At 37.8% G+C, this 144,179-nt stretch overlaps 6 protein-coding genes across 14 annotated transcripts in view; 4 read left to right on the top strand and 2 right to left on the bottom strand.

Moving 5' to 3' along the window:
* The window catches only part of LOC115613588, a 6,825-nt gene extending 4,938 nt beyond the window's left edge, over positions 1-1,887 (top strand). The window contains exons 1-2 of one of the 3 annotated variants that reach the window (XM_030499239.1): positions 1-50; positions 1,508-1,887. The exon at positions 1-50 is cut by the window's left edge and continues 4,938 nt beyond it. The gene's annotated coding sequence lies outside the window, so the exon portion shown is untranslated. The other 2 variants (XM_030499240.1, XM_030499238.1) reach the window with 2 other exon arrangements.
* An 8,452-nt stretch (positions 1,888-10,339) lies between these two features.
* THADA (THADA armadillo repeat containing) lies at positions 10,340-19,106 on the bottom strand. The gene is made up of 6 exons (XM_030499241.1): positions 18,932-19,106; positions 16,545-16,639; positions 16,020-16,150; positions 14,297-14,421; positions 13,511-13,569; positions 10,340-10,810 (listed from the first exon to the last, which is right to left on the bottom strand). The coding sequence occupies exons 3-6, from the start codon at positions 16,127-16,129 to the stop codon at positions 10,775-10,777; spliced, it is 330 nt and encodes a 109-aa protein (XP_030355101.1). The 5' UTR covers positions 16,130-16,150; positions 16,545-16,639; positions 18,932-19,106; the 3' UTR covers positions 10,340-10,774.
* Positions 19,107-25,195: 6,089 nt separating this feature from the next.
* PLEKHH2 (pleckstrin homology, MyTH4 and FERM domain containing H2) lies at positions 25,196-81,804 on the top strand. The gene is made up of 30 exons (XM_030499237.1): positions 25,196-25,331; positions 29,780-29,909; positions 44,683-44,745; positions 45,789-45,938; positions 46,378-46,461; positions 48,011-48,092; positions 49,824-50,006; positions 51,724-52,709; positions 53,740-53,815; positions 54,307-54,401; positions 55,036-55,180; positions 57,389-57,525; positions 59,275-59,385; positions 59,645-59,731; positions 60,235-60,393; positions 61,052-61,132; positions 64,289-64,468; positions 65,246-65,354; positions 65,458-65,570; positions 67,788-67,967; positions 69,508-69,605; positions 70,076-70,253; positions 72,010-72,165; positions 73,595-73,692; positions 74,051-74,192; positions 74,965-75,110; positions 76,653-76,782; positions 77,658-77,744; positions 79,449-79,586; positions 80,689-81,804. The coding sequence occupies exons 2-30, from the start codon at positions 29,787-29,789 to the stop codon at positions 80,869-80,871; spliced, it is 4,500 nt and encodes a 1,499-aa protein (XP_030355097.1). The 5' UTR covers positions 25,196-25,331; positions 29,780-29,786; the 3' UTR covers positions 80,872-81,804.
* Positions 81,805-86,306: 4,502 nt separating this feature from the next.
* DYNC2LI1 (dynein cytoplasmic 2 light intermediate chain 1) lies at positions 86,307-109,304 on the top strand. 7 transcript variants are annotated; one of them, XM_030499231.1, is made up of 14 exons: positions 86,450-86,611; positions 87,360-87,477; positions 88,748-88,782; positions 89,069-89,138; positions 90,138-90,226; positions 92,076-92,262; positions 94,703-94,771; positions 96,030-96,107; positions 97,606-97,682; positions 98,029-98,099; positions 98,551-98,648; positions 100,502-100,594; positions 107,622-107,700; positions 109,114-109,304. In XM_030499231.1, the coding sequence occupies exons 1-13, from the start codon at positions 86,598-86,600 to the stop codon at positions 107,685-107,687; spliced, it is 1,065 nt and encodes a 354-aa protein (XP_030355091.1). In that variant the 5' UTR covers positions 86,450-86,597; the 3' UTR covers positions 107,688-107,700; positions 109,114-109,304. The 7 variants fall into 7 exon arrangements, with proteins under 7 accessions (XP_030355096.1, XP_030355090.1, XP_030355091.1 ...); XM_030499230.1 differs by having other exon boundaries at positions 86,421-86,611; positions 107,622-109,304; XM_030499229.1 differs by lacking the exon at positions 107,622-107,700.
* Positions 109,305-109,404: 100 nt separating this feature from the next.
* Positions 109,405-126,540, bottom strand: ABCG5 (ATP binding cassette subfamily G member 5). Its single transcript, XM_030499228.1, has 13 exons — positions 126,248-126,540; positions 125,459-125,580; positions 124,872-125,008; positions 124,554-124,652; positions 123,456-123,588; positions 121,941-122,080; positions 120,674-120,803; positions 117,708-117,921; positions 117,402-117,607; positions 116,349-116,487; positions 112,591-112,776; positions 110,986-111,098; positions 109,405-109,985 (listed from the first exon to the last, which is right to left on the bottom strand). The coding sequence occupies exons 1-13, from the start codon at positions 126,367-126,369 to the stop codon at positions 109,789-109,791; spliced, it is 1,938 nt and encodes a 645-aa protein (XP_030355088.1). The 5' UTR covers positions 126,370-126,540; the 3' UTR covers positions 109,405-109,788.
* Positions 126,541-126,660: 120 nt separating this feature from the next.
* ABCG8 (ATP binding cassette subfamily G member 8) lies at positions 126,661-142,166 on the top strand. The gene is made up of 13 exons (XM_030499227.1): positions 126,661-126,901; positions 128,279-128,401; positions 129,158-129,314; positions 131,263-131,501; positions 131,913-132,045; positions 133,712-133,981; positions 135,892-136,057; positions 136,160-136,252; positions 137,137-137,336; positions 137,463-137,539; positions 138,871-139,138; positions 139,729-139,856; positions 140,328-142,166. Exons 1-13 carry the CDS (start codon positions 126,830-126,832, stop codon positions 140,463-140,465), a joined length of 2,064 nt encoding a protein of 687 aa, XP_030355087.1. The 5' UTR covers positions 126,661-126,829; the 3' UTR covers positions 140,466-142,166.
* Positions 142,167-144,179: the final 2,013 nt, after the last annotated feature.

Raw genomic sequence — 144,179 nt, 5'->3', positions numbered from 1 at the left:
AGTCATGGAATTCTTCATTTTCTACAGCATCACAAAGATCCACAGCAACTGTAAGTAAAGGTGCCCCTACCAACTTTGCTTGCAGAAATAGTTGGTACATTTGTGCCTCCATATCTTATTTTCCTGGCACTAAGATGCCACTATAGTAAGGTCCTATGTTCTAGAGCGTGTTTTTTCAAACAATTAGGAGAGGATGGCTTTAAACCCATAATGGACTGCAAAAGCATCTCCCAGTTAGAAACAACTAGTAACTAACCATACTGAACTCCAGAGGAGGTAGACTCATTACATTCAGAACTGGGGAGAGGTGGTTTTTGGTGGATTAAGGGGTTTTGTTTGTTTTAAATGCTTCCTCAAATAGAACAAACTGTAAAGCAGAAATGGCAGCCATACTTCTGCACTGGTTACACAAATAAGTAACAAGTACCAAGGGTTATTAGTACTTGAAAGTCTGTGTTGCACCACATGGGCTCAGATCGGCTCTCTGGCTGATGGGTTAACACAAGCAGGTTAACTCCTGGCACTGGGACAGTAATAAGTCTTTACTTCTGCTACCTGTTTCTTTTCACTTTGGAATACAGTTCTGGCCAGCTTATCTCCCAAAATCATCTTAAAACTTCACTGGCGAGATGAAGGAGTTTGAGGAAGAGCTAAAAGTTCCTCCAGGCTTGGCAAATTGTCTCATGATTTGGGAGTTATGTGACAAAAATCAATGTGGTCTTCATAAATATTGTTTGTTTTGTTGCTTATGTTGTGATCATGAGAAAACAATACTGTTTGTGTTCATGTATTCATTTGTATTCATTGAACACAATACTGTGTGTATTCAATCTTAACAGGTAAAGCTTTGAACCTGCCATCTCTGGACTTTAGGGGTCAGATGGAGAATGAAAGGTAGAATATGTATTTGAGCAGAGAGATTCCTCCAGATGCACTAGGCAATTCCTGTGTCTCTTTTAACACTTAAAGAATAAAGGGTTAACTTTTAGGGAAAGCTCTATGTGCATAAGATACCAAAATCCAATTCTCTTATTTGTCAACACTTTGTCAAAAGTGTTTAAGTAAAAGTCTGAAGCCACAACAGAGTTCTGATATTGACATTTGTAGTCAATTATGATAAAATCCCCTCTTTTTTTTTCTTTTTTTACTGTAGATAGGTTAATGCCAGTTACAAAAACTGCAAAGAAAATGCTCACACTTCTTTCTATAATATTTGTTATAATTCTGCCAAATTGTATTTCATTGCAAGCCTCAGGAAAATCAGGATTTCAAACTGACTTTTCATCAATTAGCATTCTGCAAATTAGAACTCAGATATTCTGTTTTACAGGAAGACACAGAAGCACAAAGAATTTAATGAGGCATCTATAGGAAAAGAATGTATGTTGCTTAATGACATAGCATTTCTGAAAGGGCAACTACTACTGTCTGCTTTCTAAATAAACAGACATGCTACAGTTAGAGCTGACTCATTCTAAAATACCAATTCCTTTTTGTCTTGGAGCAGATTAAGGAACATAATGGTGGAAGTGCATATGTTCTCTCACCTACCCTCCAGACCTCTGTGACAATACAAGCACAGCTGCTAACCAGATGAAAACATGAAGGTGCGAGATAATGTAAGAATAAATATACAATTTCCATGGCACTACAACATTAGCTAATGTAAGATCTGTGGTACATGATACTATTATTTATTATAAGATGGTAAGTAAGTTCTAACACCTAAGGAAAAACTAAGTATTTTCTGCTGGAACAAAAAGAGGTTAGCAAGTAGTATGTCTTGCATAGTTCAGTCTTCCATGTAGAGACTGGTTGTGTTGAAACCATATGGAAATGAAAAGGTCATAAATTAAAACTAGAAATAAACACAAAATATTTCCCAAATAAATGCTTGTGGTAATCTAATTTCTTGTAAACACTACACTCAACATTCTGCAAGACAATGGCATATTAGCATTTCTGCTAATGGCAGATGGCATATTAGCATTTCTGATCTCTTCAATAAAAAAAATTGGAGGAAAAAGAGTCATGTTGAATACAAAAGTATGAAAAATTCAGTCTCATACAGAGGACAAGACCAGACCTAGTCAGCATGTTTAACTTTCAGTATTAATTATTATGAAGTTTAATTATTACAAAGTTCAATTAGTGAAGAGCTTTAAATAAAATATCAACATCTAGAGTTCAAAATGGAACAGAAAGCCCTCTGATATACGAAATCAGTTTAGCAGATTTTTAGCAACTCTGTTACTGCCTCATATACACCAATGGGAGAGGCAGGAAGGCATTTGTATCCCTAAGCACAGAATACATCCTATAAATAACCAAATACAATGAGAATGAATATTCCTTGAGTTTGTTAGCTATGTTATAATAGTTTTTTCACTTATATATTACTACCATAGTTATGCCTTCTGAATACCACTTAATCAAAAAGGAGACTGTTAACCAAGTATAATAAAACAAGAAAACCATGAGAACATGGCAACAAATTTTGTCTTGTCCAGAATGTACTTTTTAGAAAATAACGTTTTCAGAAAACTGCCCTTCCCCCAACCACCACTCCAAGAAGTGAAGGTTTCACAATAAAAATGACTTTCCTACCTATTCTACAGTAATCGACCCATCTGCAAGTTGGGTCTTGCAGAGACCCATCTAAGAGCAGAGACACTTCCTTCGTGCTTCTCCAGCAACACACGAGCATCATTTGAGCTGTGACATGTCAGATTTGCCTTTCTTTGACTTAAAAATAAAAAGCAACAACTGTAATAGAGTAACTCGAGGTTCTCAGACACAGACTTGTAATTTAAACACATTCAGCCTGAGCCTCTTATGAAACACAATTAACTATGAAACAAATTTCTAAACTTGCTAACCCAAAAGATAATTCAGTTTTGCTGACCCTAATTGCTTCCACTCCTGAACACTCGCTGTACTTCATTCCACTGGTCACAACTGGTGTTCACCTGCACACCGAACCATACAAACACCTACAACTTTGGAGCCAGGCTCCAATAAACTCCATGTCAATCACCACTGTATGTTACTTCGGTTTTAACCCAGCTGCTCCCATAGGAAGAGGCCTGGTGAAGGCATCATGTTTCTAACACAACATCCCCATCTGGTGACTACTGTGCCACTTCAACATATACACAGACTTTTCATGAAACAAAACATACGGCCCAACCAAAACTCTTTTAAACATAGGAGAAAGCATGTGAGGAAAGAAAGTTCATACATTTAAAACTGAAAAAGCTTGGATAAACTATTAAATTTTAAAATGTACAGATATTCTACAAAATAATTCTGTCATACACTAAATATGCCAAAGTTTACAATTTCTTTATCACTGTAAGGCTCCGTTTCATAGCTGCTATTCATTAGACAAATACTATCTAACGTTTTAGCACTGTAATCTTTCAAACAGAAGCTTCTGCTTATGTAACTTCATGCAACAAGTTTTACCACATGAACATATTCTCCACTAGTCTTGTGTATAACTGTAGAGGGAAATCACAGTTACCCCTTTCAAGAAGAAAGGCATTAAAAGCACTGTTTGACAGAAAAGGTGTTAAAGATTACCTGGCCAGTGCAGTTAAGGCAACAGAGTCTAGGCCAATATAAAAGCAACTCATTTTCACTTGTGCTCTAAGAGAGATTAACCACAATCTTCCAGAAACACAGTGAACTAGACTTTAAAACCATGCCTATGAATAATGAGCTTCTGACAGATTTATTGAAGAACTGTAACATTATATGGAGCACGTAACTTCCAATTTTGATCACCCACATAAAATGCCTGTTCTATAAAGAATTTATTGATTTAATTACTAATACAGCATTGGCTTTACCTCTCATTTCTTTGCAAGTATTTTCCATTGGCCCACGTTCAGCCAGCTTTTCAGCCTCTGCTTTGCAGTGTTCTTTTAGAATTTTTGCTTGCATAAAACAATCGTTCATGTCCTGGAGTTGTACCTCATGCAGAATTATCTGCAGACACCCTGCACTTTCTACACATTAAACAATAGGAACATTTAAGATAGTTCGGGTTTTTACTTCCATCTCTTGATACAAATGTAATTCATTTTGGGTATGTAAAGTACAAAAGAAAGCTATTAGTACTAAAAAACCAAAACTGTGGTGATTATGTGGATTAAGGAATAAAACCCCCTAGATTTTACAGGCATCTGTAAAAACAGAAAACAGAAAAAAACAACACAATCTGAAAATGTTGGTTTGGGTTTTTTTTTAGTGCAGAAGATATCAGAAGGTGGTTTAAGATCATGACAAAAAGAGAAACTGAAAAGGAGAGGTGCTAGCTCTAGTTCTGAATCACTGTAAGACAAACAGAACTTCAGGAGTTTCAGATTTTAAGAGAATTGTTTGGGGGTTTTGTTTGTTTACCTGAATCGCTACCCACTGGAATAAGCCCCACTGGTGATGATCTTTGCACCACTGGCGATACTACAGCAGAGAGTTTGTAGGACATCAGAATGAGCCTGGCCACCATTTCCTTCCATTCAGCTACGAATGTCAACTTAAAAAAAAAAAAAAGAAACCACCAACCAACCCCACAACAAAATTATAAACAAAAAAGAACACAACATGCATTAAAAATATTCTTATATTTAAAGAAAGAACTGAAATTAAAGATACTTCCGGTACAGTATTTATGAGAACTATAAATAGGGTACAGTTTGAAAAGTCCTAAGTCTGAGTTTAACACATGGAAGTATCCAACAGCTAAACAGTGGAGCAGCCAGTAAAAGCTCTAAAAGCAAGAGGTAGTGGGTTTCATTACAAATAATACTGTATGCTTTTATGTTCTCCTGAACATAAAGCTCTTCCACTGTGCTTAAATAAAGAGTTTTGACTTACTATTTAGCAGTATGTTTTACTTACTTAAAAGGTAATTGCTGCAAAGCCCCAGTTATACAATGCACTCTCCCATATGTTGGGAATGATGATGCTGCTGCTTGTAGCAGAGACTACTTAGCTTGAAATATTTCTTCTTCAATATTGACCAGGAAAAGCTTGATAAATAAAATTGTTAAAAGTACAGATTTACATTATACATACATAAATTGTATTTTCTAAGAAACAGATCTGCTTTAGAGAGATAGGAATAAAGCCTGTTTACATAACAATTCCACAGGAAATGCACAGCAATTTCCTTGTTTACAGTTTTCATTCTTTTGTCATTTAAATAAAACTTACTGTTGATTTTCAGTTACCTAACCTCCAGAAATTTTGTTATAGTCAATTTAGTCTGTCTATCTGAATTAAACGGCAGCTGTGAAAAACACAGCCCAGATCCATATGCAGGGACAATCCCACTGCTCATGATGTAGTCAAAAGAAGTTACCTACCACGTACTAGAAGTCAGACTTCACCCTTACGGCCAGGTTAATACCACGAACAGTTCAGCAGAATATTAAAGATCAGGAATTTATGGTTAAATATTTGAATCTTGCACTAGCCATTAAAGAATCTGCCCAATTTTCAAGGGTACATGTGTCTATTTGTTTTATTTATATTTATACCATGCAGCATATCAGTGTCAGAACCAGAATCAATTACAGACTGAAAAAACAAACTATGGATAAATAACAACAGGAGCTACTCTATAACAAGGGGACACGAGGTTACCCATGCATTTGCTTCATCTATGGCAACCACAACCATGTCTCAAAATCATGAATCTTGAGGAAAAAAAAACCCAAACAAACCACAATATTGCTTATTTTATTGAACTTCCATATTGATTTAATTAAGCTACTTAGCACCTTGGAATCTAAGAACCTGGTTTTCAGTAAGTTTGCTGGTACATATTTCTTAAGAAACACTTATTCTGTACACTGATCACCTTACACTCAAAACATGTATGTGTATGTATTTAGCAAAGATGCAATTACAGACGCACTGAGGATGGGGACAGTCATTTATAAAGCAGAATTCAAACATGCTGCACTTCACAGGAGAATGGTTTTGGTTTCTGGTTTTGCGCTTTGTTGGGTTTGTTTTGTTTTCAAAATGATGTGGCTTATCTGCTAATGGACATCATAAAGGAGCATAGTTTATCAGGAAGCAGTATTTGTTTACCAGTACTTAGGAAGTTAAAAGTAACTTTTTATGAAGTTATAAACAGAAAAATCAGTATCAGGAAAAATTTGGGAGAAATCAAAAAAGACAGTAAGATCATGAGATCCGAGACAAATCTGAAAGAAAAAGAATCACAGAACTGAATTTGTTACAATATGAGTAACCAAATCAAAATGCCTCTATCGTTTACAAAGGGCACAGCTAAGCAAGGAGGCTGCATTAATGACTTCTCTTATAGTTCATAGTCATACACATGAACTTCACAAACCCCTTCATCCATTAGTGAAACAAGCCTCCTTAGGTAAGGGCAGAGGGTGTATAAAAATATACACAAGATGCTAGTGATGAACGCTATTGCAGGCAACTTGGACTAACTTCTTGTTTTCAGGAACTATGCCTTCCACCTAACTCTAGTACCTGGTATAATACAGAACATTCACCTTTCACAAAGTTATTCGCTTTAAACTATTTTTCATTACATACCTGTAAATTAAATGCAACATCATGTAGTTTCATCAAAAGCCCAGATGCCAGAACTTTTACTTCCTTAAAAGTACTGGCAAAACACTCGATCAAAGTTTGGACACAAGTAGAATAAATCTCCCCATACAACTGAAAAACTTGTGCCTGGCCTGTCCAAAAAAATCAACACCTCACGTAGTTTTGTTGTAATTCTTTCCAGAATAATCACTATATTCACGTTTTGCTTAGCAATACTAAAAGAAGCATTAGAATTAAAATCTGGCTAAGCATTATTTTAATATTACTTACTTCTCTTAATAGGTCTTAAAATGCCGTGTTTACTGTTGAGAAAAAAGGTTACCATATCCAAAAAATGTCATGCAGTAATACAGAAAGTAACTTGTTGCCAAAAACCAGAATCTCATTTATTCATATTAAATTCAGCACTAAAAATAACCTTCAGTTTAGCTGTGCTTAAAAGTTCTTTTCCTGGAAGTATGTAATACCAGAAAATAATTCCTCCCAAAAAAAGGTTTAAAACTCCAGTGTGTTTTGGGATTTGTTTTTTTTTGGTTCTTTTTGTCCTACGAATAATCCCCTCAAATGGAAGCCATCACTATTTTTTGCTTTTAATTTAGATTTAAAGGAGTCCTGACTTCTGGTGACTAACCTAATGCTGTAAAGAAGCCAGAACTTTCAGATGTAAACAAGTGCACCACATTCCAGCACAGAACACAACAGCAGCTAAATCTCCTCTATAGAATCCTAAAGCTGCTATTATAAACAACTCTCAATACAACTTTCTACTAAAAAAAATAAAATTACAAAATCAGCAACATACCCACAAACTCATAATAATAAAATTAATGTGTTCATGATTTACCAGGGGTTTTGAGAAAAGATCTACCAAGAAGGCATTTTGAATTCCCTCTCAAAAATCAACTTAGATACAATTTAAGACTGAAAACACACTTTTATGTTGGCCATGCGATCCCAAAAAGAAGATTTAGCACGACCATCAACATTCCAAAGCTCTAACTAAAACTTCTTGAATTCGGGTTGTCATAACATTGTGAAGAAAATTTAAAGTAACAGCAGCACAACATCATAAACTGTCCAATTAAACAGTTCCTTATTTAGTATAACAATATCATGAGGATATGATATGCAAGCCTTTTGAATAAAGAGCTTTTATGGTCTCAGTGTTCTAAATTACTTATTACAAAGATGTTGGAACAGGAAAAGGGGGTAAAGTTTCCAAAAGTTTTCTTCATAATAACAAAAATTCATTGAAAAGCCTTGCTAAAAAACAGGCTATGCAAGAAAAATCACAATTTATGGAAGATATTCAACAGGCCACAAATACCTGCATTTACTTCCATATTCCTTTTTCAAAAAAAACTTAATATCCTTCCTTCAGCTAAAATGAAAGCAACCCAGGAAAGGCCATAGAAATTAAGGACTAAGAATACAGTTTTACTTTGACAGAAATTTCCTAGCTAGCATAAAGATTTTTCTTCGACACCTCCCATTCCTGCAGCCATTAAATTAGTCTTCTCACCTTCTGGCACAGAAAAATATTTCTGTTATTGTTCCTAAAATATTTAGTGCAGAAAATCTGGTTGGGTGTAATAAACCAGGAAACAGTACCTCAAAAAGTCTGTCACATACAGATGACATGAAATCCTGAAAATCAGAAGAAAAAATTTATGACAGTTTATTTGCTGTCCTATAAACAGAACTCTCAGTACCTGAATTCAGGACATTCTGCTTTATATGTTACCCAAAAATTATGACCTTACAGTTAATTTTGGAAGAATGGGAGGCCTATGTTCACAGTACTGACAAAACTCCTGAACAAGAAAAGCAGAACCCAAGACAAGAAGCAGTTTAACACAAAGAAACGGATATGTAAGCCTTCAAATAGGAAAAAAGGACAAATACAAAAGAAGTCTTCACATGGAAGCCTTTGTGCTGAACTCTATCAGTCATTCTCTCACTGATCATTGTGGAGTGCTGGAAGAAGGCTGAAGCTCAATGGATCTCTAGTTCAAACCCAAGTATCACACATTATTTAAAATCTGCTACTAAACTGCCAGCAGATGACAAAACATTTACCTCAAAATTTTAGTTTGGAGCGGGGGTACATCTCCAGTCATTCCTCACTTACTGATGTTTCAGTTCAGACCATGGAGCAATCACTCAGGCAATAACCTTTTTTACTTTTGGATGAAATTAACCTTAAAGATACCCTCCAAAGAGGTATTAGTTCAGTTGTCTCAGTTCATGAGAAAACAGTATTACCTTGCATAAGTGCATACAGTGCAGACAAGGTCCTCAGCTCTGTTTTGCTTTACAGTTTTCTTCATTCTGCACTGCACTATTCCCTAACACAAAGTCTAACTTATCCCAGAGGCGTTTTCAAGAACAATGAACTACCTTTCAAAAATGCTATCCCACCTCTTGTATCTGTATCTCCAGCAGTCTAACTTGCTCTATATTGCTGCAAAATCCCCATAGGATGCCCTTTAGTTGAGTTTTCAAGTAACTCTTGGTTGGTTTTATTTTGCTCCAATTTATAGAGCACCTGTGAACTTTCTTGTATCCAACGAAATAACTTTTAAAACAAAACATAGGTAAGGCAAGAATCATTGACAGTTAAATAAGGGAAAGGGGAATTTTCAGCTTATTTTCCAGATCATTTTGCTTGTAATTTTTAAAAAGTTCGCATACAGTATAACACAGAACAGATCCTTCTCTCTCCATTCCAAAACCAAATTTTTTGCTCCCCATCTCTCTGGTGACCAGCCTTTTCCTGCTCCCTCTGCACCTCCAACACCTTCTTCCATCTTCCTCCCCTAAGTCATGCCTAGTCCTCTCCTCCCACCTCCCCATTTTCTGTGGAACATATATTCCTCTATAAAAAAAGCTCAACTAAAGCATATAGTTTTTATAGCTTCAGTGTCTCTTACAGTTTGACTCAACTCAGAACTGCTTTCCCCAGTTCTTTTATTACCTACTAGTATTATTTCTTTTTTTATTAAGGCTCCCTCTAACACAATTTTTCCATCTCATTCCTCAAGACTGCACCAGGCACAAATGGAAAGAGATGGACTTGTCTTCTGTTTCCACCAAACCTATTCCCTCATTTTTCCCATCTCAAATTAACTGTTTTCTCCTTCCACACTGCTTTCTTTTGCCATTAACATCTTCCAAAATGTTCTTTTTACACACATGGTTTCCTCATTTTATCTGTATCTTCTACCATGATTTACATGCAACCTTGGCAACTTCCACAATGTTGACACACTCAGTCCCTGCAGATCATAACACAGCGCAGCCACATGTCATGCTGTTCCCTTAATATTCCTCTACCTTGCCCTCAGGTTGCTGAGGGGGATCAAATGACTGTGAATTTGTCCAAGATCTGGCAAGTCTACAAAAGCACACTCTTAGCCACAACAAAGGCAACACACAGTTCATTGCTTACTCTACAGCACATTGCTTTGCTATTGGTAAAGTACGTATATGCTGACAGGTTAAGTAACACTCACTACCATTCGTGATCAAGTTACTATGCCTATCATTTAATTTTTTGTTTAAGCCATTCTTGCCTGTGACAACTTATCACTATTCAGTTGGTTAATACATACGACATAGTCCTGGTCTTAGAGCTTCTGCGTGTTCAGATGAGCAACTTAGTAACACACTCAGCAGATTTATATTATTTTTTAAATACTATTTAACTAACACAATGGGCACATTAGAGATAGTTTCTTTACCAAGAAAGGTAATTTCGAACTAGAAACAATCTGTTGCTTTACTGAAGGAGACTGGCTGTTCAAGTTGTACATCATGAAAACAGTTGAATTTTTTCCACAGACACAATTTCTGCGCTACAATGGGTTTCACACAGTAAACCTAAAGCATCAATGCAAATCTGAAAAATATTTAGATATTAACCACAAAAGAGTTACAGGCACCTATGATGATACCTTTGTTTTAAAACAATGCTGACACAGTATTTAGGATCAATGCAATTCTTCTAATTTAAAGACACAAAAAATCTCAACATTGCCCCTTTACCTGATTGTGCTGATGAACTAGAACTATACCTGTTTTATACATTCAGTGGACATGAAATCATTGCTCATGGTATTTGAAAGTTCCAGGTGTCCATGAGCCCTGGCTGTTCTTAGGCATGCCATTAATGCTCCAAGACCTCCTCCATTACTGCAAGAGCCTAAAGAAAATGAAAACCAGTAATAATTATAGTTTGATTAACACAATGTACTAATCGCAATGCTTGTCAGAAACTTCTGATACTTCCAAAGCATGACCCCTACCTTCCTTTTATTTTTTACTCCAAAAGGCAGTGTCTGTCACAGATTAAGCTAGTTCTAAATAATTCCCAAAAAACTTTTGTCTAGAACGTGTCATACAAAAAAAATGGACCTTGTGAGGTCTCACAAGCCCTTACTTTAGAGTTACACTAAATTATGCCAAAAAATACATGAGAATCATAAATCTTATATCCACATATTTGCAACAAAAACCAATCTGTAAAGCCCTGTTACTGGACATGCCTATATAAGAAATACCAGCAGAACAGAAAAATAATAGAAAAAAATACTGGTATGTAACAAAGCTTGGCGTGTAACGAGAACAGGAAGGCACCCACAGCTTACTAATAAATCTACAGAATACTAATTATTTTGCTTATGGCATAAAGACACACTTATGATTATTATGAATTCTACCCTGAAATACTAACAGTAATAATAACCATCTGGAATTTTTCTCCCAAATTAATTATAATAGATCAGAAATCACGTTTCTGAGGTTTAAAAATCATAATTGCAAATACAATATTTATTATTTTCTTACCTAGATTAGCATCTGCAGAAACCTGAAGAATTCTAATCATGTAGCTGAGACTGTCAGGGCTAGGTTTGAGCAATTCTGGCAAGTAGTTTGTAAGTAAGCAATATCATGTAAGTAGTTTGGTCATGGCTCCCTTCACAAATATTACTAGAAGAGAAACCCAGACGTCATGCCACTGCTCAATGCAGGTGCCTTCTTGAAATCTCAAAGTAAAATGGGCTTTGCGATTTATAAACATGGTTTCCAAAAGATCACTAGAGGTGCAAGAGACTGCTCAATCACCACATCTAGGATTTGTACTGGAATTGTTCTGTCCAACTGTAGCATATTTTCAGTGCCCACACACTCCACAAGACAGCCAAGAGAAGTGTATTTCCCTTTGACATACCGTTCTGAGCTTAGTAAATGCTTTATCAGCCTTGCAAATAATGGATCTGATTTTTCACTAGATCCAGTAATGGTGGTTCAGTGTATCTGAAGATTCTTGAATATCAATTTGGTTTGGTGTCTAACAGCATTCAGAGGGTGTTCCCAGTGTGTATAAATGTATTCCAGCAGCTTCCCAATCACGCCTGAGTTTCCATTAAGTTTGATTTTTAGATTTGGGGAGCCTGAAATAAGGGCAGCCACTGCTGAATTAGTCCAAATAGCAAGGATTCTAGACAAAGATATTGTCATAATGGATTCTTTTAATCTTTTAAAAAGAACAAACAAAAAATTCATTATTACATTTGTCTTTTCCTTTTTAAAATATTTTTTCAATTTTAAAATAATTATTCATCATATTAGTTTACCTCACACTTTAACACATAAGGAGATACTAACCATTCATTGAAGAAAAGGAACACAAAAAAGAGGTGATGAATTGGAGGTTGCGAAGTGTATGCTTAGTTACCTGACATACTGTTAACTGGTCACAGCTAAAACACCCTAAATATGGGCAAAATGAACCTGACAAGCCTCTACATTTTCTATTTTAATAACAAAACCAAAAATTAATATTTGCAGGCTAATAGCCTATTAGATGCAAGCAGTTAACGTTTGCAACCAGAAAAAAAAAACAAACTTCATCCTACTTCAATTATTCCACTCATTGGCACACATTTTTTTCTTCTGTACTTTTAAAATCATAGGAGGTGATGTCCTGAAGCTAAAGGTATCTGCTTACATAACAACTGATTCTGCCACACCTTACCATCAGGTAAGTTGGTAAACTAATCCCACTTATGCTGGAAAAACAAAATTTCATTTTAGCATGCAAGAGAAAAATGTAACTTAGATCTATGCAATATCAAGACATATTTTTCAAACTTCTAGAGTTATTCTGAATATATAAAAAAGATGAGATGTGGCAGAAACTAATAGCACTACACTGTTGATTGTAATATCTCATCAAAGAGATATTCCACTAGGACCATGTGAACTGTGCAAAAATACAAGTAAAAAGATCGACCCCCTCCTCCCAGACATGAAAAAATACACATCAAAAGAGAGGCTTACTCTGAACTCAAGGACAAGAAGACTGATGTGATATCTAATAATAGTTTCTCCCCATTTTCACCCATGCTGCTGCTCTTCCATTCCACCATAGCCAGTGCTCCATGGCAAAGAAAAAGAAGGACCAAGTCAAGGAGTTCCTCCATACACAAAGTCCCACGGCTACTCACAAACCACTCTGGCACATGTGCGTGTTTCATTGACCCATGAAGCAAGCCACTGACCGGTAATAGTAAAGAAACACCCATTACCATATCTCAGCACAGGAAAAAAAGCCATTTTGTGCATAACTGAGAATCTCCGAAGATCTGAAGAGATTTTTTGTACGTTGTTTTTCTCAAATTCAAAACCATGCTCCTATTATTCCAGATGGCAAGGAAAGAATAAAGAATTTACACTCCAGCAAAAGACTGATACAGACATTGGCAAGTCCTGCTATCAGCATCGGCAAAGCCTCTGAGCCATATGGTTAGCACTGATCAATGACACTACGACATTGCACAGTCTTTAGCAAAGAAATACACTCACAAGCAAGGTAATTCTTCAACTGGCTCATACATACTTTAGTAAAGAGAGTAACGGCCAGTCCTGCAGTAGTCCAAGCGGTTTGCGAGAGAGTTGCTAACATGGCAGAGAAAGATATTTTACATTAGAGTGCAGCTGTGTGCTAGAACTATGTATCAAAATTATAAAGATGGTACTGAATTTTCCTAGACTACTTGTAGTTGTATAATCACAAATCTGTAGCGCCCGCCTGGAGAGCAAGTACTAATGAATTTATACTCTAGTGCAACAGAAAACTATTAATGCCTTTTAACAGATAGGAAATACAGAACTGCCCAGTAAGACAAAAAGGACTCTGGCAGAGCCTACTGACATTTATATTAAATTCTACTGTACAAAAAAATCCGAGTAAGAAGTGAACATAATTTGTTATAGTGCACCAATAAATAGTTCTGACAGCATAATTCATAAAGTTTTTGGTAGGTACAGAGATGTGGTGATGTCAGAAGTATTTCTGTTAGTTTCTAATTTATCAGTAACAGCATTTAGCCTTTTTTTTTTTTTTTTTGGTAGGACAGTTGAACTGTAACTACAAAATCATGATCTACAAATCATAGCTTGCCGAAAGACACACTACTGCTCTCACTCCTATTAATCTCAGCAGTTCAATTTCCACTCAAGCAAAACTAAATTTTTATACAGACAGATAGTGTTTACTACAAAGAGAACAAAACTGACCTGGATAAAAATATTTGGGTTTGAATGTTGCTAAATTTACCATCCATTAGGAACTTTGTAGAGCTTTTCAGTACACTACACATACTTTGCCATACAAAAGACTCACGGTGTTTCCAAAGACTTCCCTGGATATTTTCTTGTAACTTCAGTACAAGCGTCATTGAAACTTTAATGATTATCTGTAAGTTGTGCATCAACTGAGTCTGAACAATACAATTTCCATGATTCTTTCTGTGGAAAAAAAGAAAAAAAAAAAAAAAAAAAAGGTCAGACATGCATACGAAACGGAAATGAAAAGCATTCTTCATTACTGCCAGAAAAATACATTCTGCCAACTTCAGACAGAATTAATAGTAAAAACTAATTTATTGCTCGATTTGACCAGATAGGTAACTATACAAACACAAGCAGCAGACTCAAGAGCAGTGTTTTAAAATGAAGTTAAAAAAACTTAATGACAAATTCTGCTACAGTTTCTGCAGGTTCCCATGACATACTTTCACTCATTTGATTCTGCCTGAGCAGAGCTGAACTTTTCCAGACACCTTCCAAAAAGACCAGCAGAACACAGTGCTGCTCCTTTCTCATTTTTCAAGCAGTTCCTCCATGCGCAAAGCATATTTCTATGATTCAACTTTCTTCTAGCACGAAGACAGACAATACAAAAACTTTTAATGCACAAAACACTCCATTAAGCATCCTTCTCCTCTGGTGCCACAGTGAAGAGGCTTCATGTTACACAATGCTGGAAAATGTCAAGATATTAAATGATGACTGCTGTGACAGACTGAACAGACTATCAATACTGAATTAAACACTCATGGAAAATGGAAGAGTATTACTCTACCTGAATTTTAATAAGTGTGTCTATTAATTACAGTGTTCAGTCACAATTCAGATAGCAAAACCACAACTCAAAGGCCTCTCTTAAAAGTAGCTCTAACACAGTAACAGTGCCTTAAATGTTACTGCCTTTACTATTCTTCCTTGCCTTTCTTATTTTATATCATACTGCCACAAAAGAAACTCATCAGCAGCTTTTTTTAATTTAAAATATTTATAATTCTAAAATTACATTCCCGTCTTTCAGCAATGTATGGCTATCAAAGTGATATTCAAACCATATCATATTATCTTGCATGAACGAAATAAAAACAGATACAGCTTATATTGCATTTAATTCCCTGTTTTCCTCTTCTATGACAAGTAGTGACTTCTGAAGAAACTGAAGAACTAGTGAAAATAATTATGGCATGAATTTATTTTAAAGATAAATAGGACAAAAAAGTTCGAGCAAAGCAATCACACATACACTTCACACCACACCCAATGAACAGTTACCGATATAGTGGAACTTTTTTACGCCATAAACAAATTAAATAGAATTTCAGTGCAGACTGAAAGAAGTGATGCTAAAGCAAAATCTCAGGCTGGTCTGCAACGACTTGGTACAAAATAAGAGTTTCCAACCTACCTGGCCTAATCCTGTGAGGCATTGAGAGTTCTGCTTCCTCAATGAAAAGCTGAAGTTACCAAGAGTTAAAGACAGAGCAGCAATAAAAGGCCCACAGGAAGCTGTGAACATTACCTGCATGCTAAGGGCACAGTATGTCAAGTTATCCCTTATTACCAGCAGGTCAGACTTCTGCCAAATTATCGGCATATAGCATTCTTGCCACAGCAGGCCTGGGCTTGCTACAGTCATCGCACATTAGTACCACAAATTTTCAGTAATTAAACTACAACAATTTGTAGTGCATGACAGATTACTGACTTCTAGGTAAGGAAAACATTTAAAAAAATAAAGACTTACTATTCAATTTTTTTACCTCGCTAACACTTTTCTCAAGGGATCCTTTGCACCCAGTGAAAAGTATGTCTCGCCCAAAATATCAAAACAAGCTTTAACCATGGGATCACAAGCAGAGTTTTGATCCATCTTTTTCACCAATGGCACAATCTATAATCAACAGAACATGTGATCAACAAAAGGTGTAAATATATCCTCATCATTAACAGCCGCAGAATTCCCTCTCATGCAAGTATATGATACAAAACTGTCCTCTCTTTACCATATCCTGCTGAGTTTCAGGTGTTGAATAACGTTTCAAGAACACTCCTAATACCAAAAATATATACAAAAGAAACTTGTTATCATTTGCCTTCCATCATTTTCAATAACTGTAGCCCTTGCTAATTTAAGCATTAGAACTACATAACAACTGCTTTTTACCTGTTTCCAGGAATGTTTAAAATACTGTGAACTTCATTTTAGAATTGTATTTCCCATTAATAATGCACGATTGATACACTTTCAGTTACCAAAACCTACACCAACAACAGTGAAGTCTTACTTGTTTAATACACTGGATCTGCCGGATGCCATTGCTCAGCTGTGCGCAGTGCAGAAGTAGAGATACCAGGTTTTGCTCTTCAGCCTTTGAAAACCCTACATTTGGAAGAAGAGTCTCTTTTTAGAAAGGAATTATGATAACCAATATAAATAAGACATAATTTATAATAAGACGTCACTGCTTAATTCTTAAGGGATTTTTTCCTGTTCCAATAAACCTACTAGTGCCACAATCCCTTAAGTCACCTTACAACATGTTAACAACTTAACATTGTAACTTAACAGTAGGCCTCATCTTCAGTATGAATACCAGTTTCACAAAACCACAGCATGATTGAAGTTGGAAGTGACCTCTGGAGGTCACTTGGTCCAACCCCACTGCTCAAGTAGGGTCACCTAAGGCAGGCTGCCCAAGACCATAGCAAGACAGCTTTTGAGAACCTCCAAGGACGGAGTCTCCCCAACTTCCCTGGGTAACGGCGTTGTGCCCATGCTGTCACACTCGCATTAAGAAAGTGCTGCTTGATCTTCAGAGGGAACTTTTTGTGCTTCAGTTTGTGTCCATGTCACTCCTCACATTACTGTTCAACACGGTGAAAAGCCTGGTTGTCTTCTTTACACTCTTTCTTCAGATATTTTTTACACATTGATAAGATTCCCTGAGCATTCTCTCCACCAGGCTGAAGAGTTCCAGTTTTCTCAGCCTCTCCTCACAGGAGGGATGCTCCAGGCCCTCCACCATCTTAGTGGCCCTTCACTGGACTCTCCAGTATGTCCACATCTCCCTTGCGCTGAGGAGCTCAGAACTGGATGCAGCACTCCAGGTGTGGCCTTACTGGTTCTGACTAGAAGGCAAGAAGCACCTTTCAGTAGCTGTAGTACACAAATATTGTATGACTTGGTTTTGGGTTAGTTTTGTTTTGTTGGGTTTTTTTAGAAGATCACTGGAAGTTTCTCTCATCAAACAATAACAAAAAACCCCCCAACGACAAAATTAAAGAGCATTGGAACAGTATTTTTAAATCAATTACAGAAGTCCTGTCCTGAAGTAATCCTTATTGCATTATCTGTGCAGTACTTTTTTTTCCAAGATAATAGCTCTCTTCAATTTTATCAACTATTTCAAGCATTTCATCCAGGATTCACCCAGACTTCACAGCACAAAATGGGAAGTCATAAAAACCATGATTTGCTGGATGAATGACAAACTGTCTCACTGGAATTCTAACTGCACCTTTTACATAGTCTGTGGCATGCCCCTGGATTACAGTTTGGAAATGCGCAGAAGTATGGGAATAACACCCCAAAACTTCTGCTGCTGTTTTATTGTAAAAAATTCATTCAACTTGTATTAATGTAAAGTTAGAACTGTGTAGCAAAGCAGTTGTGTTTCTTCAGAACGTATCAACCAGTTCTGTGTTTGCTATAATGTATGTTACAAATAGCAAGTTACTCTTCTTCTTTATGGTACTGGCAATTTAATGTGCACTACAGTTTCACTGACTTAGGAGCTCACTATCACAGAACAGCTGAGTCTGGAAGGGACCACTGGTGGTTATCTGGTCCAGCCCTTGCCCAAGCAGGGCCACCTGGAGCCCATTACCCAGGACCATGTCCAGGTGGCTTCTGAGTGTTTCCAAGGCTAGAGACTCCACAGCCTCTAAGGACAACCTGTGCCCACAGCCAGGAACCCTCACACCACATCTGGTGCTTCTGAATGTCCAGAAGGACCCCCTGGGTTGCAGTCTGTGCCCATGGCCTCCTGTCCTGGCACTGGGCACCACTGAAGAGACCAAGGCTCCATCGTCTTTACACCCTCTCTCTACATAATTGTACACACACACACCCCCACTGATAAGATCCCCGTATCTATTATCTAGCCCCGGCTGATAGTGCTCAGAAGGCATAACTCCTTTTATTTACTTCCAAGAGCAGGCGGCCTCAGCCTTTTCCCCAGGCAGCGGGCACCACACGACGGCACTCACCAGCGTGCCGGTACTCGGGCGGGCAGCGGGGCCGGTGCCCAGCGCGGGTATAACCAGCGCGACAACCAGGCAACCTTCGAGCTGCCTCAGGGAGACAAGAGCCCAACTTACGACGCCCCAGAGTAAGGTGCAGCGGGGCCGCTGTGCCGTTCGAGTGCTTCACGGTCCCCCGGATGGACCCACACAGACCAAGCAACCTCGCGCCCGGCAGCACCTCAAGCGCACCTCGAGGCCTCCCCCTCCCACCCCGGGCGGCCTCGCGGCGGGCGGTAACGCAGGCGCGGGCCCGGTGCGCAGCGGCACCGGCACCCACCGCGGGGCCGCCGCCACGGAGGCAGCGGGGCGGGGGAGGGTAGTAGCAGAGAGAAAGGGAAACGCCGAGAAGGCCCTGCCTACCCCTTACCTATCCTTACAAGCCGAAAACTCAGCCTCCGTCCCCGTCTCGGTCTCCGCCGCCCCGCCTGCTCCCTGTGCCGCCCGGATACAACCGGAGCCGCCCGCAGCCAACCAGGGCAAGGGGTCTGCCCCCGGGCGATGCCTATTCCCAGGCCCGGCCCGCCCCAGCCCCTCACAGAGGATCCTGGCGCCGCCTTATGGCAGGCCCGACAGACCGGATGCTGATAGGGGGTTCGGCCGGTGCCGTGGCCGCAGCGTGGGGCGGGTGTGTCTGGAAAATGCTTAACTAAAAGATAAACCAGCGCGAGAGTCGCTGGCCTTTGTAAGGCACGACCAGCTTGCCTGATTTTAACGTGTACTCTTAACTTAGGGAAAAATTGGTGGTAACTGATATATTTTGATGTATTCTTCCCTGCGAGGGTGGTGAGGCGCTGGCACAGGTTGCCCAGAGGAGCTGTGGCTGCCCCATCCCTGGCAGTGTTCAAGGCCAGGTTGGACACAGGGGCTTGGAGCAACCTGCTCTAGTGGAAGGTGTCCTTGCCTGTGGCAGGGGGTTGGAACTAGATGATCTTTTAGGTCCTGTCCAACCCAAACCATTCTAGGAATCTATGTATCTCATGATTGCAATAGCTTGTGTTTCTCCCCTAGTAGTTACACTTCCTTCTCAGTTCCTGAGGTTCCTCAGCAGCTTTAAATGGATGCTGCATCTTTCAGAGCCTGATTCGTGATGTGCGCTTGCTCTACACAGCTGCTGAGAGGTATCCCTCCAGCGCCAGAAATGAACCCCAGTAAAGCACCCAATGCAAATCAAGATCCTCTAGTCACAAATCCTTTTTTACTAAGGAGCAGAAAGTGGCTTGAATAAACACACAGCAAAAATCCAATAAACTTAATTTGATAAGTGCTTTCCATTTGTTTGTTTCCTCTTAGACATATCTCTTGATCCTCTACAACAGCCCTTAATTTGTCAGCACTTCCACACTTTCTTGAACTGTAAAATGACAAATAAACCCCAGTTAGTTACTATATATTTGAGCATTTCATTTTTAAGCAGAGCAGCTTTATTTAAGTTTTCAACACCTGTCTCATGCCTTTCACAACCCTTCCAGGTCTCATATGAATATAATGTAAATAACAAGTACATAATTTACAAGCAATAGACTATCAAACGGAGATGGCCTTTCCCAAGTCCACGAGTTGTATCTAACAAAAGGGAAATCCTTCACTCATGAAAATGGTTATTGCAAAAGTGGTTATTGTAAAATGCCAGCTAGACATAGCAGTCATGCTTCCAAGAAGGCTTAAGAACGACCACGTTTCATTAAGGAAAAACATATAACAAAACCCATTCCTTGCCACTTGACTTTCACCCACCACAGACTTTCTTAGCAATCTAAACCAGCTGGCATGCTTAAGAGTCTGTTCAGGACTTTCAGCAAACTTCTGGATCCCCCTTTAACACCAACATTTCACAGCGTGTCCTGACCTCAGATAGGGTAATGGCCAAAGGAACTGAGAAAAGGTTTAACCATATCCAAACACATGGAAAATAACTTCAGTTTTTTTCTGTTTGTTGGTTGATTTTCCCTGGTTTTGTGTCCAGGCATTTCTAGGAAGCTGACACCATTATTTGGCAACTTTCCCAACAGCTTTCCAAAAGAGCTTTGCTCTCCCCAAGTATTCTCCAGTCAGAGGAAGCATCGTTGCCGGGGAGCTTGTCATGTAACACCTGAAGAATCCACAGTTTGTAGTGCAATGTAAAGCAAAGAGGCATCTCAAGAGATGAAACAATAGCATGCAAGGCCCACACACTTCAATTGCTCTGTTCTCCAACAGCACCAAGTTTCCAGTGTTCAAAATAACTTACTTAGAAGTAGCTCACATACCACCTCTGAGCAGCTCGCCAGGCCATGGGTCATTAGGCTTAACTTACCTCAACAAAACTTCTGTTCTGCTGCTAAGGAGCAACAGACCCTTGAATGGGTGGTGTGGCTCTGCTGTGCTCTGCTGTGTGCCCAAATTCTTGCAGAGACCAAAGAAGCAACACACCATTAGAAATTACTAAGGAGAGAATAAAAAAGAAACTAGAACGCATTGCTATGTCGCTGTATAAATACACCTAAGCCTTGAACACTGTGTGCAGTGTTCATCTGTACGCCAAAAGAATATAGTAGGACTGCCAAAGGGCTGAGGTAGGGTAAGAAAGATGGCCAAATGTTGATAGGGGCTTCCCTCTGTGAAGCCATTGAAAAGCCCAGGTAACTCCACTCTCAAAGAGAAGCTACTGAAATGGAATACAACAGAAATTTCTAAAATAATTTTTCACTGTCTCTACAAAAATTAAGTGGAATCAAATAAAACAAGCAGATGGCACGCACAAAATTAAATGAATTATTTAAACCACAAAGTTCATCATCCTAGGAGATTCTAGATCTTGAAAATTACATTTGTTCAAAAGCAGCAACCAACTAAACCAGCAAATGTTTCAAAATACAGAACTTCTGGCTCAGAAATTCCCCAAATCACAAAGCAACTGGAGACTGGGACAGTGTTCTGGGGGAAATGACACTTGACTTCCCTGGGCGCTAGCTGAGGACAACAGCCCAACGGCTGGATGGATCCCAGACTAGATGGCCCCCTTCTCTGACCAGACACAGCCATTTTCACTGTGATGTCCCAGCATGTTTCTACACTTCATCAAGCATCTTTTTCGAAGCACTGGATTTGTGTTCACAGACTTTACGGATTTGACAAATCAACATCCACCAGTGAAAATCCCTCTCACAGGAAATACTCTAATCCACACTGTTGGAAACTCCAATGCTCAAGCTGTAAATTCTAGTCTTCTTGAGCTATACCTATACCCAGGAAGTAGAATATTTTATATTTTAAGTTTCTTTCAGAAGGAGATGATGAACTTATCATTTGAAAATTCTCAGAAATTATTTTGAGCAATCTAGAATTTTACCACTCCGTGGCGCCAAACCATTAAAAAGAGTTTGTACATGTAAAAAGAAGCCACAGACCTTCTTCTGAGCAATACTTAGGCAGAAAAAGCCTCTATTTGTAACTGAAGTAGCCATAGATTTCTCCATTCAAATGTACCAAAGCACAAATACTAGAAGCTGTTTAGATAAGAAGCTATGTTTTCTACCACTGGAAGACAAGCCACAGCCTTGAAAGAGCAACATTTTAAGACATGTCAGGGTAAATAACATGAATTGAACAGGAATGATCTTTCTCCCTCCTCCTCCTCCATTAAAGCTGTTTTTCATCATGAAAGATGAAAAGACACTTTTTAATTAATTTGAACAGCACCTGAAGATGATCTTTTTATTTATATCACAGTTTTGTAATTGCAACTAGTATAAACAGCATCATGGGAACCTTTTCCTTATCGAAAGTCTCAAATATATATGTCATGCGTTCTAAGAACCCAATCATCTTACAAAACTTACACACATGTAAGTTCAAAGAAATGAACTTACAGATGACATTGTATAATCTAAGATTTTAGAATCATGAGATATTTTCTGGAATGTATTTTCTAATTGTAGACATACATACCAGTCTGAAATACCTAAATTTAAATGGTTACAATACTCACCTATGTGAGAGAGGACCCAAAAACGCTCCATTTGTCATGATGGGGGCAAGGTTCTGACCCAGCATGTCAGAATCACGTTCTACATATTTAGGATAGTAAAAAATTCTACATTGTAGTTGCAGGTTTCGTAACCACTTGATCATCTCTGAAATGAAGGTAGGCATTTTTTGGATTAGCTTCCATGTTCTAGAGTAGATGTTTTGCATTATAATGTTCATAATACTTAAAAACAAATTAGGTTATCATTTAATAAGATGAGCAGAAACTTAAAACTTTCTTTCTTGCATTAAAGTCAATGGACAGCAAAAAGCACACAACCTGCACACCTTCAGCCATCTAGAGCTAGTATTTAAGAATCCACATTACAGGGGCAAATATTTCATGGTGGTTTGACTTCATTTTACTTCTGTAGTGAGCCAGCTAACAGATGATCATTCCAAGGTGCAAATACCTGGTCTTGCAGTTTGCTTCTACAAGGCACTGTGTACCAGTTGTTTGCATTTTCTGCATGTATTTGCAAGACTCCTCCTTGGATTTATTACTGCTTGTGTGTAACTTCCATCAGTGACAACAGCAACTCTCTGAGGTGTTTCTCAGCTTATATATATATAGTAGTTTTCTGTGTCTTCACTGGAAGATTTATGGCTTCTCCCCTTGCATTCTAGTTACAAAACAAAGTTGTATTTTATTCTGTGTCCTAGTTCTACTGGTGATTTTATTCCCTTATTTAATGAACACAGGTTCTAGTCACTTCTACATACTTTATAGATAAGGGCAGTCAAGAGAAAATCCTGGATATCCCTATTCCTTCTTTCAGAATATTTTTTCATGCCTCTTAGAGTATCGAGAGCTGCGTGACTGCAGAGCATTTTTATTATCTACGGCTAGAGAAAATGTCAATCCACAAAACAAACTAAAAGAAACACTCGTTTAGTGAACAGGCTTTGCTCTCCCTCTTGCGGTCTGAGCATGCCATTCATGCAGCCTTTGCCTTTCCTGAGATCACTGCACCCTGTATTCAAACACTCTCTGCACCCTGGGATGTGCACTCTCTAGATAGAGAGAATGTGTTACTTACTATAAAAGCAAACCATGTGGCCAAAGAGTTCATTAACACCAAGGCTAAATCATTTTGTATAGTGTTTGTTAGGAACCAAACGATGATTTCTATTATTTTGGCTAGATCTCCCCCCCCACACCCCCCCAATTAATTTGTTTTTAATGTAGAACATTCTAGACAGGAGGTATCAGATAGAAAACAATTCACTTCTTGCTAGACCAGCAATCATGTTTTGAACACATTTTTCAGTGACGAGTGTTTAAAAAATACATGAGGCACTTAAGAAAGTACCAGCAAATGAAGCACTGTCAGTTAAGTTGTTTGGATACTTTAAGGTCACTGCAAATGAGCGGAAAATTGGAGGCTGTACTGAACTGAATAGGAAAAACTGAAATTGTGTGTATAACCATATGGGGAATATTTGAGCTTTTAAGGCTTTTTTTCTTTCCAAACAAAAAACCTGCACTTCCACTGACTCACAGATGACTGTGAAAGAACAGTTTACACAAAACGAGCCTGCACCACTACATTAGAAATAAACACCAGGAGAACGGCAAAGTGAGGCTTGTTTATGCACCAGAAGAATCTGTAAAACATTTTTGTCTAAAACAGAATCCAAACAAAATAGAATCCCTAAATTTCAGCCCAAATCAATGTGTATATGAGGAAGACCCCTACACGTGCCAGACAAGGGTTTTTCCAATTACTTTTTAATACTTCGGGTAGCCTTTTAGAAGACCGAGATGGCTGGTTACCTGAGACATACTCACAGCAGTTTCAGCCAGACGGCATGAAGAGCGTGCGCCAACGTGACTCATCAGCACCTGCTGCTTCATCCCATCTAGTACTAAACTGTGTGGTTACCTATGAGGCTCTGCAAGCCCTTCATCCCATAATACCCCCATCGCCCCGCTGACTGCTTGGCTCCAACCCTCCCGTTTATACTTGACAAATGACCTTTTAAACAAGATGAAACTCAAATTGCAGCAAGCCCCAATGTTGGGGCTGACAAACTTCAGGACCAGCAGATGCTGCTTCCTAACCTAGTCTCCCCTTCAGGAATTCACGCAAGATCAGAGGAACAGTTCTTAATTCACAAAGGAACTTAAAGACACTGGGATGGGGCACAGCCAGGCCGTCCCTTGGGACGCGGGGAGTGGAGGGAGGCCAAGGACGGTTTGGGGCCGGTGCCCTGCAGTCCCCGCCCGGACCTCTCCGCGGGGATTGCCGCCTGGCTCCCGCCAGCCGTCCCCGCCAGGGCCAGGCCGTGCCGCGGTGCGGTGCAGGAAGGGGTGCCCAGAGGCTCCCTCCAGCCGCTACCCACCCTCCGGCAGGCGCTCCCCATGGCAGCCTGTCGGGGCTAGAGCACGCGGCTGAGCCGGCGACCCGCCACCATCGGCCACCCGAGGGAGAAGCGGCGGGACAGAGGCCACGGAGCCCGTCCCACGGGCAGGGCAGCGAGGCCGGGCCGCCCGCGGCTCAGCAAGGTCGGCCCGTCGCCAAGATGCGCTCCCCACTCCCCGCCGGCTCCCGCCGCCACTGCCGAGCCGCGCAGGCCCCGCCCGGGCGCCCCGCCGGGGGCGGCCCCGCGATGCTCAGTGGCCGTCGCGGCCGTCGCTCAGGCGGCCGCGCCGCTCGCCGCGGGGATGGTGGGGCGGGCGCCGAGGGGCGCGGGCAGCCGCGGCCGCGCAGTGCCCACGGTCCGGACGACAGCCAAGGCGGCGAGCTACGGCCGGCCAGGTTTGACCTCCCTTTCCTTGCCCCCTTCCCTCCCTCTGCGGGCGGGCGGCAGCGCCCGGGCTGGCCTCCGGCTCTTCCCCGGAGGGGCGGCAGTGGGCTGTGGCTCCCCGGCGGCGGGGTGCGGCGGGACGGGACGGCCGGCGCGGTGCCCCCGGGTGGCTCCGTCGGGTGGAGGGTGGCGTTGTGTTGGGTCACCGCGGTGTCGTTGGCTGAAGTACTCCGGGGGTGCTCCAGTGGTCGTCCCACGGCAGGAAACTGACGAGCTTGAGATCGCTTGAGGGCCCTTGAGGTCCAGGTTACTCCCGTGCGGTTGGCAGTGCCATTGACGTATCACTGCGATGCCCCCAAAAAAGAAGAGCGAGAAGAACACCTTTTCCAAACAAACATGCAGAATTAAGATATTTTTTTACATATCTACGCCATCAGCTTTCAGAATTTGACATAAAAATTAAACATTCGTACTTAGTGTGATGTCACACTGCAGACTTGACATTGCTGTCTTCGGGAAAAGGATGTTAAATGATCTTCTGTGTTTTAATAATGTTTGCGACACGGATTTGACAGCGCTCTGCTGATGAGCCATTGGTTGTGCCATTCCTCTGGAAAGCTGAGCAGGCAGGGGCTCAGTAAGGAGCTGGGACAGCCCAGCCCTTGGATAAAAGAGAGCTTTGGAGGGTCTTTGCCTGGTGCCAGAGCCACGTAGCCCTGGCTGACATCTGGCTTCACAGGAACAACCTCATCAATATCTAGGAAGCAGCAGAGAAACCATTCATAAATCAATTTTTGAGGGAAGTTTTAAATAGCTTAGGCTAAAGTTTCTCTGAGCACAGGATTATGCAAAATGAGTCAAGTGGAAAATAAAGTTACCAGTGTTTCAACATGAGTAAGGGCCCTGGGCAGCACCAAACCTGAGAATGACTTCCTTGATTCCTAAACAGGTCCACTTTGTGTCTCATCATTTCCCTTCTCCAGTCCAACCTTTAGGGCTCCAGAATATTTACAAGTGCTGAGTTTGGGTGAAAAGGGTAAAAGAAAGGAGCCTGAAATTTGAGAGGTACAGTCCAAAACCATTTGGGCTGTTGAACATTTTAGTCTGGTGTAGGGAACGCACCATGAACCACACAAACCCACTCCTACGGAAATGGACTCAAGCTTTCTCCAGCAGAGAAAGGACATACAGAATATATGGACAGAAGATGAACTGTTTAGTTAAACACAGCATTTTTTTAAAAACAGAGGGAAACACTGACAGGGTGTTAAGGAATATGGAAATTTTTTAAAGTGCTTCAAAAAGTTAGAATATTGTTCCCTCCTTCCACCTAAAATGTATTTTGATAATTTCCAAGTAGACAGCAAAGAAAAGGAAATTATATCAATCCCTTTGGGGAGAATGTGACATTCTGACTTCTTGAAGCCTATGAAGAGGTTTCTAAACTTAAAAAATGAAAAAGACAAATTTAATCTTTCCAGACTTGTCAAACTTGTCTCAATTAATTTTTGATGGCATAATTAGAACTTCCCACTTTAATGTGTGCTTTTTCAGTTTACTTCTCAAACACTTTAATTTTGAAAGGCTTGGGGAGAGCGGAGGGCTTTGTGGTGGGAACTGAAGCAGGAAGAAGGGGCGGCCTCTGTGTAGGTTGCAGTGCTGATTCAGAGTACTCTATTAAGCCAAGAGAGATGAACTCATTTTTTTCCTCCCTTGGGGAATCAAACAAGAAACAGGAAGTCATTGATTCAAAGTAAGATCATTCATTCCGCAATTGTAAACAGTGTATTATGTGCCTGTAAATATTTCCAGAACCCACTGGCTTATAGGAAAATATGAAGTAAATTATTATAATCTCTAACAAACAACCCACAGTAAAAAGAGTTATTTTCAAACTTTTTATCTGAAATGTTTATACAGTGGACTATTAATTAGGTTGGACATTGAGAAACTACTTGGCTGGACGCATTGTTCACTGCCAGAAATCCATCTACTCAAATGTTGTGTCTGTTGAAAGACAAGCATTTTTAACTCCACCCTGTAATATTGCACCCTACCAAAAAGCAAAAATCCTTTCACTACTTGATCCATTTGTGTTTTCACTACCACAAACACTGAAATATCCTACTGCTAACCAAATGCTGGCCAAGTTCATCTCTGTTGAACGTAAATGTAATTAATCAAAAAGCAAAAACATCAAAAATGCTAACTAGGCAGTCTGCAGGAACTTTGCCATTCCTCCTTACTTAGGAGAGCAGAACCCAGGCTATCTGTCCATATCAATCTGCAGCTGAAGCTTCTGCTTCCTCTGTAAAGCAGAATCTGCTGCTGGGAAGTGCCACCTTCCCCCCTTGAGCGCAGGGACTCTCTGCAAGGAGGGAGGAGTAAGGACTAGGGATAGGACACTGGTGAGCACCCTGCCTCCCTGGCAATCCAGGGAGTCTTGTGTCAAGCTTAAAAGAAGGGGTGGGAGGAATGGGAAAAGACACCAGATGCTTAGAAGGGTTGCAGTTGAAATGCATCTGTGCTTAAAAGTTAGAATTTGGGTGTTGTAGGATGGGCTTTGGAAACTATTTTAATAATGTGCTTAAATCCCAGCTATTCCATGGGGATTCCTGAGTGAGGGATTCCTGAACAGGGATAGTTGTAACCTCAGGCTTAACAGCTTGAATCATAGCCTTTGGGACCAAGAGGAAGAGAGAGTCGGGAATAGAGCAGTTACCTTCTGACAAATGATTGTGGTGAAAAGCTGACAAACCTTCGTCATTTGTTCTTTCCTCATTTTCCTTCTAACTTAAGATACAGAATGAAAGAAACAAGGAAATTAGAGTAGATGAAAGGAAAGAAAGTTTTGAGACACAGTTTTTCACCTGTTCAGCTATGATGAACTTAAGAGTTATCTGAGACATGGAAAATTTAGAAGAGAACTATAAAATATTAATTTATCAAAGAAAAGTGAAGGAATTTTTGGCATCCTACTTACGACTTTGGTGTGTCTTCCAATGCTTTGCTTTTCCCTTTATTCTTATTGGTGTCAGGAACAGTGGAAAAGATAAATCTATAGATCCTTTGCCTGCAGCTGAGGTGTTCCACCTCCTTGGGGAAGGAAGGGAACTAGGGCTGCCTCTTCCAACACTGGGAGGAAGGGGAGTGCTTGAACCTAGGCTACTGAAGAACTGGAGTAGTCATGGGGATGGGGCTCTCAAAGATGGCATTTATTAATCTCTGCTAGCTGTGTCAGGACTTGCAGTATAGAGCTCTGTTTTGTGCATGATTTTCCTGTGCCAGCCTCTTTCATCGCATTGAAAAGGTGGCTGCTTGCCTTCCCTTGTCAGTGTCTCACTATGACATAGATGGCAAACATGCAGCATAACCTTATGACTGGCAATTTTTTGTTTGTTGTGATGTTCAGCTGCCTTCCACTGAATGTTGTTTTTATGTCTGTCTGTTATTTTGGAGATAAATTGAATACTTAGGGAGTATTCAAGTTTTCTTTTCAAAGTCAAACCTAGGTATTCAGAGCCCAAGAAAGGCCAAGGCCTTTGCTCACAAGGGAACGCCTTGGACTGAATGGTTACATTCAGCCATCCACTTACTCTTTATTAAGCTGTCTACAAATAGTTGGAATACAACAGAGCCCAGTCCTTCAGCTTACACACAGATGATTTTCTTGGCTTCTCAGACTCAAACCATGATGAGCCAGCTCTCATCCTGAATAATTTTTCCAGTAGCGCTTGTCCGAATGGGCACCAAGATTAATTTCCAGAAGGCATGAGCAGTTGAATGTAGATAAAAGCAGATTTGAACCCAAAACATGCATGTACGAGGTTGTCCTGAGATCTGCAACAGCTAGTGCCAAGGGATTGTTTTTCATGTGGGGGATCCGTTAGGGACTATTTGCTCAGCTACCTTTACATTTGGAACCATAACCCTGCCTTGCAAGTCTTTAAATATATAACATTTTAAAGGCAACTAGATTAAATATAAGGATTTTAAAACGCCTTTTAAAGAGTCCTCTGCCAAACAATAAACTTGCATAAAAACAAATGTGCTACTAACTCACAGGTAGTTACACCTATATAAGGCATTTTCTTAGCAAAAGCTCAGTTATCTACAAGCTTCTTCATCCTAAGAAAGGATGTATACAGTAACTGAAGATTAAAATGCGTGATGTGTCTCTGCTTATCAAGGAAGACATACTGCAGCCCCAAAATAATTGAATAAATTAAATTATGGTAAATCTAAATATTATGAACACAGATTTCAGCAATTTCCCAGTTATTAGGGCCTTTGTAGAGTAATGTACTTTTTACTAAGCCTTATGAAGCGGCATATGTACAAAATTTGGGGGCATTCTTGACATTTACATAAAATAAGGTAGGATGTGTATTAAAAAAAAAGTCAGACATTAAATACAGACTCAATTTAACATGGGGATTTTTTCCCTTTCTTTTTCCAGCATAAATATGGCTGAACTTTCAGAGCCAGAAGGTACTGTAAACTGGAAAGAAAGATGTTTAACTCTGGAGTCACAGTTAATGAAATTTCGTCTCCAGGCAAGCAAGATCAGAGAATTGTTAGCAGAAAAGGTAGGTCTCATGGTATGAATTTCAGTGCTGTATAAATGATGTTATTTGATGGTGGGGGCTGATCACATGCCATGGTTTGAGATTACAAGTACTGGAATTTTTTTGGGAAGGAATAAAAAAAGCATTTTAAACCAGAATATATGGAAAACAGGTATGTTTTAATGCTGTGGAAGAATTTCACACATTAGATTTGCCAGCAAGAAATGTTCATTTTCAAATAAGAACACACTGGCAACTCTCCTGCAGAGAAAAATATGTATCCGGTAACCACTTTTACAAGATTGAAGTTAACATTTAACACATTTTCCTGAGTATTTAAGAACTGATTTAAGACACAGAAACATTGGGGAGAAAATCCAAAAGTATTACTTTCCCCAGTATTCCTTATGGAATCATATAATTTACCAGATTTGCTTTTCCTATTATTAGACATCTCCAACTATGGCTCGTCCTCTGAGTCTGGGGACCCAGAAAGTTCAAAATATATATAGTTTAATTTGAAAAATATTCTTTAAATATATACTTTATGTTCTTTGCAATAGAGAAGCATTTCATTTGGCATGTTCAAATATGTGTATGCCAACAATCAACCATAATTGAGCCCATATTTGAATTATAAGAACCCCACCATTGTATTTACCTGGTAACATTTTGACAGAACAAGGCAATTAAAAGAGTACAAGGGACAAAACATTTTAGAGAATCATTGAAACTATGTCATCATTAATACTCACTTCAATACATTTTAGTTAAAAAGTAATTTTGTCAGAATGACAGTTTTTCCTAGAGTTAAATTTTCCATCCATTGCTCCCCTCCAAAAGAAAAATAAAATTCAGATCATTTAATAGTATGTTAGAGTGATGATACTTTTATACATTTATGTTAATGCTTGCCTTTTGTGAATTTATTCATTCTCCCTTGAAGCCATTAATATATTTAGCATCCACATTTAGCTTTTTCTGAATCATTCCCATTTTACTATGTTTTGGTGAGGACAAGAACTAAAGAGTATTAAAGCATGAAGAAACATATTATTTTGTATTTATGAAGAACCATGGATGATGTACAAAGTTATGTGCTCTGGTCCTTTCCTAATAATGCTGAACATTTTGTTTTCTTTAACATGTAAATTGAGTACATTTTCATGGGGGTATCTGTCTTAATTTCTGGATCTTAATTTAGCTTTCTATGTTACATGTCATTTGTTATTTTATTGATTGGTCACTAAATCTTGTAAGGACCTTCTTGTAAATCTTTCTTGTCAGAAAGCTGCTATTATCCTGAATAACAAAATACCATCAAACAACTTTGTTGCTTCACTACCCAGTGCCCATTACCAAATGTCTACATTGAACAGCATGCACCCTGAATAAATGCCTGCAGATCTCCACTGACAGCTGCCAGTCACTGTGTGAAATAATCAATAACCTACTATTTTTATTGAGCCAGTATTTTAATTCATGGAGTGATGTTCCTTCTTGCTCTCTGGCTGTTTGTTCCCTTTAAACACTTTCTAAAATCCAGATAATTATATAAACTAGGTCCCCCGGTTCTGCAGCCCTTATGACTCCCTCAGAGAACTTCAATAGCTTTGTAAGCCAATGCTCCTTTTTATAAGGGCCACTTTGACTCTGCCCTTATCTGTCACACTTATCCACATGCCCCCTAATTCTGGTCTTACAGTTTCCACTAATTTGCTTACTACAGACATCAGACTTACAGATCAAAACTTGGTTCAACTATATCATCCAGCTCTGAGTATCATTTTGCAATTTGTTACTGTTCATGCCTTTATCTCATCTATGGAGATACAAAGCCTCAATTTGAGATTAAAAAAATGGAATAAAGAAGTTTAGTATTTTATTAATTAGACTTTTTTCATTAAGTTGGTCTTTTTTATTAAAGTGAACATGAAAATTTACATAAATGAAAAATTATAGTTTAATAATACTGAGTTCCACTGGAATTGTATTTTTACAATTAGTACTCCAAATAGCTCTGCTTTGGTATGACTGAAAATACTGCTGTTAGAAAGCAGTATACTTAACAGCTCTTAATTGTTTACCCAGTCCTGCAGTTCTTCTGTATGGCAAACCCTCATTGACTGGGCATTGCAGAATATTGTTTTTTGAAAGAATAACCAGCTGTACAAATGTCATCTTTTGAAATTTAATTTAAAAATAAAACTACTTGTGTCCTTCAGTTCAGTTAGCAAGGCCCACAGATGAATTAGTAAATCATTATCATGAGTCTTGGAGGAGAATATCCATCAGAGAATACAATACTGTCTGCTGAAACAGTCAACAATTATTGGATGCTTATGCAGCCATAGAATCATAGAATGGTTAGGGTTGGAGGGGACCTTAAAGTTTATCAGCCTCTCAACAGGGCTGTTAGATGTCATAGATTTCTTCTGTCTCTTCACCCCAGTTGGATGGAAGTCAGGTGGCTAAAGAGTGGACATGACTTTTCTAGGGACTTTCCAGCAGCCATAACTACCATATTTTATGCAGCTGCTTCTGATTACAGTTTTGGCAACCAAAAAGTTAAGATTAATGAACAGAACTTCACAAAACTATCTGAGTTAAAAAAAAATGATTAGAAGTTTAAATGCTTTCTATTTAACATTTCATGTTGCTCCTTTACAATTTGCATATACAAGCTCTTAACTGCTAGAAATAGCCTCTTAAATTAATAGAAAAGTATGCATAATCATATAATTTCAGAAGTTGGCATTTAAAAAACAAAACAGCATAAGAGAGATAAAATCACAAATCTTCAGCACTGTGCCTGAAACAAAGCATTCAAAAGAAAATTATTTATTCTCTCTCATCTGTGAGAAACATGACTCCAAAATAGATTAAAAAATCCTAAGAACTTGACATGTTACTGCCCCTTGTTTTAATTTGCCTTCACTTTCTCAAAATCTTAAGTGAAGAGCTTATAGGAGATGGAAATGCGAGAGAGATTTTCAGTTGAAGACCATGGGTCCAACAAGCGTTCAGTTGGGATAATTCGATACATTACTCTGCAGAGCAGAGCATTAGCGGACTTTGTGAAAAATGACCCTTCTCCTCACTTTGCCATTTTGACTTATCATAATGACTCATATTAAAATGAAACTTCCATTCATAAACCAGATTCAGTTGGGACATGCATCAAAGACTGGTCAGAGCTCAACAAAATTAGACGATATTCATCTGCAAATTTATCAGTCTTGCACAATTCAAAAACACCAATTTTCAAAATGACCACTAAAATCTTACTTGTATTTATTTGTACACTGGTTTCATTTGTAACAATCCCGTGGTTATTTTTTATATATTTTTATTTTTGAAATTATACAGTACTTGTAAAAGGAAAGATACACTCACACTAGTTTGAAATTAAACTGCATGGAACTCAACGTTACCCAAAAATATCTTTGGGAAGTAGCAAAGTGAATCATGAAGACCTGACTGGCCAGTGCTTGATAAGCATCCTGCTACTAATGGTAAGAGGAGAATACAGCTGATGTCAGCCTTTATAGATAGTTTCTAGATTTGTTACCGCTTATAGAATGAAACAAATTTGCAAAGCACACAAATAATTCTCACTCCTACTTTGATGAGCACAGGTCTTTATTTGTGGTTTTGTTTACAGTCATCTCTATGCTATGAGGTGTGTACTAAAACATCGAACAATAGCACCAGACAGTGTTCTACTTCAAAATAGCAACAGAAATCACAGTACTGTAGCATGACAGACAGAAAACCCTTGTGGGTATTAAACTATGTAATTGTTGTAGAAAACAGAATGAGAGTGATACTTGTGATAGAACAGGTGGTCTCTATAGGAAGGTAAGAGAAATTAAGTGGTGGCAATTCTCCAGCCTTCCTCCTCTGCATGTAGTTGAGAGGTATCTCTTCAAAACAGTGAATCAGGAAAAGGAGTTTACATCATATTATACTATGTGTATGACTTCTCAGAAACTCACTGGGTTTTCCCCCTTATATTTGTTCTATAACTTGGTCTAAAACCAGATTTTAATAAGGGTTTGCTTGAACCTATCCTTTTTCAGTATTTGCGACTGTGACCTGTGTGCTTCTGTAAATATATTCAGGCAATGGATTAACTGAAGTACTTTTCTTATATACTAAAAATCAGATACCTTTGCAAAGTTGCTTTATTTAATAGTGCCCCTTCAAATAAATAAACAATCAACATAGGAAGTCTTCAGTATATTTTTCTAATAGCTGTGTTCTAATTTAGAAAAACAAACTATTTACTGGGTTTTGTAAGTCTAGCAAGTACTCATCCTTGAACCTCAGTGGGTGAGGAGTTAGAGAAATTTGCATTGCAAGTGCATTCCAGAACTTAAATTTTTTAGTGAACCTGGAGAGAGAGAGAGGAGCAAAGGAATATACAATGTTTTCAGAAAACTAATCCATTCACTGTTGTTTATTTGTTTGGGTTTTCTATTTGTGTTCATTTTGCCAAGTAAAAGGTCTATATTTATAAATGTAACATGCAAAGAAAGAGACCTTGTTGGAGTTTTAAGCAGAAGCTGCTGCTGTAAGTGGGAGAGGTCTTTACAGGAATTTAAGGAATGATGTAGAAAGTATCCCTAGTATGCCAGTTTTAGGATGGCTGTGGAACTGAGTTTTAAGTAGGAACCTTTATTTTAATGCAGCTTGAGTCTTATGTATATGAAGGGTTTACTGAAAAAAACCTTAGTTGAATAAAAGTTTACAGTATTGTACTGTAAATTTAGCTCCTAGCTAGCATTTCATGTCATAGGGCAAGCTGGTGACCCTCATTCTTTTCAGAGAAGAAAAATATGTGTGCAACATCAGGTATAAAGTTAATGTTTTTCCTAGCACTGAAAAATCATTTTTGTAGAAGAACTACATAGCTGTGTTAAATTTCCACTTGGGCAGCTTCCACACCATTTCTTTTTCATCAGACCCCATAAGGACTGAACATGGCACTATCCCAGATGTTGCGTTATGGTCTGTCCAGTAATCCTCAGCAATCACATGAACATCCCCGCGTTTGTTTCCTGCAGTGCGGAGGGTCATTTTAAGCTTTGAGTGATTTTTAACAAATACTTGATTCAGAGGATTATTTTTGTGTATGTGTTCGTTTGCTTGTAAGCTTCCATTTGGATATTCTCTGTATACATGCTCAGCTGGCAACCGAGAGTGTACACAACAAATGCAATAATACTTTCTGTATAGATTACGAAAATTGAATGATAACTGATTTTTAAGACCAAATACTATTTCCAGTATATTCCAAAGCATAACACATGCCTGACTTTGTCTTACAAACCAACAACTCAGTCCATGTCCCACTGTATTTTTATTAATTTTGCAGCCATATTTATGGTATGTTATTTGACTTTTCCAGTTGAAGCAGATACAGCGTTTTGTTATCTGTGGCATGACAATTTCAATATTAATATTTTTGGAGAAGTCCATAATGCATTTGACTTGTGCAGTGATTGCCAATATGAAAATTATAAAAAAGCACAATGAATATTTCCATTTGCATTTGAAGGATTATGAAGGGTAATGTAAAAGGAAGCAACGTACCGTAGTACCAAAATTATTCAAATGAAGGTTATTTTTTAGTATTTCAGTTGCTCTTAAAAAACTTACTGTCATGAAAAAATGTCAGATGCAATTAGGAAGATACAAACAGGAGAAAGCAAGGAGAGTTAAAGAGAATAAAAGTTTATATGGTTAGAATCTTAGGTTTGTTTATGCCTTTTTAATACCTATGCTTTTTTTTCTTACAACTTCATTTTTATCCCTTGTTTATTATTAAGTTTATGCCATGCCTTTTATAACAGTGTGGGAGAAGGATGTTTGTTGTTTTTGTACATCTTAAACCTACATTCTTTCTAAGGAGGCTGAAGATGGAAAAAAAAAAAAAAAAGAGAAGAAAAAAGAGAACTCAGGAAGCAATAAATTAGCTGTGCTTGTAGAGGCCAGGCTGGGTAACGGCATGAAGAGCACAGCCCTGGCTGTGAGGCCAGAGGATGAATATTTTCTCTCTGGTGGTACAGAGATGAGGGCATCAGTTCTATTCCAACTCACCTGGGATGGGGAGGCTGATGGAAGTTGTGGAAGCTGTGATAGTGGGCAGCCACCTGTGCACATCCTTGGCCAATCTAATATTTGTTTAGCATTTCACTTATAGGTGCTACAAGATGTTTTTTCTCCATTTTTATGGAGGGAACGGTTTTGCTCTTTGAAATTATGCATTTAATTTTCATTCCCTCAAAGAGTATTTTTAGGCTTTAAATATCTATTGTCCTGTCTTCAAACTGCATTATGCTGCCTTACATATATTTCTGGAATCTCTTGCTCCTTTACCATCTGGGTTTCCTAGGTGTTCTATACACTTTAATGAATAAATTTAGTTTCAGTCAAGTTTTCAATTGTTTAATCTTTGGCAGTGGGTGGTACCTTTGATTCTTAAGCCACCACCTCTCAGGCAGTGGCACAGAAAAAAGGCCTCTTTATTTCAGATGTTCATCTTGTGGCTCTAATCAGAACTTGCAATTCAGCAAGAATTTCCACATCGCAGTACAATGATCAAAACAAAACAAAGCAGGCAGCTGCCTTTTAATAGAGATGAACAGCCACCTGTCGATACATTTCTCTTAATTTTAAGCACTATGTGAGGCTTCTTTTTCCTTGCCTGCTAGAGTGCTTTGGTGCATTCTTGCTAAACGGTATCTTCACTTCTTTCAAGATTTTGAATGCTATCATAATGCCTGTTTGTGCTAAAGTGGCGGTCTACATAATTTGTATTTGATTGCATCTCTGCAATTTAACTATCAAGACCAGATCTGAGTTGGAAAAGACGACAGCCAGAAAGAGTGAACATTCCTAGTATTTTACCAGGCTTAGGAAAGTCCTATGACTGACATTGGGAAAAGCATAATTATTCAGCCAACATTACATGCTGCTCACTTGTCCTTCACTACGCTGCCTCCCTAAATCCCACTGCTGAATGTAACTATTTTAAGTCTGAATATTTACTGCCACCTAGACTACTAATTCTGGAAGAGTTCCTTCCCTGGGCTTTTCTGTTCTATATTTTTAATTTATATAGTTTCCAGAAGAAATCATTAATTTTACTACAGTGACCTCAGCTGAAATGTGAAATGTTGTTTTTTTTCATGTACTTTTCACTCATTTAACAAGCACTAGGAAGACCTTTCGAGCTAAATAACTATTCTTAAAATTATGTTTAAATATTGAAAAGAACTTGAAAAAAGTAAAATATAACACTGGCCTCATGTCATGGAGACTGATAAAACTTTTGAGCCTGATCATTTTGGAAACTGAGCAGAGGGAAACTGATAATTTTTGTAAGTTTCATTTTGTTCCAGGGAAAGGCTTTTGTGCTAAACATAGCTCATGCGAATGAGCTGAAGTACTAAAAAGGAGAGTTAATAGAGACTTGCAATTAAGTAGTGCCTTTTGCCTAACTAGGAGAGTGATGCCAAAAGCTGCTGTAGTTAGAAGTGGACAGGATTGTGATTCTGCATATCAAGACTGTAGAACTACAAGCCATCTTCGGAAGAAGCAGGAGGAATGTATGTATGTGTATGTATGTTGGCATTAAAGACCCAAATTGCTTTTACATCCGTATTTCTGACCACAAGTCAAAGACATAATCCCTGTGGTGAATAGTATGAACAGAGAGAGATAAAATAAAGAGGAGAAGTTGGTTGGATGGCAAATTTGCAGAGGAATAGTTGGCACTGCTTTGTTCATTAGAAGCATTGTAGCCTTTTACCTTTTAATTGGTATTAAGAATGGAGAAGACAAGAGAAGGAAAAAATAGGAATGCACTGGAAAGTGGCGGCTTGAGAGCTGCCTGCTTGTGAACACTAAGCTGAATTTTGCAGTAATCATAACCTAAGTGGTCATTCAGGTGGCATCTGAAGGAAAAATAAGGCTGTAGCTTTTGGGATTTAAGCCAGATAACTATTTCTTTCATCTATAGGGTTAGTTTTTTGGGGGGAGTTTGGGTTTTGTGTGTGTGTTTCGTTTGGTTTAGGTTTTTTTCATGTAGGAAATAATAACAAACAGTAAAATTCCCTATACTGTAAACCAGTAAAACTGAAAAAAAATTCACCACGCTTGATCTGTAAGTAGCCTAAGGAACATTTGAGCCCCATTAAAACTTAGCCTTTAGCATTAGCCATTCTGGGGAGATCCATGACAGAAAGAAGATAGTGTTCATAAGGCAGTTCTTCATTTTGATGACTAAATCCACATCGCTGAGAAATATTTTTATAGGTTTCATCTTGTTCATCTTGTTCTTTGGCTTTTGTGCCAAAATATTTCATTTTTTACTGAAGGCATAGTTAATTTCATGAATATAGGTAGGGCTGAAGTATCACTTCCTAGATGTATGAGACAAGATGGATTTCTATTAATTAGTTAATATGAAAAGCTGTTATACAAAAGATAAGTCTAATTATTATGTTGCCTTTGGGATAAAAAAATCATCCAGTAAAGAACAAAGTATATCCTACTCAAGGCTTGTGCTAATTCCTTCTTTACATATTATCTTCTTTATTTTTCCTGTGAAATATTAATACTTTGATTTTACATCTGTATTCTTTATGTGTTTGGTCTATATGGCTTAACTGGTCAGTTAAGAACATATTTTGATGTTCTTTAGCTTATAAAGACATAGCACTGTCCTTAGAAGATACGTAATATGTAGAAGAGAAATCAGTGTCAAGACAGGAGGAATAATGTTTGAAAATATGGATGGAACATACCCAGTCAGCTTTTTAATAAATGAGTTACAGAAGTAGGAGGAATATTACTGTGTTTTCCTATGCTAAACTACCAGAAGAGAGACCTTTTTGTAAAAACAGTAAATCATGCTTCTAAAACAGTTTTACCAATGCTTTTAACTAACAAACATACGCAAGGCTTTATACATGTATAGACCGAGCATAGCATACTTTAAAACATGAAAACTGGTGGTTGTCAAAGCCACTGACAAACAGATTACTTGCTTTTGAGGAGTACTGGCTCTTTTCTTATGGAAATGCAGACGTTTGTTGAAATATTTGGGTTCAAATAGGAGTATAGAACCAAAAGGGGAAATCTTGGTCACATGCAGTGCTCTGGAATAGCTGGCAGGCATATTCTTCAAACCATTTATAAACTTACCAAACACCACGTAAAAAGTCAGATCTTTTGTCTTTATAGCTTCTATTAGAAGGTAGTTCCAAAATCTTTTTTAGTCAATGTAGAAAATGAGGGTCTTCTAATTTCCAGCCTATGTTTATTCAGCACCTGTTTATATCTGCTTGAATCTTTGAAAAACAGTTGTAGGTGTGCTTATACCTAACTTGCTTCTCCTATTTGTTTATTTATAGAAGCAACCATATACCCATGTTTCTTTAGTTTTGTTAAGTCCTGTGTGGTGTGAGGACTGATAGTTCACCAAATCTGAAAATGGACACATTAACTAGTTTTTGTGTGGAACATTATTTTTCAAGCACAGATGGTTTGGGCCTTTTTTTCAGATGGGGAAGAATTGAAAAATTGAAATATGAGGGAGAGGGAGACTCTAAACGTACCATGCTCAAGTCACTGGAAGTTCTGCATTTGATCAGTAGACAGACTGTATTTCTGCTTCAGAAACATTAGGTTTTAACACATTTTTTGGTTTTGAAAACTCTTGACCTTGTATTAGCACACTCTGAAGGGCTTACAGAGGAGTGCTTTTCATTCATTAAAGGTCATATTTTTTCATGTATTTATTTCAAAAAGATTTTTAAAAAGTCTGTGTGATACAACAGTGTTGTTTATATCATTAAAAATGAGGAGATGGTGTATTATGCACTGATTATAATGCAAATTTTAAATGTGAATGGGACAAGGTATTATATTGAAAATTGACTTGGATAGAAAGTTAAATTTTTGTTCCTAAAATTTTTCAGATCTCAAAAGGGAAAGAATTCCAACAATTTTTATTTTTAAAATAAAATACTCCCTTAAAAATCATTAAATACTTATTTCAAATACCAAGAAAATTGTTAGAGCTGTAATTTCTTGCTAATGCACATTACGGGAACAATGATCAGTATATATATATATAAAAATGAAAGTATTTATATACATAAATGCATACAAAAGGAGTATTTTGGAAATTTCTGAGTGATGACTTTTGAGTTTATACTCTTTGGTGATTCTGTGCAATACATGTTTTAAGAAAACGAAAATCTCTTCAATTGCACAAAAAAATATATGTTGAACATTTCTGAATAAAGTCAAGAAACTTCCAGGTGACCTTTGAAAAAGAATTGCTGTAGGATGTGCTTTTGTATTTTAAAGAACTTCCAGTCTCCCCATGTGTGTGTGTTGTGCTTCAATGTCCAGACCTCCAAGGCAGTACACCTCTTGGTTTTTATTACTGCCATGTTTCTTCAAAGCATTCAGAATTTATTCACATGTGGCATTTCTCTGTTCATTGTTAGAACAAAAATAGCTCAGTTTGATGAGTGTCAGATGTAGAGTGGTCATTTCCTTACTAAATTTAAAAACAAACCTGTTTCTAACAATAGATACTGTTTTCCATAATTGACGTAATTGATGCAGCATGCACTAACACATTTTCTGAAAATTGTAGGAGAATTTTTACACTTAAAAAGAGGAGAAAGTGCAGGTTAAAGTAGCAGTCTGCTCCTCTGTACCTGTGCTTATACTGTTCTTTAGTCAGTAGTTTTTGTTCATGGGCCCAAAACATTTCTTCTTTAAGACTGTAAAACCAAACCCAGTTAGATTATGACAGGGCACTTCTGAATCCTTAATGAGTTTTGCAAAGAGCCAAAGCCAATCAGATATGTGTGACAGTATTCCTTACAAGAGGTTTGCTGAACTGGGGCATTATTTCAAGTTATGTCATTCAGGACATGATAGAAAATGAAGCTTAAATATACTTCATGTGCCAAATGTTAACAATGACATGCTGGCCCTCCCTGTTACTCCTTAAAGGGAAGCCAACTTTGTGTCTGTTAATGATTTACAGACTGTGGTTCATTCAAGAGGTGTCTAGCCTAATAGCTGATACACACTATTTAATTCCAGTGATACTAGTGATTTGCATATATGTATGTAGAAAGAAGCTGGTGGGAGAGAAGTCTGGTTCAGCAAACTTTTCTGATTTTCAGATCCCCTTCAGTATAAAGTCAGAGTTGGTCATCAATATTCAAGCTTCAGCCATAGTTAAGAATTCTTTCTCCTGTGTCTGTAAAGCATGCTTACATTTGCCTCCAAATGTGGATATGGCTACAGTTACCTGCCACTTCTATCATGAGGTTAAGTAGGTCAAGTTTAGGTAGTATTGCCTTTTTTATTTATTTATTTTATTTTATTTTATTTTATTTTATTTTATTTTATTTTATTTGAGGTTCTTAAGCTATCTGTCCATGGCCTGAAGTGGTCATAGTCACTGGGAAAGAGAATTCACCACTGTATTTTATTCTTGAGAAGTTCAAAGCATGGCTTTTGATTTAAACAATTAGCTATTAGTCCAATCACATATTTTTGTCTTCTCTCTCCTTTCTCTTTCCCTCTCAGTAGTGCTGTGATCATTGTTACAAAACTTCTTACTAACTTAAGAAGAAGGTTTAAGGTTAGGTTTTCTTTTCGAAGAGAAATCCTTCCCTTAGAACTAGTTCCAGTATTTTGCCTAACAAGTTTGATAATCTTCAGAGTATCCTAAAAGCAATCATATTTTCTCTTTCTTTCTTCAGGCCTATGGACTAGCAAAGCAGGCAGAGTATAGATGTAAATCTCACTTTTCAGACAAAACCATTTTGTGGATTGGTTAGAGATTATTTATGGAAATGGAAAAAAAATATTTTGAAAGTTTCATTATTGTTACAACACACTGCAAAAGAAACCTACATAAACTCTAAATAAAGGTAGAGTCAGGACTGACTTAGTAATTGTTTTGTAGCATCAAATTATTGAAATGCTGGCCAATTTAACTGGAATTGAAGTGCTCATGTTTGGTAACTATGGATTCCATTCTTGCTGAATGATACAGATTACTTTTTTTTTTTTTTTAACAGGAGCCTCCTAAAATAAATTGAAGACCCTTTAGAAATTTGCTGAATAAAATCTCACACTTAGTTGTTGCCAGGAAGCTGACTGGCATATCTGTATTGTGAGACCACGCAAAGCTTCTTAGCATACCTGCTTGAAATAGTTAACTCTTAAAGAAGCAAAAATAAACCTTGTTCTTCCATTTTTAATCTCTGAATGCTATTTTTATTGGTAATTATTCTCTCAGTTCCTTTGGCTCCTGGCTTTACATTCATCCTGGCAACAGTTTTATTTAAGTCATATTCTTTGTCCCGATAGTCTACATGAATGTATTATTATGTTCTGGTCCTATGCAACAGTACGTATTTCTAGCAAAAGGTGCCATGTGCAGTTTCAGTGCAGAAACATGCAAGGAACGTGGGACTTTGATGCTCAGTATTATCCAGAACTCAAACCTTTGTGTAGAAGAGCAGCACTACTGCTTATTGACTGTACAGTGGTTCAGTGATGGTTAGATGCTGCTAGGTAGACTAGTTGTTTCAGGTTTAAGCTGAGTCAGACCTAGCTGAGCTGCAGCTGGATGGACCTGGCAAGCAACATTTTCAGGTTTTATTTCCATTTATTAAATCTGCCAGGTTTCTGATATGACCTTACAGCTGAAATTTTACTTATGGGACATAAAGAAATTTCCAGTTAACTGCCATGGCAATTATGAGCATATACAAATTGTTTGACTGTGAAAATGGATAAACAACTTGCTATTCATCAACAACGAATTTCACATTATAAATATCTGAAGGAGTTTTCTGTCATGATATTAGAGTATTAACAATGTTCATTAATGATATAATAGCTGCACTTCTACTTGGTTTAGTGTAGTGCTTTTACTACAGTGGAATGTTAGATTATCATATGTTCAGAAATACCCTCAATTTCTGAATGCTTAACTCACTAAAAAAGAAATGTCTTAAAATCAATATTAAAGTCAGTCTTGTAAACCAAACTTCTATTTGAATGTAAAACCAGACAGACAGATGGAAAGTAACCTGAGGATTCAAAATTCTAAAAATTAAACTCAAAATCTCAACATGAATTCATATAAATACGAAATTAAATACATGCGACCAGAGAGAAACAAAGGCGGCTCAGCTCCCTGTCCATCTGTCCAGACTGTTAGTATATGAATGACTGGGATGATCTTCTCCTTAGAAGTGTTCTTGCAAAACAACTCATTGAGGACCTGACCATGCACACTGTGAAATGTTTGTTGCTCTTGTATCAATGGTGTGTTGTGGTATTATGATGTGGACTTTGGGTTCTTGTATTATATGAGGAAGTACTAGAAGGTCAGTCACAGCTTTTTTTTTTTATGTTAGTGAAAACTAATTTTCTCCGTTTTCAGTTTTTTGATTGATAGAAAATGATCACTGTGTCCTTGTCTGGACGAGGTGCTAAAAGTACAAAAATCTGTTTCATGTGATTGACAACATAATGAGGAAGAGAGAAAAAGAGACAGAGAGTAAAAAAAGAAACTGCAGGATGTCAGAAATCAAGTACAAACAGGACAGAATTAAACTAATTATTTTAAAACCAAGCAGTAAACTGGACAAGGAATAAATAATTTTCATTTGCATTATTTGTATCATATGCTTTTCTGTGAATAATTTTGAAGCTGAATACTGAGTATCCCAATGTTAATTATTTGATATTTCATCCTCTTCAGGTGAATTGAGTTCTTAGCTAGGTATTTCCTGAGAAGCAGTAAGTCCTTAAATCATGGCATACCTTATGTACTTTCTAGTGTTATTTCAAACCACAGTTTACTTTTTAAAAGAGGACGGAATTGTATTGTTCACCAAAATAAGACTAGAGGGCTCCTAACAAAATCTAAACAAAGTATTTCTTTCTGTTCTGTTCCACATTGTTTACAAAGCTTTCAAAATAAATCATTTAAAATGCAGGGAGTTTCCAAGGCCCAGGGCAAAGGTTGAGCCTATGATTTGTTAGGCATCGTTATAAAGTATCGGATCAGGGCCTCTCATTGCTCAAAAGTGATCTGCGCTCCTTGATGTTGTGCTGGTCTCTGTCTTCATCCATTTCTATTGTGGTTTTTCGCATTTGTCTCCATGGAGCACCTGAGTCCACCGTGTCTCTTCTGCCACATACCTCCTTCTTCCACGCAGACGTGGAGGAGTCTGGCACAGGCCTCGTAGCACAATTCCTCCCAAACGCTAAATTTGTCAACTTCAGAAGAATTAGCAGCCAAATTGTGTCATGTGCCAAGTACCCTTTACTCTTGCCAGTTTTGGAAGGATGTGAAGGAGCTTAGCGCTTTCTAAGACTGTGAGCCTGCATGAGGAAAGTTTCAGGGCTATTGTCAAAGGAATTTCTACTCTTGGTAACAGGGAAAAAAAAAGCAGTATGCCATACAGCACCCACAAAGTTATACTGTGAAGAAGAGTTGGTTTGGTGTTTTTTCCGTGGAAGAATCTTAACAATGTTTTAATACAGTCATAATGATGAATTATCTTCCCAGTCTGACACTGTTTATCCTTTTATTTATTTTATGCTCCTGGCCATAACCTGTCTTTTCCTTTTTCAAAACAGACCATGAAAACATGTTTCACTGTGGTATTTCTGGTGATGGGCACAAGGCATGGCCATTTTACTGTATGTTTTTATGTATCTACAGATGCAGCAGCTTGAGAAACAAGTTATAGATGCTGATCGTCAAGCTGAGAGAGCTTTTCAGCAGGTATATATATAAAAATTGGAAAATATCTCCATTAGCTATGTGCATGTTACTGTAATAAAGGGAAATTCAGAACATTGGTATTTTTCTTAAGTATTGCTCAAAAGGAAGAAGACAGTTTCCTTTTACATGTATTGAATTGTCCTACCAGAGATGTTCTAACACCTTTCTCTGTTCACTACCCAGTTCAGTTCAATAAAGTCAAAGCTAACAGCACAAATCGAAAATAGGTCAATGTAATGAGCTTCTGTATTGGTGCATCAGGAGTCTTTGATGCACGTGAAAACAAAAGGGAGAGGAAACAGTGACCTATTTTAGAAAATCCGTAAGAAAATAAAATGAGGCTATCCAATACAGTCTCTAAATAGGATTATTCTATGTTGTTTGTTCTTCTTGTAGAAGTTATGTCATCTAAAGAATGAAATTGTGGTTAAATATTTAACCAAAGTTACTTTTTGATACCAAATGGCAGATAGAGCTACTGCAGATATTTTATGAACATATCTTTGGTATTCCCTAAAAATCCTTCGTACCTTACTGTGAGACAGATAGAAACTGAAAGTGTAAAAATAAAAATGTTCATGTACTAATTTGGAGCTCGAAAACTGACGGCAGTTTCTGGCTACAAGCCCAGTACTTTTTAGCTATTTTTTAGAGTGCTTCTGTTAATTTGTTGGTGTTTTTTTACACTGTGCAATTGTTTATTTATTAAAACATTGTTTATTAAGCCTAACGGCAGCTCCCTATACATAAATTGCATTCTTCCCATATGGGTGTTTCTGACAGCTTGTGTGTTACAAACCTAGAAGCCTCTCACAGACACTGAGAAAATCTGCATAAGGTCTATCAGTGTTTTGCCAGCCCTATTGGTATTAGATGTATAGGGAGACATAGCGCACTGTGGAATTTTTACTCAAATAGGCTTCCGAACTTTGTAGGGTTATCTTGAATCTGAAGTGGGGGGGCAATTTTAACAGTTCATCTTGTGATTAAATTACTACCATTAACGATGTTTCTTAAAGTCTTGTGTTTGACCTTCCACATAGGTACAAGTCATGGAAGAAAAACTAAAAGCAGCCAATGTTCAAACAAGCGAATCAGAAACCAGGTTGTACAAGAGATGTCAAGATCTGGAGATCATGATACAAGATAAAAATGACATAATACAAAAATTGGAGCAACAACTTGAAGAACAGGTTAACAATAATGGTGTTAGAAAAGATGAGCATCAATTCCATTCTTAATTATACAAAAGGAAAATAAAAGGACAGAAAAGTTTAGAATTATTTCTGTTGTTTGATTAAAAAGGTTCCCATTAGAAGTACTGCATTAGAATAAGTTCTGTTCATTTGCAAATTATGTTCTGGCTTCCTTTGTAAGAACATCTAACTTTTAAGAGCGGAAAGATGTTCTTCCTCTTCACTGTTTCCTCTGAAGAGCTTCAATTTTTCGTAGAGGAAAGAGGAGCAGCAGCCTCTGTGAATGGCCTATTCATTTACCTTTTTTTTTAAAATCACTGTGTATTGCCCAGGAGACTGAATTACTTCAAGCAATCTTAGGATTTGTGTCTGAAGAGACTACTCAGGCAGACTGTAATACTCAGTGAAAAACATGCTTATGTCAATTTTTTTCCAGAAGCAAATAAGACTGCAAGAAGCAAAAATCATAGAAGAAAAAGCAGCTAAAATAAAAGAATGGGTGACAGTCAAGCTCCATGAGGTATAACTCTTGCTACGGTACTTGTACAGAAAATATAATGGTGTGACTGGATATCCCTTAGGCTATTTGGCTGTTAAAGGGCTTTTTGCCATAGTAAAACCAAAATGAAACAAACAGCAACAACAGCAAAAAAACCCCAAAAAACAAAACCCCAAACAAAAATCCTCACCAAACTTCCCGGTTTCATTGATCTATATACATACTTGCTTGAAAGACTAAAATTAAAACAACAGCAGAGAGGGCAGAGTATCCATGTCACTTAAATTCTGATGACTAATTTGGTCAGCTAGTATAGCTGCATCTTCTTTATGGAGGAAGGGCCCAGAACTGCTCTCTGGAAGGTCTACTTATCTCCACCAAGTGAAAGAGATCAGCTGGCAAATTGAGCTTGCTCAATCAGATGCCTGAAGTGTGAATAATCCCAGAAAGCTGACCAAGTCTGGCAGAAAAAAGGACTTGATAATTTTTTTATTTTCCAGTGCCCACAGTGCTTTTAGTCATGAATAGTTTCAGGGGCAATAACTATTCTCAAAAGAGACTGGTTGTCTTCATTGTTTCTCTGCTGTGGTAAGATAACCATGTCTTTGCCCTGCCTAAGGCTGCTAGTTTCTGTGTGCTTTCTTCTCCTTGTTTGTATAGAATTTAAAGTTGCTGTAAAAGTTAAAATCCTACTCTGTTGTGGTTAACCGGAAATTATACTCACTCCAGTTGAAAAAGAATTAAATTACTATTTTTGAAGTAGGAAACTAAAAGTAACATTTACTATTAGTCAGCAAGGAGAGTTTTTGAAATCATTTAATAAAAATGCAAGTAAGTTTAGCTAAAATTATCTTGAAAAAGTTTGGACAAAATCAGATATGACTGAAATTATTTACTTAGTTTGAAACGTGGAGAATCTCAAGCTATCTGCACAGGGGTGGGTAGATGTCACCCAGTGGGAAGTGGAATTGCTGGCTTCTTTCTGGTGATGTAAGATACTCAGATTCAAATCTTCTCTTTGTCTAATTTGGAGCAGGAGTTTGAACCAACATCTTTTACCTCCTGGTAGTGGGTTACAGCAATGGGTTCTTAGGGTTTTTCTTCCTGTAGAAGGTCTTTTGGTTTGTATAAAGTTTTTTTAGTACCTATGTTTTTAATCTTAGCTGTGGGATGGTAAGAGGCATTAGCACCATCATTCCCTCTAATTCGTCTGCTTGCTCTTGGGTTTGCCAAGTGGTACAGAAGTTTGTAATCCAAGCCCTCTGCTTTTATTAAAAATGCTGATGCAGATTTCTTTTTTCTTAATTATCGAGGCTTTTCAAAGTAGTCTTGGGTTTGCTTGTTTGGAGGATTGATTTTAACAGAAGTTAAGCAAGTAATCATTGCAGGGAATTTAGTTGTTCGGAATAAACAAATGCTTAGACTGGCATTAAGAGAAGTAGCAGAGAGGAGCTTGCCATTTGAACTAGCTTTATCCTTGGATAGGCAGAAATTCAGAGAAAATATAAATGACGTAATGACTTTAAAAGTTTTTTCACCCATGGATAAGATTACATTTATATGCTTTTAGTTAGAGGTGGAAAATCAGAACCTTCGCTTGATCAACCAAAAGCAAACCAAAGAGATGAAAACGGTACAATCTAAACTGCAAGGTAAATCCGCATATTTTTTAAAAACCTCTCTATATATGGCATACTTCTTTCTATTCCTTATTAATTTGTGCATCCACATAATTGAAATATTCTGTGAAATCACAAAGATGTCAGTATGAACTGACATCAGAGTGACTGTACATGAAGGTGTTAGGCAAGCAATAATTTAATTTTCATTAAAAAGACATGCAGACAAACCACAGCTGGTTTTTGGTGTGTGAACAGGTATCTCTGTTACTTAAGAGGTTATGTGAGTAGTAACATCTGACTTGATTTATGCCAGATCTTTGCTTTCACTTTATAGCATTGGTGGTCCTAGCACTGTTAAGGAATAGATGAATGTCAGTCTGCCTCTGCTATTTCTAACAAATGGTCAGCTGGGAATCAGAATTATGATCAGATTTGTTTAGTTACTACATTTGACTTAATTCAGCCACAGTATCAACAGGCTCCTTTCCAAGTGGATATAATTTAAAAATCATAGACTATAAATGTGGGAAATGGGAATATCCCCTCCAAAGAGCATTATTTCACCTAAATCACAGTTGAATTTTATTCACTACTGTGTTGCCTGTTCACTAACTTTCTTAAGTCTCTCTGAAGGTTCCCCCAGTTCTCTCCATATGTGGTTGACCTGATAACTTACTATCACCTGAAAATCTTTCTAGTTTGCTACCTAGTCCTTATTTCTTGATAATGTATCTCATGTATGTATGTACACACCCAGACATTTAGAAATTTGTGTATATATGTGTGTGTACACACGTTAATATGCATAATACATGAAAATATAAATATGTACAAAATACATATATACACAATATGAAGCTTTTAAACCAAGGTGCACCTCTCTGTTAATGAAGAAACTGGATTGTTTTGTTTCTTTGCTATTTTTTGATCAGTAACAGTTCTGTATATTTCAGCACTTAACAGCTTTAGTCATCCTCTTTTGAGAGATCTATTCAAAGGCTTTTTGTGACACTAAGAATTTGTCAGCTGGTTTTGGATACACATTTACTGATATGCTAAAAAACATTAAGAAATTTATTACCATTTGCAGTGTCCATGCTGGTAACAGGCTATAAATTATGATCACGTGGTACTGTTTTAAACAGTGTACAGGTATGGATAAGGGCATTCCTGGATCTGCCACAGAACTTTTTTATAAACAGATGGACAGCATTGTTTCGTGTCAGTTTCTGGCAGAACAGTTGTGCCTAAGGACAGATTTCATGTTCTCAAGGCAGCTAATAATTTTATGCATTTCCTTCTCTTGAAGTCCTCCATATATACCTTCTAAGCCTGGCAACTTGCTCCTTTACACTTGCTGTAGCATCTATTACAGATTCTTTTAATATTTTTATGTGAAGGGAAGGCTTAAACCACAATCACATATTTTATTCTACAGTCTTTCTCATATTATCTATTCTACACCAATCTATAGGTTTAATATCAGGCACAGCAGAATAAAATCAGGTATTTCCATGTTTTCATTCTGTATTAAGTGCATGGTTTATATTTTATTGCTGTGAAATTGTTAAAGGATTTTTTCTTTTCCTTTTATACTAAAAAATGAATCTTTAAGAACTAGAAATGTAGCTCTGGGTTTCTTTTGATATGGGGAGGTATCTTAAATAAAACCTAACCAACTTTACACTGCAGAGTAAAGAGACCAGTAGCATAGTATGCTGTATCCCATTAACACAAGATCTTTGAATTACTGTTCTTCAGAAGCTACGGGCAAGAAATCTGTTACTTCAACACAAAAACCTGGAGAGTGTCAGCGACTAAGCAGTTTGACTTTTGGATGCTTTTCAAATAGAGCAAGAAGTCCCCAACCATCTTCTAAGTTTGAAGAAATAATCAAGTCTTCATCTAAAGAGTCAGACTACACTGAAGGCAAAAACATGCTAGGTACTTAGTCACCAATACTGCTATTTTATTCTGACATGGGTGGAAATCTAAAATAGACAACTGTCAGTGTATCCAAAGCAGCTGTTTTCAAAGTACTTAACAGTACTGTCTCCCTCTTTAATGCTAGTCTCTATTACTAGGAAGAAATCCTGTTGAGCACTAGAGTCTCCGTAATACCACTAATGCATTGTTTGTCAGTGTGCAGTGGCTGATAGGGTGCATTGCTTTCAAAGGAAAGGATTCCTTGTGGCTCAGGTTTGCTCCACAGTAGTGTAAGGAGTTTAAGGCTGCCAGTCCTCCAGGGAAGGCTGTTACACCTTTATGCCAGGGTAGAGTCTCACTTAAGTCCAGTTTCTGTATATTTTATCTATGCTGGCTCTGGTGTCCCAGTGTTAGTTTCATGACTAACTCAACAAGATCAACTCACTAATCTTTCATTGGAATGATCAAGATCAGGAAAAACAGAAGGGAGTCTCAGGCATCTTTTCACACCACTGTTTCCCATCTGAAGAAGGAGAAAGCTCCGGTATCAGTTCATAGAATTTCCCCATAAGCCCTGAAGTCTGGTAATGCCAGCAAATTGTCATGCTGTTAGGCTGTTATAAGCATAAGCAAGTCCATTGCAGTTTGCTACTTCTCTTAAGCAATTAAAGCTCAGGAAGGAGGCTCTGGTCCTTCATTTGAGTCCCACAGTACTATTTATGACCTCAGCATTTTCTCCACAGTTAATCATGGTACCCAAAATTGCAAGTTGAGTTCTGTAGAAAATCAGAAACTGAAATAGATCCTATTAAAATTTTGTGTATTTTTATTACACCAAGTTCATTATAAAGGTGGGTGTGTATTATTATTCCCATTTTTATAAATGAGGAAATTGAAGAAAGAATCTTTTTTTCAAGGGAAGGGATAAGAAATAAAACCTTACACTTACTGGATGGAAACAGATTAGCTTTTTTGACTTCATTATTTTAATGTGGACTAAATTAAAATCTTTGGCTTGTCCAATCCATTAAGTTTCCCAAGTGTCTGTGTAGAAAAGCCCTAGTACTCACATCTGTTTTAACTCAGGGGGAGCACGTGGGCCTCACTGACATGCTGCAAGCTATAGCTCTCTCTTGCAAAACCAGGTAAAAGTGAAATGCAGAAGCAAAGCTATTTTTAATACAGCATCTTTCCCTAAACATTTTTCATGAGCCTCTCTTGTATATCTTAAGCATTCACCATTGGGAATATAATAATAGCTTGCAGAAGACATTTCTGTATATAAACAGTGTCAGAATACTTGATTTGCTAATGTAAATCTTTTCTGACAAGCTTTTATTAAACTTCAATTTTCCTTAGATTTAATAAAGCAGCTAAATTTATATGCCCTCTTTAAGTCTTTAGAGTTTTGGGGGGGTTTGTTTGCTTGTTTGTTTGTTTGTTTGTTTTCAACAAACTTTATGGCTCCAGTCTGCTTATCTTTATACTTACTGCTATTTTTAGTTTGACTAGAACTTTGAGTAATGTCTGTTACAGTTTTTTGGCAAACATCATTGCAACTTCGAAAACTTACAGTATTTTCTTAAGGTTTATTATTTATACTATTATGAAACTTAAATGTGCTTACGCACTTGGAATTATTACCTACTTACTATTTGCAGACATGATGATAAAATCCTTTAGCAGTCAAGTTTGCTAAAGTAATTTTCTCATATTCATTATATTTCTCCTCTAGAGAAGGATATCCTGGAAACTACCTTTGCTGGTCCTGCACACGAGACAAATAAAGGTCAGAAGTCATTGCAACAAAGTTCCTCTGGATCAGAGCAGAACAAAAATGTGAGAACAAGCTGTTCATCCAAAGATCTAGACAGTGACATGTCAAAGAACTCCTGCACTACTGGGAGTGACTGGAGCTCAGACGAGGATGGAGGAGACAAAGGACTGAAATCCAGGTGTGCATCGACTCTTTCGAGCCACACATCTGAAGAGAATGCAAGGTACGGTAGAGTGGGAAGTGAAATGTATTTGACAGCATCTGATGACAGTAGTTCTCTATTTGAAGAAGAGAGTTTTGGTGTTCAGAGGACTCAGCACAAGAAGTTATACTCCTGGCAGCAAGGGTCCCAAAGAAAAGGCCAGAACAATCCAGGTGGAAAGTGCAACTCTGACTTCACAAGTGAAAAAAAAGACCAAGATAGTTCTTCAGATGAGCTGAATAAGAAATTTCAGTCTCACAGGCTAGATTATTCATCCTCATCCAGTGAGGCAAATACTCCAAGTCCAATTTTAACCCCTGCTCTGACACCCAAACACCCAATTCTGGCAACTTCTGCAGGTTCTCAATGCACAACACAGTCAGATTCTCCCTCAAATTTGCCACCTCCAAAGTTACGGACTCCTAATGTGTTTAGTATAAATTCAGCATTAGCAAAGAAACATCTTAGCCAGCCCCAGCTGAGTTCTGACAGAATGTTTGGTAGGAATAGAAATGCCATAAGCTTGATACGTCCATGGAGACCTCAGGAAACAGACATTGATCTGGTGGATGGAGAAGATAGTGATATTTTAGAGAAAATGGAGATTGGCTCTGATGAAGGAGTGTTTACCTACGACTGCACTGAAGCACAAAATGCTGACACACAGGAACCTTGTGATACGACAAAAAAGGGTGCTGGCAACAAACCTCCAACCCCTCCATTGCATCGATTTCCTTCCTGGGTAAGCGTAATTATAGATATTTCTACTACTGGTAAAACTAACTCATTTTCATGCTGCTTTTATGATTTTTGTTGCCTCTAGCTTTCTTATTTTCCGTTTGATGACAAGACAGGGTCATCAAACAGATGAAGGGTTATTTTGACTGGATCTAAGACAACAAACTGAGAAGCAAGTTTGCATTGAAGCACAGTATTTCTAATGTTGAAAACATAGTCACTATTTTTGTAGATAAGACCAATTTTTTTACTGTCAGATCTAAGTTACTTATGTCCTCTTGAGTGTACCAAAGGAGGTAATGCTTGTGGCTGCATTCATTTATTTATCCTAACACCAGCAGACCCTAGGAGTGCTGATGTCAGTGCCTTTGCTATAACCATTGTACCACTCACAATCCAGACAATTAAGCTGACAGAAGACAGCTACAGGTTACATTACTTATTGATCACGTTTATAAGTGAAATTTTAAAGCCATCTATTGGGGAATTAAAATAGATATTAATGTTTTACACAAAATCCAAAATGAACTGTGTCAAGACTCACCAATTCTGCAGTTTCACAGTCAGAGGTTTATTAATGATTCAGAGATGAAGAATGCATTAATGTAACACCTTTATGTATATATTTTCATGCATATTTTTTCATTATAGATTTTCTTATTTTGGCCTTTTAACACAAAAAGCTTGAAGAGTTACCTCCTAATGGCATTTATCTGTTCTTAACATACAATCTTCCATTAAAAATTAAAAAAATAATTCTTGCTATAGCTTCTTTGGCCCCTGATAATGGTATTTTTAAAAAGAAGTTACCTACAGGGCAATCATTGAGTGAAAAAAGTTTGAAACAGACTGTAGACGTAATAGGTATAGCATACAATGCATTTTTCAGCTGCTATTGATGATGCCATTTTATCAAGCATTTTATCCCATTGTTGCACTAACACAAAGACTAAGAGGCTATGGGGAGGCTAAACAGAAGAAAAGTAATTGTTGTGTTTTAATTATCTACCATCAAATCCATTCTGCTTGTATAGGAGAGCAGAATTTATGCTGTAGCCAAATCTGGCTTAAGGATGTCTGAAGCTTTCGCCATGGAATCTCTTAACAAAAGTAAGTGGTTTGGTTGTTCATTGTCTTATCAACAAAAATTCTCTTCTTACAGTGATTTGTAAGCAAGGACCAAATATCCCATGTTCTTCTAAGATATTTTAATGAAGATTCAGTTATCTGCTATTTAAAAACCTAGAAGGTAATTGGTTATCTTTCCACTGCCCTCTCTTACCTTGCCTCTTAACTTTGTGCTGAATTTGTAATTTGTTCACTCCAGTTTTCTTTGCAATTCATTTTGAAGATTCTATACCAGGTAACAAGGTAATAGATTATGCTTCTAATTTTAAAAGGGCTAGTGGTCATGACTGCAATTTATTTATACTCCTTAAAACCATTGTAAATTTCAAAAAGGTACAAATCTCACATCCAAAACAATTCAGGAGTTATTTTGCTTTTTATAGCAGTTATACAATGCAAAAAATTACATTTGAATTTTGTTAATTGAGGGGTGAATTAGGAAGGTAATTAACAAAATACGTTGCTTTTTTTAGGTGCTATTTCACTAACTTCATACTCCGTATCTGGATTATATACATCTCTGATATATAAGAACATGACCACTCCTGTCTACACCACTTTGAAAGGGGTAACTATTACTGTTTAAAGGAAATTTTAAAATACCATTAAGCTTTATGTCTAGGAACTCTCTGTTTCACATTTGATGCTGCTATGCCAAATATTTCATAAGATGATGTTTAGAGATCACAGAACCCCAGAAGTAATGGAAATGTCAAATAGCTGGGGAAAAAAATTACTGCTGCTTATAAAATGTTACTAGCCCAGGTTAGTTCTTCTTAGGTTCTTTGCTGATTTTTTCCAAAGGCCTGTTAATTATTAAACAGAACCACATGGTGCTCAATGCAATAATTAAAAGTGTGTGTATGTGTAGAAATGTCTTTGTGTCAGTGCCAAAACTGTTTATAGTCAGATAGCCAGCAGAAACTAATCACAGCATTGTTTGTTTTCTGGCAGTCTTTTATGATTTGGAAAGGCCCATGCCTTGAGCTACCTCAGGTTTCTGTTTTAAAGTGTGGGTGTAGTTGAGTATGCAGAGGGCAGAGGGAATTCAGTTTTATGTTAATACTTGTGTGCCAAAACTCACAACTCAAGTAAGAACAGCTTTGAATGTTATGAAGCCAGCAGAGCTCTGCCACAGTATGAAGGAAATGACTGATACCCTTTGTGCAAGGTACCAAAGACTGTTGTGTTAATTTCTGCAGAAAGCAACTCAAATAAGCAATAGCCCATTTATAGATGAGTCGTCAGGATCTGAGGAAGAAGACAGCTCTTGGTCCAGCTCAAGGACTTCTGAGTCTGATTCTCGAAGCAGAAGTGGTCTAGGTAGTCCTCGGGCTATGAAACGAGGTAGGTAAAAACCATAAGAACAAGTAACTTTTGGGAAGTTCGGAAAACTAGGCAGTTTATATGAGCTTCTTAGAAATTGATTTCTTCTTTAAACAGCATGGACATCTTAAATCTAGGCTATTATCCCAACTGTCAAAGCCTAGATCTTTTATTCAAGCAGGAGAAAGGACTGTTATACATGGCTTTCTTTTTATTGGTATTATTAAAGATGTCTTTTTAAGGCATTAATCTAGTAGCTGCCTGTTGTCAGGAAGGCAGAGTGACTTGTACATTTAAAGAAGCTCCATTCTATCTATATGGTGTCACGCGAGGGACTTCCGATGACCTTTAACTGTAGGTAGGTAAAAATGAGGTAGAAAAAAGTGTTTGCCATCAGAAAAAACCCCCACATATATTCAAGTTTATAAAACAAAGTAATAGTTTCATGTGATCAGAAACCAGGTGGAAAAGTTCCCTCAACAGAGTATTTGGTTCTGTCATCTCATGCAATAAAGGACTTATTTCATATTTACAATGATTGTCTCAAAGTCCTGTGCAAAGAATTAGTTGAAACTTGAATCCAGTTCAAGTCTTTTGTGGAAGACAAATCTCTCATCTCTCAGTAATTGTGTGTTTTTCATCTGCAGAATTAAAATAATACGCTTCCTATCATTGAAAGCTACAATGCTTCTTCATGGGGTGACAGTATCCGTTGTAGATCCCTGCGAGTATTTTTTTCACTGGGTAAACCAATAGAGACTAAAATCTAAGATCCCAATGAGGCCAAGTGTTAAGATCCTTCATTACACATTGCTTTAGAAATGCAAAATAACATTATTCAGTAATTTCTGTAGCACATGTTAAAATCCCAGTGAGGAGGAGCTCCACTCTGTCACACTGGAGCAGGTGGATAGAGCCACTGGTCCACTGGGAGTTTTCCAGTGCCAGCCACATATGGTTGAGTCTGTTACAAGTGATGTAGTTGCAGTTTTGATACATGGTTCCTGCTTCCCAGCAGCTCCATCTTGCTGAGCAAAAACCAGTGCTGTTGCTGCAGACACATCTCATGTTACATGCTTGCACAACAGGAAGAGTAAATTAGCGAATTTAACAGCTGGTTTCACGTGCAATTTATATTCGTGTCTCTGAAATGGAACCATTCCTTTTGGTTGTGTTTCCTTCCCATAAAATAGTCCTTGTATGGAAACCTTTCTTAACCACAAAACACATATGTACATATCTTTGTTGAGATCAGATTGTTCAAAAATCTAGGCAGTCACAAGTTTCACTAGGCACATAATTAACAACTTGCTGCATTTTTGGTATTGAAGATCCTACATGAGAAGAACCTCCTCTGACAGCCCAGGTGGCTTACCAAAGCAAAAAAATGAGAAATACTTTTTTCTTAAAATTGGCAAATGAGTTTGGAAATTAATGAAACAAAGGAAACAGGCATCTTCATTTCGATCTTGGAGAGTACCCTTTCAGAGTAGAACACCAGTCCTTACAGAAGGACATGTTCACATGTTTGAAAATAATTATTTCTATGATGAATAAGGGTTGAGTTTGGAATTTTATCACTGATACTCTGGAATTGAAAACAGGTTGAATTTTTTTTCAGGATTAAAGCTAACAAAAAAAAAAATCCTGAAATCCTGAAAAATCCTGGAATTCGGCTTTTTAGAAAACCTCAGTATAAAAATTCATAGTAATTGCAGAATAAAGACAGTCACCTATAGGTTCAACATAGAGCAGATCTTGAGCGTAGCTTGTTAGTACAGAAGCAATTGCATGAGAAGTCCATGCAAAGACTTCTAGACCAAAGGTAGAAAGGAGAAGGGGAGTGTTGCTTTGTTTAATTAAAGATCCTGTCTACAGAATGAGTATGATGCATGGCACTGACTTCTTCCTTCAGAAAGCTTTTGTAATTTAACAGAAAGTGATAATATATAGAAGACACTTAGGTGTTGTTTCATTCACAAGTGACTAACTCTGTTTAATTATGAAGAAAAGGGGATTCAAGTATTAGCACTGTGCTAATAGTTTGATATGCTGATACTTAAAAAAATTGTGGTTTTTAATCAGGCTTGGTTCCTGATGGATTTATGCTTATACTTGTGTTTGCCTGCACATCCTACTCAGATATTCTTTCTGCATGGATATTCTGATCTCATTTGTTTCTAATGTAATAAAAAAATACAAAGAAACATCTTTCTTCTTTTAACACAGGTGTGTCTCTGTCTTCTGTGACCTCAGAAAGTGACTATGCTATTCCTCCAGATGCATATTCAGTAGATACAGACTATTCAGAGCCAGAGCAGAAACTTCCTAAGACTTCTTCCTCATCTAGTGATAATGGAAAAAATGTAAGTACTGAAGTTCTGTGAAGAGGTGTACCTGTGGTGTGTGTGTACATTTACGTTCAAAGACTGCTACCGAATACCTGTATCAGTCTTGCTGGCTCACAGACTGCCTTATGAGTACAAATAGCAAAACCAACAATAAGTTAGCCATACAAGACTATAATGATTGAAGGAAAGTGTAGGATAATTCTGAGCATTCTGTATAATGAATGGAAATAGGTAGATAACTCCAGAAGACAATTCAAAGCACTTAAGATTTTCCTTTTTTGGAACCAGATGTGGTATCAGATTGCATACGAAATACTAAAATCAACTTAAAATTATAATCTGAATATTCAGGGAAATGGAAGGGCATTCCAACTGAACGAGTTGGGGGCATCAGCAGAAGTCTATGTGCAGTAATATGTTTCTATAGTTTCCTCATACAGGGAAAACTTTATGCTTCAGAGAAATTGTAAGTAGACCAACACGTAAGGACAGTTCAAAGAAACAAAAACATTATGGGGTATCAGTCTGTGTGGCAGCTAGTGTCTTAACATAGAATCATAGAATAGTTAGGGTTGGAAAGGACCTTAAGATCATCTAGTTCCAACCGCCCGCCAGGGGCAGGGATTCCTCACCTTAGACCATGTCATCCAAGGCTCTGTCCAGCCTGGCCTTGAACACTGACAGGGATGGAGCATTTACCACTTCTTTGGGCAACCTGTTCCAGTGCCTCACCACCCTCACAGTAAAGAACTTCTTCCTTATATCTAACCTGAACTTCTCCTGTTTAAAAGTTCAAACCCATTACCTCTTGTCCTATCGCTACAGTCCCTGATGAAGAGTCACTCTCCAGCATCCTTGTAGGCACCCTTCAGATATTGGAAGGCTGCTATGAGGTCTCCATGCAGCTTGTTTTCCCCAGGCTGAAGAGCCCCAACTCTCTCAGCCTGTCTTTGCACAGGAGGTGTTCCAGCGCCCTTTTCATCGTCGTGTCCCTGCTCTGGACTTGCTCCAACAGCTGCATGTTCTTCTTATGTTGAGGGCACCAGAACTGCACACAGTACTCCAAATGGGGTCTCATGAGAGCAGAGGGGCAGGATCACCTCCTTCAACCTGCTTGTCATGCTTCTTAGGATGCAGCCCAATATACAGTTGGCTTTCTGGGCTGCGAGCACACACACTGCCAGCTCATGTTCAGTTTCTGATCGACCAACACCCCCAAGTCCTCTGCAGGGCTATTCTGCATACAAGTGAATTTACTGCCTGGGGATGAAGGTGATTTATTTTACAATTTCTTCACAGAGCAGAACTGTGAACTCTGTGTTCTACAGGTGTACATGCTAAAAGAAAGTCTGTGCAGAGCTCTGAATTACAGTGCTCTATATCTGGTCTGTAGGTTAGGCCCTGAAGTTGGGGAAAATATATACTTACCTTGTATTAATTTTGTTCCTTGTTTAATATAACTAATTAGAAAGTAAAATCAGGAATCATTCTATTCTTCATTCTTTTGTATAGTTCTGGGCAAATCACTTTCCCTCATGTACTATAAGTAGGGATGTGAATTAGTTTTCCCACATGCATGACATTTGTCTTAATTGATGCTTGTAAAAACTTTGTCATTGGACTAAAAGTCTCATCAAATACTGTAATTATTATTAAGTGTGCATTTAAGCCATTAAAATACCTGTGTGTATTTATACATATCTCTGAGGGGTATACTTATATATCTGTACCTAACTGCTTTTTACCTACCCTCTAAATAATCAGGAACCTTTGGAAAAATCTGGATATCTGTTAAAAATGGGTGGTAAAGTAAAGACCTGGAAACGACGATGGTTTGTGCTTAAAGGAGGTGAATTACTATACTACAAATCTCCAGTAAGTACATGTAACTTACCAGCTATTTAATATGGGATTGTTTTTATTGAAAATCTAGGGCTGCTAGAAGGAAAAGAAATGCATTCCTGGTGTCTGAGCTGTTAGAGGGTGATTCAGGACTCAGTTCCTCAAGAGGTGTACAAGGGTACTCAATGTTTAACTAGGAAGTATTTGTCAAGATTAATGTTTAAATGAGTTCTATAATTATTTATTGCTCTTTGTTGGTAGATTTAAAATATTCTTTTTCTGTTCTTTCCAGAGTGATGTAATTCGAAAACCTCAAGGTCAAATTGAGCTAAATGCATCTAGCCAGATTGAGAGGGGTGATGGAAAACAAACAATTCAGGTGCCTGCTTTTCTCATCTGTGTTTCAGCAAGTATTTATTCCTTCCATCCCCAAAACCAACCTCTTGTTCCAGACCCTATTGCACTGGAAATCTAAATGTGTACTTGGAATTAACCAGTGCCCTGTGTTTGAAACCAAATTTCAGTTACAGAAACTGAATATAAAAAGGCCTACGTTTAGTCTTGTTTGTATTGCTAAAAAGGTCAGATCTTCATAGAGAGTAGTCTTGGGGCCAGCCATTATGGTTGAGAGAAGTTGCTTGTCTGGAAGGAGATGAATTGAGTTTTCTCAACTCTGCTGTCCTGGAACTTTTCACATAAAGCCTTAGAAAGGGTCTGTCTGCTCTGCCAGGCCACAGAATGTTTCATTAATGAAAAGTACTTTAGGGAAAACAGACCTCCCAAAGCTGTGAATCTGTGTTGGGTAGTATATGTTACAACCCCCACACTGCGGGGTCAAATTATAATGTTACTAAAGCTGAAGACTCTCCTGTTCCTACACAGCTGACCACAGAAAAACGAACATACTACCTGACTGCAGATTCTCCCAACATCTTAGAAGAATGGATCAAAGTACTACAGAATGTTCTTAAAATACAGGCTGCCAGCCCACTTTTCATACAACCCGAAGTCAAGCCAACCATGAAAGGATTACTGACAAAGGTAGGAACACTTTTCTTCCCCCGTCTGCTTTATTTCATATTTCTGAACAATAATATCTAGATGAAAATGCCCCTACAGTAAAATAAATACAAACAAAACAGGCATGTATGTGCTTTCCCAGTGCTTCACAATGTGAACAAGGTTTCATTGTGAACAAGTAGGTGAACACCAAACTGATGTTTGTTTGATTTGATCAGTTTCTTCCTTCTGTCTTTTTAATTCATTAGTTCCTATGTTGAGTTCTGCATTTGCACTTCAGTGGTATCCTATCAGCATATGTTTCAGTACCTAATTGACCTACCTTATTTCAGTGGAGTTCTCTCTTTTTCTGTATTACTCACTGGGACAGAATATTTCAAGATAAGAATACCATATAAAAGGAATTTTTCTCTTTTAATTCTTCCATTTCCTCAGCTTTCACTAATTTAGGCCTGATCCAAAGCCAGATGAAAAACTCACACTGGCCAGACTAGGTTTTAGATAAGCATCTAATGCATTCAATCTTGTACCCTTATTACACAGTTTTAATTATTTGTCTAATAATGTGGAAAAGAATTTGAACTAAGGCATTTATTCCCAACATCACCAAAGTTCAGAGATGGTACAGTGTAGTCTGTATTTCTCTGCTGTGCTTGTTCCTAATGTTCTGTAATTTCAGGTGAAACATGGCTATTCCAAAAGAGTTTGGTGTACCCTAGTTGGAAAAGTACTGTATTATTTCCGTAATCAAGAAGACAAGGTAAGTCCCATACTTGTTTCCTCAGTGAATGGAAGGTAACATACTGAAGTAGACTTTAAACAGTAGAGTTTATTAAGGAACAGCTGGCCTGGGTAGTATATGCCTATTTTATCTTGATTACCAAACACTTGGACTTCACAGATTGTCAACTTGGGAAGTTTCCATCTAATAGACAGTACTCCAGCGCACACCCATTGGTCTCCTTCTCCTGCAGGACATGATACATATTCAGCATCTTCTTATCCCTAGCTGAAGGGGGACACTGATTTGCTGACAGTTCAGGTGTCCCTTTCTGAAAGGTGTGAGACTCATCAGAAAAGACCTGGTTGTCATTTACTTCTGGGAGCTGACCCTTTCTAATATGTTTGCAGTGGGCAGTGACTGCAGGTTTCAAGAAATTAAATGTTCTTTTTATCCCTCAGTTGACTTCCAAATCCTGTTCTTTGGCATATCACTGTACCTTCACAGTGCTGCAAGAAAGGCAAGGGAAAAAAAAAGCCTTGCAGGATACATTTTGCTGCTTTGGAGATTTGTGTCTATGGGGGTGGTGTCTTTTCCCATTCCCCATGAGGATTACAGAAAAGGAGCTCACTGTCCACAACTGATGAATTAAACAGAAATGGAGATGGAGGATGCAAAGAAAAGGATGAGAAAATTATTTCTAAAACCTAGACAAAGTACTGTATGAGGAAGAAAAGGAAGAAATAGGATCCAGTCAGTTTTAAGTTAACCTCCCAGAATCCCAGATCCTGAAGGACACAAGTTGCTAAGGAAAAGCAAGACCTGGCTCCTCCACATTGGGCCTGGCCTTTAGTTCTGTACCAACCCTCTTGAATATTGTTGGTCCTAATATTTCCAGCCATATTCACCTACCAAAACAGTACAAAGGACACTTCCTAGTCAGATTTCATCTGTTCTTTTGCTCCCAAGGCATTGTATACTGTTATCAAGAAACACCTTTTTAATGGAGGTAGGTTAGGAACAAGATTTTGGAAACTTCTACAAGAATTCTTGTTAATACCACTGAGGTTATGAATATTTGATTCATACCGGTATTACGTATACCAAAAAGACTCATGAAACTTGATAAGATGATAACAGTACACTGAGCCATTATAACCAAGAGTTGAAAAAAATACAGAAAATCTCATTTGTTACTTCTAATGTAACCAAATGATCACACTGGACCCAGAAATTCATGGTCTTTGTATAAAGCTAGATATGTCCTTTGTTATACTTTCATTTCTTAGCCATTTTTAGACATTCAGCTAAAACTTATTTCTAGAACTGTATGCATAAGATAGCAGTAACCATGCATGAAAACATTTTAATTACACACAGGGCTGTGGAATCAAATTACTACAGCATTAATCTCTAGCTCATTTTATAGAGACATTAAAACTAACTTGCATTTTCTCCTATGAAGAAATCTCTATGTTTAAGGTATCTGAATTTACACATTTTTACAATTGAAGAATTGGTGTTTTAGCGTGCCCTTTAGAAGCATCCTAAGAATTTTGCTGGATTCTTGTAAACATTTCCCCCACATTTGGAACAAGTTTTGCTGCCCTTTTAAAGCAAAATTGAAACTAATTTGCTAGCTTGTAATACAATAAGAATTTAGCTTTTGTAAGCAGAATATGTAGGAAGTTTTTCAAAGCTAGTTCATTTCTGATGTTCAACAGTTTGCTAATTAAAACCATGTTTGCTGTAGCTGAATGTGTCTATGCAGAAACAAATTACACAATCTGCAGTACTGGAGTCCATCAAAGTGGCCTCCTTCCAAAACAGAATTAAAATTCAAAAAGTCAACTGTGTTTTAGTTAAGCTTAGTAAGTAAATAAGTCTTGACTATTTGTATGTGAAACAGCATCTCTTGGTTCTCAAAATCTCATTTTGTTCAAAAAGTTGAATGCTTCAGGAGCACCACAGAAAATACAAATCACTGCATGCATTTTTAATCCTTATTAGGATCCCCACTATTCCAGTGAGAGCACTGCAGTAAAGAGCCACAACTATGTGATGTTTTCTTCACAATTATTGTATTATTAACAGCTCACTTCATCAAATTGCTATTCAAGAAGCCCACCCTAGATTAAGTCAAACTTGCCAGCTACTCGCTAGTAGGATATTTTAAAATTTTAAACAGTGTTACTGAGAAGCCTCATCTTCTTTTTGCTGCTGTTGATTATTTCAATGTAACTTACTTCAGGCTTACACTTGGATGTGGCACAGATAAGATGCTACTTACTGTAGTGCCCAACTATCCTTTTACCAAAGGGAAACAAACATCCGTTTCTTTCTGCTGAATCACTAAGCATTGCTAGACATCACAAACAACACAGAAACAGTAGCCAAGGCTTCTTCACTGCACCATTGAATAACACTCTTTTGAACATCCTAATCTCTGACCAGGAAGAGAAGGAGCAGTGGTGCTGTGGGAGAGGAGGGAGCTCTGCATAAAATTGCCAGTAAGGACTATCATCCTCTCTCAGTCCTGTCACCCAGCTGTGAAGACTGCATGCTGTATTTGTGTTCATCGTAGGTTCCTGTTGATAATGGTTATGAAAAAATTACTTCTGTGAAAATTTCCTCTTGAATGGCTTTTCATGTAAAATATTTCCTGATAAATTATCATAACTGCGTATACAAATTCAGACTCAGGTACTGTGATGTATCAGGCTGGAGAATTAAACCAACTGAGAAGGTCTACCACACAAAAAAATTATCTTTTAAATTTATAGCATGATCAGAATAAATGCATCAACAATACACTGGTGTTCTCTGAAATAACAAGATTATAATTAAAGTTCTAGGCTGACACAGGGAATTTTTGCTTGGAACCAGGTCTGGAAACTCTGAAGAGTTACTTTTCTCACCCTAACAGATATTTATTGCATTAACTAGGTAGAGAAGCAGACATGGAAAAGAATTTTGAAAATCTCCCTTTCAGACTTTGGCATATATCATTCTCCTCCTGATGTCTATAACAGCAAGCTTATCTGACATTCCTTGGCAGGACTGAAAATTCATAAATACAAGTGGGCATTGATGGTAGTTCATGTTTTTCTTTCTATTTGTAGAATAAGAAATATAAAATCACTGTGCACTGAAGTAAATACTTGTTCTCTCACCAATTCTGGTATCTACTTTTAGTTTCCTCTTGGTCAAATCAAGCTTTTTGAGGCAAAGGTTGAAGAAGTTGATAGATCCTGCGATTCTGATGAAGATTATGAGGCTAGTGGTCGCAGTTTATTATCTACACATTACACCGTTGTTATCCACCCCAAAGATCAAGGACCCACTTATCTTCTTATAGGATCCAAACATGAGAAGGTAATAAAAGGACTTTTTTATGGAGTTTCAGTAACATGTCTGAGTATGGTGCTTTGAAATGAATATTTCTTAAAGAGGAGAAGAGGGGGACCTACAAGTCATCTGGTTCATAGTTTGATAAAATAAGCAAGGAGAAGGTCCTGCTTCATTAACATCAATCAGAATTTGTCTGTGAACCAATGCTATTATAGGTTATCCTTTTTAAAATAGATGAAAATAAGCAGGTTTGCCTACAGGATCTCAAATATACTGCAACTGGAGAATTTTTCTTACATTACAGTAACTTGTAGACAGACCTATAGTAGACCTCCCTGAGAGGTTTTGAGATGCTGGCATCTATTTTCACTGATAAGGCTAACAGTAGGGAAGATTTCCCGACTGAAGTGAAGGAGAAATAAGAGGTATGATTAAAACAATTCTAATTATTATTGTTTCATTGTTCTGAAGTAATCTTGTAGACTTCATTTTGCCTTCTGACCTTATCCCCAGGTTAGCAGGATCTGGCAGTGATAAAAAGGCACTTACGTTAGCTTTCTAAAGAGGAAAGGAAGAATGCCCTGGTATTAGCCACGACTGCTGAGGATGAGAGCTTTCTCCAACCTTCCTTGCTTAATATTTGTAACATAGAAACCATAATTACAGGTGTGTTCAAACAGAGGCAAACTCCTTTGGGCTTCAACAAGAGCACATGGTAGTGTTTCAAGTTGAGAACAAAGTCCCGATGAAGCAGTACCTTCCAACACGGAATGATTGAGCTGCTGTGTTTTTCTCCTCTAGGACATGTGGCTTTATCATCTGACAGTTGCAGCTGGAAGTACCAGTGTAAATGTTGGATCTGAGTTTGAACAACTTATTTGCAAATTACTAAATATGGAAGGTGATATCAGTAAGTTTGTTTTTGTTTCAACATACTAATCTTCTAATACTTATTTACTAAATATACTTACGATCTGAATTAATTGCAAAACCTATATATTTTACGCATTTAGCTTCTCAGATTTGGAGACATCCTACCCTTTGCCACAGCAAAGAAGGAATTGCTTCCCCTCTTACAACATTGCCGTCAGAAGCCTTGCAAACTGAAGCAATTAAATTATTTAAGGTAAAACCAGAGCGAATGCCTTTTTTATTAACCAACTTACTATTTTAACTCTAAGCTAAAGTATGACTATTAGTTGGCTTACTAGAGATGTTTAATAGATAAGAAAAAAGAAAAGAGACATTTACTCTTTAGTGGAGGTAACTAATGGACAGTAGCAGAATGTCCCCATATTATGTCACCAAAGACAACAACTTCCAATGCAGAGATCACTTTTAGGTGTGAGGGAGCAGTTTAGGCTTCAACTTTTGGCCTTTCTACTGAGGTTATTGAAAGTTAGTAGAAAAATCCACAGCCATCATGGATGATAATTTTATCATGAAGTTTGTAAGCCCCAGAGAACCTAACAGCAGGGATGGATCTCTGTATTCAGAGAACTGTACCTCAAATACTATTTGTTTCAATTAGGTTTCGGGAAGAACAAATGTTAGGTGAAAGTTTTGTTGTAGATATATTTAAATCAGCTAGAAGAAATTTTAAAAATCCGACAAAAAACAAAGCAAAGTTTAAGTTTAAGCAAGTCATGGGTTATTGCAAATATAGAGAGAAGGCAGAGATTCTACTGCTCTTTTTAATGAAAAAAATCTTTTCTTCATATGAAGTAGCTATTCTTAAAAGACTGATAGGATACTCTAGTGATAGAGAAAATATTACAGAGCAAAATGAGTGAAAGTATTTCAGAACAGTTTATTTAATTAACTTCTAAAGATTTTCATAACCTGTAAAAATACACATGTAAATCTCCCAGTAGTAGTGAAAAGGATTTGTGATTAGGAGACATGCAATGGTTCATGACTGCTATGCCACAGATGGCTTCTTGAGAATTTTTGTATCCCGGTACGACCTCGTATCTTTCCCAGTTAAAGGCCAGATAGGTGATTGATATCTGTGAGAGGAAGTATGCTGCAGTGCCATTAACCTTCTTTCTCCTCTCTCCTGCCCTCACCCAGGTAAAACTACTGAATGTTATCTAATAGTCAGGCTATAAAGTCTGTTTCAGAGACAAAATAAATTCTTGCTGTGCCTTTTTCTGTAATTGTGAAATAAATTGCAAGTTGGAAGGCATGCAGCTTGGATAAATGAACTTTTTCCACCGAACTTATACAAGTCTAAAGACCAAACTCCCTGAAGCATCAACTATCTGGAGAATTTTGCTGTAATGGTTCGGACCTGGAAAGGAATTCAAGACAAGTACCATTATGTTCAGTCACAGCCACTTGTAGACAAACTTTCCAGCTTGTTTCTCTGAAATGTTTGAAGTGCTTTAAAAAAGTACATCTATCTTATTTTCTGCAATCCTGCAGCATGACAATTTAAAAGGGAATATACTTCTCTGATAAAAATAAATTTGTATCTATTTGGAAATCACTTTCTGAAATGTATTTCAGACCTAATTCAAATCACAGACACTTGCCTGAAATAAATAAAAGATTACCTGTATGATCTTTACTGAAACTTTATATAAACCAGTTTAAAAGTCAGGTAGGGAATCGATTTAGAAACTGTTTTGAGGCATGTTTCAGTTATTCCACTGCTGATAAAAATTACTCCTGTGTATCCACATATTTTCAGATAGACTAGAAATAGACTGGACTTCCATTAATTTCTTGAATTTTGCTTATATACCTTGAAAATTCATCAACTATTATGTAGAATAAATGCGATGTGTGACATGTAAGCTTTGTTCTAATAGAGCAAAACAAATGCTTGACACCTGGCTTTACTAAGGCAGTACTGTGCATAGGAAAGGCTATACGTACCACAGTAAAAATAGCAGTGAAAGCGAAGACATAAACCAAATGGCTCTGAGTTAGTTTTCTTATCTGTGCATATTCTGCTGTGTTGCGCTTTCTACTTCAATAAACATTTTACACTGGATGCTATGGAGAGTTGTATGTTTAGCATTTTAAAGTCCTGTGGAGAGGTAAGCTATGTTTAGCATGTCCTTAAACTTGCCTACTACCACAGCTGTTGCAACTCCTGCTGGAGCTCATGCCATTAGATACAGAGTGAAAAGCATGGTTTTCAAGACATGTTATGTCTCTCTGTATAGCTTTTCATTGTTCTGGCCTCCTGTCACCCCTTTTTTGCAGGAGCAGCAGGGTTTCCTTAGTCTACTAATTGTGACTGCAATTATAGCACACTTTTATTATACAGAATGTCTAAAAGATTTGTTGGACCGTTTCATGTAAACTCACTTTCTTATTATTTTATATCTAGACCTGCCAGTTGTTTATAAATGCTGCAGTTGACTCTCCTGCCATTGATTACCATGTATCTTTGGCCCAAAGTGCTTTGCAGATATGTCTCACACATCCTGAACTTCAAAATGAGATCTGTTGTCAGCTTATTAAACAGACTAGACGTCGACATCCACAAAACCAGGCAGGACCAATACAGGTAACCCAGCATTTATTTTAATGGTATCTATTTCAGCAGCAGTGAAGGAACTGCACAGACTGTTTAGAATGGTAAAGGGGCTCCATTCTTCTGTAGCATCTGCTTACTTAAAATCAGGTACAAACCTGAACTAACATCTTGTTACTGCTGTGTCTTCCTGAAATGAAGCTGATGCTATCCCTCCATCAAAGTACATGTATCTGCTGATATAGTATACCTGTGCTGATTTTAAAGGCTAGACATACAGTGGACTATCTTCAAGTTAGGTGTTGAGTAAGACATCATGTATGGAACCTAATCCTCTTTTACTGCATCTTTCCTGAGAGGTGTTCCATCAGGTAGCTTGGTGGGCTAAACCATACGGCAGATGTCTCTATAGCATGAGCATGAAGAAAAGCTGTAGTGCCATGTTTTGGAACCTCAGATATGCTCAGGGTTTCTGACAGATGTCACCTCTTGTATGTCATGCTGTTCTGCATGCACCGTGCATGCTAGATTGTAAGTACATATTGATATGTGTGGACTGGTGGGGAATGTGAAGATGGAGGGCAGCCTTGGCTGCAGTGACCATCAAATGTTGGAGTTCAAGATCCTTAGGGTAGTGAGGACAGCACGCAGCAAGCTCACTACCCTGACTTCAGGAGTGCAGACTTTGGCCTCTTGAGGGATCTGCTTTGTAGAGTACCATGGGATAAAGTTCTGGAGGAAAGCAGGGCCCAAGAAATCTGGTTAATATTCAAGGATCACCTCCAAGCTCGGGAGTGACACATCCCAGCAAAGAGAAAGTCAGGCAAAAACACCAGGAGACCTGCATAGATGAACAAGTAGCCTCTGGACAAATTCAAACACAAAAAGGAAGCCTACAGAGGGCGGAAGCAAGGACAGGTAGTCTGGGAGGAATACAGAGAAATTATCTTAGCAGCCAGAGATCGGGTTAGAAGAGATGAAGCCCTCATAGAATTAAATCTGGCTAGGGATGACAGCAGCAACAAGAAAAGCTTCTGTAAGTATGTCGGTGATAAAAAGAAGACAAGGGAAAATGTGGGTCCTTCTCCAGAAGGAAATGGGAGACCTGATTACCTGGGACATGCAGAAGACTGAAGTACTCAACAACCTTTTTGCCCTGGTCTTTACCAGCAAGTGCTCCAGCCACACTGGCCAAGTCACAGAAGGCAAAGGCAGGTTCTGGGAGAATGAAGAACTGCCTGCTGTAGGAGATGATCAGGTTCTCCTTATTTCTTACTGCTTGGCCTTGCAGCCTTACTATTTTTTTCCTGTATATTAACTGCTTTTTATACAAACTGATCTACTTCCCATTTCCAGCCCCCAAAGAAACTTGCTGTACACAAGTAAACAGAAAGAGAGCGTTTTGGCCTTCCAGTGAGGTGACATGCTTATTTTTTCAGCTTTTTCTCTATGTTTATTTACCGCTGTTCGTTACTCAGCTTGGCACAGTAAGCTGCACTGCTGTCCAGCAGCCACAGCAGGAAGTTTTACTTTGTATGATGTTTAAAACAGTGAATGTCTTCCTTTTGTCCAGGGCTTGCAGCTCTTGGCTCTCTGCATTGGACTCTTTCTGCCACAGCACCCCTTCCTTTGGCTTCTTAAACTTCATTTAAAGAAGAATGCAGATTCCAGGTATGCCTGAATAATATTACCCAGCTAGTCAACTAGTTTTTCTTAAGCACCTCATTTTCAATCTTTCATTTAATATTTCAGATCTTTTGACATATATTTTAGCATAAATTTGAGTAGAATTATGCTCCAGTGCTACTAAAATGTAGTACATTACTTTTATGCACCACTTAGGAAAGTTGACTTGTTTTGAAAAATACTCTGCAGTGGAACTGTGACTGTATGTTGCAAAACTATAAAAACCAAAATATGGCAGTTACACTAAACACTCTGACCCATGTTTGTCTTTGGCACAGTTCTGTTCATCTCAGTAGACTACTTCTCCTTATAATTCCACATGGAAAAATGTGCTGGAAATCTCAGTGTGAAATATGAGTGCTCTTCCCTTCTGGCATCCCCGGAGAGATTTACTCACAGTTTACTATCCTTTCAATCAGCCTCCAAGAATTGTCTTATTTCTTTTTTTGTCACAGGACTGAATTTGGGAAATATGCAATATATTGTCAGCGATGTGTAGAGCGTACCCAGCAGAATGGAGACCGAGAAGCCAGGCCTTCCAGAATGGAAATCCTTTCCACTCTCCTAAGAAATCCTTACCACCATTCACTGCCCTTCAGTATTCCAGTTCATTTCATGAACGGCATATATCAAGTAATGTCGGGTAGACCATGAAATCTGAGCTCTCCCAACCCCTTGCTATTAGCATATACATGAAGTAGTATATTAGAAACAGAATTGCAAGTGTTTGTTAGGGTAAGAATGGTTAAAACTTCATTCTGTGCCAATGCTAGAAATGGCAGGCACAAGGTGCTTGTGATCTGATTTGATCAACAAACAGTAAAGGTTTGGGGAAAAATCTTTTAAAGAAAGAAGAAAAAACCTCCTGAGAGTGAGAAATCCTAAAGTTTTGTTTCTTATTTAACCTGACCACCAGATGAATGAATTAGACTGAAGAAAAGGGAAAGGTATTAAATTCCACTTCCTTTCATCAGACATCTTGAATGTTAAGTATCTCAGTGAAAGCCTGGAAGCACAGCTGTAATTCCCATTATAAGACATGAAGGATAACCATATCTGTTACAGAACAAACACAGCTTCATTCTTAACTCTTTTGTGACTCCATCGCTCAAAGCCTGTAGGAAACTTCCTATGGGCTCCCATGCATACTGCTTCACATCCTGGTTTGTGTTTCTAACTGTGAGAGCTGGCTAAAAAGAGGTTTTTAACAATTCACAGTATTCCTAGACAGAAATCAAGCTTTTATATGAAATCAAAGCTACATCAAATAAACTTTTAATTTCAGGTCACAGAAGAACTCTGCTTTTTTTCCCCCCTCTAAGTTTCTTAACTGCTTACAGCTTGCCCAGTAAAACAGAAAAAACAACATGTATTTAAATCATCCTAAAAGGTTTCACAATTAAAGTTTTAAGAAGGAATAACTGCTCATTAGTTATTGCTCAAAAATGTATACATCCAGGGGCTATGAAAATTGTAATTAAATACATAAATTACTCCAGTGGGATCAGCAGATAAGCAATTATAGTGGTATCAAAACCTCTTACATTCATCTCTGAAGCTAGATTAAGCAGCTTATTTTTTTTTTTTATGCCAACCACCGAGAAGCCTGGAACACAAGTCCAAGTTCTGTTTTTAAGGCATTTCTTTGCCAAAAGAGTAAAACATCTTCAACATATCAAATACAGGAAAACACCCTCAAAACAGATTTAACATCAGCAATTAGTATCTGTATAAAAGCCATTTGCAGTCAAAAATTGAGGTTTGGAAAAATAAATCTTAAGAGGCTCTATATATTACTGACGTACGGTAGTACTGACAGAGCAACATTTGTAAAATATTTTGGATTTGCTAATGTAGATCTGCCATCTGATATCCGTCTGAAGTTGCACATGATCTCATTTGTTTCACTACCATATTGAGAAGTGTAGGAAATTACAGTTTTCTTCATTTTTCAAATGGTATTTATCACAAAAAGCTCAGATACTAGATTGCTTTGTCATATAAATTCTGTAGCGGAAATCCAAGTGTAGCAAGTACAAAGAAACCAGTATAAACAAAGACAATAAAATAAAAATACTCAATTTAGAAGCATTTTGATAGTGACTTTGATTTCATAAACAAAATGCAAGAAGGTACAATCGGCTGGGAATTTAATAATTTTTTGGATGGAGAAAAACTCCACTAAATTGACTTCCCATATGGAAATCTTGAATCTTTTCCAGACCGTGTATGGAAATTTTTAATTTCCAATGACAGTAAGTTATTCATAAAGGATGAAATGGGTCTTATGGTCCCACTGTTATTCTAGAGGTATTATCTTTCAAAATCTTAGATTTAAGGAGGGGTTTTAATAAGTTTGATAGTAAAATACTTTTTTGGCTGCTTTTAGGTTGTTGGGTTTGATGCCTCTACAACAGTGGAGGAATTTCTGAACACCCTGAACCAGGACACAGGGATGAGGAAACCAGCTCAGTCAGGATTTGCACTGTTTTCTGATGATCCATCTGGCAAGGATATAGAGCACTGTCTTCAAGGAAACATCAAGGTAAACAAAAGCCTTTAATAATCTCTGCATATAAAACAACAAAATATCTTAACTTTACAGAGCTCTCTTCAGACAATGTAAAGGAAAACATTTTTCAGGCTGAAAACTGTCTTTAGGTTTTTTTCTTCATAACATAAAAGTAAAGGTTTAAAAAATCACATTCAATTGTTGAAATTAATTCAGCGAAGTATACTTAAAAGCCTTGTCTAGGAGACTGATCCTATTCAGAGAGGTAACAGCTGGGTTAAAAAGGGAATTAAGCTGTTCCTAATCACAGTCCTTCAAAACTAAAAAGCAATTGGAGTCCAACATGTGTTTAGAGATTTCAGTAAACATTTCTGGTATAGCTCCAAAAAATGACCATTTGAGGTCCAAGAAGTAATTGATGCTGGGGTGGAGATCCTGGGGATGAAAAAAAAAAAGGGAGAGGATCCTTAGCTAAATATGGAATAATCAGGGTTCAGTTCAGGAGATTTCCAATGTTTGGCTTATCATTGTTCTGAATTTTTGTTCCCTCTGTTGCTAGAATTAAATTTTTTGTAGTAGAGAGTGGCAAAATGCAATATAATCCATGTTTTAGTAAAATATTAGACATTTTTCAAGCCTTTTAGCAACTTATGAATAATGAAATTTTTGTGCTTCTACCAAGTAGTCTTTTGCACCTTTTGGCCAATGTTCACAGCTGCACTTTGAGTTACAAGGTGTGGTACAACTAGGCCTTAGTAACAAACAAGCAGAGTCATATCGATCAGCTTTCTCCCCCTACCAGAGTAATTACCATATGGAGAGCAAAACGTACAAAAAATGTACTTATTTTCTTGATAAATGTAACTTCAGAAGCTGTTCACTTCCTTTGCTTGCTGCTTCCAGGAAGGCTTTTTTCTGAAGGAACAGTGACATGAAGCCCCGCAGGGGTCTCAGGACCTCTGTTCCACCTCCTGTCCGTTTGCCCACCTACCCACCTACATTACTCCTTGTGAACCACTTTTGCTGCACTTTGTAACAAACTTCATATAAGCTTTATAGTAGTTACTAGAAAGGATCTGAAAAACTCCAGCATGCAACAGAAAGAGAAGGCAGAGATCAAAGGCATTTGATTAACTATGTAGCAACTCATTTTTTATAATTACACATTCATTGGCTGCTGCTAAATCAAGTACCTGGCCTTTCCACAGAAGCATGCTATGGCTCATTTCCAAAGGTGGTATGTGTGTTGCAGGATAAGCAAACAACAAAAAACGTTCATTTTTACATGCTCCAATTACAAAATGCAAGTGAAGTTTTCTTTCAGTAAGTTTAGAAATTCAAGCTATGTATATTTCTGATATGTAATAGGTAAAAGATGCTAAAATAAGTTGCTAATTTCTATGAAAAGTGTTCTCAAAGGGCAGTATATGACAAAGTCAGTTTTATATTGCTTTCCTTCTAGATCTGTGACATTATTTCAAAATGGGAGCAAGCCTCCAAAGAACAGCACCCTGGGAAATGTGAGGGCACAAGGACTGTCCGCCTTACTTACAAAAACAGGTTTGTCCCAAGATTTATTTTTAATTTCAGTATAGTTTCTTCATCCGAAGAAACACTCACAACAAAAATAGCAAATTGGTGTAACTGGAGATTTATTTTTTTTAAATATAGTTAACTTTTTTAGTCCTTAGGAGGTGAGCAGGGCTGCAAAAAAAAAAAAAAAAAGAAAAAAAAGCAACACTGAACTCAGGAGACTGAAATTAAATATTTACCCATGGCCTCAAGTACAAGTGTTGCTCTGCTAATGTGTTTTGACGCTGACGTAAACATGTCACATTCAGAGCAGATACTGCTAATCCTCAGGGCTAAATGCATTTCCCTATCTTCTTTATTTAATAACTTTCTGTCTTTTCTGTAGGCTTTATTTTTCAGTTCAAGTCCATGGGGAGACAGAGAGAGAGAAGCTGCTGCTGGTATATCAGACAAATGATCAAATAGTCAATGGACTTTTCCCCGTAAACAAAGAACTAGCGATGGAACTGACAGCTCTCTTAGCTCAGGTAATCCGTGTGCATTAATGAGTCACACGACAGCTTTACAGATGAAAAACCTGAATAAAGAAACTGGTCTAGGATTGCTTGACAGTTAAGTGACCTCCACCTTTTACACGTGATAGTGCAGGAAATAACCTGGGCTGGAATATTTGTGCTAACTGTACTTCAGTGTACAGTTAGCTTTAGTACAGCTAACTGTACTAAAGTGAATGCTTTACAGTGTGTGCCGCTGTTGGCACCAGCACGGATAAAATGTGCTTTACCTCCTACACAGTCATGCTCTCTTTGATCAAACGTCATGTAATCATGTTCCATTTCTTCATTCACTATTCCTTACATGATTTCTGCAAGCTAATATACCAGAGTAACAGCTGTTTAATGAAAGCCTAAGACTCCTTTACTAGACATGGTCTTGATAAGATCTGTTTTATTTTAAAAAATGAATGGCTCAAGGGAAGGTTATTGAGAAAGTTATTTGATGGTGTTACTTGATAAATCTAAACTGGTTTGTGTCAGCTGGAGATCTAGCAATCTTAGAGCAGAACTAGTAAGTGTTATATTTGTACAATTTATACTTGATATTTATCTTTTCTCCATGGTAAATACAAAATAAGAAAAATAAAATTACGTTCATGACTTTTTACTTCAGTGAAAATAATTGACAAGCTGTTCTTCATTTTATACTTGGTAAGACAAAGGAAAAGATAGCTTATAATGCCCAGCTAGAGAATTACTATGGAGTAACAAAAAATTTTCTTCTTCATGGTCTCCCCCTTAGGTAGACATTGGAGATTTTGAACGGCCTTTCTCAACTCCAGCAGGGCAAGTCACTTCCCAGTCCAAGTCCAATCAAACACTAAAACAAGTTTTGGAGAGATTCTACCCTAAGAGATACAGGCATGGTTGTTCAGAGGAACAGTTAAGGTGAGATGTATTTTGGGATTCATATTCTCCAAAAATCTAGGAGTGAAATGAGAAAGTTTTAAATTGTCATTAGGTACAACTTACTGTTATAGCATATTTGCCTAAACCCATGTTTGAAACTAATTTTCTTACTAAATTGAAGAACCCATTTCCTCTGTATATTTCTGATCTAAACAGAAGACCATCATTAAGCACGCACACACATCCAGCAAAACCTGTACAAGCTACTACACAGTGTTACAAAACCCAGTGATTTTGAAATTCATATTTTGCTTACTCAGCAAATCTGAATTAAGTCTGTGCACAGACTAAAGAACTACTGAAAGTACAGGACATGAGGATCTCATCTGAGTGTTTACTATTCTAATGTTCAATCTCTGGCAGCCAGTCAAATTGGCAATATGTTAACTCAGTGGACTTGCTAGGAAGGTATCCCTTAATTTAAAATTAATAACCTGCAACTCATTTCAGTCAACACCTGCTAACATGAAGAAGAGCAGAACAGTGCAATAATTATGTGAAGTCAATGATACAAAAATTTTGAAGTCCAATAAACATCATAGAAATGTTTTCCTCACTACAGAGCTAAGAAAGTTTAAAGTTATTATTGTATGCACAAAGTAACATTACTACATACTCAGAAGATAATAGGGCTATTCAAAAGTACATGCACAACAGATGCAATTGATTTCACAGAACAAAATGTAAGAGGTGCTAGATTAGATTAACACATGGAGGATAAGTCAAGTATCTGTTGAACTGTTCAGATAGTCCCTAAACTTAGCAACTCCCAGAGCTGGAAGTCTGTGGCAGGAAAAGAATCACTCTGTACCTGCTCTGTTGCTTGTATTCTTTTGCTAAGGGTGCAGTTCAACTTCATAAACTTCTAGTAAGAGTAAGCTGCAAGTGGCAGATCTCCCTTTTACTACACATTCCCCCTTCCTTTTCTTGGGCTGCATCTAATAATCTGGTGGCTGCTGGGTGAGTCATTCCTGCAGGTCAGTGTGCTAGAAAGGTATTCTGGGGTGAGTTTTTTTTGGACATGGGGCCATGAAAGAAAATAGCCAATGCAAACGCATCATGCATCAGAAGCATCCTTTTTGGTAGCAGTGCCTAGACGCACTAAAAAGGAGTAGTGTTAAGCCATATCTGCCACATCTGCTACTAGCCACAGGGAAAGGTATGTGCTAAACTGGATGGATTTTTGGAATGACAACTGGCATAGCTGTTGAGTACTGATAAAGGTAGATTGATTATCTGTACAGACACATTAAAAGCTATCCTAGATTTTTCCTTCTTGCTGCAACTGCTACATCAATATTTAACCGTAATGCTGCAAAAATTAGAAGATACTTAGTAATTTTCATGTGCATAAATATATTAAATGATGTTTTGGATTTATTTAATACTGTATAAGTGATAGTTGTTGTATTAACTTAAATTATCATTTTAACAAATGGATTTTTTTTTGCTCATTAAACTCACTATGGGTAAGCATTTAAATTCCTTTCAATAACTAAATTACATATTTCATTTCAACAGACAGCTTTGTCAGCGATTGTCTACAAGATGGATGGCTCTCCGGGGGCACAGTGCTGCAGACTGTGTGCGCATTTATCTCACTGTAGCCAGAAAATGGTCTTTCTTTGGTGCTAAATTGTTTGCAGCAAAAGTAAGAAACTTTACTGAGTTTGAGTGGTTGTGGGTTTTTTTAATATAATCTGCAAATAGTAATACCTTTTTGTTGTAAATGAGTGTGTTATACATGTGCTGATTGAGTATCTTGTCAAATTACTTGTTAACTTGTTTAAGCCATATGCTGGTGAAATGTAATTGCCATAGTACCACGCATACCATAATAGTAATTTTCCAATACACTTATTGCTTGTTCTACATTATTAATCTAGGTGGTATCTTCTCATTTTCTTATATCTTAGTTAGAGATAGGCTTTTTGTTCCAGACTTTTTTTTACCTGATAACTAGTAGAATATTGAAAAGGCATCATTAACTGGCTATGGAAGCTGCACCTTGTAGAATCACTAAATGTTGTTAAGGGTATTCAGAGCACTGCCTTCTGTGCTGGCTTCTCTCAGTTTCTCTTAAGCCTCTTAATTTTCAGCTCACATAACAGCTGTGTTAAACACAACTGTCACGTGACCCCTTATATTTAATTAGGAGATCCCCATATATCTATATAATGGCTTATCAGCACTCTGTTCTTCGCATATGTAGACATACGTCCTAGTGAACAAACTTTAAAACACTTTTTTTTCTTTTTTTTATCTTATTTTATAAATGAGACTATACATTTTATTGGGCTAAGCACCAGGGGAGGCTTCTAGAGTATTAGGTTGAGTTCATAGTTCTGCCACTAGCTGCCTACATGGCTTTGGGCAGCTACTTCAATTTCTTTGCATCAGTTCCCTCTCAGTGTAAATCTCAGTAAGATCTGTGGATGGAGAGAGCTCTCTAATAGCTGAGAGTTAATAATTATTTACATATTGCCTCATTTTGAAGTAGTAAATAAAGAACATTTCTTTTTGTAGCCTCTAGCAACATCCTCAGTTGAGAAGTCCTTCATATGGTTTGCTGTACATGAAGATGGCATAAGCATCCTAGATTACAGCTCTATGGTAAGTGAAATTTCTTTTTTAATTTGGGTCAAAGTAGATTTTAATATTAAGTATGTGTAGAGATTCACCAGCATGCTACATAAAAGACGGCATTAGTTTTCCACGCTAAGTTATCTAGTCTTTCTTTTAAAGCAAAAATTCAGTCCTTTCAAAATGCTTTAATGTTATCATCATTACAGTAGAACTAATAATACAAATAAGTAATTAATTCTTTGCACAGAATTTATTTTTGTTTATCAGATACAGTTTTTATATCTTTTAATGAAATGTTAATGTTTTAATCATTCAGATGTCAGGAGATCCATAGTTACAGTTCTTACAATAACATTAATTTTCTTTTCCTGGAGACTTCATTTTCCATTATTATTCATAATACATACACTCTGCAAAGAGCAGTTACTTTAAAAGATTGTTATTTTCATTGTATTATTTTTGTTTAATAGTAGGTAATATAACCCAGTGTTATTTAATTATGTCATTTTAGGCTCTGATTTTTCTTTGATTTGCAATAAAAGTTTTCACAGAAAACGACTCATGGGAATCAGTGTAAAAAGCAGTGCCTGAGAAAATCCCTGCTTTAATTCATATCTTGCAGAGAAACAGAATGGCGTGGTGCTATTAGCAGGTGCTAATACTGAATATCAGAAAATTAAAATCTCAACTTTATAATTGTACTGATACAGCCTTTTCATTACGTTTCTTTGCAGTTAAAGAAATGATAAAACAAAGAACCTTAGGAGAGCAAACAGCAGCTCTGTTCAGAGAACAAGCAAAATGAGCCTGCATCAGACTGCAGAAAGCTCTATAAACATGATCTGCTCATAGAGCTACTGTGGCATTCTGCAGAACACTGCCAGTTTACAGTATCAGTAGGCCTTACTTGCCATTCAAGAAATGCTGTTTCCAGGAAATAGTCTGATTTTATGTAAGAAGGATCAGTGATATGAGAAATGATATTGCAAGAGGTAGAGAAAGCACTATTTCAAACTAAGGGCAAAAAGAGGTTTAGTAACTGAAGGACATTAAGTCAGTTATTGTACAAATATTGCCTTACGATGAATTTAAATGTGAACATCTGCAGCAAATTAATGAGAGTCATAATGATAAATTAAATGCTGATCATAAACTTAAAGGCCACTAGCGTGATGTTGAACATTAAACAGTAGTAGCTGAGGCATGGAAAGCAGAGGAGCATTAAAGAGCAATTATGTTTCATCAGAGATGTGGAAAAAAGAGAACAGAATTTAATTTCATTTGTGTGTATGCAAACTATATCACTGCACAAAAAGAGTTAAATTCCTTTAGATGTCTCACTCTCTGCCATTTAATTTATTTAGACGCTGCTTCGATTTCAAATGGAATTCCTAAGATTTACTTTTCTCAAAGTCAGTCAAGACTTGTGTAAATTGAATTATACACTTAAGTTGAAACCTGCTTATAGTATCTTTGATCTAATTAATTTGCAATAGAAACAGAGGTCAAACACAAGAGCTATCATCTGCAATGGAAATTCCTCATAGTGAAGGTCTGAATGAAGCGATCCCAAAACCTGTAAGAGGCTAGCAACAAAGAATTGTATTGAATATACAAATATTGAAAAATACGTGTGTAATTGTATTTTTAAAAGTGTTTGACATATTCTGGTTTTCCTGCATTGTCCTACTTATAGCTTTGCTTTTTGTTTTTTGGTTTTTCTTTTTTAAGCGTTTAACAGTTACATATACGTATAAGAGTCTGATGACTTTCGGAGGCTATCAAGATGATTTTATGTTGGTTGTTAACAATGCTCAGGCAAAGGACAAAACAACGGAAAAACACCTTTTTGCCATGACAAAACCAAAGGTCGGTATATTACCTGAAACAGTTTCCCACCATCTGCTACTTTTCTACTTTTTCTAGTGGGTAATCCTTAACAGATGTGAAAGATGAAACACCTTCTTTATCCCAGCATTCTCAGATTATTGAATTTTGCCAGATGGTTTTAGAGAGTGAAACAATTAGTAATATAAGAGCTAACAGTGACAATACTGATGCGTTCCTTTGCTTTTCATGTCCTTGTCTATTACATCCCAAATTTTTCATAGAAGGACAAACAAGGTTACTTAGGACAGGAATTACATGTAGTACCTAAAAACTAGTCTGTTTGCTTGACCAGCACCAGTGATAACTTTTAAGAAGGTACATTTGTGTTCTACAGTGGAATTGTAGAACAAAAGATTTGAAAGATCAGTCACTTCTTAAAAATCCTAGGATATTTTTACCTTTGGTAAAGTAACTGTTCATGCTTTTTAAATTTAGATTCTCTCTTTCACTGGTAAGACTGACTATATTTTTTAAAAAATCAAGATTTCGAAGCCTTTTGCTGTTAGTCAGAACAATTAATGAAACAGAATAGAAAATTCCAAACATAAATTTGTGTCAAAACACAGCTCTTCATACAAAGAAGCATAGTAGAATGCATCTGTTCAAGTTTCCCTCAGATTGTGCTCTTATAGGCAAGGCTGTGTGGATTGCAAAGAAAAAATATGGTAAGAATCTCCCAGAAGTCTTTATTCCTTTTATTTACCCTGTGTCTTTAGTTCTCTGAGCACTAGATATTTTCTAGCAAAACTGAGGGAACACATCATGAAAGGTTTTTCTAGGAGGGTCATCTTTCAGACCTCAAAATCTCTCTCAAAGTGAAAGAAGCCATCTGCTTAATATTAAAGACCGTGGAAGGCAAAGTATTAGCATATTGATGGGAATAATATTACATTATTTGCTACAGGCAATAGAAAAAAGCTCTATTAGGCATCTCCTCTCTCCCCATCGTTAATTTGTTTGATAAAGTACAAGTACTTTTCCAGTTGATGGTGATTGTCACTTGCTAAAAAGTTAGCTATTTTTTCAGCAGTCAAAACACATCACTGTATTTTTCAAAGAGTTTTGCGTGTTCCTGTTACAGATTCTTGAGATCACTCTACTGATTGCCAGCTACATTAACAACTTTCATCAGCTGAAAGGAGCTGCTCATCACCTCTCTGCCCCAGCATTACTGATGCCTCAAAGTGGACAGAAACTCAAGGAAATGGGGAGTCAGCCACTTCCTGCAAACAACAGACCAACAAAATGTCCCACTTTGTTATGAAAGGATTATGTATCATGATAATGCATCTTTGTTACAGAGTTCATACACTGATTGAAAACTTCTTGGTGTACAAGACATACAGCATAAGCAGGTCCATAATGAAAATAAAGGCGGACAGGTTTGTTATCATTTCAGTAGCATATAACAGGAGGAGCCCTTTAATTAAAGCCCTGGCCTGAACAGGAGTGATGATGGGCCAACTTAAAGATTATGCTTTACTGGTGTAGGCTTGTGCCTACAGCCCAGAAATAAATATGTCTGTTGATAGTGGTGGGGAAAGGTGGCCTTGGGAACAATTGTACAGATTTTAGTAGTTTTCCAGATATTTACTCAGGGACCAAACTGGCTTCAATTCTTCATCTCTATTTTCCTAAATTACACAAATTGTATAACCTTCATTTTGAAAAGGAATTTTTGTTCAAAAAACCCAGTCAAATGCAAAATATTTTCCACTTCCAGCACCCATCCTTATCTGCAATACAAGCACCATGGGACTAAAAAGAACAAATTATTTGGTCTGTATAGTTGTTTCTCCTTTATAAGAAAAGGCAAATCATGCAACTGTTACAAATTTAAAGAGTATTCTTGTGATGCACTCTAGCCTTTGTTATATAGCTATTTTACTTGGGCAAATCTTCAGCCTTCAGTCTGGTAAATAATCTTTCTCTGCCCCAGCCTTTTGGAAAAATCTAGATTGGACAATCACTGTATTTAGAATAGTTCTGTTAAACACAATCCTATACCTGATTTCTTCTTTAATCCAGAATAATACAGATGTAAGAATGACTCACAATTCAAAAACACAAATGACACAGAAAGCTGTTGCTTGAACTGTTGTGAGTAAATTTGGAGACATATGCGACATATAAAATTCATGTATAATGTGTATAATGTATATACATTGGTTCAGAATAATATTTTGTAAAAGTTGTACTTCCTGTTTTTCATTTGTATCTATACATTTCGTATTATAATATTAATATAATGTTCTTGCACACTGAAAACATAATGCATCTGAACTATTGGACCTAGGAGAACTTTCAGTTGCCTTTTACAGCTGCAAGCCTCAGTGCTATGTAGGGTCAAATATATAGAAATTACACCCGTTTTTAATTCCAATCCTTTTATTATGTTTCCATGCAGATAAACCCTTTCTGCAGGCACTGAAGTGGATCAGCAGCATAGTCTAATAGATAATTTAGGTCCAACCATAGAGAAGGTAGACAAATACAAGTCACTGATTTATGTACATTTCACAACTTCCACTTCTGCTCATGCTAATGATCATGGATCATTTATCCGTTGCTGCTGCCCTCAGCACTTTCGGGTTTTTTTGTTTGTTTTTTTCTGTTTGGTTGGTTGGTTGGGTTTTTTTAACTAATTACTTAAAACTGTAGTAGTTTCACAATGATGAGTTTTAATATTTGAAGGTTGCAAATCTCCTTTATGACATTTAAGCATTTCAGATATATACATACTCAAAGAAAAGGAATTTTCAGGTGTTTGCGCTCTGTGAAAGGTAGGGAGTATCCTCCTGAAGAATTAAAATAGATTGGAAGAAAGATACAGGTTGTGAAAAGAACATGCTCTTCAAAAGTGGAAAGACAAACTAGCAAGTTGACTTGATAAATACATCTCTTCTGAAAGCTCTCAAAGTCCTGCCACAGCTACTTAAGTCTGCAGGACTCTAGCACCAGTTTATGAATGGTACTGTGGGCCAATGCTTTGTCTTGAAAATTACAAGCAAATAACAAACATACTATATCCAGATGCTTTCACATTTGCAATGCAGAAAGAGCTTCCTTGTAGCTTTCACCCTTTGGTGGTGGGTTGTGGCACCAGATCCTTCTCTTTCAAGGAGGCAGGGCCAGCAGGAGGAGGTTTACCTCTCAGTGGGTGGCCAATCTCCTGCCATCATTAAGGAAAGCATATTGGAAGCTACAAGAGACCCTTGCACTGACTGCAGCATCCTTTTGTGCAGCACCCCATGTGAAGTGATGCAGATACATGGTAAAATTGAGTCAGAAATTAACATCCCTTTGCAATCAGCGGAATAGTTAACTTTTAGAGATTTGGGGGAGGCAAGGTGTTTGCAAATTGAAACAAACACTACTGCATCAGTTACTCTGAGGTTGTCATCTAAGGCTTTTCAAATATGATTAGAAACTTCAATTTACAAATACAAAAATCTTCATGTCATCATGAAATTATAATTGTCAATCTAGAATACTCCAACTAGTAATTCTTTACTAATTGTCCAGTTTTAAATGAGTGTGACAGATCAGGTTCTATTAGAGGGCAAAAAAAAGTGGAGTGTTTTGCTAGTGAGCTTGTTCATGTAGTTTTTAAAATCTTTGTTGTATTTAGAGACAACGTGATACACAATACAAACAGCTGATGTGTAGATTTAGAGTCTTTTTACAGTTTTCACTAACATTCACAGCTTTACAAACAGCTGTTTTATAAAGCAATAGACAATTTATTGAGTATGACCTTCCTGCCTGCCTTCTGGTAGGTAACTCTAGATACTGCTCTTGCTGTTGCAGTGTAGCCCTACACCATAGTACCAGAAGCAATCCATGCATTAGCTTCCCTTTTTTTAGCAGCACTTTCTAGACTTACTGCCACTAACTGCTCATTATAGGTCACCATTAGTCCCAGATAGTGACATTACCAGAAATACTTTGTTAATTTTTATGAAATAAATGCACTCAGAATCACAGTTACCATGACAACACTACATTAAACAATGAAGTTTCTTCCAGGATTTTCATTAGCAGGAGCGAGGTTTCCCTTGTAACCTCCTCAAGACACTTTCTTCAAGTTAACAGAGTCAGCAAGTAAAGTCTCCTACACAAACACTTCCAAACACATCTACTTAAGTCTCAAGGGGACTTGCTCCATGTTATGATCTAGCTCCAGAACTACTTAGAGGATACCACACAACATAAGACAGCAAAGCTGAAAACTGAAGAGTCCACCAGGCAGATTATCTGTTCACCCACTCGGCCCAAGCCTCATGAGTGATCCACATTTCAGTCTTAACCTTGAGTCATCTACCGAAACAATTCATACCCTGCTACATAATCCATGACTAAAGCCCAGGTAGGAATTAGACCTTTCTCACCTTCAAATCTTCAGCAGCGATGATACGATGGGAGCTGTTAAATGAGCAGCGACCTCTGGGACTGATGCAGAACTTGCCATACTCAAGGCTTGAAGAACCTAGGCTGCAAAAATATTCTCAGGATGAGATCAATGTGTTAGCTACATGCAAGGAGCCCTCACCTACTATCATGAACTTCAGAACATCTTTTGTGCTCGCTTTGAGCTAGTGGTCAGTATCAACAAACAGTACAAATGGTCAATGAATCTGAGCTTGATAATGACTGAAAGATCACTCTCTGTGATCTCCGTAACTCTCTGTATAAGCAATTACATTGATTTAAAAATAATATTTGGAATTCAGTGTAAATTAATATATTAGCTGAACTTCACTTTGCCTTGTCAGTTTTTGTGCAGCAGTATTACTAAGCAAACAGCTGATTTCTAAAACAAGCAAGACTATTTACTCCAGTAAGTAATTCGCCATTTGGCAAATGACAAAGCTTTGAGTTTTTAAAACAATCCACAAAATTATTTTCTGTTATTTTAGATTTAAATTTAATTTGGGTTATATTTAAATTTAAAATAGAGGCATATATTTGCCTATAAAAGAAGGCTGGTGTTGGAGTTCCCTGGCAGACTAACACAGTTTTTATAGGTTTTACTTTTTTAGGTTTTCCTGAAGGAAAAAATTCATCCATGTGTAAAGGAATGCACCAATTAAAGCTTTAGGTAGAGCTTTAATAGTCCATACAGCTTAGTGTAAACCATTAGCATGAGTAAATTTTAACTAAGGTGATTAGTAACTCAGTAATAATGAATTGGGAAGAAGACTTCCCCCCCCCACCCCCCCAAGTTTCTTAGGGCAAAGGAAATGAAAACAAGTAAGGTGAAACTTAAAATACCTGAAACTCCAATTTCATTTCCAAATTGGACTTCACTAGAACTTACTAATTGTACACCCTTACACCGTGCTTCCCAGCTCAGCTTTAAACTGCAGCATCTTGAGATCTGTCACCTCTCTGCCAGTGAGTAAAACACTGTAAAAATACTTCACTTTTTAGTCTCACACTCTTGCTGTTGAAGTAATATATGCCTAGATCACAGTGCCAGGAGCAATTCCTACCTTTGGCAGAGGAAGAGCAGCTTTGTCCAGGGTTCTTACAGCCTCCGACTTCTGATTATAGATCAGCACTGGCTTCACATACCAAGATACCAGAAACACTCTGTTGAAATTAAATTAGAAAGGCATCAGCATGACCTGCCACAGTACAACACTAAACAATGAAGTTTCTTTCTGCATTTTAATTAGCAAGACCATGGTTTCCAGAGGGGGTTAGCAAGTGCTTATGAATTGCTTATATAAAAACCTATGAAAATAACCATATGAAGGCTTCTGGGACTGAAACTGATTATGGCAGTTAAACTTAGAAAAAGTTCTTCTTTAAAGAACAAGTATTACTTAGGGTCTGTAGAAGGCTACATACGCCTTCTTCGGGGAAGGAAGAAGGAACATTTAAAATTAATTCTGAGTTAATCATTATGAATGAGGCCACTTTCCTCATTTTCATCAAAGAGATAAGAGGACTTGGGTTTTTCTCTATATATAGTCTCTGAAAATACAAAGCAGCTACTCAGCTACAGAAAGTCAGCTGTAATTGCTGTCCTGGATTTTAGGTCAATTCTGACTTGTTGGGTTCATCTACATCCTCTATCCCTTTCATATGCTGGGTCATCCTGCTGTTTTACTATGCCCTTTAAATCCTACTTTCTAATCCAACCCTTACAAGATCTTTGGATTTGATCTTTGACTGATCTTATTTGAAATAATCTAGCCCATCTCTCATTTGTTACAGCATCTTATTTACATTTGCAATAGTTGATTCATATGTCTCAGTAACTACAAAATAATTACTTTCTTATAGAGGAGTTAACTTATCAGGGTGTGGGAGCTATGCCAGGTCTTGTCTCACTCCCTCCACTGTTAACAAAGCAATCTTTGGGACCATGAGTTTGTCAGAAGCCAATGCTTAAGACTGAGGTAAAATAAACGACCCCCACCAGTTATGAAATAGCTATTTATCCCTGACTTTCTCCACAGCTGAAGTATTTTATATCTTCAGAACAAGGTCTACAGTCGAAGTCCCCCAAGGACCCAGGGACTCGCACCACTAACTGCACACTCTGGTAACAAGCCGGGGCGTCGTTTTCAGCACCCGAAAAGAAGCAGCAGCTGCGGGTCCCACGAACGACCCCAAGAGCGGGCGGGACCCTCGGTGGAACCACCGTGGTCCTCCACTCACCTCAGGGGCGCGGCGGCCGCGGCCCCCGAGGCAGCTGAGCGCTGCGCAGCGCAGCGCTGTCAGCCCTCAGAGAAGCTCCAGCATGCCGCACTACTGCCGCCTGAAGCGAGAACAGACCTTCCACCGCCGCCTCCACCGCCACCGCCTGGGCAGCCGCCGCCAGCGCCGGGCAGACAGCGGGAGGGAAGGCGGGGCGAGGCCGCGGCCCGGCCCCACTGGGAAGCGGCCTCCGTCCCCTCGTCCGTGGAACTACACCTCCCAGCGTGCCCTGCACGGTTCCTATGGCAATGGGGAGCCAGGCCCAGGCCCCGAGGAGCGATGGCCAAGGCCAGGTAACGGGGAGCCCTGCCCGGGTTCGGTGAGGGGGTTCGTCCCTGCTGCCGGGTGGGGAAGCAGCCGGCGGCTAGGGAGGACAGCCTGGAAGAAGGCGGGCGGGCAGGCCGGCTGACAAGGGGCCGTTTCGGCCTCTGCCCCTGAAATAGAGCGGGGCCGGATGCGAGATGGGGGCACGCCTGGCCCTTGGTGCGCGGAGCCGGTGGCTCCTGGTAGGAACCCCGTAGAAAAGGGGGTCCCTACCATAGAAGCACAGCCCCGCAGCCCCGCATGTGGCTCTCGGGGGAGGCTGAGAAGGGGAAGCCCTCCCTGTCCCGAGCAGTAGGTTCCCTAGGACACCGAGGGCAGGTCCTGAGCTTTCCTGAGCTCATTGCCCTGTGCCCGGCTCCTCCGGTGCCGGAGTCCGGGAGCCCCCGACTCCAGAGACCGTTAGGCTGGCCCGCAGGGCGCTGTGAAAAGCCTTCATCGCCAGAAAACCTTTTAAAGGTATCTTGAACGTGCTCAAAACAAAGTCTTCCGGTACACGACTGGTACTTAGCGTGTGCCACGAATGGCTGTTGGGGAAACGTGAGGAATTGTGCTTAACCTGGTTTTGTTAGAAAAAGTACTTCGACAGGCAGAAGGCATGTGATGTGAAATAATAATAAACTGCAATACCCTTCATTTATCCATTTAGATATTTTCTGGAATTACGCTCTAGGGTATGCTGTTTCTCTTGAATGACACTTGTTTTGTTTTTTCCACTAGTGATACTTTGTGGGATCTTGCTATAGCTGAAGTGGAGAAGAGAGAAAACGCTGACGATGATGGCAAGCGTGCGGAAGTTTGGGAAAGATCAGTATTATTTATGGGAAACAAAAATGGGGTAATGTTAAATACTGTACAGTTAAATACTGTACAGTTCTGTGCTTTTGAACATAGTTTGTGTCAGGGAATATATTTGGTATTTTCAGATATTAAGGTTCACTTAATTCTTCTAAAGACAAAATATATCATGTTCTCATTCTGCAGAGTGGGCATTCCACAGAGTGTGGACCAGTTAGACATTATTACAATTCAGAAATTCAAGTTTATGGTTTGGAGAGTCAAAACTTCAACCATTGGTATCGATGATGTGCTTATTCTTTGAGCTTTGCTTCATAAATTTTGTTTAAGAAGTAACTGCTGGAAATAATGTTACTCTCTTTACTTGTTTGACATGTCTGATTTCCCATTGTAGAGGTTTAACTGATAGCAATCCAATTTAAGTGCATTAATACCAGTTTTGTTGTAGATAGAGGCCTTGAAATCCAGCTATGAATTGTGCCTGTATTATGTTGGGCCTATTTCAACATGCCTTATCAGTGATTGCAAGCTCATGATTCTACATGCCTAAGGCTGTTTTAACTCATTGTCCCATCAATGTTTGATCATTAATAATTTCATATTTTATTTTGTTAGCATTTATTTGTAAAGTAAATAAGGAAATATTTGCCTTTTTGACCAAGTGAGTCACATTTTTAAGAAGACAATTTTTATTTTAGAATATTTGGTGTATGTGCAACTTCCTAATCAGCAATTTTTAAAATACCATTTTCAGTGAAAATACAGTGACTTTTCAGATTTACCTGAAATTCACTGATTTTTAACATAGGAAAGGACACATGAGTTAGTTAACCATAGAAGTGCTAGCCCCATCAGGATGGTACTCAGTGTCTGAATTTCAACAGTGAAAAGACATATTTTTCTGTATGTATATTTGTATTTTAAACATTCTTTTTATTTCCATCTCATTGGTAATAATTAATTCCAGTAGAAACCACATATTACATAAATGTATTATTAAAATTAAAAACTGTTAAACAATTTAAGAGAGTTGGCCAGGTTCATCACTAATGTCTAATTTTAAGCACACTCTTCCTATTACTGTATTTGTCATCTCTATTAGTTTATAATTACAATAATGGTAGTGTAACTTGATTCTGACAGAAAGCTGGCAGTTCAGTTTCCACTCTAAGGCTACAAACAATTACAGGAGTTTACACTTTTCCAGTACTTTATTATTGGAACATTAAATGGGTGAATTTCATTTAGCAATACAACTTTTATGGTTTAATGACAGTACAATAGGGGTATTCTTTGTTTTTAATTTCCAGGGAAAGACTACTATTATACTGAGGTGCCTCAAGAGGTATGTGTTAAATTTTTAAAAGTAGTTTTAAAAGTAATTTTAGAAGTAGTTACTACCTGTCATCTGACCCCTTCAGTCCTCCTCCTCCAGTATTTGGCCATCTATTCGGGTTGGTACTGCTACTCCTCCTGTCTTCAGCAAATGAGACCTCTTGTCTTAAAGTGTCCTCTCTGTACTGCTGTTTGTAAGCCAAATTCTGAACTGACTGATAAATATAATTTAGTAACTGTAGAATTAACTTTATTTAGAGGATCTTGACAAAATGAAGTTATATTTCCTTGTATAGGGAGGAGATTCCAAAGCCAACCTTAGCCTTGGAGTATACTTTTGGAAGAAGGGCAAGGAGACCCGATACAGTGAGTATCCAGAAATTATAGTTTACCATATCTTTGTATATATCTACACACACATAGAAATAGTATATATGTTTTGGGTTTATGTATAAGAATCTTAGCTTATTGTTTGTGAAACATTTACCTAAATTAGCTAGCTTAATTTTCTATTTTAATCTGTAATGTTTTCCCCTCTCACTAAAATATAGTAGATCAGAGACAAAAGTATAAACCAAAGCAATCAGATTAATCTATAAAAGCTACCTTGTTGTGTTTGAGTGCTTTTATTTTCCCATTGTAACATAGGTATGTCACACCTTTACACAAACATACGTATGTATGCACACCTTTAACTTTGTCTTTGAAATGCAAACTGAGTATAAACCAGTGAAGATACCTTACAACTAGTTTTGTGAGAAGAGCAGCCATCTTAGAGGATGTAAAATCATAATGAAATTTTGGGGCTATGTGTCTGTATCACTAATTTTTGTACTGCAGATTATATTAACAGAAATATTGAACCCATTTCCATCACAGCACAACACTGCCCAGCAGCAATAACTATTGCTGCAAGTAATTGCTGTTTCTATTGCTGAAGTAGGGAGTGGAAAATCTGACTCTGTAAAACGTTTCCTAGAAATTAAATGCGACTGTAGAGATTCATTAGTTTTCCAGTTGAAAGCTTCTCAAAAAGCATTGGTCTTGAGCTGCAATAAACAAGAAGAAAGGGAAGAGAATTTAATTTTTCTATGTTTATCATTAATCATGTTGCTTCCTGACTTTTTTACTTTACTATACTCTTTTATCAAGACAGTCATAGGCATACCAGGAGTCTTTCATAAGTCTTGTATGGGATTTCTTTAACATGGGGAATTTTTTGGTTTTGTTTTTCAGAAAATACTAGTGAAATAATTATGTTCTTGTTCTGAGTCACTTGCATGAAAAGCCAGTTTATCAGGTGATGCTCTTCTCTTGGTGTTGCATGAAAGCACACGTTTCTAATATAAAGAAACTCTTTTACAGCCTAAAGATGTAGCTCATTTTTGGGAACTAGGTGGTGGAACCTCGTTAATGGAACTTATTCGAATACCAATCACTAGTAACAGCATAAGGTAAGTGCGAAATTACCATTTCAAAGTTAACTCCAGCTTTCCTTCAAACATAAGTAAATCTCTAGACCTTTTATTATGGAAAACTCTTTCAAAATGTAAGATAGAATGTTTATGATTTTTTTCTAAAAAACATTGTAATACCACCGATACTTTGCTTTGACCTTCCTTTTCATAGTTCCCTCCTAATAAGCCAAGTTCTTTGCAATCTCCAACTAGAGAAAGCAATAACATGAAGGAAATAGGTTGGCCTTAAGTAGCTAGAACAAGAAAAACAGAAAAAGAGAAGACATTGTATCTTTATGCTTAGTGAAATAGCAGAAAAAGCAATTTTTTGTATACCTTGGAGCACACAAAAAATAAAATCTTGCTTCCTACTTCTCTGTGCAAACGTAGATGGTACATCTGTGAGGGGCAGTATTTTAAGGTGAAAAACAAGGCAAAAAATTGTGACCAAAACAATATATTTTTTTGGGAGTGATGTGACCAACTGGTGAGAAGAGGAGTGAGCTTTAACTTCTGTGGGAAAAAAAAACAAGAAGGGATACAATTTTTATCATGTACATTTCCTACTGTCTTGGCTGTTGAGATAATGCCATTATTTAGTGAGAGACTAAGAAGGAATAAAAAAACATTTCTGGCATGTGAAGCTTTTTGCTTCTAGAAGAGCTTGGGGGAAAAAGTCAACTATGACTTTTCAGTTATTGTCTAAATGAACTTAACTGGGCTTCACCTCCATCAGTCTTCTCTTTTTACTGCTAAGGAATCTTCTCACGTGGATAATGTTAAGATTCTTTGATGGGGTAGCAACATTGTTCTGTAAGACCACTTCTGTTCATAAGGCAATATTTTAACATGCAAAAATTCTACCATTTCAACTTAAGTGTAAGTGCTTTTCACTGGTTTTCTCATCTGTCTGTAGTCAAGCAAGTTCAGTGAACTGCATCTGGTTTCACCAAGAGACTCTTCACCAGATTTGTTTCCCCACAGCATTTTATAGTGAAAGTGGACATTCACTTTGCTTTGTAGTCTTTCTAATACCACTCTGGTCAGGAATCCACATTTTCAAATCAGGATGGAATGCGAAAGAAAGATTGCGTCCATTCAAATGATTGCTTTTGCAATCTTCTTTACAGTTGCACTTTAATGCAGTTTTGGGAGGCAGGGTTTTGGAAGGAAAGGAATTTATATGTAAAACATTCATCACCAGAATGCACCTTTAAAAGCCTAGTAATCACTAAGTACATCTTGAGTACTCTGACTTCTTCCATTTATCTTTCAGAAGACTTTCTCATACACCCATTTGATGTTCCAACTAATTGGTATGGTCCATGGCACAGAATACTGCCCTTAACCAGATTTTTCCATTTCATATTACAAATGAATAATGAAAGTATAGAACTTTCTAATACATTAATGGTTAGGAAAGATCCTAACCATTTGCTAACATTGCTTCATCTGGGATTGTAGAGTTACGAGCTGACAGGGACATGTGATAGTAGAAGGTCCCAGTCATACAGGAAGAAGGAGCTAAATGGGCTCAGGATATTTGCATATTTTACTGCTTTGAAACACAGTCTCCAGACATAAAGTTTGATGTATATGGTCCCCCAAAAACTCTGATGGAAAGTTGCCAAAGTAATAGTTCTGATCAAGAGACAAGGGAAAGGTTTCTTCAGAGCTCAGAATATTCTTAAAAGCTACCTTCCTATGCCATCACATTTAATTCTATCTTAGCATTTATATTTTCATATTTGTCGCTTTCAGCATTTGTTCTACAGGTATGATTGTATATGAAAATGTTAATTGTCTCATGCACTAAAGATTTGACCAAATAACGCTTTTTTATTAGGACATTTGCTGTAGTTCTTGTTTTGGATCTGTCCAAACCTAATGAACTCTGGACTACTATGGAGAAACTTCTGCAGGTCACCAGGAACCACGTGAACAAAATTTTAGCCAAACTAGAAAAGACAAACCCGGAAGTAGCTACTGAAATTAAACAGAGAATGCGGAACAATCTGCAGAGGGATCATCCAGTAAGTTGCTTCTAATATTTTCTCCAGATGTCACAGGCCTTTATACAGTTAAGGATAATGCTTTTGAAAATCATAAACAACTCTTTTAGATTTTTATGCATGACTGAAAATCCATTTGATGTAGATGAACCTGTTCACCGGAAAATTATAGCAATTTAATAAAAATTCAATAAGAGCAGAAACAAGGAAAGAAGGTTTCTTATATCTTTTTGTTAGATATCTAATGTGATTGTTATGGCATGTTACACCAATCAAAAGAAATAGTTTTAGAGTAGCAGTTTGCTTCTCCCCCCCTCATCTTTTTAAAATGAAGATGAAAACTAGAATGTACAAAAGTCATCTAGCAAGAGACTAGCTGAAGGTACAAATTTAAGCAAAGAATATCGTTATAACAGCCATCAACATGACTATATACTTTGCATTTATTTAAATGTCTATCACAAACTCAATGCCTTTTGATAATCTGACAACTAATTAAATTATAAAGTTTCAGAATTGTTAACATCAGTCCTTTAAACATAATTGCTAACTAAATCTCTGGAAAAGCTAAACTAGATGGTGCGCGATAAAAATGAAAAGTCATTGTGCATTAAACCTCGGCAAATGTTGTGTGTATATAATCCATAAATAAGTATTCAACAATTCAAAGACTTGGCACATAAATCTAGTTACTGTAACTTCTATAAAATGCTGCAATACAGCAAATGCTTATATAGCTCAAAAATGTAAAACTTAGAATTTGTGAGAAAGCAACATATGCCACACTCAGTAGATTTAGAGTGTAGGGTTTGAGATCTTCTGGTTTATTGTTTCATTTTTTACTTTTAGAGGAGGTAATTCACAAAAAGAAAATGCCTACGAGCACACTTGGCAATAAATCATGACCACAGTGTCAAGTTTACATATAGGGGCTTACGTATCAGAAAACTGCAAGCTTTTTTTCCGTAAGTAAAAATGAATAATGCCATTAATTGTCAAGAAAAGACTTACTATACCTGCCCTGTATAAATTATACCTTCTAAACTAGAATTTCTATTCAACCTTCATTATCAAAACCAGAAGGAATGCAAACAAATGTTATGTTACTCCTTGGTTGTCTTTTTACATTCATCATTGTTCAAGAAAAAAATTATGTCGATTTTGTGGGAGAAAATACTACCTTTTATAGTCAAAGACAGTTTATTTGCCTTTTTATAGCTAAATATATATTTATGATAAACAGGAATTGATGAGGTTCTTAGAGGGTTTTTTTAAGGACTAGATATATTCCATTGCCCTGGATAAAGAATTATTGGCTGTGATGATAAAGGGTATCAGATGCAGACCTTGTTTAAAAAGGCTGGATGCACCTGAAGTAGTCCATAGCCAAAATTAATTCCATAGTCAAAAGATGAATAGGGTCTAGTAGGCCAGTTTTAATGTTTCTGATGCTATCCAGAATTAATTTTTTCTTAGTTAAGAAACTAAACCTAATTTTTTCAGTTCTATATTCCTTATAACTAGTTCTAAGTTATGATAATCTTGCTCAAAGCTTTTACCTCTATTGTATGAGTGAAGCCATTATTTTTCCTCTCAAAGTAGAGGACTTTCAGTATGTGCAGCTTCTTGCTAATACACTAACTGTCATTTAACCTGTATGTGAAATAACTGGTTTTACAAGGGAAGAGTTAGGTCAACCGTTGCTACAACACATCTCTTTTCCACTCTGCTGCAACCAAAACAGTTTGACTAAATAATTGCGTGAACACGAGGAGATTCTCTCATTTCATATGGACTACAGGAAAACCTTCCAGATAACTTGAGAATTATTGTAATCTACTTATTAAAACTTTGATCAGAAGTTAGCTGTTTAACAGTTAAATCTACACCCACAGAGCTGTTTTCATCCATTGGCATCTTCATGGTTGTTAAGTGACATTGCCTTTTGCTGCTTGATATCAAACATTTGAAATTCACATTAAATATTTTTTAAGAGTTTGGAAAATGTGATGTGGGGAGGACAAATGTGTGACACAAGCAAATCATTCAGCTTAATTTTTTTGAGCTTTTGTCTCTCTTACTTTGTGTATGATGCAAGGAGGGGGAAGGTATAAAAAAGCTGGTTCTACTAATTCAGTGTTGCAGTTGTTCTGAAAGCATGAGGTTTTTCCTCTCTTCCCATCTAATGTTGGAGCTGGAGTATATAATGTAAGAGCCCTTTCATGCCAATAAGTGTTCTGACTGCTCAGAGGGAACATTTCCTGACCATTTACAAAGAAAATGAGAAACTTGTAGAATATGGTATGGCTATTGCATTAAAGTTTCTTTATCTAACTTAAGGTTTTGAAAAAAATAGGCCTTGTGTTCTGTGAATTAATGTTAACCCCTTTCAGTTGTTTGAACACTTGCAATCTTCTGCAGTTTGTTTACACTGTTTAACTGTTGCATATTTATTTAATAGGATTATGAGTTAGTTGACCCTTTTCCAATACCCTTGGTGATAATTGGAAGCAAATATGATATTTTTCATGTAAGTAATACTTAATTACCTTTTTTAAATAATTAAAAGATTCCTGGTAAAAATTCTATATACTCAAATCTTGGTAATAGTAATTATTTGAACAAAAATATGGCCAGTCAACCTTCTTCTACCAGAAAATCTTTTCATCCAACAGCATTATGGAAGACCTACTGTCATTCCTTTACAAAACATTCCCAATCTGGCGATTTTTGACATGTACTTGGAAAATGTTGAGATACAAGTTGCTGCAGGCTAAAGAGGGAAGCAAGAAAACATGATGTTCATGACTTCCTTTTATAATGAGAGAAGTCCAGCTCCATGTGTGCCTTCTGACAGCAGCTTTAAGTTTATGGCAATGAAAGACAGGTGTCTCTCCTGTCACCTAATCAAATTTTTTGGTAGTTGTGTCAGAAGAAGCAGTAAACTATCATTTCAGTCTGGAACTTTGTTTTAAGTACTTCTAAGTTTTTAGAGACAGTTTTGAAGCAGCACTTGATCATGAGAAACTAGAGAACAGTATGGTTGATTTTTAGCTGCTATGCTGGCAGCCTGTGCTTCTGTGGATGGCTACCCACTGACTGATACTTGGCTGAGTTACTTAATCCTTTATTAATATGGTACTTATTTCATACTGAGGCTTTATGCTGAGCCATGGCCTCTTTAAAAATCAATGACTCTCAGGTAGCCACCACAGAGTTACAGCCTTATTCTTCTGGGGTCTATGGAGAATGTCCTGCAGGCTTCACTGGGACCAGATTTTTGCATGCTTTGTCCAGGTAAGGCCATGTGTAATGATCTCATATTAAAGAAACAGTGATGAAAAGGTATTTTTACTTACCTTTCAAATCTGGCAGGCATTGGAACTTAGAGAACATTTACCCAAAGGTTTACTGAAACTAAATATTTTCACAAAAAGAAAAGAAAACTTACAGGCAGTATTTTTACTTCTGAAAATTTAAAACAAAATTAAACAAGGTAATTGAAAATTCAGTACACATTCCCAATTAAGAAACTTTTTGGGACTAACATATTGCCTGAATTAGGCTCCCTCTGTAAAAAAGAAACAAAGGGAAATTGTGACATTTCTTTTCAGAGTAGGCTGTTACCAATTCTGTCTTAAGATATAATTATGCTGACAGCTGAAAGCCTCATATATTGTAGCCTAGGTGCATTTTAGTTTATAAAAAAAAAAAAAAAATTAAAAGTTCTAAATGTAATATTTTGGGGTTTGTTTCTTACATGTATGTTCCAACATCAACTTTTTCAGGAGTTTGATTCTGAAGTGAGGAAAATAATAAGCAAGACACTTCGATTTGTTTCACATTACTATGGAGCATCATTAGTGGTATGTATATTAACTTTCTATCCAAAGATAGAGAAGATAAGCAGTATTTGTGTTACAAAACGATACTTAAAAAAAAAATAGATATGTAAAATTCCTAGAGAAAATGGATTTAATTTGTTTTTCAGTACCTTTATTCATGAGCGAATCTGCCGGAACAGGTTACAGGTATTGGCAGGGGATGGATGGATGGATGGATATACCTTGTGAGCAAACAAACCAGATAATTACCAGTATCAGCAAAAACTAAATAAAAATAGTTATCTGTTAGCCAACTCAGTTCCCCTATTGATTACTGCATGTCTGGAAAATTTTTTTTTAATACAAGAAAGGAGGACAGGCAAAAGTGATCGCAAAAGTGATAGAATTGGAGAACAGACATCTTTGGTAGAAGCATGAATTTATGTCTCATGGCCTGGCTTTGGTAGATTTAAGAACTTACTTAGATCCAAGGGCTCATTTTCACAGCAATTTGAGTTTACCAAATTATCACACTCACGGTGTTGAAGAATAAAGGCAGGGATTTTTTTACAGTAATGAGTAGGATCTGCCAACCATGAGGACAATGAAGTATTTATGTGGGTATATAAATTGATTTTGAGTTTAGCAGACCATCTTCTGAGTAAGAGCAGAAACATGCATGCTGAGTTTAACAATGCAAAAAAGCTGCCTCTTGGGCTCTCTTTACATCAGAAGATGTTTCTAATTGTATCAACCATCATTTATGTAATAAATAATATTTAATTGTGGCTCATTTTGATTAGCAAAAACTTATATTGGCTTTAAATTCTTATGATCACAGCATGTCCTTTAATACAACTGGTCTGATTTTTTTTTTTTTTTTTTAAAGTGTTTAAGCATTATTGTAATTAAAAATTAAAAACCAGGAGCCTGAAACTCTGGCTCCTAAATCCTGATTCCCATTGAAATGAGTGGGAAAAACTTAACTTGCCCCAGTAGGGATCTGACTTCTTTCTCAAAGACATGAATCTATTAGGATACAAAAGCCCTTGGACAGGAGTACGCATGATGTTTGAGAAGATATTCTGGGAACTACTTTCAGATAAATCGGTGTCAGTTCTGCCACTATCAAGCTGCTTTTATGTTGTGTGACGAATTTTACAGTTATATTTGTGTTTGTGGTATTCTGGATAATTTTTTATGTAGTTTAAAATTTTAATGACTGATTAGTCTTGGCCAAGATTTGTCTCTTAATGTGCATGCTTCAAAAGTGTTGAATATTTTAAAATTTGTTCTTTAATCTTTACTTATGCTATTTTTAATTTAATCTTTCTTGATCTATATATCCAGTGACAAATACATTCATGTTTTGGGAAGGGGGGGCGAGATATTTATTCTAGTAAGTTCAGTGAATGTATACCAAATTTATTGATGTCAGGGTTTAGCCAGGCTCTATCTGAAATCCTCTATGTAGACAACATAATGTAATATTTCTATGATGGAAGATCATAATGTATGTTTTGTTTTCTGATTCATTTAGTTTACCAGTAAATCTGAGGCTCTCCTGCTGAAAGCCCATGCTCTTGTTAATCACTTGGCATTTGGCTATGATAAAAGGTAACATAATTATTGTCCAACTATTAAATGTCTTGCCCAGAGTCTAAAAGTACTTAATAAAAATATTTTAATCACCAAACCATTTTTTTTTCTTAAATATGATCTCTCTTCTTATTCATGGACTTTGACTCCTGATCTCAGCTGCCTGTGTCTGCATAGGACAGTGATAACTCCTTGGGTTTGATTCCAAAACATGGATTAGAAATATGGTCACTGCTACAATTGAGTAGATTTTTATTTACATGTATTCACATGAAAAGCCCAGTAAGAGTCTAGTCTTGGCTAGAATAATGTAATTTTTTTGTTGTATGCTAAATACTTACTACATTTTCTTTTTTCTGTTTAGCAAATCTTTATCAGTGGATCACAGCAAACCCCTGTTTATACCAGCAGGCATGGATTCACTAAGTCAAATAGGTTAGGACGTTTCCTGTTCATTGTGTTTGTTGCTTAATTGTTTTTGAAAACAAGAAAAAAAATGAAGAAAATAAAAACTAAAAAGTTAAATTCACTTCAGCATCAGTTTTAACAGGTTAGTGAAGGAAATTGCTTACAAAGTTTGAAATTATGATTCAGTATTTATATTTCAGAGAATTACTTATGCAGATTTGTTAGGTAGTTTAATAAAGTATTGCGACTACTTCAAATAGTAAAGTACCAACAAGCTTAGATCTGAAAGAAAATATAATATACAATACCACTCAGCCCGTTTCATGGTAGGAGATGAATGTTTTTTCAAACTTGTTGCAGCTTGTCACTGTAGAAGATAAAACATTAAATTAGATGGATCATTATCCAAAATTGTTTGATAATTTCTGTTGTTATGACAATATACTTACATCACTTTGTGCTATCTTGTAATGCTTAGGACCACCACCTGCCTCTGACAGTGATATTGCAAAGCTGCGTGCAAACACACCTTTGGAACTGTGGAAAAAAGTATTTGAGAAAACATTTCCTCCCAAGGTAGGTATTGACATGTCTGCTGCACAGCTTCCTTCCTCATACAATAGTAGTAATATCAGCTACTGATTTTTGTCTTTCAGGTCCACTGACTGGCATTTCAATCTCGCTTAGCAGTTCTGTTCCTTCCAACCTCTTTAATTCATACATTTTTAAAAGATACACATTTGTATGTAGTGGTTGTTCGATTATTACTTCTACATCTTCAGTCACCTTCTTACGTTAAGTAATAATGAAAGTACTGAAGTAACCCTCTGTTTTTTCCAAAGATGTAAAATTGCCTTTCATTATATTGAGAGACAAACTATATTCTGGTTTTGGAATTTGATAAGGTGACATATCCCCTAATAACCAAACCAAATGACAGTGATGTTCCAAGAGGAGAGCTCTTCCTGGCTGCAGCAAGCTCCTGATCCTTGTTTTCCTAGGGCATGAGGCTTTGAATGTGTTAGAGTTCCTTGCCAAAATCCTGTCATTTTGCTATGGGAAGTGGTTGGATCTGCAAGGAAATCAGAGTCCCTTGGCACCTATGTAATGCTAAATCTTGTACATATTTCAGAAGTTTTTGGTCCCAAGAGGCAAACCCCCAAATACTTCTTTTCAGGCTGCTGCTTTCTCCTTGAATGCTCAACTGTATCACAGTTTTTCATTCTTGTCCATTTCCTGCTCTACGCCTTACCTGGGCAGGCAAGGAAGTCAGGGCTACAAAACTGTGCCTCAAATTATGGTGTGCAAACTGGGCTTTTTCCAGTTTTCAGCGTATGGATCTCCATTCTTGGTGAGAAGGAATCTGAATTCACCCTTTCCACTCACTTGGCTGCTACATATCAAAGCCTACAAATTATTTCAGGTGGTTTGTGACCAGAACAAACTATCACTAAGATGCTGTTCTTGGTATGGTCCGACATGATCAAGACTAAACTTTACTTTTCAGAAACTGTACAGAACTGTTATTTTTCATGTTGTTTTTCCTCATAGTTTTTAAAACACAATAAACAAACACACACCTCCCAATAACTCCTGAATTCCCCCTGAAACAGCTGGAGAAATGAATACATTTCTCATCTTGGAAGCTCCATCAGTGTTTAAGGTAACAGTCTAATTAAAGAAGATTTAAAGAAGATGTGCCAAGTAGATTCCCAGACTTCTGGTTTGGTTCCAAAATACACTTTAAAGCTGTTTTTTTATGCATTATACATTTCTTTTTCCATTGCCTCATCTAATAAAAAGTATAATTCCATCATTTGTATGATTGCCTTCTTGCTACTTTCCATTTGTTATGAGTAGGCAGAAATGTGCAGGAGAAATGCAAGGAGAAATGTCCAACATTTAAAAAAATTCAAACAATTCTTCATTTGATAGTGTTTCTTTCTATTAATGTACTTGCTTCTTTGGAATTAAAGTTATTGTTCCCTCAAGGTTAGTAAATGAAAATTCAGGTATTTGGCAAAAAGATAGTAATCAATTTCTCGGCTATTGGAGTAATGTTACTGGTAACAGGAACTAAATTCTAATCCTGAGTAGTAAATGCTCTAGCAAGAGCAACCTTAACTATGCCCAAATGTCATGGGCCAGAAAAGGTATTTTCATTTTGAGGATAGAATAATAAACAACTACCAAACAAGAATATTTTCTTTCCTTTAAGATCTAGCTGCACTATTACTTTCTCATAATTTTACCAATCTAAGATTGTTTTAATCTAATCTGTGTCCTATAGCACAAAATTCTTCCATATATGCAAGATTATAATACATTTGTATTAAAAGCAAATAATTCCATTAGATGTACAGTATGGCATTTTCTTGTTAAAAGAAGATAGATTTTATCATTTGGGGTTTTGTAATTTCTTCTTTTAGAGTTCCTGTGATTTACAAGATACCAGGGACCCTGCACAGGATTTACAATACGCCGAGCATGAAGTCGATGTTATGAGAGCTCAAAAAAAACAGGTGCGTGGCTGTTCTCCAGTTGCTGTTCAGAGTCAGGTATTCCAGAACCACCAGCAGTGCTGAATTAACTTATGTAGAATATGCTCATAGTCCCCTTTTTGCCTTTAAATAACTTCAACTTTAGTTTTCAGCTTAGTAGTTGGTTGGGGCTTTTTTCCATTAAGCTGGTAGAGCGTTCTTAGATCTCAAAGTTTTGGCTCTGTAGTTTCTTTAGAAATTAATAATCCAGATTTCCACTCTAACTCTTCCAGAATTATTTCAGTAAAATAATACTGAAGTAAAGCTGTAAAGTTTTTTTAGCAGTAATTTCTTCATTTCTGCACCCTGTACTCTCATTTGGGGTTGTCTAGCAGAAAGTCTAGGAAGTGGTATCAAGGTTTAAGGTGGGGGCTATTTACCTTTTTTATTTCTGTCTTCCTTCTTCAAAACCTTTTATTTAAACTGGAAAGGTATGAGATGATCACATTTCTGACTCGGGTTTGCAGGCTATGTACATTTTATCTGAAACAGAGGGAACAAAATTATTCCACATAGTGGTATTTGGCTTATCCCCTGACTTCTGGGAAAGACCATTAGTAGGGAAAGGGTCTTTTATTTTGTCTTATTAATTTTGAAGTGTTTCTGCATTTCCCTACATTTGTGATGAATTGATTTTATAGAAAAATTATGTGGCAAACTAGGGGAAGGTTAGAACTTTGCCTTATAGATATCAGTGTAATGTCACATGAGTAGAAATACTGTATATAGTCTTCATTGATATCACAGGTATGGGTCTGTTCAAATCAATCCAAGATTTGTGTGTTTTTCTTTGTTTGGAAGAAGTAGCATGTGCTGAGTCTGGAATCTCCCTATTTCATATAGATTCAATTGTTTCACACACACACAATTTTTTGGTAGAATGACTGAGAAACATTCCACTCCTCTCACAGCTTTTATGTGGGCTATTTGTGTACCATTTAACTTCTTCATGGACCAGGTTACTGTGGTTAAAGGAGGTTTTTCAAACAGTGCTTTAAGATGATGGATTATACCAGTCTAGATTTCACGTGCTTTTACAAACCCCCACCCTTCAGATGAAAGGTAGTTTTATTGAATTGCACTGCAGTTAATCTCAACTAACCCCAAAATACGCAGCAAATTTCATCTATTTGCATGCTTGTAAAAGAAAGCCAAAGGATTAGATTATAACTGCTGTCATGTTTTTGTAGAGTCATTAGATTGTATAAGGCAGTAAACCCATAGGTACCTGATGCAAAGAAATACGTTAATAATATAAAGGAATAAAGCAATTTCAAGTCCCCTGCAGTCTTTGAATTCACGCATTACCTGTAATGTCCTGTTAATGTAGGTATCAGTTCTGAAGTTCTTTCACATCAAGAGCAGTCTTAGAAATCCTTGAAATTTGTAAAGCACATTGCGTTTGGAATTTATAATCTCTTACTCAGTATATCTATATATCTCAAAATAACTATGTGGTGTACTAGGTTTGTTATTTTAAGATAATGCTTATGTCTTGCAAAAGAATGCACTGATATGCATTGATGAAATCATACAGGAAATTATTAATTTTCCATTTTTAAATAAAAGAGACAGGCTTTTAGAATCTTAATCTGTTCAAGGGCATTGCAAACTAGTGTAGCTTCTTTTAGTTGGACTACTACAAGTAACTTAAGCATTGAAGAGAAAATTACTTTTGTTATCTGCAGCTATTTCCTAAACTTCTCTATTATAAAGTTTAATTTTACAAGATTATTTGCATGTTATTAAAATGTTTTATACTCCAAGAATTTTATTCAATTTGAAATGCACCAAGATAGCAATAGACATCTAAAAGAACTCTGTAGTTGCAGTGATTCTTGAAGTGTCTATGAAAAGCGGCACAAAAATCCAATTTTTAAAGCAACATTTTAAATGCATCCCAAGTCGAACGTTCTTGATAGAGTCTCATGATATCTATTGTGTACAGGAACAGTATATCAAGATGTTTAATATGCAACATGTTGCTAATGAAATCATGTGACAATGCAAAATGATGACTATATATTTCAAAATCATTTAAGTGCATGTTATCATTTTTCTCAGTTATTTCTAGTTAGTCAGTATGCCACTTTGGACTCTAGGTGATCACCAGTTTGCTTGTTTATCTCAAAGATAAGCTTTAAAGCAAGAGTAAACACAAAAATATGGCAACAGAAACAGGATATAGCCCCTGACAGTGAGTCTGATAGAAGAACTAGCATACCTGACTGACTCAGTCCTGGTCAGGACTGCTCAATAATGCTGTAATAGATTTATAGATAACTGTGGCAGTATAAAGCTTAATTAAATCAATTCCAACTGTGTAACCTTGGTTGAAGGGTTTATCTGCCTAGCAGACTAAAAGGTTAAATTCTTGAGTATAAGATTAGAAAACAGTTTAGAAGAAAGTACAGAAACAAGCAAGTACCTCGCTCGCTCCCATGTCCTAGCTGTCGGCTAGTATTTATCTGAGGTGCTTTTTGGTTGTAGAAGTTGACAGTCCAGCTCATCAGCATTCTGCCACAGGAGTGTTTTCTTTTAGGCCAGGTTATTTTGCCTCCTCTAAATGTTTTCAGAATTAACTATAAGATGTGCCACTCTAGTTCTAGACCTTTTTGCTCTGGAAAGCTATCTGAGGCTGTCTTTCCTTCAGTGTGCCTTTGTTCAAGGCAGAGCACGTCTCGACTACGTCTTTTCAGAATTCTTTTCCTAGTTCTTGCCCCGCAGACACCCAACATACAGGTTTATATCAAATAGTGCTGTTGCAATTGCTTACTGCTTTTTTGGTTTTTGGAGTTAAGTTCTGAGAGAATCCAGCACCAGGGACGTTATTGGAGTTTACATTTTTAATGTATTTCTTAACTAGCAGATTCTGTCCAGGTATTACTGGGATGTTGAGCTCTTTGGAGGGCTTTCAAGATTAAAGAAATATATTCATTTTGCATGTTCATTAGGCCTTAAACGTGTAGCTTGCTGTTAAGTCTTCATACAGTTCACATAAAGCATAAACAACATGGCAAACTTGTCATCCATTGCTCTCCTTTCTCTGCTAGCTTTTTGGCTTTTGATGCTTTAAGGTCACCTTAATTTCATTTTAGCTACACACATAACTTGAATAAGAGTCAGATTAGAGCTGTACGTACACCACCTGCATCTGTGACCACCTACGAGTGCATTAAAGTCTTGTTCCTTAGTTCCTTCTAAATGTTTGTGGCAGGGAGATGGGCACATGGGTGTGCCTGCTCTGTTTCCTTTAGAAATGCTCTCTACCACAGAAGCAAGTATTCTAAAAAGGTTTTTATTTGTCCCAGGTCTTAGCTATCCTGTTGTGCCTTGTACTGCTAATGCTCAGAATAGGTGTTTAGACCTTTTTCACCTGGCCATATGACTGCAGCTTCATTTGTTGAAGCAAATGATAAAGTTAACCTTGAGCTCCAAGAACTGGATAGCTCCCAGTCGAGTACTTAAGAAGTCAGTGTCATGTGATGCTGAAATTCACATTGGCTGGTCCTTGTTACACAAAGGTATTACTTTAGGGATTTGTGCCAGTTTTAGCTGAAGCCTAATGCCATAAAATATACTAAAGAAAAAATACCCCTAAGTGCCTGGTGGTGTTTGACGTCAGCTACAAGAAGTAATGAAAGCAGATCTCAACAAAGAGGGTTGTAATTGTTAAGACTTTAACAAGTCATAAACAGAAGGGGAGGTTCTGTAACATCTCACGAGGAAGTATAGTCATATTTCCCCTAAAATAGAAGTGACCGAATTAAAGCTGTCATTCACCACTAGAAGTCATCTTGATGTCAGATCTGCAGCTGTCTTTTTGACATGGGGACTATGCTGGCCAGCAGAACAAGAGCCATATTTTTTGAGCATACTTTGCTGACATACTGCAGAACTTCAGGAGACAATTTCAACCTCATTCAACAAAACAGAAAACTGCATATTGCACAGTGAACTTACTTGGTCAGACCAGTGTTACTGGGTAGAGAAGTGTGACAGGCACCATAACGTGGGTAACAGCAGTAGCCTGTTCCATTTTCTCCAGCAGAGAAGTGTTAGCCTTCATATTGTGGAGAAAAAGTTATTTAGGCTGTTTACTCAGCTGCCAAGAGTAGGCTTTCTTGTTTTCACATGAAAGCATGTCCAAATGGGTACAAAAGAAAGTTTGGTTTTTTTTAAACCAACTTAAAGAGCATTATTAGGGCACTGTTACTAAATTTCCTACTGAAGCTTAGGTGCTTAAGAATTTTAACTCTTGTTTCAGTACTTGGCTATTTTTACCATATTTCAAATTCAGGGCACTTTCAATAAGAAACTGCATGAAAGTCAAAATCCTATCAGTCCCTCAAAACAGAGGAAATGCAAAAATTAAGGCTTTTCCTACAATCTTAATTTTCCCTCCTTGTTTGTAGACATTAATAGTATTGTCTTTAATTACATGATCATATACTATTTTGCTGATGTCTCAATTCAATTGTTCAGTACTTCTTTTCATCATTCTTATTCTTTGTGTACCTTATTTCTCAACCTGCCATTCAGACACTTCAAGGAACACAAAAGTATTAATTTTTTTTCTCTGAGAACATGTAATGTTATCTTATCCAAGTGCCTCACAAACATCATTTAAGTCTTTCTTCCCAATCCCTTTATGAGATTAAGTGTGACCTTCCCCATATGACAGATGAAGAATTTATAGAAACACAGAAGTACAGAAGCATTAAGGTTAAAAAAAAAAAAATTTCAAAATCCTCTTTATGCCAGAGTTGAGACATGTAAGACAAGTTTCTAGCACTAATGATGTTTAAAGCACTCAGAGCACAGTGAAAGTATATTTCAATTGCAATTGTTAATTCTTTGTAAATCTGACCTGTGCCTCCTACACTTGCAACCCAAACCCCAACATTTTGGCATACTTTGAGATATTTTTTCGCGAATCTTCTTTCACTTTGGAAAGAGGATCTCTTAGCTGATGGTATAGTCACAGTGTATTCTAGAATGCTGCTTATGTTTGTAGTAGAGGAATCTGAGCAGGAAGGTACTCTTTTCAAAAGAGTTTTGGGGGGGTGTGTGTGATCTTTAAGCTGTATTTGAAAGATTTTTCCATTACATTTCCGACTTAGAAAGTAAAACACATCCCCGTATTTTACATGAAAACTTAGCAAGTGTACTTTCCTGACAGCATTTTTCCTCCTGAATCACTGAATTTCTTAAAGATTCTTTCTTTTTTTTGGTAAATATTCCTCCATTTAATCACATTTTTCTTTCATTTCTCATTCTTTAAATGTTAGTCTTACCTAGATATGTCTCCAAAATAAATATTTATAATTTTGTTCCGTACTTCTGTATGTAGTAGAATAGCTATACGGTTTTAATATATGCTCCGGTTTTGATGCTTTGCATTTCTGTGTTGTTTTGAATTGCCTTTATACTGAACTGCCTTCCAGATAGCTAAGAGCACAGCAAAATAAATTCTGCTAAATTATTTGCCTCTTTCTTGAAACTGTTTAGTGACATGATAAATCTGTAAGGCTAATTATTTAGGCAACATCTGTAGATATGACCCCCAGACAGCATTGTTGTTATATGCAGAACTTCATTGTCTAATTTTACCTCTTCCTTTAGTCTTTGAGAAAGTGGTTAGAACTGAAATTATTTATTTTGCACAAATTAGATAACATGTCCTTCTTAAAATATCACAGCTTTCTTTCTGTTCCTAACTGTTGGCAAGTTTCCAACTGTTCAGTATGTTCCAAGATAATAATTACTTTATATTAATAATGAGGGAGTGAAAATACTGAGTAAAGACTGGTTTAGAGTTGTATTTAATAATGCAACTTGTGAGATTTAGCCTTCTTAAATGAACGAAAAGCAATTGTAGCACTAAGTTAATTTTTGCTGAAAAATATCTTCAGAAATAATTCCAGCATGCACCACTGCATACAATTCAGAAGATGAAACTGTTGTTTGGGAATGTTTCTAGAACCTTTTATTATAGGCTTCAAAATTCCCAGTAACACTTTTGACTGCAATGAAGTAATTTTTCTACCTTGCTAGTACTCGGCTGATGTCAAGTATAGCATAATGTAGACTGCCTCACCTTACATACCTAATTAACTTCATTTATACCTCCACAATTTGAGCCTCTGTTTGCTTTTAATAATCTAATTACTATCTAGAAAATGTGTAATTTTAATTACCACATTGGGTTGGCATTTTATTTTTACACACAGATGCTAACTGTTCAATCTACCAAACAGTAGCACCTGAAAGAATATTTTAGCTACTGACTGAAAAACAACAGAAGTAAAAGCATGGCATCATTGTCTGTCATGAATAATACACTTCCTGAAAACATCAAGCAATGACGAATAATATTTGCACAATATCCAGCACCCTAGGTTGAATAGATACAATAGATATGGTATGTTAATTTCCTAAACATCCATTGTATTCCTTTAAAATATATTTCTGCTTGCTGCTTTCTGGCCAACCCTGTGTTCTGCAGGGCTCTTTTAAGTTCTCACCGCTGGTGAGGTATAGGCCCTGTGTTTAAAAAAAAAACAGAAACAAATAGGCTTTATTTTTCTAGTTCCTTTTTTGTAATCTTTAGCAATTACCAATCCATTTTGCTTCTTGAAAGGCCCTGACTTCATGTGTGTGTAACAGTAGTTTCTATTGGGTAATTCTGGCTTCTATTTTTAAAACATGTGTAGTGTTCCATTTCTGTATGTTCACGGGGAGCCTGGTTTGTCAAAATGAATGTCTAAGAAAAGAATCTCTTCTTTCCTAGAAAGTACCTAGGTCTAAATAAATAAGATCTAGCTCCTTATATGTAGCAAAATTTATAGCACTTTTAGTATAATTTTGTTAAAGATAAAAATATGTATAGTACTTTTTTTCTACAGTGATATTTGTACATGCTTTAAACATTCAAATGGAAAATGTATGTATCTTACAACTTTTAGAAATGAAATTAGATTAATATGTATGTGTGTTTCTGTTTTAGGAACTTGAACAATACAAAAGAAATGCCTCTAAATCCTGGAAAGAAATGGATTTTGGCTCTGATTGATGAACTGCTTTAGGTGTCTTCAGTTTAACATTTACTTTTATCATTTTAACACTACACTAGCAATTTAATCTGATGCAGTTGAAAATATACAATATCAAAAATGCAAAAAGAGTATTTATTAAGCATTCCTGTTACTATTTTCAATAAAAAAATGTTTGTTCACTCAGTCCAAATATAAGTGTATCTATCTTGATACTAACACAGAGTTCTACAAAGTGGGGAGAAAGGAATTCTAGATTGATCGGAGATGGATTTGAATACGAAGACTGGTATTAGTCAGTTTTACCTATTTTATAAGTTATAACATGTTATTTGGTATATTGTTGAATGCTTCTGCCCTAGACATATTTAAATACAAGCACATTTTCACACCCAGAATAGGAAACTGCATAGTAAAGTGTGCCAGGTATCTTTCCCTAGTTCATTGCATATGTAATTCAAATGGAAAGCTTAAGAATATATTTGCATCATTGTTTGATGTATTTGAATAGGATAACTCCACAAGAACTGGCAGAATAAAGTGGAATTAAAACCATGTTTAACCTGAACTCAGAAGTTTGCTTTATCTCTGTTTCAGTATCATGTAGTTTGATTATTTCTTGTATAATGTTGCAATAACTTTGCGCAGAAATGCCAGTAAGTCAGCCTAATCAAGTGTAATTGATTGACATTCAGCTTAAGCTGGTGAAATGCTAGCCTCAACTGGAAATGACTTTTTGTCCATGGACACCCTCACTAGTATGAGATTGGCTGAATGCCTTGAAAATATGCAAGACAAGATCTAGATTAAAGGCAGAGGTGTCTCTTAAAAGCTAAGACTTGTTGTCAGGCTAAATGTCTGAACAGTCACTTGGCAGACCAGACTGTAAGAATATCCCCTGACGAACACATACAGGAAAATGGGAAAGGCAAACTAAGGTGGTATCTTTCCAGCTCTTTAAAGTTATTTGTTATTTTTAACATATTTCTTCACCAGGTGTTTTTCTGATAACATTTGCATTCAGAATATGATACATAAAGACATTAGAAAAAAAATCTTGGCCTCATGTGGAGAGCTTGTGTTTACTCGAAGATTTAAAATCCTTTGTTACAGAATGCATAATCTCAAAACTATCAAATTAGACTAATTATATTATTATAGAATTTCAAGATACAAATATACTTGTCTCCTCAAAGAAATCTCTAGCTATCCCTCTGTAACAAATAATTTCTTCACTGAACATGAAAAGTCATTACAAAATTTAGGAATTCTCTGTCTGTTAGGCTTTCAGTTTTGAGAGGTACTTAGATTTATTAAATGGATAAATCACACTCCTTGGGATGTTAGTGAGCCCATGAGAAGAATTTCCAAAGATGCGGACTACATCACTTCCAAGAACTGTAGTTAAATCAACATTTTATTAACAAATACTTTTTTTTTTCCTAGCAATTCACAAAGTGCTTCCAGAACAAGATTAAGAACATGGTAATGAAAAGAAGGAACAGATATAAATGTCTTCTCTTGATTTGCCATCATTTACAAGACAAAAACATGTTGGGTAAATTCTATATTGCTTAAAGATCCTGTACTCATTGATTGTACAGTATGCATAAGATTAAAGTGGAGTGATTTCTTGATTCTGTCTTTACACATAGTTCATTTGTGCCCCTTTTACAAATCTCCCAAATGGTATCAAAACAAAGCATAGGACATAAGATACAATTCTAGAAACAAGATGTAGTAGGAGTTGAACCCCTCTGCTTATTGGTAATGGTTAAAAATCACAATAGTTGGGAAGAGATTAGAGCACCATTGCTACATTATTAAAAATTGACAGCAACAGGTGACTAAATTAAATTCAAAAAGTCCTTTAAAACAGGTAATAATGTTGATTATGGCGGATTTGGGAGTGGGGTGGGAATGCCAAGAGCAGGAAGACACTCACACTCTTAAGAGAACATTGTTTTTCAAGATGGAAAACATCCAGTTAGAAACAAGCATGAGAAGATATGTTTCTATGTGTATAATCATTTAAATTGTATCTAAAGTCCAACAATTTAAGCCTTCAACCATAATCAAGTTAAAAGTGTTGTATTAGACACTGTTAGAACTGCTACTTTTTTATTGCCTGCTGATAATTCTGTCTCTTATTTTGAAGCTCAGAAGTGCTACAATGGCAAGTCCTGGTAGAAAAGCATAGAGTATTAGGAAATCAAGTGTGAACCGGGACAGTGCACCAGGAAAGCTTTTTTCAATGAACTGAGTGCCCTGAGAGAAGAGACACATAGGATTATGTGTAGCGGAAGTGCCGGCTCTACCTGTTAAAAGAACAAAAGAACAAAATTCTTTAGTAGATGAATCAGTAAAATTAAACTCAGACTTCAGTATATAGCTCATACATTTAATATACCTATCCCTAATGCTATTTTAATGATGAACTATACCCACAGCAGTATTTCTCATCGTTTTGGAATAAGAACGGACAAGCCATATGTTTCTGCAGTTAATCTATACCATATTTTTTTGAAGGGAAAAATAAAAGGTCATTAGGAACTTTCTGGTTTGTTCATAACCAAAGATTTATGGCTTTTCAGACACGTCTGGAGGGGCCTCAAGAAGCAAGTTGCCCAATTGGATAGACTTACAGTGCTCTTGTAATAAAGAGGGGTGGGATGGAGTAATGGATGAAGAACATATAGCCTTGGAAAGGAGCACAGACACCTGACTACAAAGCCCAAAATAGGTTAGGGTGGGTTCAAAGCTGTAAGTTTTAACCCTGATGATGGATGTTAGCTACTGACCCTGCCAACCTGATTGATTCTCTCGTTTTGCCAGTTATCTTGGTCACAACCAGAAAAGTATGGCCTGACAGATCCAAGCTGTTCAATATATGTAGTGGTAACATTAGAACCAAAGCCTCACTATTATTAGAGAAAACATCCAGTCAGGTGTTACCTGTAAGTGCTCCCTGCACTGATGTTTGATCTTATATTGTGAAATTCTATTGACCTTCTATTTGCCTAACACTGCTCTGATAAGCTCCTAATAGGCTTCAAAGTTTACCCTCCAAAACACTCCTAAAGCTGGGATAAAAGAACTGGTAAAGAAGATGAACTGAGAAATGGTTGGGGAAAAAAGAATCAAGCTTCTTGCTTGCTGATATGACATTATAGTCTTTAGTAATTAATAAGCTTTTTTTTAACAACTCTTGTAAGGATACTTGTATGCAGAAGGAAAATAAGCATCAACATCTCATTAAATAATTTACAATGGAATTAAAGGCTGATTTTGTAATTTTTATTTTTTGTGAACACTTACCACATCTGAAGTTTAAGCCATAAAATTCATTGACTATGAGAATTTCACTGCTGTATTTTTGAAAGGTAAGATAACTGAGTATCTTAAAAACTCTTGGCATGTCTTCGATGGTCCTTGAAGAAACAGAGAATTTAAACTGTCTTTTGCTACATTCCAAGAGCCAATTCTACCCCAAATTAAAACAAACTAACTCTCATCTTTTTTGTAGCCTGTTATAGAAACAGTTCTTGGCTGTACCTGGGGGGTTTTAAAACATAAAGTCCATTTTAGTGCTAAATGAGGAGACAGCCATGAAGCCTGTCTCTGACTGTGGTACAGTGTCGTAACATTCAGCTGTAACTTCTTTATGGACAGTCACAAATAATCCTGTGAAGTAGTTTGCTATTCGCATTGCAGTGATAAAATTGAAAATGACAAGACCCAATATAAACCTTAGTTGCAAAAGTGTTGCTTCCAAAGTAAAAAAACACCTCCCTCGACTCCATCTTCAAAATCCATAAAAAACTGAATATCAATTCACTGGAATAATAACAAAAGATCAAAAATGAAGCAAATAAAAAACAGTATGAAAATTTTGAAATAACATTATTCAACAAGACTGAGCCATTTCTGCACCTAAAATAGAATCATCACAGAATGGTTTGGGTTGGAAAGGACCTTCAAAGCTCATCCAGTTACAACCCCCTACCATGAGCAGGGACACCTTCCAGTGGACCAGATTGCTCAAGCTCCATCCAGCCTGGCCTTGAACACTGCCAGGGATGGGGAAGCCACAGCTTCTCTGGGCAACCTGTGCCAGCGCCTCACCACCCTCAAACAGTGCAAGATGTAATTAAACAAATGAACAGAAAAACCCAAGTCTCAATGCTATTTTTAACATCCTTCATTGCCTATGAAGATTAATCAAAGAGATTCACATTATAATATTAATTAGCTATGTCTCTACTGTAAAATAAGTTTAGAAATCACTCTAATACTTTTAGAAAGTTATCATTAAGACATTAGACTATGGTAGCAGGAATAACTTGTCACTTGTCACAATAACTTGTCACTGTAAACATGAATCTTCTTGAAATTAGGTAGGGACCAAATAATTAGCTATTAACCTAGTTTTATCTGATAAGCAAGTATTAGCTGAGATCTGCTTTGAAGAGGCAAAGTGGCATCAACTTTGGGAAGACTCATGCTTTTCCTGAGGCCAACTTGACAGCACTGATTGTTAGGCTTACTTACTTTTCATTGGAAAGATCACAGGTGAGCAACATTTCAATTCATAATGTTGGTATAAGTAAAAAAAAAAAAAAAAAAAAAAATCATCTGAGCCCAAAGGTTCTGATTCCTCATTTTTAGCTTCAATTTATTTGCAAAAAGTGAAAAAAAATTAACATCTTGATTAATATCTAAAGTTATTAAATGTCTAGTTTGTGTGTGTAGTACAAAGTCTGAGGTGACTACGTAGTTCTGCCTCTGAAGGATAACAGCTGCTCTTTCTATCCATTGCTACCTGTGCATTATTGTGCTTCTGCAACACAGCCTGTTCATGAAATTCTTCTGCAGGTAGATTATTTTAATGTTACACCATAATGAAATGAAAATTTTTCCTACCTTAGTAGTCCTGTTCCCACTGTCACACCTGCTGAACTAAGTAGCACCACTCCACTTTGGACTATGTTTGGGTTTTGAACCACGCCAAGTACAGCAAGTGTTAGTAGTTCACCAATTATATGACACGCTAAGACAACAGCGAAGAAAATCCCAAATCTGGCAGCATCAGGATGCAAACCGGCAATCCTGTACAAAAATGAGCAAATGAACATTTAAAAACTGTGTTTGGGTACTAAACTTGGAAAGTAGCTTTTATTTCTGTTTGTATTTATTTTTTGCAATTACAGCTCATTAAGTGAACAGTTTATGCCTTAACACTTAGTATGTTGTTTGGAGCCTTAACATAAAGGACATCCACTTACTACCATGACAGAAGTGCAGATGTATTAGGTTTTCTCTATCTAGATTAAAGAGGGTTACATAAATACGTAATTGCAGCAGAAATCCATATTGTTTCAGGATAACCACCATGACTTTTACAATCCCTTAAACTAATATCCTCTTCCTTCTAAAGTCTACACAGTTATTTATGTGAGTCACATATTTAAAGAACATCTTTATGCAGATAATTAACAGATGGAATTTTGCTCTTCTGATACTGTGCATGAAAATGTAAAACTGGGTATAATCAATTAGATGGAAGGCTAATTGAACTCACCACCCATGTAATTCACTCAAATGCAATTTCGACCATACTCCTACGCTCTTTAATACAACAAGCTGTTCCCAGCTTTTCCTTAGCTAACTAAAGGAAAGAAGTCCCCTCAATCTGTACTAAAGATTAGAAAGTTATGAAAGGCCAACAATTCATTGGCAAACTTAATTCAGCCTTATCATGGATATTACAGATGACAAAACTTTTTATTACATGGTGACATGTTACTCTTTTTCAAAATACCTCACACCAAAATTGCCTCACACTGGGTACAGGCTGCATGCTTTGCTTAACTAACGAGCAGCTATTTAACATTTTATTTTCTTTTTCCTTGCTCAGTGCAAGGCCCTGTATCACTTTTTATTTTTTTTTTTTTTTAATCCACCACGTTTGAACAGAATAGAAGTATGAATTTTCTCACAGGCTTTCCTGTAGCATATAAGAATAACCTCTCTTATGAACAGATGGCTGAGCACTGACTCTTCAAGTATTAAACATTCAACAAGCTAGCAGGTATTTAACAAACAACCTTTAATCACAGGTCAGTGCAGAAGAAACAGCTTTCCAAAGTCCTGGCATAAAAGTATCACCTTCTCTGAGGTGCTCTAATACTTTACACAGCTATGTAGATACAGACTAGTAAATCTGGAGTAGGAATGGAATGAGAAGAAAGCCTAAAAGAGAAAAAAAAAAACCCAAAACAAAATAAAAAACTCTGAATAGAGAATATTACAGCAATAGAATGGTAGGATGATGTAAACTGTTAGAACATTTCCCAGAGGTATCATTAGCTAGGAAAATCTGCATGAAGAGTACATTTACTTGAGTGCAAAAGTGGCTGTATTTGTTCTTGGCCAGATCTGCCTTGTGTCTGATCAGGTAAGAGTTTGGGTCTGTCTGACCCAAACCGTCTAACCCTACAAACACCAACTCTGAGAGAATGGCTTGTAAGAACACATAGGAGAGTCCATCCAGGAAAGTTTAGTCCTGCACAGATACAATCTTCAAAATTTCATATAGCAACTTTATGCCCTACAAAGTCTAAGGGCACTATGAAGTCACTCTGACACATCACTGACGGCTTCCACAACCACAAGGTATCAAAGATATGCAGAGGCTAAGATAGAAGGGTTTGGGCTGGAAGGGACCTTGAAGGTCATATAGTTCCAACCCTCTTGCCATGGTCAAGGACACCTTCCACTAGAGCAGATTGCTCCAAGACCTGTCCAACCTGGCCTTGAACACTGCCAGGGATGAAGCAGCCACAGCTTCTCTGGGCAACCTGTGCCAGCGCCTCAGCACCATCACAGTGAAGAAATATCTGTAAATATTATCCATTAACCAGAACCCCACTCTTTATTGTTGATTGTATTTGAAGCTGCCAAAGCACAAGGGCAAAGTCTCTACCCACACACATTTCCTGTTTAAGGAGTGAGTGTGACAAGCAGTGGCTTGTGATCTCATGATCTTTAGGAGCTCCACAAATCTTCCCACTTTGAACTTGAAAAGGTGCTTTCTAAACGGCTGCCTTCTCAGCAACCAGCCCTCTAGCAGGCAGAGACAGAAGGGCTCTGGTGAGCAGAGGGCATCCCCTCTACACATTTACTGGGAGGAGGACTAGTTTCTGCTTGTCTGCAAAAAAGGACTTCTCAGGGAGCACTACCTGAAGCAGGCAGCACTGACTGCTTTCGGGAATGAAATCCCAGGTAGCTAAGGGGACAAAGAGAAAGATGGCCTTACTTGAACAAAGCTGCTACTTTTAAAATCAGCACCAAACTACGAAAAAAAAACCCATGCACACAAGTCCTCATATCTGGAGGAGCAGAAACCTTCTCAGAGTTTTTGTCATGTAGGAGCTGACAGTTACCGACATCCCTAATGGAAAGAATTAGGTAAATGCTGAGCACTTCACTGCATTACCTACTACAGGCCTGGAGGAAGAAGAAAAAGGTTATATTTTTTCCTGAGTTTTTCTAGGTGGGAAAACAGCTATTGCAAGATTCCCATGGCAGACTAGCTCCCTATGCAGAAGTTCTTACTCTGTAGTCCAAGCAATTTGGTGCAGTTTTACTTCATCCGCTTTCAAACTGCCCAAGTGCATCTTATTGAAGAGTAAGAGCACTAACATGCACAGCTACAGCAGAATAGCTCCTGCACTTCATGTCTTTTACAAGGGTCTATCCATTTATCATTTCTCAAAGCTAACTGGAGAACATGCATTCAGGACACAAACCAAGCCTACTGTTCATTTGTACACATTTTGCTATAGACTGCCACCTGATTGCAAGTTTACTGCCAACTGTCACATGAAAACGAACATTAACTTTAGTGCACTACACTCCTTTCATAATTAGGAAAACAAACAAACAAACCAAAACAGAAAAGACTGAAAGACAGAAATTCCTTATTACTTTTCTATTAACTTACATACGCAGCCATGGAGTCTATTAAGTTTGGAATAGGCAAGTGGAAGGTGAGAAATGAATGGGACAGAAATGAAGAAGAGCAGACATGTATGATAGATAAGGCAATGATCAGACAAAATAGTTCGTCACCCCATTCAGAAGTACTACTTCACAATGATGCAAGGAATTGAATGTACTGGGTGGGGGGGGTGTGTGTGTTCGGAAATCAAGCTTTACAATCAAACCCTTTCTCTCACTGTCAGAAATCCACTTTAGTGCCTCTCTCTGGAGAGTGGAAGAGAGGATCCAGATGTCATCATTTCCATATGCTATAGCTAAACCTGAAAAGTCTCAGGAAATATACAGCTTTGTTACTTTTCTCCCCCTCTTATTTCCTACTTTTCAAAATGTGAAGTAAAATGACATTTTCTGCTTTTAATATGACACAAGAACAATAAATGTCCTAGCCCCATTAAAACTTCCCGAGTTACCTAGAGAACTGGTAACTTACTCGGAAAGTATTTTAACACTGCCTGAAAGAGAAAGGCTAAAATTGTGTCATCCTTCCTTAAGCTTGCTCTCTAATCATTTTGAGAGGCAAGAGCAGGAAGCCATGCCAGGAGGCCTGTTGCTGACATGGGAATTTAAAGCAGTAACAAAAAGAAAATAACAATCCAATGGATGGCACAAGTGCTTACCAGTAAATAAAGATGCAGAAAATTGCCACGCTGATGATACTGAAGGGCAAGAAATGTACTATATAAGCTAAAAGCATTTGCCACTTCTTGTACAAGCCATCTTTACTTTCCTGGTCACTGATAGCACGTAAAGGTGGGACTGTAATAAACATATAAAAAATAAATTAAGTCATCATTGTATAAAGAGATCAAGACTTGTTGCTAGCAAAAATGACCTGAAGCACAGGGACAACTTTAAGAATATATCAGAAACGTTCTGTCTAAACCAGTCTGATCACGTTTCCTCCCACTATAAATGCAACAAATACTCCCCACAGACTGCAAAAGTTGGTAAGTTTAACGAAAGAGGCCTATCTAGGCAGCATGCAGGACAGACTTCTCTTTTTGCAGATATAAATTAAAAGCCTGAAAAAACTGCCATCACTGGATCATTTCTCGAGGTGCTCTGATCTCAAGGTGATGACAGAAGTATATGTCACCTACATAAGCAGAACAGTGTTTAGGACTGTAAATAGAAGCTACTGTTGGTCTTAGTATGGCAGAGAAGAGAGCTGTAAGAGAAACACCTTCTAAGACAAATTTAATCATTACATAATACTTTAAATCTAATTATGCTTTATTGCTGTCAAGGCTGGTTTATACTTTTATCTTTTCCATGTCTTTGGTTTTGATCTCATTTAAGATGTTAACTCCAGACTTAGACTTTGTCCTGCCTTTATTATGCTACACGCAGGCAAGTTAAGGGCTCTTGCACAGTTCAGAATAAAGCCTCCATACACAGGCCAGCTGTAAAAGGGAGAGGCAGGAACTGGGGCTTATTCCATCATTAACTGCAGTAAACGCAGAGCCCTTCTGATTAGCTGGCTTATCTTTTTCTGTGGCGCGAAGCTTCCTGCTGCTTTGCCTTTGAATTTCATGCCTCTGTATCAGCTCTGACATTACTTAAACCTGCTAAGATCCTTTAAATTACTAACTTCAAAAAATACTTTTTCCTGTTTATTAAGTAGTAGCAGTAATACTTGCTGCTGCACATAATACAGAACAGAAACTCACAAAGGACAGCGCTGTTGAGCATCCCTGTGTAGGGAGGGGCACTCACGCACTGGTAGACCAGCCCCACACGGTCCTGCACAGCTCCTTTTAACAGATCATTCTGTAGTCTAAGAAGGAAAAATGCTACAAACAAGCCAAACAGTAGATTCTGGAGGAGACGCATGGTGATGCCCATCTTATCTCTGGAGAAGTTTCTTGTTATCCTTCTGATAATGAAACAAAACAATAACAACACTGAAGGATTAGTGGGTAAGAAAAAAAGATTTTTCTTTTTTAAAAAAAGGAGGAAAGAAAAAGGATTCTTACCGTACAAGAATCCACAATTGGCAAAAGGCACTGGGTGAGTCTTTGTTTTTGAATGGTATTGGTGTCAGCTCTTTCATACTCTTTGTTCTTTCAATGGTTGCCAGTACTTTGCTAAAGATCTCCGAGTTTTTGTAGGCTGATACAATTACCTGAACCCTACTATAGGTTTCAAGTTCACGTTCCTTGCTTCGGGTGTCCACAGATGTCAGATCCACTGTAAATTTACCAAGTGTTTAAAATCATAGAATCAAGTAGGTTGGAAAAGACCTTTAAGATTATCCAGTCCACCTGTTACCCCAGGACTGCCAAGTCCACCACTAAACCATGCCACTGAGGGCCTCATCTACATGGGTGATTCCACCATGTCCCTGGGCAGCCTGTTCCAACGCCTGACCACCCTTTCAGTGAAAAAATTTTCGTAATATCCAATCTAAACCTCCCCTGGCACAGCTTGAGGCCATTTCCTCTTGTCTTATCACTTGTCTCTTGGGAGAAGAGACCAGCCACCTCCTTGTTCCATCTTCCTTTCAGGTAGTTGTATACTATATATACACATCACTTTCCATTCATATCTCTTTCCCCTCCTTGCAGCTAATCTTCCTTGTCTCTATCCTCAAATCTGCAAAGAAGAAAAGGTCTATGGAAGTATTCAAGATTTCTTTTACTCCTCTCTTGCATTAGAAGCAGCATGAATGAATAACTGTCCAGCCAGAAGAAATCTCTGTGTTTTGTGGCTTCTGTAGGATCCTGAAGCTCAAGTCCTTTATCTGGAAATGCAAGGACCGAGTGGTGTGGTCAGACCTTTAGCATTCTCCTTGCATAGCACAGCACTGTGCCACCAGTGAAGCACTACTGCTGCCAAGAGCAAGACAGAGCACCAGCTGAGGATCAACATTGTTGAGGATGAAGAGATGACTTTCTGGTCATGTATTTCTCCAGTTTTCAGGCAAATGCTCAGACATGGCTGCCTGATTCTCCCTTGTCCTCCGCCTACTCCTCCATAACCCCATAACCATGGAGCTTTATTTTTCAGTCAGAGATCATGCTGCAGAGTTACTGCTCTTCTCTACTTGAGCTATTACTGTATTGTTGCACTAGGGTTACACCAACCTCCTTCTCAGACATACTTCTGTTTTAATGTGAAGTTAGAGGGTGTTCAGCAGGCCAAATTCCTCTAGCAGGCTCAGCCCAAGCTGAAGAAAATATTACTTACTGCCATGGAACTTATAAAAAAGGTAAATACTTCACGGAGTTAATGGTCCTTTCTAATAAATCCACCTATACATATTCCTGACACCAGCAATTCTTTTATTAGCAGATGGGAACTTTGTGTGGGCTATTTGTACAAGTCACACAGATTCAGCTATAGTGCTGAAATGCATTAGAAATTTCCCTTTTCCCTAACACCAATGAATTATCTAAGGTTTCAAAAATTAGACTGTTGTTCTCAGGATTTTTTTTCTTGCAGATTTTTACATTACTCTTCTACATCTGATAAGACATCTTCATCAGTTATTTATTCCTCGTGTTTCTGTCCTCCTTAGGTTTCAGTTTTACAGTGTTAATGCTCAAATTCAAAATACATATTGAACAAGAGAAAAGGAAGCCTTGTCCAAGATTCTTAATTTGTCCTCAAAACCTGAATAAGCTTATGAATACTTCCCTGGTGTTCTTAAAGCTGGAATTCAGCAGAATTGTCTTTAATGATAAAAAAATCCAAAACTAAGTCTTCACTTTTGTAAATATGAACATCTGAAATGCAGACACTTTTTAAAACTAGGCCAGTGTGACCTGCTGAAAGTCATGCAGGAAATAAATGGCAACCATGTGTTTTAATAAAATGGTAACACCAACTAGTCACTAGACCAAATAGCTAATAACTACCATGCATTTGTACTTTTTTAATAAACACATGTAACTTTTCAATAATATAAGCTTCATTCAATATGGAGGATCTATTTTCCTCTGCTGTTGGTGTAAAATGGTATCAGAATCCATCCCTTCATTCACATCATTAAATCACACAAAAAATATAAACTACCAATTTTCCAAAGACTAAATATTCTGATGATTCTTTGCTCTAAACTGTATTTTTTCCTTTTCTTGTCACATTCAAAGGTTGACACTTAAAGAATGCAGTACTCTCTTTACCAAGGTTTTTTAAAAGTGGGTCTAAATCTCAAATCAGCTATGCTTTTCAAGACTATTCAAACTCATGAAGGCAAAATTATCCTCACTGTCACACTAGTATTTTCAGCTTCATCCCATTCCAGCTTCATGTCAACAACCATCCTCTCTTCTCTCTGAGTTTAGGATGCCATCTAGACAATAGGAAAACACTGCCTCCTTTGAATGCAGCTTTTTAGATTGGTCAGATTCCTTGGCTAATGCCTAGCTATTACCCTCAAAAATCAGTTTACATACTAGATTTAAAAAGAAAGTTAGATACATGTATGTATATATGCACACATACATGCACACACACATACACATTCTTTTCAAACATGTATTTGTAGGGATCAGTCATCCTATATTTATTCTACATCCTTCCCTCCAGGAAACAACTGTTTCCAGCTGCATGGCACCATGGAGTATGTAAAAGCATAGGACTTTCCACAGTTTTGGGATCAGTTTGATTCTCCAACATCCAGTGGACAGCCAGAAGGAGATGCCATCAGGAATCCACAGGTTACATGAAGCTGAGATTCCTTTTTTATTAGTAGTTTATTCCTTTCTGCTATGTTTCAGACCTGCTGCAAACTTGTGCTGGTTTATGGAGCCAGTGGAAGCTAAATGGGCCAAGCCCCCTCTCTTCTCTGAGCTGAAAGTAATTACAGAGTTGGAGAAGAATTCAAATTCAACACATTTCTATCTCTGGGGAACAAAAAAAATAATTTAATTTGGGGAAGAAAACAACTTTTTAAAGGGAACCCATTTTTTTACCAAAACAGCTTAGGCAAACTTACCATAGAAGTCAAAAGGATTTGATTGCTCAGGACAAGAATAGCCGCAGTCACTAAAAAATGTGATCATTTCCATAGGGTTTCCACAGAAAACCATTTCTCCAAAGCTCATGATGGCTATTTTGTCAAATAACTGCAGGAGGGCATATGAATATATTAGCAATACATATTGAGAAGTGCATTAATTCTGGAGTACAGCTACTGTCTTGGTAATAAAAATGCTTTGACATGAAAAATAATTTTGACACATTCAAACTTCCTTATTATATTTCTCTCAAAGGAAGTTTACCCTTCCTTTCACTCCTCTTGGTGGTTATGCAAGATGACACACCTTAAAGCTCTTTAAACTAGCAGTTCTCAAAACTGTCAGTGACAGCAATATACAGAGGTAATCCACAAATGGAAATGGGAGCTTTGGCCTTCTGGCTTCACTTCTAATGCACCCTCACTTATTGACTGACCTCCTTCAGTGCTTAATAGCCCTAGACTGTAAAATCCCCAAATTGTTGGAAGATTATCCTGAAGTGCTTAAGGACTTTAACAGCACTGCTCTCCAGGTGAATAGTTGCCAGGGCAGGGTTCCCACCAGCTACGGTCAATCCATATTCCCAAGGTACTATGTCTGCTTTCACTCCAGGAAAGCACTGTCACTCCCCTCTGGCTTCATGACCACTTATGCTCAATTCAATCATAGGGAAGAGGTGCCTTGCATTCAGGGTGGTGGGTAGTGGATGTGTCAGAAGTGCAAAGTGCAAAACAGTAATGGGAAGAGAGAAGTGCTTTCCTCATCACAGGCCTTGAAAGGCAGGCCTGCCCCACCACATGGCCAAGGTGTAACCACATCACCTGACACAAAGAGGAAAAAAGATAATTTTTTTTCCCCAAGTCATGGCTTTATCTGTCTCAAGTTGCAACTGTTACTGAAATGTGAATACGTAAAGATAAATAGAGTTCTAATTTTTACAGTGCATGCACAAATGGAGGATTTGCATGGCTTCTCCCGGTGTTTTTGATTTGGGCAGCTGCATAACACAAAGCTTAGGCAGTCAGTGTGCATACTATTTTCACAGGACAATATGTGACCCAAAGTGCTCTGTGACGGGCAGAAGGCCAGAGCTATAGAGTTCAAGACAAGCCTGTGTTTACAGTGGAAAGGAAGAGAGCCTTTGAAGGCAACTATATTGCATATTGTACTTTTATCCTGAAAAGCACCTAGGTACTAAAAAGCTTGGTAAAAAAAAAATGCAAATAGTAAGTAGATATCATTTACCCTGAAGAGTTCTGAGCGAGGCTGGTGAATTGTAATAATCACAATCCTGTCCCTATGTGCAAGCTCCGAGAGAAGGGAGACAATCTGCTTTGCAGTTAGGCAGTCCAGCCCTGTTGTTGGTTCATCGAGCAGCATGACCTCTGTGAAATGACAAGGAATAGCATTAAAACTCAGATAAATGGGGAACAAATGTTATAGTTTCTGCCTTTGAAGCTGATTTGGCAAATAATATAGAAATTACTTTACATGTGAAGTTCCACGTGTAAAGCAGAGTACGTATAGATATTGCCATGATGTGATCTCTAGGTTTTAGTTAGCTTCAGTGGTTCAGTTTCAATGACGAGTGATAAGGACATAAAAAAACTACTGCAGGATCAGAGCATAATGATTTTTTTCTAAGTTCAGATGAAATCTGAAAATTACCAAAATAGATTTGATGTACACATCTGCTTCTAAGAACAATAATGATAAATTTCAGCATGTATACAAGTGTAACTATAACTGACATAATTACCCAGAATCTATAATCTGAATTAAATCTATATATACGCACAGAATTTGTTATGAACAAACTAAGAGTTGTTAAAATATAGCATATATAATTCCATAGATGGGGGGGGCGCAGTACTGCATTTTCTTTGTGTTTTTATTGCACATGGAAAGGTAAAAGTTACACTCAAATCCATTATTTTTACATAGATGAGACAATATACAGAAGAGAGCAGTTCAACCTTGAACAGGGTAAGGAGGGTAAGGGTGGAGGAGTGCCTTCTCTCTAAGTTTATTTACAGAGAATTACTGTAGTGTTTACTATAGGGTTTAGTGAGCTTCCTGAGCAATAACTAGTCCCAGTGAACTCTCCAGGAGTTTCCAGTGGCAGTGATAAACCTCACTTTCCTACTTAAATGCTCCTTCCTGCATCGTATGCAGTCCTAGCACATCTACAGCAGTATGTGGACTCCAGAATCCAATAAATGCATGCTATACATTCTCTCTGTAAGATTTTGGCACACTTAAGGAACCATTTAAAAACTGAGAAAATTTACAGTGCTGTTTCCCATGGCTAATCCTTCTAGTTACTTTGATTTTCATTCATCTCTTCTTTTTGGATCTGGCACTCACACATACATGGCTCAACGGCAGCTACTCGACTACAAGGCTCAGTACTTGCTTATTTATAGCTCTAATGCACTCAAAACCTATAAATCAATGAGCCACAACCAACATTTCATACACGGGAAGGGCAAGCCCAGAAAGCCTTGAAATGGATAAATGCAAATCTAAATCTATGTTTAGTCCATAAGATTTTAAGATTGTCTGCTTTCCAAGATCAACTAATAGATTAATGGCAAACTTCAGTTCCTGCTCATCCTTTTCTGTCACTACTAGACTACCTTTTGCTGAATTACAGAATATAAATGCTTTTGTATTTTAAAGTGGTTTATGGAGGCTCATGGTAGGAGCACAAGGTGACACTGCTTTGTTTTATTTTGAAAATCTATGCATGGTACTTACTGGGATCTTGTAATAGCTGGGCTCCAATTGAAACGAGACGCCTCTCACCCCCCGAAATTCCTAGAAAATTACGACTTCCAATTATTTTGTCAGCAATGTGGCTGAGACTCACCTCAGCCATAACCGCATCTACCTGAAAAATAATTACAATTTAGAAAGACTAAACAAAGTCCAACTCAGATACCTGTGTGCAAAATGAAAAAACGAAAGAAAAGGACATAATTTTAAGCTATGGCTTTCTCCATATGCTGTTTGCATCCTCTCTAGTTGGAAGATACCTGGCCTCATTTCTATTTCAGTATTTTTAATATGTTATTTCAATTTAATTTAATTTTATTTTATTTTCATGTATTCTGAAATCAGTAGAGTTTTAGCTTCAGTTGACATTAAGAGATTAAAAGGTGTGACTAGAAGTTAAGGTATGAAGAATGATGTGCTGGTCTGGCTTCCAAAATAAGGGAGCAGAAAGCACATCGGTTCTGGGAAAGTACAAAGTACTGAGTGGAAGATAGGTGAAAAGAGAAGACAGGAAGCAAGAGCCTTTGGTCAGGAATATCCAATCTTTACTCTCAAGAGAGGCCAAAAAGAGTCCATTAATAGATCTGGAACACACCTATTTTTTCAGGAAAGTAGCTTGCATGTGGCTTATTAGACCAGCTTTTTGGAGCTGTTCTGGTTAGCGGAAGCTGGCCTACAGGAGCCAGAGTAGTGTCAAAGTCACCTCTGCTGTTCATGAAACTTGCCAGCACGTATGGCCCTGAACACCCCAGAGAACTGTATTTCTCAGCTGGGGAAGGGCAACTGACCTCGATGCCAACAGCAGCATCTGTAACGGTAACTGCCTCAGCTTTGGGGAGAAGAGTTTTGTCCCAACACAATGGTGATTCCCCAGGGCATCAGCACAAGCTTCTTGCAGAGGCAGGGAGCACCAGAGAGCTTGTGTCCTACTCCTCAGCAGGAGGATTTCTTCCCATTTGCAGAATGAGGATTACAAAACCTTGTAAATGTAAAACACAGCCATGGATGGAAAGTGCTGCTGGTGAAAGCATTACATGACATCATGTCTGCCTTTCTGGTGGAAGATGATAAAATACAGACCTTCTTTCTGATTAAGTCGTCGGAGCATTTCTGAAGAGTTAGTAAAGCAGTGTAGGTTAGAGTCTCTCGTATGGTGAGGAAGCTTAACAAAGTGTCAGTCTGAAAAAAAAAGGGTGAAGAGGAAGAAGCAGTTAGTCCTGTAGTAATTAAGACCTTGCCCCTACTTGCACAACCTTCATTCATTCATACATTTTCTTAACTGCTTTGTAAATTGACTAGTAAAATCACAGTCAGATTACATTACTCCATTACACTAGCAACTTTACTTTTTTTAAATGAAAGGAAGCACAGCACGCAAAAATAAATGCAGAAATCAACCTGTGGCACATAAGACAAGCAATCTTTAAACTGTTCCTTCTTCAGCTGACACCCATTCAAGTACACATCACCCAATGAATTGTCTTTATGTCCCAGTCTTCCTGATATTGCATCCAGAAGTGTTGTTTTCCCAGATCCTTTAAAACAAAAGAAATTAATCATGTGGTGAGATGAATTCTATGACTTCAAGAGCAGTAGCCTCATTTGGATGGAGACATATGAAAAGAAAAAGTATTTTTTGCTCAGTAACATTAAAATAATAGATCCTGAGAGTGCAGCTAGTTAAAGGGAATTAAATGGGAAACATAGAATATGTGTAAATTAGCATTTAATTCATACAAATTCACACTTCTTCGTTAAACATTTGGGTTTAGAAGTCATATTATCTTTTAATGAAGTTATAATTGTTAGTTAGATGGCAGAAGATTGAATTCTGAAAACCAAGCATCACAGTTTTGCACAGCAGAGATTAAAACCAGCTGCAGTATCGTTATTTAAAACACAGACCTCAGTCACATTCATACCACTGTGGGAGCCACCGGTGTTTGTTCCAATCTTATTTCTTTTAAAGTACTGGAAAAACTTACCTGAATTTCCTAAAATTCCCATAATCTGGCCACTCTCTACATGAAATGAGACATCCTTAAGTATTTGCCGGGTCCATTTTTTACGATATAAAGAAACATTCCACCACGGGCCAACACGTTCTCTTGGAAAACAAACATTTAAAAAAATTAAATAGAGGAAATCTAAAAATTTTGTGTAAAGCAAGTGAATGGTTTATAGCTACTTGCATGCAGGATGGGAGCCTGAAAGTGCTTTAAAATGAAGGGGTGTGTGTGGAGTATCTTTCCCCCCCTCACTCCTCTAGGCTTTAACATTTTAACTTCAGCATTATCTGGAAGATAAAATGAAGTCTGAACAGATTTTTCAGAATGACTGCTGGGATGCTTTCAGACTACAACAAAAGGGCAAACTGTAACTGAGGCTTTACATATTGATGATGCTTGCCAGCTATTAATCCACCTGTTTTCTTATAGCCTCACATTAGCCACCTGGCAGCCGTAAGAAAGGCAGCGGGAAAGGGCACAACCTTCGGAAATCTCCTCTAAAGCATCTCCTTCAGAGACATGCGAAGAAGAACTGGTGAACCCTCTGGAGAACAGACTAGCTCTGCCTCCCTCAATCCAGGCACTCAAACCCTGTGGTGGGCAGCCCAGCACCATGTGGAGGGCAGCCTGGCAGCACCCCTCCTTCTTTACTGGGCAGAAGCCAAACCCATGGCCCACTGGTCCCAGCCCCTCTGCCCTCAGCCCCTGTGGTCAGAGCAGCTCCTGACAGGCAGGGGCTTGCCATGCAGCCCTCCCCAGCCCTACCTGATGGTGTAGGAGATGCCCTGCACACTGATGCTGTTGGAGGGCTGCACCGTGGCCTTCACTCTGCTTGTCTGGCTGCCGCTTCTCTCCAGGGTGGGAGACACTCTGCCCGACATTGACATCTTCCAGTGCTGGGGCCCTGCAGGCTCCCTTCCTCACGCTGCTGGCCAGGTGCCTGATGCTGCCACCACCATGCCTCCTGCAGAATCAGGCAGGGGCAGCTCTGCGCTGTCCCTGGGTCAGAGTAGGTTGCTGCCCCTGGCACTTGCCACCTGGGAAAGTGCCTAAAAGAAAATAAAGGGGCTTTAAGTTCTTCCTTTTTCCTGAAAACAACTGATAGGCGGTTAGCTGGGGCCACTATCTGATGTACCTTTAGCCTGAGCTGTTATTGCCCCAGAGGAGGGGAATATTTCCCTGTCCACAGGGTCATGCCAGGTGCAGAGACACAGTGCACCAGGAGAAATGGGGCTGCGGTGAAGGCACCTGGAAAGCACTGAGCTCAAAACCAAGAGAAGGATTTCCACAGCTTTCGAAGAGCCAATAGTCAAACCACCGCAGGGAGCAAGACCTTCCACCACCAACATGAAGGAAGACATTGAAACTATCTCTCTGGATAGTGCCAGCTGGAGGCAGGTGGCATGCGAGGACGTGATGGTGAGTGAGACCCGCAAGGAGGGATGCGATGGGCTTAGCTGTCCTGCAGCTACAGTGCTGGCTTGGGAGCTGGGACAGGTGGGTGGTCAGCCTGCCAACAGGGCTTCCAGAGGCTATGAGACCTTACCTCCCTGCTCCAGCTCTGAAATGAGGAGGGGAAAACATCCTCACCCTCCATTAAAAGCACACTGGGGATGAGGCTAGTGCCACGCAAGCTGTGCTCAGATGCCACAGTGGTAGAACTGAGGGAGGGGATCTTCAAATAGGTGTATGGAGCAGAAAGTCCCTGAGTATGACCTGGACTGGCTTTCGCAGGACGTGCCTTTGGACTGTAAACCAGCTCTGCACGTTTGCTGTGCAGAGCTGTTTTTTAAAAAAATTAAGTAAGTTTAACATAAGTAAGAGTGCAACATGCTTTTGCAGTGGGGGGAGCTTGGAGGGCTTTAATATGGCTTTTCAGGCTGCTTGTTTTCATGTTGCTGACTGCTGTGTATCTAGACTGAAAGGATTAACCAGCCTCATTTGCTGTGAGGATAAGAGGTGCACACAAAGATGGTGATCACCATCTGCCAAAGACACCTACGGCATGATAGCATCTCCTACAAAAGGAACAGGTACATTTGCCTTGGCTAGGATATGAGTATGACTTGTAGGAAAAGCACAGGTTTGTAGGAGAGATATGGCTAATTGAAATAAAAACTACGGGCATTTAAACCCAAAGCCAGAAAGCTGCCTAAGAAAAGACTTCTTGATTGCAGCTATATGCAAAAGATTGACCAAGGCAAGGAGAGACTTATTTTAACTGATATCTCAGAATCCTAAGTTCCAGTTGAGAAACCATGAATTTAAAAAAATCAAAAGAGGAGAAAAGAGACTGTACTTGTTACACACCTAGTTGTTCGTAAAGCCTCCAAGTTAATGAGTCCCTGTCAATAATGAACTTGCTTCCAGTGAGCCTTAATTTTTAGCTGCCGTAACTTATGAATTTCAACATGCACCATTTTGATCCACTACACTAACAACGCTGAAACAGCACATTTTTTCCTCAAAGATAGAAATAGTGTCCAATCTCTTCATAGTGGTGTAATATTTATCTCCATTTTGAAAGTGATCTCATTTAAACTGAAAGCAAATAGAAGAGCATAGCACAGCATGTTTGGCCCTCATACATGCTGCTAGAACAAAGTACATTTCATGCTGATTAAAAGATAACTCATTTCAACCCTTCAGACTTTTGCACTACTGTAACTCATCCACAATACTGTTATAGCCCATAAAATGTAATTCCCTTTGTGCTTCACCTTTTCCGAACTCAATTTTTAACAGCACTTTAGGTATTATAGTTAACTATTGTAACTAACCTAATAACTTTTCCAGACCAAAGCCCAGAATGCCCAGGATGCCCAGGATACTATTTTTCACTCTGAAGACGACAACAGTCTGTATTTCACATATAGCGGAAAATCAAACATTCTCGAGGTCAAAGAACTCAACTACCAGGTAACAGTTGTAATTTATATACTCCCTTTAGCAGGGAGCATATCCAGCAGTGCCTGTTTCTATATGCAAGCCATTTTTAAATCCAAACAAACTTGAAGTTCACAACACAAAGTTCACACGACCGTTATGCGATCAAATACACAGTCTTTTAAGCAGAATCATGCTGTTGGCTGCGATATTGACAGCAGGCTAAACCCTCCATTATAAATATATCTAGCAAAGCTAGGGGATAAGACAGGAAAAGAGATGCGTTTCTAGGCTCTGGTTTTTCTCAGTCTTGAACCAAATTACTCCTCTGAAGGCTGGAGCAGAGGGACTGCCTATCCAGCTAGGAATGGTGGGAGCCGCTGGCAAGAATGAATATGCAGGAGACAAAGAGAGAGTGACTTAAAAGGAGGATTTCAGAAAAACGGTGAAATTTTTCATCTCCCTTTGTGCCTCCATGGCATCTGAAGTAGATTTCACAATTTTTAATTTTGCATAATTTCAAATTATATTAAAAATTTAAAGCATTTAAAATTTACAGTAGCAATGAATTATCAAAGTAGCAGAGGACAGAAATAGCTTTAGTGATTAACAGAATAAGAAGCAAGGCTTTAAAACCATACTTGGCTGTAAAAGAACTTTCTTCCACATATTTCTGAAGATTAACAATATTGTTTTAATATAATCTCTGCTTGCAATATAACTTCGGAGATATTTATTGCTAAGTAGTTTATTGCTTATACTGAAGGGACTTCTTTCTTTCTTTGTTAGGTTAACATGGCATCCCAGATTCCCTGGTATGAAAACCTTGCGCAGATGAAAATGCCTTGGGCCTGGAAATCAGATCCCCATTCTCATGTGCCAATAATCCAGAAGCTTAATTTAAAAGTTCGAAGTGGTCAAATGCTAGCTATTATAGGAAGCACGGGTAAGAGCAAAGAAATTTCATGATTTGTCCAACTCTCAGATAAAACATACGCTGCCAAGAGCAATACTCTGCAGTCTTGAATTACAAAATCTAGTTGAGAAACAACTGTTCGAAATGTGTCACTTCAATACATTATTTAAAATGTATGAGGAAACGAAGTATGAGTAAACACAGAGTGATACTGGGGGGAAGGGAATTAAAATTTATTTTCAAACCCAACTTTTTTATGGCTTTTACACATTTGCTATTTTTCCTGAGGTGTAGCAAGGGTTTGTTGTAAGTGTGGCCTGCAGTCCCGACTCTGCTGGACATGAACAGCTTCATGGCTCAAATTCAAAACAAGCCAATTGCAGACTTTACCCAGTAACATAGCAGACAAATGAGGCCAGACCCTGTAAGAAATATCAGTGACAACTTGCACAACCATAAGCAGAAATGCCCTTCAGACTGAAACAATTCTAACAGGATAAAATATCACCTTTGGATTAATTAAGAGAAACTTGAGGAGAATAAAAGAAAAGTTCCTCTTCTGCTTGGCTTTAAAATGGGTCTCTGATTTCTTACATTTTCTGGTGGGACTGGTTTAACCTTCTCAAGGTGAGGCTGACTAGTGGAGAGATGGCCTTTACTCCATGTGGTTAGTTGAGTCTGCGTTTATCTGGGGGGATAAGAAGTAGACATGTGACCTGTTAAACTGAAGTAAAAAGTACCCATGCTTTGGAAGCAAAAACCCCCATGCTGTGTCTCCACTAGACTCTTGAAATCAGGTTGGCTGAGTGATTCAGTAAAGATGCTCTCTCTCAAAGGCAAGGTATATTTGCCAAAGAAGTTTTGTTTCTACGAAATAGGTTTTTCTTCCCCATTGCCATGGGAATTTTTTCTTAGCATATACCCTTAATGTAATTGAAGTTGTACCTTAGATATTGTCCTGATAATAAAAGGAAAAGCTTGAGATGAAATAACAAATTGAGTTATAGATATAGCACCTTTGTAAGGTAACATACACTGAGCACAAGCCCCTTTCAGCAAACCAGTCAAACTATTTTTAAAAACTGTTTATCATCTATTTCATCAAATGCCTTAGTAAAATGGATTAAACTGCTGATGGGTTTCACATTGTCAATGACAATCAATATGTCACTCTTAAATAGAGCAATACGTGGTTTACAGATGGATGGGTTTCTTTTTTAAAATGTATATATTAAGAAACAAGTGTGGAGTTAATCTTTCAACAGGGAGACTAGAAATAAATGACATCTAATCATAATAAGACAGCTTTGTGTGTTTACATACAGTATCATACAGCAAAAAGGAAAAATTCATTTGCTATTGAATTCCAAATCAGGTGTTGTTTTCATTGTTTTACTTTTCTTAGATCTGAGTATGAGCCAGCTTTTCTTAATTATTTAAATGACTTTTTGTCTTATTTAAGTCTCAATAATTTTTATTTCAATCATGATTAAGATTCCTATTGTCTGTATAATCATTCAGTGCCTTAGTCATTCAGCTGTTCCAGCTGCCATTTCTGAATTCACAATTCCCTTCACAAAACAAGCTCTTGCCAGACATTTAGGTGCCAGCCCTGCACCCAGCATGGGATGCCACCTTTCACCTGTGTTTCAAAAGTGAAAGAGGTTACAGGAAGACAAAGATCTTGCTTCTTGAGTTCATGGAACTACCCTCAATGCCCAGATACCCAATTCTGCTGGGAAATAAGAGCGTTTAAAGTCAGGTACTCCATTCCAGAGGAGAGAGATTTCCTGAACATGAGCTTATAGTCAGTATTTTCTTTCAAGGTCATTCTGTCTCTGTGGCTTTGGAAAAGCTTCAGGAAAGGCTGATGAAAAGACATTAAGGAACAAAAAATTCTATCCTCTGTCTGTGACTAGATCACTTTTCAAAATTATCCCTTAGAAATTAATATAATTTTCAATTTCCATTCTTCTAGCTGGTGGAAAGACATCCTTGCTTGACGTGATAACCTGCCGGGATCATGGAGGCAAAATCAAGACCGGTCAAATCATGATCAATAACAAACCCTGCACTCCCCAACTTGTTAAGAAAAGCATAGCACACGTGCGTCAGGATGACCGGCTGCTCCCTCACCTGACTGTCAGAGAAACACTATTGTTCGTTGCCAAACTGCGCCTTCCAAAGTTTTTTTCAGACTCACAAAGGAAAAAAAGGGTAATTAAGCTGTTGGAAAAAAATAAAGTTGTCAAAAATGTGTCTGACAGGAATTATCCAAGAGATCCTGTGTGTTTGGAGTCAGAACAGCTAATCTGGCATTTTTTTATGTAGATTATGAATTATAAACCTTTCTCTTCTTTCAAGATAGAAACCGGCAATTGTTCCAAAGCTCATAAAAAATGACAATCTAGAGAAAGCATTAGAGAGGCTGAAAGAAGAACTAAATTGCTGATCACTGAGTCTTTTCTAATGTTATCTCTAAAAATCAAGATTTGTTTTCAAGTGTCTCTTAATCACTGAAATATCCAGGTGAATTTTAACCACATTAATCGTATTTTCAGCTTTATCTATGCATGAGTGTGCGAATAAACTCTTGCTTTATCTCTGTTACCCTTCGGTTCCCCCCAGGTAGAAGATGTTATAGCAGAACTGCGGTTGCGTCAGTGTGCAGACACCAGGGTAGGGAACGAGTACCTCCGTGGTGTTTCAGGAGGCGAGAGGCGGAGAGTGAGCATTGCGGTGCAGCTGCTCTGGAACCCGGGTGAGCAAAACCCTGACGCTTTCCTGTGCCCACCACAGACCACTGGGGGAAATGGGATGATAAATGAAGATAGGTTCTTTCAGGGAAGAGTCATGTGCACAGTTTCCCCTGGGGTAACTTGAGGAGTTCATACTCAGGACACTTAACAGATCTTGTACCACCGTCTGCCAGAGGTTAGCTCTCCATAGCAAAGTTAGACACAGCGACTGAACACTGGTCCATTTGCTTAAATTGAAAGCAGTGCTGATCACAGATATTACTGTAATTATTACAGTAACAATTCTGTAAATGGAGTGTTTCAGCAGCTAACCCACTTTCGCTTCTGCCATCTGTGCAGTGGAAAAGCGGTGACAGAGTCAGGCAAAGCCCCCCTGCTCTCTAAAATCACCATCACACAAACTACTGGAAGTTGCCAGTTGCCTGAAGTAACCCTCACAGCAGTGCTCTGATTTGTAAATACCAGTGTAAGGTTTGTTTTTAATCTGACCACATGCCATAAGTTACTTAGGCTGCTGGCCTATTATAACATTGAGATTGTTTTCCTGTCCTCCAACCCAGCCCTCATTTACATGTGCAATGTCAACAGGGAAAGTAATTTTTTTAACTGTATACTCAGCCACTGTGGTCTTGTGTAACTCAGTGATGGGGCTGCCTCATGCCACAGGTGGACTAGAAACTTCCATTGTCTTCAGTAACAGCAAAACTTGATGCTAAATCCACAGCTGATTTTGCAGGACTAAATCCCCTATCTGCTCTGCTATATACCAAAAGCATTACTAATCTTGGCTGGAGCCTCTTGTTGAGCAAGATTTCCTATCAGATGGTCCACTGGGAAATGGATCTCAGAAATTTTTGCTTATATAAAAATTATATTTCAGTACCAGATGCGCTGGTACTGAAGTAAAACAAACTAACCAGTTCTAGGAAAAGTAAGTAAAGTGTTCTTTACACTTAAAACATGTTACACCCCCCAGCACAGAAAACACGTTTGTGTACAGCCATTGCCTTGTGCTCATTGAAGCCCTTAAGCTCTAAAACACCATGAACACTGCAAATTAATAAAACACTTCCAAGTTTGTAACTACAGATTACAAAACAAACAAACAAGTAATTCCAAACATATGCATATCTCTTCACATATATATGATATATGTATATATACATATGTATACAGAGTACAAGTTGGGAGAGGAGGAGCTAAGTTAATACTATACTGGTACTTACACATGAATAAGGCAAGAAGTTTAAATATCGAGCATTTAGGTTAAAATATTTCAGTAGGCAGGATACAAAACTAGTACTATTGTTTTAATTAATATTCATGTACCTGATTAGTAGAGGCAGTGCAAAACTGCAGAGAAGAATGTAAACTTATGAAGGAACTTAAATCTGCATCTCAATGAAAGATAAAGAAAACTCTTGTTTCCAGTGGAACCAAGAGAAGATTTAAAATAATTACTCTTGGCCATCATGTTCAATAAGATTGTAAAAGAAATTGCCATTGTTGAATATTATGTTATGCTGGTATGAAATATACTTTGGACTTAAAAAAAAAAAAAAAATATATATCTCAATGAGATTCCATGCACTAGCACCATTTCACTTAGAACATATTTTCCAAATCAAACATGCTGCTTTCCTCAGCTAAACTTATTGTCTTTGGCAGGAATACTCATACTTGATGAACCCACATCTGGACTGGACAGTTTTACTGCACACAACCTTGTGATAACATTATCCAGACTGGCCAGAGGAAACAGATTAGTTCTTCTTTCACTTCATCAACCCCGGTCAGATATCTTCCAACTGTTTGATTTAGTTCTTCTGATGACTTCTGGACTCACTGTTTATTGTGGAACAGCTAGAGACATGGTCCAGTATTTCACAGAACTAGGCTATCCCTGCCCAAGGTACAGCAATCCTGCGGATTTCTATGGTTAGTATCAAGCACTGCCATAAAAAAAGGTTACTGGAGATCATGTGCTTTTGTAAGTGTATCAGCTAACATTGATTTTTATTGACCATAACTGTCTTAGAAATGCTTTATAACTGACTCAAATCAATGCTGCAGCAAACTCAGTTTTTAATAAGATCCTTATTTGTCGGTACAGGAAATGTAACAAAAACAAGAGGTATGGACAAAATCAGTTTTAAACAATCCTCCTTCTAATCCTGCAGGGTGTAGCAGCCCTTCTACATGTTTAGCACACTTATTCCCATGTTTTAGCTGGTTCAAACTTTTGTATTTTCACTTGGAAAGACATGGATGAACTGATCAATTGCTTTCTGTAGCCAGTTCTCTGACCTTTGAATCCAGAAACGTAGGAAGCTATTTTCACAAGGTGAGGAATAATACAGCTGGAACAGTAAATGGGAAAGAGGAGTGCTGCCCAACAGAGCATGTTGGAAGGGCGACAAACCAAACTCAGAGAGCAGCAACCCTTTTATTCCTCTTCTCAAAGAATGTTAACTATATGTTTCCAAATCCATTTTTCTTCTGGGTTTTGCAACATGCAAAGGGAATCTGGCCCTGCTAACATAATGGCAGTAGTCTCTTACCACAGAGGTTAGTTCAGTTCCAGCCTCGAGGTCTTTGCACTCGAGTTGCCTCAGAAACCTTGTACAGACACCAGCCCCAGTGCTCTGGAGTAAACTCTTCAGCTGTGCATGTGTGGCAGGCAGTCTGCTCATATCAGCTGTGCAGAGATAAACAGAAGTAAACCTCACTGTCAAGCCCTGCAAAAAGACCTTTGTCACCACCATGGTTCAGAGCAGTCCCCACTTGATGAAGGCTTGCAGCACCCTGTCTGGGAATGGAGACTATCAGGCACTCCTGGGGAGCCTTGTAGCTGCAAGCCTTTGTGGTTACAGGAAGAAACCCCTGCAACATGGAGGCAGGGAAGGATGAGGAAGGGAGGTGGAAGGTCATTTAGCGGTATACACACAGTCAGCACCCATAGAGAGAGAAGAGAAATATGAGCAGCAGGAAGGCGGAAATAGGACAGGATGGTAGAGGATGCCACAGCAAGAAGGAACACCTGACAGAAACGCACAAATTCTGGCTGTGTATCTGATAGAGAAACAGGAGACCATGGCAGAACGGAAGAGGTAAGGCAGATTGCAACTCATTTTTGATGGACTGCTGCTGAGGAGTGGCTGCACAGAGATGGTTAGCCCAATGTAAGGCGTTACAAAATATGCAAAGGAGCAGGTGCAAAATGTCAGGTATTGTCACTCTACACTGAAGGTCAGCATTGGAAAATACTATTATTTATATTTAAAAGACTATTAGACTAAAAAAGATAATTGTTAAGTGAATAATGCTAAGTCATTTATTGTTGCTGCTACTATGTTGTGCTTAGATAATATTCTTGGGCTTTCTCAGTATCAATAAAGTTTATGGCACCTCTGTAAGATACAAAAATGATGATAACTATCATATTGCAGATGGAAAAATACCACGTGATTTAAGTCAGTAACATAACAGATTGTGAACGCCTGCATGCCAAGAAGGAAATTCAAACTGTTTATTCTCAGCAGCCATCTCAGGCCACTATTAAAATTTAGAAAAATCTGAAATAGTAGTCTACAATATTATAATAAACAATTCGGAAATCTCAGTGATTCGTTGAATGACTAGGTGTGGGACATTTCCCAAGACAAAATACACATTAACAATCTGTTCTTCCCTCATTACCTAAAGTAACTGATAAAGTTTTTACCATTGTAGCTTAATGCATGCACACAGGTTGTACTGTCTGTTCATGATGAAATCTCTGATTCTAAACACATCATGAAGTTACTACATCTGTAGCATATGGACATATGTCAAATAATGTCTTGCAGTTGATTTGACCAGTATTGATAAACAGACTCCCGAAAAGGAGATGGAAAGCCGAAAAAGAGCAAATACTCTTGCCAACTTGTTCCTAGAAAATGTCAAAGATTTTGATGATTTCGTATGGAAAGCTACTGAAGGAGACAATGTTGCAAACACACTCAGCAAGCAAAGGTAAAGAGAAGAACGTCATACAGCAGAACTGGAATAACAGCCACAGCCTGTGCTAATTTCTTTTCTTTTTTTTTTTTTTCCTCTCTCTTTTCTTTTGGGCAGGTCCCATTTTAACTCAGAAGAGGCTATCAACATGCCTCAAGATTCATGTGATCAGTTACCAGGAGCCTTAAAGCAGTTCACTATATTATTAAGGTAACCTTATCTCCAGCATAAACAGTTACATATCATGCCCATTTGTGTTTTAAAGCGTAAGAAAGAAGCACAAAATAAGAACTGAATGTGTGCTGAAAGTGCAGAGTTAGCACTAGGCCTGAGCAAGCCATAGAGCAGAGATGTTGCTATACCAGCTCACCCCAGCTGCCTGGGCAGGACAGCAGCCAGATGGAGGGCCCCACCTCTCCGCCCCAGGGCTCCTTCCAGACACAGTCAGCTCCAGCTCACATCGCTGGCAGCCTGCAGCTTTAAGGAGCAGCAGAAGCCTCCAGGCTCAGGAATATGTGTCCAGATTTGGGTGCTGCCTTCCTGATACCCATGACAAAGTGTGGTGACTCAACCCTCAGCAAGCCCAGACAGCCATGTGGTAGGCTCAGGCATTGCCATCCTCACACCTCTGCCTCAGATTTGAAGCCAGGAGGCTTCACTGATGATAGCCAGCATAGATGATAAGTACTGTAGTTGGGTTTCATGCTTGTGTACTCAAAAGAAACATGATCAATGGGGTTAGAACTTGTAAAACATCAGTACCAGTATCAGCTGTTAGCATATGGTACAGATCCCTAACAGAGAGACTTCTGTGACTGAAGTAATTGTTTCTGTCTCTCTGAAATCAGACTGTCCCACCTCCATTGCCTTCCTCCAAGTTTTCAGCATTTCAGACCTGAAATAATAGGCAGTTACAGACAGTCAATAGCTTTGATTAGGTAAAATCCTTTACGGAAACAGACAACCTGACTCCTATTCTATTTGAAGTCAGCAAGTTTCACAAACTGATTTTAGGAGAGTGTTCAGACAATGTATCTGAATTTAAGTGGCATTTATAAGTACTATACCTTATGATCATGTTACTCTTTTCCTAGTCGTCAAGTCTCCAATGACTTCAGAGATCTTCCAACGCTATTAATCCATGGATTTGAGGCCCTTTTCATGTCATTATTAATTGGATTTTTGTACTATGGCCACGAGAAAACCAGACTTTCTATTAGTGACACAACAGCACTGTTGTACATGATAGGTGCACTAATCCCATTCGCAGTGATTTTGGATGTTATTGCCAAATGTAAGTGCCGGTTTTCTTGTAAAAGTTATAAGTAATCAAAATCAGAAAATTCTTAAATTGATAAAAAAATTATACTTATTAATGCAGCCCTAAGATGAAACCAACCTGTTTTTTCCTACCCTGCAGGTCATTCGGAAAGAGCTATGCTTTATCATGACTTGGAAGGTGGAATGTACTCTGCTAGCCCATACTTCTTTGCTAAGGTAATTGGATTTGTTGCCAGGAAATACAAACTGCTGGCTTTAACATTAAAAAACACAAACAAATCAAAGCCTTGTTGTATAAATGATCACATTCATATTTGACTTTGTTCTTTTGTGTCTGCCAGCTAGGGCTATTGTTCTTGCTTCCTTGGTATTAATGGATTAAACCTCACAATACTTTAGATCTGTTGTTGTAAGTCATGGCTGAGATCCCACCCCAGAAAAGCCAAAGAAGAATCTTTCACTGGGTTGTTTGGCTGGAAGTTGAGAAATCTCAAACTCAAATGTGAGGGATTAGACCATTTTACATACCTGCATATTTCATTCACTGAAGCATCTTTGAAAGTTTGATTACATGCCTTGATCTGCAAAACAAAATATTAATATTAAATGCTACAGCAAAGGTAAACAGAAATGACAAAATGCTAACTGTGACATTTCCAGTAGTTGTTTGGGCCTGTACTGGTCAGAGACAAACAAATGTCTTCAGTGCATAAAAAGCCAGAGTTTCTGGAAAAAAAAACCCAAACCCCCAGAACTCTAAAAAAAATTACCTTCTCTTTTTCACAAGGGTTTAGAATAATCCCTTCTTTGTGATGTTGCCACTGTTAGATGAGTTCTGCCTGCCATGGCATCTGTAATTTAGGTTTCCATTTCTGCACAAGATTTTAAATGCTTATTAATGGCTGCCAGAGAAAAATATTCTTTGCATTGTGTCACAAAGATTGCACATTATTCATTGAGAAATCGATGTAATTTGTTACAACCTTAGTATTAAAAGATAGCAGCAGCCCTCTTTGGAAGAAATAATCATAATACTCTCAATACATATCTTTAGATATTTGAGAAAACCCTGTGTGTTTTTGTTTTACACTAAGTAGCTACTAACTGGACTACCTTTGGGACAAAGCAGGGAAATGACCAACAGCCAAATTTGTCTCCAATTTGATCTCACACCAGAGTCAACCAAATTTGGACAAAACATATGGTTTCCATGAATCAGTAACAGTATTATTGTTATCAAGCACACCAGTTCTCAGGGAAAGTGTCTTAAATTCTTAGATGCTGCCAAAACAAGACATCTAATCTGTAACAAGAATCCTCTCAATTTAACAATTAGTTATAGGAATTGTCACAACTGGAGAAAAAATTAGTGAGGATTTCAATTTCTGGTTTTGCATGTCACTGACAACACCTAACAGGGATATGTCTGCATTCTACAGCAGTATTTCCTGTAGTTTTTATAAACAGTCCATAAGTACATTAAGGTGCATCTCAGGTGGTTTTGTAATTATTATTCAATTATTCTTTTATTTTTTCTTTCTCAACAGATTTTGGGGGAGCTCCCAGAACACTGTGGTTTTGTTGTCATTTATGCGGTTCCCATCTACTGGCTGTCAAACCTCATTCCTGAAGTAGAACATTTCCTGCTGAACTTCTTCTTGGTATGGCTGGCTGTGTACAGTGCCCGTGCAATGGCACTTTGGATGGCAGCAATGCTGCCGACGTTACAGCTCGCTGCCTTCTTTGGCAACGTCCTTTTCACAGCATTCTACATGAGTGGTGGTTTTGTGATAAGCCTGAAAAACCTCTGGACAGGTAGGACAAAGCTCCCACCATCCCTCCAAACTGAAACATTGATGTTTTCCATCAGCAACTGGTTGTTGTGAGGCTGAGTGTGTCCAGTGCAGGAAAACTCAGCTTTATTCCTACCTTTGCAATTATCATCTTGGGTGGTGATGGTGGAGTCAGATCGTTCATTTTACATCAGTTTCTCTGAGAATGAGATAATGAAAAGTTTGGTCAAAAAAACCCAAACAAACAAACAAAAAAAACCCAAAAAATCCCACACTAGTGAAAAGCTTATATTGTTGCTGAATTTTTTCAGTAAAAGTAATTATATTCAGTAGATAAAGACTGAGCTCCACTGAGACTCTGTTGACAGTGGGAGTTTGAAAAATATGGATATTAGTGTTCCCTTAATTGTCCATCTCCACGTAACAATATAAAGTATATCTGCCATTTTGTCCAATAATAAACAGGTATATATATTTACAGCCTCTGGTTGTCAAGAAATTAGGCAAACCTAATTTGGCAGCCACACAGCAGTTTTTGGGGTTTCGAGTTGTGTGTATGTGTATCATGTGTATCAATTTCTTTTTTCTGCCTCTTTTTTTTTTTTCTTCCAGTTCCATATTGGTTTTCTAGAATCTCTTTCCTCAAGTGGAATTTTCAAGGCTTGATGCAAATTCAGTTCACTGGCATCACATATGAAATGTCTCTTGGAAATTCTACTTTGCAAATACCAGGGAAACTCGTAAGTCACTAATAAAGATCGTTACAAACATTTGATAACCAAATAGAATGCTATTTGTGTGCCTGTCATATTTAACTAGATGCCGTAGGCCTCAAATTTGGCAAGCACTATATTGATATTTGAAGTCATGTTACACTTGGTATATTTCGAATTTGTCCCTACAGCAGTCACTCCTTTTGTGCCTTTCTTCTTAGCGGAAGAGAAAAAAGGAAAAATAAAAAAATAAAAAAATAAAAATAAAGGGCAAGTATTTTCTGCACAAGGCCCAACTACGTGCTTACTGAAATCGTTCAGAAGCCGAGCTGTGTTCCTTGGAAATACTGCAGCCACTAGACACAGTGTATGTGTAACCAGCTATCAGACCACTCCGAGAGTTACAGCCCGCTGGAGACCAAGGGGAAGGGTGGCAGGGGCCACATGTTCACAAGAATTGCGTGTCCGTTCCTAATTTTGTGTTGTCCATGGTTACAGGTGACACAGTCTATGGGCCTGGACACCCACCCTCTCTACATGAGCTACCTCGTCCTCATTGGCACCATTGGCACCTTCCTGTTTTCATACTACCTGTGTCTGAGATTCATCAAGCAGAAATCAGCCCAAGACTGGTAACAGCAAACCACACAGAGGAGGCAAGAACCCAGGGCAAGCCCACACACTGATTTTCGGTGCAAAGAGAGCGGAGCCGCGGGGCCGGCTCGCCGCAGGATGGCAGCAGCACACCGGGAGTCGGGAGCCACCGGCTTCACGCCGGAACTGCAGCCCGGGACCGGGGCTTGGGAGAGGGTTGGGGGGAGGGTTGGTTTGTTTGACGTACCGGTTTTACAGGTGACAAGACGCTTATGATTTCTCCACACTTGGAACTACTCCGAGCTATGGGCCAGCGATTTAAAAAGGACCCTTCGTAATAACTGATGTTTTAGTCCATCACGTTTGAATATAGAGTGATCGCATACTTAATTCTGAGCGAACAGCATCAGCATACACAAAACACTGCTTTCTGTAGCCTGTATAACACTCAGCACTCAGAAGAACGGTGGTAGAGGAAAGCAACGCAGATTTCACTGGTGCTTCAGGAGAACACAAACTATGGAAAATCCAGCGGTTAACTGTGCCAGTTCTAATTGGTTATGTGTTTTAAGGCTTTGCCTCTGTGTACCAGTTCAATGCTATTGATGCCCCAAAATGGGTATTTACTAACTGTATAGTTGATTTCCAGTAATAGATCAAATTATCTCACCTTCTTGGATTTATTTTTACAGTATAAATACATTTGAAGTGATAGTTATCAATCCCATCTTTCTCCATGGCAATAAAATCACAGCAATTTGCCAAGTTTGGTTCATAAGATTCTCAGGTAGAAAATACCAACTTGACCCTCCAGTAATTAAAAATGTAATGAAGCCATCTGTGAAATACTTGTAATGGTGCACCTAGTTATGCCCAGACATAGGACACAAATGCACACAAAACGACTAAGAGTAAATAAATGGCTGTAATTCACCTGCAGTCACAGTAAGTGCATGTGCAAATTATGTATACAGTTGTTGTGAGGATTTTATAAAATTAGCTTCCTTGATTTTTTTGTGGATGTATATCTCTGTGCTTGTATACAGAGACACAGAGCGTGTTGTCTGTGCTACTTTGGTTTATATGTTGTGCACAGTGGGAAATTCCTAGTGTAATCGGCTACAACACCCTGAATAATATTACGCAAATCCCTCCCCCCCCCTTTTTTTTTTTAAGAAAGAAGAATGAAAGAACATCAATATTTTATTATCCTATTTGGCCATTAGGATTGTCACACTACTTTACACAGGTTCCATGTGGTAATAAATTCCCAGGCAGACCCTAGCCTAAAGACGTTACGCAGGTCTGATCAAATAACAGTTTCAGACCCAGGCAGCAGCAGGAATCAAAAACATTCCAAGGTTCTTCTAAGGTGAATTCTACCATTTCTTCCTGGTTCTGTTGCATTTGATTTTGGAAAAAAACCCCACTTGATCTGATCCTAGTGCCATTTTGAAATTATCAGATTTTCATTGCCTTCTAGTGGCAAAGCCAATTCTTTCAGTCCAATTCAGCATCATTAAATTGTCAGAATAGCAGCTTCCTGTTTGATTCTTAATTATTCCTTTTTATTATATTTAAGACACTTAATTTTTTTAAAGTGGTTTACTCTTCTTTGTAATGATCTGTTGTGATTAGAATCTCTTTTATATTACACTGAAGTTTTAAGGGTATATATTGGTACTTCTAGTCTAAACCTCTATTTTCAAGGTATTTAGAGGATTAAATTCTAGGCTGACTCTCTGTTGTGAATTCACTTTGATGTTTAATAAAAAAAAAGGAGCGACACAATGGGAGAAATTAAAGACATAAGGGACAGCTCTGAATTTTAGGGGCATATTGTCATGCACGGAAATCTTCAGGCATCTAGATAAGAATATACCATAGCCTTAACTTTGAATTTCTTCCCTTTTGTGAAATTAGTCAGGCTGCTGACATTACTTAAACAGCCTTTTTCAATTTAAAATTCCACCCTCTTAACATTATGCAGCAGGACCAAGCGGTGTGAGTGTTTCCGAGGTGGTGTTATGACAAGGGTGGATGTATACATAATGGGAACTTGAGCGGTGAGCCTCGGAACAGCCATCGTATGGGGTGTAGGAAGAGCTATCATAGGATGTGGCCAGGCCTGTGTTTACACAGAAAAAGCTCATATTCTATATACTACAATTACATTAGCACGCTGCCTATGATCATATCTTGTTTCCTTGATGCCTAGAGATGGGGAATATAGGCTGTGATTATTGTTACAGGCTTTAGCAATAAGAAGATGGGAGCCTTGAAATACCAGCAATTAGCGTTGGTGCCTAACAATAGCATGCCGTGGGGCTGTGTACCGGGAAAAGCACAGGGAAGAGCGGGGTGGATGACACACCACCTGCCCCACTCGCTCTGCCAGGAGCTGAAAATAGTACGAGTTTAGGGGGAATTACCCACCTCCCAGCCAGTGAAGGTCACACTGTATGCCATGGCCTCTGCCTTCGGGTTCCTGCTTCACGTTAGTTTTGTGTGGAAAAGGTTTCACACTTCCATAGCAGAGCTGCTGCTGCTGCTGCAAAAACAAGTGGTTAGTGAGGGAATATAAATCTTCTTGTGAGTTCTAACTAAGGCTAAATGTCACAACTTAATTTCAGCAGAGCTCTGCTTTCCAAGTTTCAAAGTAGCCGCCCTGTTTCCTCAGGACTCCCCTGTGTCAGCAGCAGCTCGGTGTGCCCCCCTGCCTACACCCCCTGCATCAGCATAACCAGTTACAGCAGTCCGCAACCATCTCAACACAGAGACTAAAGATCACAAGCAAGACACTGCACAGAACTCACTGTCCTGTCAGTCCCCCACACGACAGTGTTCAGTTTGTTATGGAGTTAAGCACTGCAGTGAGGCGGATCTGCCATCCAGGCGGAGCACTGCCCGCAGACACAAGGACGCAGGCCTGCGGATTCACCCACTCCTGCCTTTGCTCTCCTGTATCCTTTCTGGCCAGGCTCGGAAAGGATCTCCTCAGCCTTAAGTCACGGTCCCTGCTGCAGCAGGCAACCAGGCCAGTGCAGAATGGGTTTTGAAATGGCATCATACTTAATTGGTTATGGAGTTTCCAAGTTGTTTTGCCCAGACACTGTTTGAGCTGCTCAGTGCAGGACGTGGCTGCAAAAAGCTAGTGGGGTTTCAGCCTGCATACACAGCCAATTTGGGAAGGGGAACACCAAATACAAGAGACAACAATATTTATAAGGAAAATTCACCAAATTCAGAATAAAAAAAATATCTGTGTGGGTTAAATGGACACTATAAAGTACTGTGTGGACAAGAGAACTGCATGTTGTTACACCACCTCTGTGTACTAGAGATGGTGTCTTATTTGTAAAGGTACAGGTAAGAAAGATATGTCTTTATTACTTAAAGTATTTAATACAGGGAGAGGTGGGAAGTTCTTCCCCAACCTCCTCTCCAAGTTTATGCAGCCTCTCCACTTGGCAAAAGGGACAAACTTTTTTAGCACTGGAAAATGGATTACAGAAACACTGCTTTGCATATTGGCTCGTGGGTAGTGGCAGTCCTCCAAAATACTTTTAACTCGTCGTTTGGAAAGGACTAGCTTTCACTATGGCTAAGCTAAATTAATAAGTAGCTGCTGAAAGTTTCATCCCGTATTTGTTCATCGCTAAATGCATTCAGAAATGCTAAATAAGTAACAAGTATCAATAGCCACCCCTTTTAATTAAAAAAAGGACACCCATTAAATTCCTTTAAAAAAAATAA

Source organism: Strigops habroptila, chromosome 10 (assembly GCF_004027225.2).
Source record: "Strigops habroptila isolate Jane chromosome 10, bStrHab1.2.pri, whole genome shotgun sequence".
NCBI lineage: Eukaryota > Metazoa > Chordata > Aves > Psittaciformes > Psittacidae > Strigops > Strigops habroptila.
This window is presented reverse-complemented; position numbering and strand designations above follow the sequence as displayed.

Bases quoted from the DNA above. Each gene is read 5' to 3' on its own strand.
- THADA (XM_030499241.1), bottom strand. From the start codon at position 16,129: ATGGATCAAAACTCTGCTTGTGATCCCATGGTTAAAGCTTGTTTTGAT. The intron at 14,422-16,019 runs GTAAAAAAATTG...TTTTTTCCACAG, and splicing joins TTGAGAAAAGTGTTAGCGAG to AAAGAATCATGGAAATTGTA. The intron at 10,811-13,510 runs GTATGTATGAGC...CATTTTCTTTAG, and splicing joins CCGTTACTCTCTTTACTAAA to GCTCTTGCAGTAATGGAGGA.
- PLEKHH2 (XM_030499237.1), top strand. From the start codon at position 29,787: ATGGCTGAACTTTCAGAGCCAGAAGGTACTGTAAACTGGAAAGAAAGA. The intron at 52,710-53,739 runs GTAAGCGTAATT...CTGCTTGTATAG, and splicing joins TGCATCGATTTCCTTCCTGG to GAGAGCAGAATTTATGCTGT. The intron at 79,587-80,688 runs GTCGGTATATTA...TTCCTGTTACAG, and splicing joins TTGCCATGACAAAACCAAAG to ATTCTTGAGATCACTCTACT.
- DYNC2LI1 (XM_030499229.1), top strand. The intron at 89,139-90,137 runs GTGAGTATCCAG...ACTCTTTTACAG, and splicing joins GGGCAAGGAGACCCGATACA to CCTAAAGATGTAGCTCATTT. The intron at 94,772-96,029 runs GTAAGTAATACT...CAACTTTTTCAG, and splicing joins GCAAATATGATATTTTTCAT to GAGTTTGATTCTGAAGTGAG.
- ABCG5 (XM_030499228.1), bottom strand. From the start codon at position 126,369: ATGTCAATGTCGGGCAGAGTGTCTCCCACCCTGGAGAGAAGCGGCAGC. The intron at 125,581-126,247 runs GTAGGGCTGGGG...TTGTTTTCCAAG, and splicing joins GGCATCTCCTACACCATCAG to AGAACGTGTTGGCCCGTGGT. The intron at 120,804-121,940 runs GTAAATGATATC...GCCCTCCTGCAG, and splicing joins CTCGCTCAGAACTCTTCAGG to TTATTTGACAAAATAGCCAT.
- ABCG8 (XM_030499227.1), top strand. From the start codon at position 126,830: ATGAAGGAAGACATTGAAACTATCTCTCTGGATAGTGCCAGCTGGAGG. The intron at 136,058-136,159 runs GTAAAGAGAAGA...TCTTTTGGGCAG, and splicing joins AACACACTCAGCAAGCAAAG to GTCCCATTTTAACTCAGAAG. The intron at 137,540-138,870 runs GTAATTGGATTT...CTTTCTCAACAG, and splicing joins GCCCATACTTCTTTGCTAAG to ATTTTGGGGGAGCTCCCAGA.